The 102,721-nt window shown below is 39.5% G+C and overlaps 6 protein-coding genes across 7 annotated transcripts; 3 read left to right on the forward strand and 3 right to left on the reverse strand.

Moving 5' to 3' along the window:
* The first annotated feature begins 2,747 nt into the window (after positions 1-2,747).
* BOLL (boule RNA binding protein) lies at positions 2,748-18,725 on the forward strand. The gene is made up of 10 exons (XM_031505318.2): positions 2,748-2,882; positions 5,749-5,840; positions 7,973-8,027; positions 9,422-9,500; positions 11,345-11,511; positions 12,035-12,106; positions 12,759-12,806; positions 13,862-13,987; positions 15,411-15,485; positions 18,503-18,725. Exons 1-10 carry the CDS (start codon positions 2,754-2,756, stop codon positions 18,518-18,520), a joined length of 861 nt encoding a protein of 286 aa, XP_031361178.2. The 5' UTR covers positions 2,748-2,753; the 3' UTR covers positions 18,521-18,725.
* A 9,979-nt stretch (positions 18,726-28,704) lies between these two features.
* On the forward strand, positions 28,705-71,913 carry RFTN2 (raftlin family member 2). 2 transcript variants are annotated; one of them, XM_021555413.2, is made up of 10 exons: positions 28,705-28,855; positions 29,305-29,451; positions 34,055-34,238; positions 36,456-36,567; positions 38,457-38,769; positions 41,649-41,849; positions 44,152-44,273; positions 45,405-45,508; positions 50,982-51,060; positions 54,363-58,352. In XM_021555413.2, exons 2-10 carry the CDS (start codon positions 29,313-29,315, stop codon positions 54,630-54,632), a joined length of 1,524 nt encoding a protein of 507 aa, XP_021411088.2. In that variant the 5' UTR covers positions 28,705-28,855; positions 29,305-29,312; the 3' UTR covers positions 54,633-58,352. The 2 variants fall into 2 exon arrangements, with proteins under 2 accessions (XP_021411088.2, XP_021411089.2); XM_021555414.3 differs by lacking the exon at positions 28,705-28,855 and adding an exon at positions 71,380-71,913 and having other exon boundaries at positions 28,960-29,451; positions 54,363-54,635.
* MOB4 (MOB family member 4, phocein) lies at positions 59,034-68,381 on the reverse strand. Its single transcript, XM_021555416.2, has 8 exons — positions 68,253-68,381; positions 66,300-66,362; positions 65,755-65,855; positions 65,134-65,176; positions 64,804-64,890; positions 63,120-63,199; positions 62,243-62,354; positions 59,034-61,386 (listed from the first exon to the last, which is right to left on the reverse strand). Exons 1-8 carry the CDS (start codon positions 68,310-68,312, stop codon positions 61,255-61,257), a joined length of 678 nt encoding a protein of 225 aa, XP_021411091.1. The 5' UTR covers positions 68,313-68,381; the 3' UTR covers positions 59,034-61,254.
* A 1,886-nt stretch (positions 71,914-73,799) lies between the features above and the next one.
* HSPE1 (heat shock protein family E (Hsp10) member 1) lies at positions 73,800-78,028 on the reverse strand. The gene is made up of 4 exons (XM_021555417.3): positions 77,781-78,028; positions 75,765-75,929; positions 74,587-74,676; positions 73,800-74,014 (listed from the first exon to the last, which is right to left on the reverse strand). The coding sequence occupies exons 1-4, from the start codon at positions 77,781-77,783 to the stop codon at positions 73,964-73,966; spliced, it is 309 nt and encodes a 102-aa protein (XP_021411092.1). The 5' UTR covers positions 77,784-78,028; the 3' UTR covers positions 73,800-73,963.
* A 233-nt stretch (positions 78,029-78,261) lies between these two features.
* On the forward strand, positions 78,262-87,408 carry HSPD1 (heat shock protein family D (Hsp60) member 1). Its single transcript, XM_021555458.2, has 12 exons — positions 78,262-78,364; positions 79,094-79,269; positions 81,921-82,173; positions 82,666-82,748; positions 83,318-83,413; positions 83,693-83,786; positions 84,179-84,347; positions 84,597-84,696; positions 85,522-85,767; positions 85,969-86,143; positions 86,739-86,917; positions 87,007-87,408. Exons 2-12 carry the CDS (start codon positions 79,096-79,098, stop codon positions 87,157-87,159), a joined length of 1,722 nt encoding a protein of 573 aa, XP_021411133.1. The 5' UTR covers positions 78,262-78,364; positions 79,094-79,095; the 3' UTR covers positions 87,160-87,408.
* A 2,104-nt stretch (positions 87,409-89,512) lies between these two features.
* Positions 89,513-99,327, reverse strand: COQ10B (coenzyme Q10B). Its single transcript, XM_021555459.3, has 5 exons — positions 99,249-99,327; positions 95,807-95,953; positions 94,455-94,647; positions 92,219-92,320; positions 89,513-89,726 (listed from the first exon to the last, which is right to left on the reverse strand). Exons 1-5 carry the CDS (start codon positions 99,302-99,304, stop codon positions 89,559-89,561), a joined length of 666 nt encoding a protein of 221 aa, XP_021411134.1. The 5' UTR covers positions 99,305-99,327; the 3' UTR covers positions 89,513-89,558.
* Positions 99,328-102,721: the final 3,394 nt, after the last annotated feature.

Raw genomic sequence — 102,721 nt, forward strand, 5'->3', positions numbered from 1 at the left:
TACAGCCTGGTAAGCCAGGTAACAGGTAACTGCGTCCCTGGGCATTTTTGTATTTCTCCCACAGAGGCCAGATAAAATGTTTTACCCTGTTTTCCACCCCGTTGCACGCCCTAGTCGGGAAGATAAACCCAGCTGGGTTTTGTCTCCTGCCTCCGCAGGTGATGGGGAAATCGCTGGAGGGAGGTTCCTGGGCTGACTCAGAGCTTCCAAGCACGGCTCCGAAGGGTGGTACTGGCACCCTCCTCAGCGCTACCCCCGGGGAGCGAGGTCCACCAGGCCTTCCTGTCCCGCTGCTGCTGCGCGGAGGCTGCCGGCGCCTCGGTACCCGCGGGGAGGGCAGCGCAGAGCGGCTGGGCCGCCCGACGCCCGCCGGGGCCGCGGCTCAAGCGGCCGCGAGCCGCGGCTGTAACGGCAGCGCCGGGGCCTTGAGGCGGGGCGCTGCCGCGGCAGGAGCACGCCCGGCCGCCCCGTCGCAGCGACCCCGTGAGAGCACTCGGGGACTGCGGGGAGAGGGATTTGAGAAAGGGGAAGGCAGCGGAGGGGCGCTGGGGCGTGGAAGGGCCGCTCCGTCGCGCTCAGCGCCGCCGGCGGTCTGTGCCGGCCCCGCCCGTTCTAGGCCCGTCCCCGGCTGGTGCGCGTCAGCTGGGCGCGAGGCGGAGCTGAGGAGCACAGCGCGTGCCGCGAACGTGCTGGGGGCCGCGGCGGCTGCGAGGACCGATGGATCCCGAGGGCGCGGTGAGGAGCCCGGCGGGGCCGCGGGGCCGGGCAGCCGCCCCGGAGGGCGGGAGGGCGGGAGGGCGGCGGGGCCGTCCCGCCGGGGCGCCCCGGCTCGCGCCCGCCCGCGCGGCACCGCCATTTTGTGTGCAGCGGCCTCAGGCTGTGGAGAAGCCGCTGGCGGCCCCGGGTGTGCGGGACACGGTGCCGGGGCAGCGGGGTCTGGCTCGGACCTTGCAGCACGCGGGCTGTGGAAGATAGAGGTGTTTAGGGAGAGAAGTGCGCTTAATCACCAGCCCTTCCTGGAGTTAGGTTGTCTGACCGTGGGTGTGTTCAGTGTAAAAATGAATATGGCGGCTCTGCCAACGAACCAGATGCACTAAGTAATCGATTAAAATATTGATAAATGTATATGTCCGTATTATTTGGGGAAATTAATAAAAAATAAGCTTACAGAGCAGTAGAAATAAATATTTAGAAGTAAGTGATGTGCTGATGGCACGTATTTGGTTTTTTTAATACTGTTTTCTTATTGCCACACTGTTGATAAAGAGGTGGTTATCACAATACAAATTTTAACACATAACACTTAAAACCCACTGTGGTTTACAGTATTGTGAGTTCCTGAGTGGTGTGATTAATTCCTCATTTCTTCCATTGAGGTATTTGCATTTCTGCCTTATTTTAATATATCAACTCTTAAAATATGTACAGAGACAATGCAGTTTAGGGTCTTTGAAGTAAGGAGTACGTTTCAGTTGTGCTGCTAATTGTTATAGTTGAATCTGGAAGTTTTTGTGCTAAAGACAGTTGCCAGATCATCGTGCAGTTGGGGTGTTGTATTTGGTGTGAGAGGTAGAGAATGTAACCTGCTTTGTCCCTCAGGAGTTCTTTGCTGCAAAAGCGAGTCCTCCTGGGGAGTGACTGTGTTGGCTCCTTGCCTACTAGAGGTAGGGTTTGTTCAGGTTAGTACTCTAGAGTAGTATTCCCAGGAGGAGAGGTGCATACTAGATTCTCTTGAGCAGACCAGGTTAACAACCTCAGGTTTTCCTCTGTCTGTGTTTCCGTACATTCAGAAAGGACTTGTGTCTTCTCTAAAACTTAAATTGTGTGAACTAAGCTGGATTTATTGTCTTTAAGATATCCACAGTAATGGCATTAACCCATTACTTAGAATTAGTAGGAGTAACTGAAATAATCCTGTTTGAGAAGTTAGTGACAATACTACATGGCTGCGTTCTGGCTATCGTCTACACAGTTAGGATTGACTTTGTAAGGCAGTATTATTTTGTTTTGAAAAGAGTTTACAATTAAACTGTTTCATGATTCGCAAGTGTAAGCATGCTGGAAGTTAAAACATTAGCCAGGCTTCACCAAATAATGGTTTCTATGACATCCCATTGTGTTATATCCTTTTACTGGGGCAAGAGCAATCTGGTTGCTCTTCTGCAGAGGGAATTTCTGTTCAGACCACTGTGTGATGTGTTTGTAGGCCAACAGGGTGTTGAATTAAAATACCAGTCTTCAGGACCTGTTCTCATTGGGTGTGTGGAGCTTGTTGATTTCATGTGGCGGAATTATGGGTGCTCTGCACTTGGAAAATGAACTGGAGGTTGTTGCAGAGAATAGTCGTACAGCTGTGTGTGAGAGTACAGATTGAGTTTAAAATGTCCATTCTATATAGGTTTAAAATAAGGACTTTTAGTAGAGAGATCTATTGTATAATAGAATTTATAACTGAAATTTATGCAGCAGGGTGCTTTGCAAATTGAACCAAGATTGATGTCCAGTTTAGAAGAGGTTTTAACACTGGACTTCAGACCATAGCGTATTCACTAAGTTACTGAATTCATTAAGATTGAGCTTGTGTTTAAACACTGAACTACATTCTGAATAAAAATACATGGTAAATGTTCAGCATCTGCTGTGTCTTCTGAAAAAATCTGTATGTATTGTCTGTTGAGAGTTGTTTCATTTACTGATAAATAACGTGTAAGATTTTGAAAATGTTTTCTTTGAATCATCAGGCCACTGATCAGATGCAAACAGAATCTTTACCTTCATGTCCCAACACTGCGTCACCGGTGAGGTTAAATAATCTGATCAGTTCTCCAAGGTCTGGAACAGTTATTCCAAATCGTGTCTTTGTTGGAGGAATCGATTTTAAGGTATTCTTCCCTCTTTTTGCTGCTAAATTGTAATTTATAACTGTATAAAAATCACCAGGGAAAAAAGAGAGACACAGTCATGTGTATTTGTTTAGTTGGCAAGTCCTCTTCACTTTAATGGCCAAACCTACAGTAGAGAATAAAGCTTTAAGCCTTAATTTGCATAACTGTCCTACAAAGATCACTCTGTACACCTAGCTGCTAGAAGCTTTTGACACTTCTTCAGAGTTTTCTTTTTTCATAGAAGATAGCTTTTGGCATCAGCAGAGCTGATGGCAGAAAAGCATGTAGAACATTTTGTTTATGTCTTCCACTTAGTGTAATTTAATAAACTGTCACAATGTTTCATAGATCCGTGGCTTTTGTTCCTCTAACACTTCTGGTTCACACAATGAATTACAGTGTGTATATTCCTCACCATAGTAATTTTCTTAAACGCAAGAGTTTGTTTTTAAAATAAGTACATAAGCTTCTCTGGGTATTTTGCAGTATTGATCTTAATTCCTAGAATGCTCCTGCCTTTGTATATTCCCTAAAATCTTTAAATAGCAGTGAACATTGCACCAGTCTTACCTTGTTCAGTTGCTTTTGTGATAAGCTTAAGGTTTTTCTCTCTTCCCACCTTAGATAATTAATTAAGGCATTGACTTGCAAAACGTGCTCCGTGCTTCATCTGTGTAGCTGTTGCTTTGTTCCTATCAAGAGCATCTTCCCTGCATTAATCCTCTTAGGCTGAGACCTTTTGAGTACTGACTCACTGGAAGAGGAACAAGAATTGATAATTCACTCAGGCTATTTTGCATAACAAATGCAAGAAATTCCAGAATCTTCTCGTTTATTTGGCTGAGATAATTCAAATAGAGAAGTTCATATTTTAAGATGTACAAGACCTTCAGTATATTTGGACTTTATTAAAGTGGCTTTTTGCACCAATAGTAAACAAATTTCTGGAGCTATGAAATGACCTCTCTTGCTCTCTTCTGTTTTCACTGCAATTTCAAAGGTTAAACTACTTTTCTGTCTAACATCAATATTTTTATTAATTATCATACTTATTGTTTGTTTTGAAGGGTCTCTTGGTTCAGTTGCTGATACTTCAGAATTTATTATGGAATTGTATTTTCAACAGCAGTTTAAGTATGTTTATAATCATAAAGAAGATGGATTTTTTTGCAGAGGGGAGAGGAAATAGAAGGGATGAAACCCTCTATGGCCATTTTAGTTGCGCTTCCATTTGATATGATTCTTTATATCAAATACAGCCTTAAATTTCTGATCTAGTCCTCATAGGGTTTATATGTCAGTCTTGAATTGCTTTCTATTGGCAATCTCATGGGGAAAAGTATTGGGGGTATTTTTTTTTTAAGTCAAAGGTCTTATTCAAGTCACCTGGGGTGATGCAAAAGCTATTGACTTTATTTTTGTGAGAAAGGGAAACAGTTAATCAACAAAAACTTAACTTGCTTTCTAACAAGCTCCTTTATGATTTTGTCTGTCACCATGGCAGTGATTCCTATTTTTAAGAGGAAACACCTGGTCTCTCAAACTTAGAGAAACAATTCAGCAAGGGAAGGTAGAGTTGGGAGCATTTTCATCTTGGTCTGAAGAGCTCTTTCTTTAGTGGTGCAGCCGTGTGTCACTGACAAAGGCTAATGCTAAGCCTTTACTCTCCTTAAAGGATCTGACAAGTGTCTGTGTCTTATCATAAGCAGGAAAAAGCACCTGCATGTATTTCTTATAAGTTTCTAAATATTATGTTTTTACAGATGCTTGCAGATGTCACTGTGCATCTTAGAACAGCATTTCCTTTTATTCTTCAGCAATGCACTGCTCTGCACATAAACCTTTGTCTTTCCAAATTCATAGTTCTGTGTAGCAAGCCCTTATGTCCTTGGGTAACAGCTTGAGCACCGAATGGTTTCAACTTGGATGAGGCACATAAACCTTTGATGTGCTGGAGAGGATTCCCTCCATTTTATACAAACACTCAAAGTCATTAACTTAGAAGTAAAACAGTACTTAGTATACGTGAAGTTAAGGAGAAGTATAGATGAATGGTGTGAGCATATAACTGTGCTTTTCCCGGTGTTAGGTGTAGCATTAACTAAGGGCTATGTAGAACAAAATTTAAAACTCAAATGTGATGCTTACTGCATCATATGTGATATATGCTTACATTGTAAAAAAATACTCATACAAGGAGAGGAGTGTTCCCAACGCTTAGGCGAGTCTTTACATTAGAAAGCTGTTTTATTCTCTGCATACTTGGAGGGGGGCAGTTCCTTCTAAGTTGACTTAGACCACTCTCCACTGAAATAACATTTTCTTACTTAGAGTGGGGAGTTCGTGTAGTGGGCCTGTACATATTTGCAGACTCTCATGTTAAAACCACTTCAGAAAGAGGGATCATGGTATATTCAATGGGTTTGATCACTAAATCACTGTGGTTTGAGGGGATTTATGTGACCTGTGTATATCTACATGCTCTGCTGTGTTGCAGTTGAAAGTATGGCAGTGATTTTTCATACTGTAAACTGCTCTAGCATGTAATTAACATAAACTAAAATTTGGATCTAGTACACCTGCTTCATTGATCTGAACTGTAATAGGACAGTTGTTACATAAATCTACTAATGAGAAGTTTCTAGAATTATTGTTGAATAATTAATGCAGTAATTAAGTGAGCCCTGAGGCTCATACTTGCTTATTCTTCTGTGTTGATATGCAGGGTTATAATTAGTTTGTAGCAAACTTCATCCAAAATACATCCATTAATAGTCTTAAAGTAAATATTGAACTAATTAATTGAATAACTATGCAAACCAACTTTACCATTTTTTTTTCCCCTCTTGATTTACTGTACTAGACTAATGAAAATGACCTGAAGAGATTTTTTGCTCAGTATGGCAGTGTGACAGAAGTGAAGATAATAAATGACAGAGCTGGAGTATCAAAGGGGTCGGTACAGTAGAATAAGTGTATTGTGGAAATTGAAAATAACAGAAAGCTGACTATAGTATATTTGATTGATTTCCATAGCTCATAGTATTTTATCATTGATGTTTCAGTCATCTCATGTGTGCAAAAATCTGTTCTTGCCCTTTAATACCTCTATATAAATGTCTAAAACTCTTGTTAGTCATGTTGTTATAAGATGAAGTTATATGCAATTAGGACAGAATCCATAGTTTCCGTTTTTTCAGGTTTTCTTTGTGACTAATACTGGAGTGCAAGGTTATCCTAGCAAGGTTATTTTATTATTAAATATATTTGTATTACTGAAAGCCAGTATGGAAAGGAGCCTAAAGTGCAAGAAAAGCTTAGATACATCTGATTGTGCTGGAGTGCATAGCAGTAACAGATTTTTGTGTGAAGATTTTTGAAACAGTAGCATAGGGGACAAATCTGATCACTTACAACATGAGTTAAATCATGATTACTTACAATGGAGACAGAGACTGGAAGTCACCAGTAGGAGAAATGACAAAGAGCAAATACAGAGAAAGATTAAGATTGAATAGTAAAATTATTGCTGTAACCCAAAGGATGGTGATGTAAATGAGATGGGGAAGTGCACTGCCAGAGAAGGTGGGAAAGAGGGCTGAAGCAAACAGGAGTGTGCATGCAAGTCCACCTCTAAAGTTATCTCCTGAGCAGTAAGGACAGTTTGATGCTGTTAGAGCTTAATGTGTATCAGCAAGTTATGTGCACTTGCATGACTTCAGAGACTTGGTCCCAGATCTGTCACCAAGCCTCCTGCCCCTTTAGTAAATTCCAGTAAGTATCTGAGAATTGCAGTGTGTGTGTCCATGTAACACATAATTATTATGCATTATGATTACCAACATGTCTCACAGCAGATATGTTGGAAAATAATTACTTTCCATGCTGTTAGGATTTCTATTGAGCTCCAGGCACAGGCTTTGTTGCTTCTGCTAGACAAGTGATTTTAAAAACTTACAAGTTTGTGATTACATTTATTACTTTATTGTCCAGACAGTCTACAGAATGAAAAGTCTGTGTAGGTAGGATCCCAAGCAGGAGAATATTTTGTCTTCTTTTAATTTGGAAATGTTTCCAGTTTAGAGAAGCCAATACAAGAAAAACCCACAAATTTCAAAGTACAGCTGGTCAGATGTATTGAACGTCTGTATTAAAATTAGCACACAAATGCTCACAAAGAATGATAACCTTGTATTGCAAAATATAATCTGGTGGTGGGAGAGGAAGAATCTCATACCTTCTGTAATGTGACCCTGAGAAATTAACCATAACCCTAACAAATCATGTGTACAGAAATACACATTTCACATTTCAAAGATTTCAAAAACATTTGAAATTTAGGAAGTTAGATTTATTGGAGGGGGGAGAAAGGTGTTTTTGGTTTTCTGTATATGTGTTGTGTACATTCAGATAATTGCTTTGCACTGGCAGTGCCACCAACATTACTCTGGGAATAAATTGAGGGGGTTGGAAAAGCAGTTCTGAGTTGAAAGCCTGTTTGATTTATTGCAGCTGTTAGAAGAGGTATGATAAAAGACACTATGTCACGAAGTATGAGAATTGCTCCATCCTTGACCTCCACAGAACTCTTTTTAATGCTAATTCTGTTAAGAATTACAGGAGAATTCACAGATAATGGCTGCATCACTGCTTTTTCTGAGAACTCCGTTTAAAATAATGAATTGTGCTTGTGGCAGTGGGGAGCATTCACAATTGTTGGTGAACTAGGTGGGAGCTATACTATGAATTACAGTGTAATATTAACTTTGAAAAAATCTCAAGTGTCTCATCTTTGGTCACCTCAACAAATGAAGGGTTTAGATCAAAATTTTTGTTTAATAGCAATGAAGGAATTTTAGACATAGGCTGAGTAACAAGAACAGCTGGTCATTCAGTGGTGTATTGCCACATACTTGAATGTAATTTAAAAGGTGCTAAGAATGCAATTGTTAATTCAGTCTTTACTTCCAGAGGTTTTATACCCATTAATTTACCTTGTAATGTCACTTGTACTGTACATCAAGTAACTATGTGCTGTGTTTGTAAATAGAAACTTCAGAGGCTTAGCTTCTGTCATTTTTGTTTAGGTATGGCTTTGTTACATTTGAAACCCAAGAAGAGGCTCAGAAGATTTTACAAGATGTAAGTGGCAGTCCCCATTGTTGTCGTCTCTTAATTGAATTAATTACTTTTGTACCAGACCTGAGTACTCTGGTCCTCTGTTTGCCAAGTTGCATTTGAAGATAAGTTTGGTCTGATAGTTAAAATTGTTTAAAGAGATCTAAGGTAAGATTTAGAGCTCTAAGATAAGATTTATACTGAGATATTCTGGAACTAAGGAAGGAAATTCTAGTTCATAGTACTATTTTTGACTTCAACATATATCTTTATTTTCTTAGGCTGTAGTATATGTAGAGTTATGAAAACTTTTATCCTTCACATTCCACTGCTGTCAAGATTTTTTTTTGTGGAAATTAGAAAGATAACTGCTGTCTTTTATTCTGTCATGTTGGTTTGTCAACCTTAATTTAATTCTTTTTCGTAACAATTGGGCTCCCTTGAAGGCTTCAGTGATGTAGCTCAAGTAGTTTAATTTTTGCTTCTCTTAGCTATGTTTCTGTCTTGATGCTCCTTGTAGAGCCTCCCTTGAGACATGGTCAGCTCTTGAGTTCATTTGGTTTTGTGAAATGTGTGCTCTTGTATTTTGGGTGGAACGTATTGGAGACATCTGTCAGTCAGAAGTTACTCATTCACAAGAGGGTATCAATGTGCAAGTTAAAAAAAACCCAAGAAAATAGGATCTGACACATATGCAAATTGCCTTCTCACAATTAGAAGGCTGGTTAAAATGTTGAAAATTCCAAACTTTTGGTTTAATTTAATGGAGCTAAAAAAGTATGCAAGCAGCCAGCTTCTTGAGTCAGCTGGCTGTCTTGCTCTGGCTTTTTTAAAATTGCTTTATTTCTCAATACCAATGGTACTGAGTACCATTTTGTAAATGGTACCATTTTGCCCTTTTTGCAACTGAAAGGCTACTCCATGTAAAGTCTTACTGATGTTTTACTTTGCCTACTCTAAATTCCTTAATTTAGATGTCCTACAATTTTATCATCTTTTTCATCTTTGCACATTTCTATTTCATATTCATCTTTAACCTCATGTAGCATCTAGGTATTTTTCCATCTTCAGCTGAGTTTCTAGGCTTCAAATTTTATATTAAATTAATGGGGTTTTGTTTTTTACTCTTGAGTTTTTAATATGAAATTCTGATTATATGCTGATTTTTTTTTTTCTTTTGTCCTACTCTTCTATTTAGAGTAATGTCTCCAGAACTTCCTTTTATGTTGCAGTCTACTATGTGTAGTATTAAAAACAGACCTTTAGGAGTTTCACCAGGTTCCAGACACATATCCTAGGATCTGGTTTCAACATAACTGCTCTCTTGCTCAGTGTTTCTAACCTACTAAGTTATTTTTAAGTTCTCAGATGCCTAGATCTATGTAAAAAATAATAATGTTTTATTTCTTTAATTCTAGGCTAAAAAACTCAACTATAAGGATAAGAAATTGAATATTGGACCAGCAATAAGAAAACAAGTGCGGAGTCCTAATGCTCGTATGTATTTTTACTTGCATTTGTGTATTGTCAATATGAATATAAGTTTTTAACCAAGAGGTACCTGGTCTTCATTTGCTCATCTTCATTCTGAAACTAGAACACAGAAGAACGTTGATTTAATCCTGAAGTTTTCTTTTGTTTGTTGTGCTCTGTTAGAAGTGGTTCACATGTTGTAATGCTGTTGGTGCAGACACGCTTGCTGAAGACAGGAAGCTTGCCTCATCTTCTGCTTGTGCCTAAGTATGCCCTTTTCCCTTGGGTAAGTGTCTGGGTTATTATTTGCCCAGGGGAAATGGAATACTTGTTCCAACTCTATAGTTTCTTTGCTCTAGAAATTATTCAGTATAATCTTTGCTCAGTCATCATTGTGAGAGTGTATGCCATTTTCTTGCTGTACTTTATTTCACTTTCCATCCTTCACTTGTATTTTCTCAGTTGTGTTGCCTGACTTATGGAAGCTCTTGTGGGAAGAGTCAACTTGTGGGAGTTGACTTTCATAATGAATGTGTAAATTGATAGAAAAGGTGTGTATCTCTGTGTTTTGAGACATGAGGCAATAGAGGTGTAAACCAAAAATCTTTTAAAAAAGGTTTTTAGAGAAAGCTGCTGTGTTCTTTTGAGGTCTTTATTTGTGGACCTGTTCAGCTACTTGTTGTCTCTTATGCCTAGGATAGATCTGTGATACAAGATCATATTGGCATCCAGACACATTGTAGGGCCTGGTTTCATTATGTCTGCTCTCATGCTCAGTGTATCTCAGTCACCAGGATGCTTTGTCCTACTGCAGCTCTTGGGCTTGTAAGGCCAGAACACCTGGACTTAAAATGTCACTGTAGAGCTGTGGATTCCATCACATTCCACAGAATCGGAGAGCTGGACAGTAAACTGTAAGCTCTTCTGTCATAGGATCATTTGGGGTGAGAGCTTTGAACATACTTGGGAGAGCCACTTGGTTTGCTTTTCCCCAGCATCAAAATGTATTTTTTTCGTCAGTGAGTTTTCTGTGTTTGATGAGGAAGATTTCTTTTTTCTTTGCCAGAAACTTATTCAACACTGGCAGAAAGTTTGTGAAGTTTGTGCAAATTACTTGGTAGCTAGTGGACAGGATTGTTGGCCATGGAATTGTGTTGATCTCATCTGAGATACCAGTAAGTGCTATTCTAGATTGCTTACTGGAGCTAAAGCAGCCTTTAGTTTTCCTAAGGCATGCTTAACATTATCCTAACAGACATCTTAGCCTGTCTATGGGTAATATTTCAGCTGTGTTGTATCCAGGTGTCTTAAGGCTTTTCTAGGAAAAAAGTCAAACTCTTACTATCAATAAAAGCTCTTGAATCTCTGTGGGACCCTTGGTCTTCCACTGAGCATTCTGGTGATCTCTGCAGTGTTCTGGCTGCTCATAAAATGGCACTTCATGGTGGTTTTTACCTTTGCAAGGCAAAATGAAAAACTAAACTTACTCGATGTTGTTTATACTGTGTTCTTCCTGATTTTTTTTGTGTACTATACTACTATTCTGTGATTTCAGTTTCAGTTACAGAATTAATTTTCCCTTTTTTTTTCTCTCCAGAAATCTCCCTATATTATGTGTTGTGTTTAATTATTTGTTTGGATGTCATCTTCTGCAGCCTTTCCCATCTAGCTCTGAGGACATCCTGTGGCCATCTGCTTTCATTATTGTGTTTGAGAGGGAATTGAGATGGCATTAGACAAGCTGCTCCATGTTCTTTCCTTTGAATGTTTTCTTTCTGTGATGATAAAAAGTGATCTTCTCTTTTTTCTCATGGTGTACACATCTGAAAAAAGTTATATGTAAATAAGTTTTAAAATATTTATTCCAGGTTCTGCTGTGACACCACAAGCTGGTACAATGTATGCAACTACTCCTGTATCACCAGAAGCTGGTACAATGTACTTGACCACTTCGAGTGGATATCCATATGTTTACCATAATGGAGTAGCTTATTTTCATACATCTGAAGTCTCTCCTGTTCAGCAGCCATGGCCAGTAAGGAATTTATTTTGTTATTTATGTTTTTCTATGAACCAGGATAGCTGAAGTGTTTTCAGGTTCCCTTCTGCTTCATTTTCTTCAGCTATGCCTCATGCTAGATGTTTAAATGGCTTCCTTATTTTAGACTTTATTTTGTGTTTCTTGGTTTGTTTTTTTTTTTTTTAATAACACTTCAGTTTATTTTGTTTCTACAAAGCACTTTGCCTTTGGTGTGACCAGGATAGTTCATAATGAGTCTTGGCCTTGCCCCAGGAATAAGTTCTACTATCTCTAGGTAGTGATGGCCTAGTGCTTTCTAGAAAGGTGTGAGTATGCCAGAGATTTTTGTTTGATCTAACATAAGCTGTTAGAGGCACTGGATTTGAAGCAGCTTAAGTGTAAGTTAAAATTTTGTGAATCATTTTCAAAAGGATGGGGGGGTGCTTCACTATCATAGTACTCCTTAGTAGTGTGTGTAAAAGGAGTGACAGTTTATCAAATTGCTGCATTAAGATTTGTAACTTCTTTTCTTTTGAAGTCTCGCTCTGTTTCCAGTTCACCTGTGATGGTTGCTCCACCTGTTTATCAGTCTCCTACGTACCATTATCAGGTATCTGTTTGAAAATGGTTTTCAGATCATCACTAATCCTCCAGTACTATTTGCAGCACTGTCCCAAGTCTGTTTATTCTGAAGAAATAGTTGGTAATAGTAGTGTGAAACATATTTTAACTTCATTTATGACTTTTCAGTAGAATACAGTGTATTCTGCTTATGTAACTACATGAAAGTTTAGTAAATTACATTTTCTTTTGTGTTGCAGGGCAGCTGGCTTATCATCTAAGCCAAACTCCTGCTCAGAGTAGGGTTGGTTAGAACAGGTTTCTTGCGTACTTGTCCACTTGGGTTATAAGTAGCTCCAATGATGAAGATTGCACACAACGTTTCTAGAGAACCTCTTCCTCTACTTGACCCTTCTCATCATAAAAGACCTTTCCCTGAAAGCCACATTTTTTAGTGGTCCAGTTTGGGTCTATTGTTTCATGTGCTCTGAGCATCTCTGTTGAGAACCTGAGTGTTTTTGAAGTTTAAATGGTCAAGTTGGAGGCTGAATTTAAATAAGTAAAATGATGAATAATTTGGGGCTTAATGAAAATTGCATTTCCTCTTTTTCGTTGATAATTAATTACAGATTCAAGAATAATAGTATTCTATGTGTATTTGTTCTTCACCCCATTAGTGATATGTTCTTGTTCAATTTTAGGCACCAACACTGTGTCTTTCAAGTCAGTGGCAGTGGTCTGTTCCACAGGTAAATACAGTTCATAGTTGCAGCATTTTATCATTACTTTTCACCTAGTTTAAAGGTATGCTGTGCTTATCTAAGAGTGAGATTTCCCACTATTCACAACCTGGTTGAAGTTAGTATTAATTGCTGTATTTTAGCAATGTATTTTTAACATTTACTGCTACAACAGAAGGCATAAAATAGCATCTGTTGAAACATTACATATAAATCTGATGTAAAGAAAACACCTTCCCCTCCCCTCCCATTTAGCAAAATATTTATATCAAATTACCTAACAAATCCTTTAGAAGCAGGTAAAAACTGCCAAATTTCACCTGATTAAAGAAATGGATATTAACTTACCAATTAACTGATAAGTGTGACATTTCATGGGGTAGAGTTAGCAGAAGCACATGGACACACACTGGGTGAAATTAAACCCAGGCTCATGAAGTAGGAAGAAGATATTGTTAACTTGGCCATTTTGTGGGGAGAGTTTATCTGTTTTGTGAAAGAGCAGCTTAATATGGAAATCTTGATGCTTGAGGAACTCGGGGTTTGAACCTGAAAGGAGGACCAAGTCCCTTAAGCTTGAGTGTTACAATGCAGCCTCATTGCTTTAATAGCAACCAGCCTCCTCCAGTTATGGTCTGTTCCGCTCTAATAGATCAATCCACTGCTTTGAAATCAGGGTGCTGAATTAAGGAGTTATTCTAATTAGTTTAAAACAAAAAACTTGTTTTGCTAGTGTAACAGTGTTACAAGGGAAAATTGAACTGTAGTATGTTTCTGTGATTTTGAGATTAAATGTGATTTTACAAGTTTTAGGATTTTGCAATGCTCTCCAAAATGTGAATAAAATCTGAAAACCACATAAACGTAAGGACTTTTTTTTTCTCCTACTACCTCACCTTTCTATCCACTTCCCTCTCAGTTTCTTTAGATTATCAAAGATTAATTTGACACTTTAAGTTTGATCTTTTGTTTGTATGTAGCAAAGAAGACTGTAAACTAAACTTTTCTCTTTATCCTGCTTAAATTATAAAATTTATGATTTAGAATAATGTGTTTTATTTCAGTCTCCTACCTCTTCACCTCCACTCCTGTATCTGCAACCATCTGAAGTCTTGTATCAGCCAATAGGAATTAACCAGGAAGGTGGATGTATATCTCCACCTCTCCTAATGGAAGCTGCAGTTCCTGAGGTATTTTTTAAAATGTAAAAAAGTGTACTGAAAATTGAAGTGCTTATTGTGATTGAAAGTTACATTCTTTTCTCTTAAGCACTGGCTCTTAGAGCGGTGAGGTCAACTGTTCCATACTTACGTTAATGTTAAATAATTTCAGGTGTCCTCAGGTTAGAACTTCTCTTCCTGTCTAGCAGAATGCTGATTGGATTCTGAAATATTTTAGAGTCACAAATGTATTACAGACAGCCACAGGACTTGTCAATTGGTTTTATTTGCAAGTAATGTTTAAATAAAATGGGAGTTCATTCTTTGGAATGTTGGGTTGAATATCCCTGAACCACAATAGTTTTCTAAAGTAATTCTGTGAGAAGCTTGTTTCTAAATATTCTGATGATCTGAAGTAATTAAGAGTGCTTTATTTAAAAATTTCTTAAATATTACAAATGTTACTGATATAGAACCAAGAAACTGTAAGCAAAAAAATACTTAATCATTCAATCTCTTCATGATTGGATATTAAAAACAATAGTAAATGGCTGCAGAAAAACTGAATTACACACATTTTCAATTTGATACTGATTGGTACTTATCAAATATTCATTCCTCATTAATAGGGAGGCTAAAATGGATGTTAAATTAAGACATCTAATTACTAATACTAGTAATCATATATGGTTCCAAAAATAAATAGATATTTTATTCCTACAAAAGAAATTCCACAGATGGTATTTCAGACATCTGAAGTGGAAAATTTTGACATACTGAAGTAATTTAATTTCCCTGCAAAGATACTGAATAATACAAGGCTTGGGTTAAGGGGTTTTCCTTCCTTTTTGAAGGTGCATAGATCTTGGTATTTATTTTATAATCATAATCTTATTAACAGTACTGTATTATCTTTAGTATTTATCATTTTGATATAAAAGTGTACAGAGGTCTGAAAACCATGAGCACTAAGAAAATAGGTGAAATTATTTAAGGAATATTTGGATATAATGTGCTCTTGATTTACAGGTAGGCAATTTGTTCATATTAAAGGAAGCAGTGTGTTAAATTTCAGAATGGTGTAAAATTCCAAGAATAATCTGTATTACTTGTATGTATAAGTATGATACTGCTGGGAATTACATTTTCAGTATGCTAATCTACACTGTTCCCATTACAGCCAAGTAAAATTTGTAATAAAGAAGCTGCTATTTCTGTCAAGGAAAGTGATTTGTGACACTGATTTAAGATAAACTAAGTTTACTAAACTTGACTAATCATTGGGGAAAATATAGATTTAAATATTGAAATTGTGATTTTAAAAAAGTAGTTCAGATAAGCATAGCCCACATTTTGAAGTTTTAAGCATTCTAAATTCATATGAAAGGCTTAAAAACTTAACTTTGTGAAACAAGTTTTTGTGCTAATTTTTTTGTAATTTTTTTAATACCAGCTGTATTCTGATCATGGAGCTCAAACACTACATCACCAGCCCTATGTCCAGAGTCACATAGCCATGTCTGCAGCTGTGAGTATCACACTAAGATAGCATAGCATAGCAGTATTGCTGTCTTCTTTCTTGAAGCAGGGACAGTAAGACAAGAGGGGAATGGATGAAAAAGTCTTTTAGTAATGAATTAGTACATAAGGAAATAGGAAATATTGGAGAGAAACTGAAGTTTTTCTTCAGTTGAAGTTTTATTGCAGAAGGACAAACGTATTACTTATTTTTGAACTATTTGGGGAAGCTAAGAAGTCAAAACATGACTAGTTATTTTAAGACTGAGCTAAAAAGTAAACTGCAAATCAGAAACATTTTGAGAGAAAAATAATGAACCTTATTCAGTTCTTAAGGATGATGGTTACAAATACTTGTTTCTTTCTCTGGGTCTTGACCTTATATTCGTTAGTGCCTTAGAAAAGCACCTCATGTTGTGAAGAGTTGAGATTTTGAAATGCAGAAAATGAAAAACTGTCCCAGTCAGTCACCTCTGGGTGGTTTTTTGTGCAGTTCTTATTTAGAAAGGCCATTTGAATATTATTCCATGTCACCTGATGCAAGTTGTTGAATTTTTTTGGTTTCCAGTTTAAGGTGCTCTTGCCTAAATTAATAAGGCTGTTGACACCATACATGAAATAATATCAAAACTGATTTGCCTGATGAGAGATCTAAAGTTGTCAGTAATTGATATTACAGTACTTACTCTTCTGTGAAAGACTCTTACTCAGCTGCAAGTGGAAGACTAAACATGAACGAATGAAGCCATGTTATAAGCAATCTGTTCCACGTATTTTAAACTTCCAGCATTTTTCCGGACTATTGTGTAACAATATGTACTAGGTATTTCCAGCAGAGGGGGCTGTAACCCAAGTCTTGTCTTGGAATAAAGTATTTCTTGCTCATTCTTTCCTGTTTTCTCAGAAGTCTTGTTACCTAGAATTAAAACTCTGCTCTGTTCAGGTCTCAAGTAGATTCAGATAGTTAAGCCTTTCCAAAGGCTTACTGAATTCTCATCATTTTATTCGTTACAGGTTGATGCTAAATATTCTTTGGGTTTTAAGTTTTATTTCTTAGCTTCACTTACTAATAATTAGTAGTTCTAGAATATAACTTTCCCTTTTAAATTTTCATACTACTTTTTGACGTACCGACTTGGAGTTTGAATATGTTTCCCAGGTAATGAATATGATCAGCTTGTATTGTGTGTCAGTGTGACTGAGCTCTCATCAATGATTGAAAAAGGCAAATGTTGTCAGTACACTGCTATGTGTTAGGCAAGTGGCTGTGGTATTACCACCTGCTCCCCAGCTGCAGAAGACAACTGCCTGGTGGCTGTAGTCTACTTAAAATACCCTAGCAAATATCCGCTGCTTGAAAACTGCCAGTAGTGGCAGTAGAAAGCAGGTGCCTGAAGTAATGACTGTACCTTGGAGGTAATCTGCTAATTGCCTCTGTTGCACTGTGTATTCCCAGTGCAATTCCTGGGTTTTGTCCTAGGCAGCTGTAAGTCAGGTGGTGAGAGTAGGATGCTACAGCTGGTATCCAGATATTTTTGACAGTTGTGGACTTCTTACAGCTTTCAAATGCAGCTCATGGCACATCATTCTCTGTTCTACCATCAGTACAACCAGTAGTAACTAAAAATGATCAGTTTTAGTACAAAGTTTTTAATAGTGCCAAATGAGAATTAGAAGCTAATATATTCCAACTTAGAACTGTAAATTATTTTGAGATCCAAATTTGGTATTTATGATCAAGTTTGAATCAAAAAATGCTAATCTACTCCCTTTGTTTGTGTGTTTGCTAATGACATTGAATATATTTACTTTAAGCTTAATTCTTTTGGCAATTAGTAACAATATAGTAACAGTGGAAACTTTAGCAAGGATTGATGTTTGTGATCTTTGATTTCAGGCCCAGGACAAATATCTATGAATTAAGTTTTGGTTTTGTTAAGTGTTTATCTGAAGTTCTGAGGCACTGGCCTGGTAAATGTTAGTTATATATTGTGTGTGTATATGAGGGAGACCCCTGAGGCCTCAGGAGCTGAGTACACAATTGCAGTCTACAGAGAGAGCAAAGTGCAAAAGGTTCTGGCACATGGATTGAGTGGGTGGGTAGGGTTTGTTTTATTTCATGTGATTTTTTTTTATTATATACCCTTTTCAGCTGCAGTGTCCTCTTTGGGGGGTAGGCCTGGTTGTAGTCTGTTGCAGTTACTGCTTTTCACATAGTTTGTGTCAAGCAGTGGTTTTGGGTGGCATCAACACTACCAGACAATGAAGGGTCATTTGTGCTATAGTTCATGGATGCTTGCATTCAAACCGTAATGGTGCATGATGGCCTTTGTGTTGTGAGTGTTCTGTAAATTTAACTGAACATAGCACACTGTTATTCTCTGCAGTTAAGAATAATAGGGGAAGATTTGTGTTCAGTGTGTATAATACATATAAATGTACGTGTGTTTGTAAAGGTTTATGTAGATAGACATGCAAGTAGATTATGTAAATTGTGTCTTTCATAAGAATTCTGCTGTAATCATTTGGGAAAAAGTTAAGTTATTTTATACTTGTACTGATGTTATTGTCTGATATTCTGTCTGAAACAACAAAAAATATTGCTGCATATTTTCTGTATAGGTAAGTGAAATTGAAAGAGGCTAAGACTTTTGTTTATTGATATGTTAGTCTAAGAAACATGAATCTAAACTTCTAGTTATATGATTGCCAAGAGACTTGTCACTAGCTGCAGCTAGGTCTGTTGCCTCTAAAATGGCTATTTTAAACTCTACTTGCAAATTTGGTATTAATGTGGAAAGATACAGGGGGTGCGTGCTTTTTCTCATGTTGTTTCATTCTGTGTTCTCTTTACAAACTAGTCTTTTTCTTTCCTGTTTGTTTGCTCTTACTTCAGTTCAGTGGGTTTTTGTCTTTTGCTTTCTCTTTGCTTGATGACCCTATGGAGAATTCACTATAAAAGCATTTGGGCCACTCTAGTCTACCTTTACTGATTAATTTTTTTCTTTTTTTTTTTTTTGTGTCTAGTCCTTCCTGTGTGGCTGAGATCCATCATCTCTGTAACAGCTAGCAGCTGCCAGTTGTGGCATTTGGGGTCAGTTATTTTATTTCAATGCTTTCTTTTTGTGAGTAATAAAATGTGCTCAGGTCTAGCACAGTCTGCAGTATCATTTACCTGCTTTCTTCAGTTTGACACTTGCTAGTAATTCTCTTCATAAACCAAACTCCGTATAATCGGTGTCATTCATTCCTGGAATGGTAATGTATATGTAAACTCCATCATCATTTTAGTTAAACTGCCTGAATTTTATATGGGTTTGGATTGTTTTCCTTCAGCAAGAATGAAATTTTCAGTACTTCCAATGTAAGATTCTTTAGTTTCTGAAAACTCTTTTAATTCCCTTTTGACAACTTCTTCCCTTTTTCTCTCTGTTTGTGCAATTTACAGTAGCTTGTGTTTATAGGGCTATACTCTGGCAGTTGCTCAAGCATGTTTTACTATGAAAATGCTGCTTCTTTGTTGCCTTCACTTTTCTAAAAATTAGGATTTTGATGAAAGGAGGCCTAGGGAAGAATACATGTTTTGCACATCTTAATATTAGAGTCAATTTCTGACTTGATAGCTTTTAAACAGCTCACTGATTTGTAGCAGGGCCTTGCTGCATGTGACTTCTCATCTGTATATGTGCCTGTATGATTTATCCCCAGCTGTGGCTTTTAAACAAATATTAGAAGCCTGCTAGTGTAAAACTAAGTATAATTTTCTCAGTAGACAAAGAATGTGTACCTATACTAATAGGATTTAAACTACGGAAAAAGAGAAACACATTGGGGTTGAAATCCTGCAAAGTGGATATGAAAACTGAAGAGCATGGAACCTTGGGAGTTTTGAAAAGCAATGCACACCATGATGGGGAGTTGTGCAGATGATGGAAAGAGACTGATATCTTGAGATTAGAGTGGTTTGAATATCCTTATAGAGGTGTATAAACTGCAGCTGGTTGTATTAGGAAACAGAGCCAGAAGGGAGCATAAAAAGTTAAATTTAACAAAACAAAAAAAGAAGTTAGTGCTGAAAAGGCCTGGGATAAGAAACAGCGCGAGAAAAAAAGCAGTTTGAGTCTGTCATATGACATAGTTAAGTGAAGAGTAAAAGAGATGGACAGTGTACCTTTGGGATCTAGAGCAGCTTAGACAGGGGGACTGTAAGAGAATTTGATCTTTGGAAGAAAAACCTGATTAGTTAAAAGTATTCTAAAATGTTTTTGCCAATACCTAAATTGGTAGCTGTGTTTTCTGCATCTTGCCGTCCTTTTGTCAGCAACTAGTGGCATCCACTGACAAATTATATAAGCACAGTCCATTGCCTCTCAGTTTACAAATAAAACAGCTTTCAGTTCACTAGCTCAGGTTTTATGTGTCAGCTACTAAAAACTTAATGAAAACATTATTATAAGCACCCATAGTAAAGCATTGCTCTAATCTACATTACCAGAAATGCTAAAGAAAAGAAAATTTAATTGGTTACATAGGTTTTCACTAAATACTTTGTAAAAATAAATTTTCTCCATCAAATTATAAAGAGGATACAATTGCTTTAATAACTTGACATCCTTTAGTAAGACTGTATGATCAATGAACAAAACTGGTTTGCTTTCTTTTAGTAAAAGAATTCTGAACTCCTAAGATTCCATGCTTGTAAATAAAGGAGGGTATTTCCTGCCACTGTGGGCTTCATGACCTAGGTGCATAAGAAAAATCTGCTTTTCCTTTTTGAGCCAAATCTGTCCAGCTGATGCAATAGTGGACTGTAACCGTTCATTGAAGCATTATTAATGCAGTAAATGGGACACACTTTGGAACGGAAGAAACAACACAGCATTTTTCCCTCTCTTTAGGAATTGAGGTCGCATTCTGTGAGAAGACATGTTCTGCATCATTCATCTGTGAGTCTGAAATTTCAGTCTGCATGAAGTCATCAGTTTCATCAAAAAAAAATTACAGAATGGAAGATAAAACTTTACACCTTCTACAGTTGCTGTAAAATGCTGGGGTTTTTAGCCATGTATTTTGCTAAGACACCTATCACAGAGAGAGTGTGTTCTTCCTAACTTCTGATGTTTCCTTGCAGGTTCCCCAGTTAAAATACCACTACTTTTTTCAAGCAATTACATGAAATTTTGTAGTTTGGTCAGGTAAAACCACATGAAATAATAATTTTATTCCTGCAGTTCCTTCCTTAATAGAAACCCTGTTATAGGACCGAGAGGGTGATTTCTGAAATACAGTCTGCTGTATGTATTCCAGTTACTAACTCAGACTGAAAGCCAGTGTACTTCTACTAAAAAGATAATGTCACTTTTAATTTCTGGGTTACATAAACTTCAAAGATACATTAGTTAGAAAGTTGAAGCCATTTTGCCACATACAGCATTTTTGTACTGTGGATAACATCTCATTATTTAAATCTATGTGAATTTCATTTCCATTCCAAAACAATTTGTCTATTTTAATTTTTTTTGCTATCAGTTTTCTCTACTTTTATATGGTATTTTACTTGTGTGTCATTTTAGTGTTGGCAGTAATAACTTTTTAAAATAAAATTTGGACCCCTAGTTTAATAATTATTTGTTCTAATTCTAGTATTTTTCTTCCATATCTATTTGGTTTTATAGTATGTTTTTAGCTGTAGAAAAAGGAATTAATTGACTACTTGAATTAGAAATAGCAATGAAAAGTTCTTTGCTTCTTTGAGGTCTTCTGTTGTCTGTATGGAAATAAGGAACTCCCTGGCAGTATCACAAATTGAGATGAAAGACTATTTTTAACTTGATTTCAAGAAAATAATTTTATTGTTTGGTTATGTTGTGTTGTTTGGTTGGTTTTTGCTTCTCCCCTCACCTCCTGGAGTTCCTTCTATTCATTACAAAATCACAGTCCCCAAAGGTTGAAAATATACCTTCTGTATTTACAGGAGTGCACGGTATGGCTTACTGCTCTGTAGCACTGAAGCTTTTCTTTTTTATCTAATATATCCTTGAGTTAGTCAATTTTATCTGTTTTGTAGTAATTTGGGGATTTTATTTTTGTGTGGATTTGTTTTGTTGGTACTTTTTTCCTTTTAATCATTCAGAGATCTTGCCAAACGGACATTGTAGTCAGTGAATAATCCATGTATGATATATAAATATCTTTAAAGATTCTTCTAGTGTTCAGTAGTGCTTTGCAGTGTTGTCCAGGAAGACAGTTGGAGCCCAGTTCTAGTTTTATGTTGTTTGAAATTGTTAGGAAAGGAGGTGCCATGTATTAGGTCTTGGTTGCAAGTTTCTTCATGTGAGTGACTTTGCACCTTCTCCTAGGTAGAAAAATCTACACAAATATAATTTTCATAGTTTCTCTTTTTAACAATCTATTGCTGTAGCAGCTGTAATGGATTGTTTTGCCACTAACTATCAAAAGAAGTATACAATTTTTTGAGAGATGAGAGTTCAGCCTGTTTTTGAAGGGGGAAGTATTCATTTGCTTTAATTTCTCATGTTTCTGAGCAAGTCTGTACCACTAAACATGTTTGTCCAGTTCTGTTTAATTTTCACATTTTAGAACTCATCAATACAAATTTATCATAAAAATATTGGCTCCTCAAAGCCATAATTCATTTCCATGGAAGAATTTTTACATAGTAGGTATTTTTTAAGGAAGTTTTGTCTTTGAAGGTGCCAAAGAAAGATTGTGTTTGGGTAGAGCCTTATTTCTTGTATCAGAAAACATAAGTTTGACCCAGAATTCTGGAGATTTAGTCCCAAGCCCCTATTTTTGGAATCTGCACTCTGTTTACCAAATGTGACTTGCCTGTTTTTAATAATGCTTCAGATTGAAGAAGTTAATTTTACAGTCAGTACTAACTTAAAAGAAGAGTGCTTAGAACGAAGTCTCTTGAACTCATTGTTTGCAAGCGTACTAATACTGTGGCTCTATTCCAGACACCCACAAAATGTAGTTTATTTTCTCTTAATTGGTGCAGATGTTAGATTGTTGATAATGAGTTGATCCCATGGCCTTTGATTCAGAGATCACTCACTTTATTTTTACTTTTGTGAGAACTTGATTGTTTGTAAGGATACTCAGTGTCAGGCACTTAACTATCCCTGCAGTGTTCCCCTACGGGGTGTGTAACCTCACTCTGGAGACACTGTTAGTTAGGATTGTATCTTCCAAGTCTTAACAAAGCCTTGTTTTGATTTGAGAGACTGAGAAGAAACCAAGTAGCTCTGAGTAATGGTTTTCCTCTAGGAACTGGCAGTCACTGTCCAAATACTGAGGCCTTTTCATTTATATTGTGGCTCATCTTTGTTCAGAGTGCTTGTCAAGAGTGATGGCATGACATCAGACAGCAGTGACTGAACCAACCTTTCAGGAGTTCAATCTCTCTGTAGGCATGGTTGAGATGTAACTGACTTGCCTGTGTGAATCCCTGTAGTTGAATTGAATGTGGGCTAGGGACAAACTACATTTCCTCAGTGCCTACGGTTGTGCTGTTTTGATGCACTGTCATTTATGACCTCTTGTTCCTTTACACTGCACAGTCCTATTCTGCTAGTTAAGCTTTCTGGAATGTGGAGATTCCCATACTGTTAAATAGAAGTCATTTAGTTAACCATAGATCCTCAGATAAGGATTTTGGGGGTCGCGTTCTCTTTGGTCTTGTGCAGTTTCCTGCTGATAATATTGAGGCTCCACACTCATGCTGGGAGGGAATGTATCCCCATGTACTCTGTGGGCATGCAGTAACTGATAGAAAATCACCTTTATGCATTGGCTCTCACATTCCTATATTAGCAAACTAAGTTTATATTCTGGCTTCCACCCCTTAGAATGTAGGAGAGTTGGTTGGTATCTTCTGCTGGAAACTGGTTGGTTTTCTACTGAGCTAGCTGTTACACTGTTTCTAGTAACTGCTGTCTGCTTAATGTTCCATTTCCATTGCAGAAGGCTAGTTCTAGCATTCTCTATTTATTAACACTGGATAAAAACTTGGACAGGTAAAAAGTTACTGAAGTTGTCTATCAGGTATTTTTGTATATCTGGTAGGCTATTCTTTTGGTAAAACGTAGAATTCTCTGGTTCATTGGCATTTTTGGTTTCTGCTTCAGATCTTATGCAACAGAATTTATTGTCTCTGAAAAGCTGTTTTCATTTCAAATTGGCATTTCTTTATATTCAGGTACTCATTTTCCAAAATAGTTAAGAAGTCATTGAGTAAACTGCATTCCAGTAGCAACTAGCAGAACACATGGCTCTCTTGAAATGTTTTTCTCTGTTTAACATATTCATAAAATATGTTGTATGTCTGCAAAATACTGTTGTTTTTTTTTTTTTCTAAAATAGGTTTGTGCCTTTGTAATGCTGATGTACTATAGTAGGTTCACTTAACCTGCTATAAAAACTTCCTAAGTTTCCTATTGAAATAAAAATATTCAGCTTAAGTCCTTATTTTAAGGATCCAGAATACAGTGCTATGTGTGCAGTCCTGCACACTAATCCTTATATAGCTGTTATAGCTGAAAATCCAGATTGAGCCCATCCAGTTTCTTTCCAGAATTCATGGGTTTAGTTTGTGGCTAACATATGGCTCTAGTTTTTGATACTGTATTGGAGATACAGTTGATACACTTGTTACTGCCTTGATGAGTGAGACACTGCGAATTCACAGAGAGAAAAGTTTAATATATATGCAGATCTCATTTTAGAGAACTGTTAACAATTTTAGAAATTAAAAGCTCTTTCTATTGAAACTGCTTGTAATACAGCAATAACAAGCTTCTGTAGTTTTGGATTTCTAGTAAAATTCTGAGTTGCTAGCTACAAGTTTAATTTCAGCTGGTCTGTGTTTACTGTTTGGATTGTAACTTTTGTTTATTGTAGTATCAGAGTTTTAATATGGGTTTAAAAAAAATGAAAAAATGAAATTTAACTTTGATCATTAAACTATGTTTTAATGACCACAAAGGCAAACTATTGTTGTCATCTCTGTTCATTATTTTTAGAACATGTAAGTTAAAACTTCCAGCAGAAAAGCTGGCATCCCTGCTCAAGTTAACATGTTTAACAAGGCTGTTCCTGTCACATTCACAAAACTCTTCCTTCAAAGGAAAATAATTTAGGCTGAAGGAAAAAAGCAAATTTCCAAACCTCAGAGCCTTCAGAATGGAACCCTGCTACTTTGTTAGTATCTTTAAATTGAGTCATTTTAGAGAAAAAAGAAATGCCAGTGTCTTAGTTCAAATAATTGCTCTTGGGAATGGGGGTGTGAAATATATTGTGACAACTGAGTTGCAGAATTCTTCTGATGGAAGCTTTCTGGTTTTTCTGTCATTATCCTCTCTCAAGCAAAAACTGTACATTTGTAGTCATAAAACAAAGGAAGTGAGCCTGAAAAAAAGTTAGAAGGGGAACAGAAGTTCAAAAATGTTGCAATTTGAGGTTTTTAATATTTAGGGGCTTTTAAATATGTTATTTTTGAGTCCTCAATCTAGCTGTTCAACTACCCTCAGGTTCTGAAGAAATATGACTAATTTTTCTTGTGGTTGTAATTTGTTGTCTTGTATCTTATTAATGTCTGTGTCCTCAGTTTACATTTTGTCAGTGATGATTGATCTATAGCCAATAATAATGCAAATTTCTTTTTTTTCCCCCATGTATTCTTTATAAGCATGCAAACATTTCAGCCCAAACAGGAAATGTGTTTGGTCCAAGTATTTTGCATTTTGACATTGTCAGAGGGAGTTATCCTTTCTATTTTTCATTGAGTCAATTTTGGTCCTAGTGAAATCTTTATTAATAATAATACTTCAGATATTTAGTAGAGATGTAAGGTATTTGCATTTCTGCTGCTCACTACATCACCCTTGAGAACAGGAATGGATCTTTACTGGTGATACATCTGTGGGAGGGTTATTTACTCAAAAGTTTTCACTGATGAGCTTATCTGTAACAAATTCACTGATACAAGCTGCCCAGACTAATGGTTTTTGTCCCAGTGGTGACCTAACAGGCTGGAAGATGGAAGATGTTCTCCTCTTAGAATCCTTATCCAAAGACTTATCCTAAGTCACAGGATTGAGCAGGAGTTGTCATGATTGTGATACACATTAAATTCTTCTTCTTATGAAGTCTGTGATTTATATTTTGAAATATAAAATTACAATACTGCTGCTTTGGCTTATTTTTGAAGTTAATGTAGCATTAAAGCAATATGATTCATGTTGTTTTTAACTCACTAGCTACTGTCCTAACTGGAAAGAGACAGGGATATCTCTAAGATAACATTTGGCATGAACACTGGTATAGCTGACTGAATTGCAGATTTAGTAATTTAGGATCTTCCTTGAGTTTTGGTTTAGATATTACTCATATAGACAAGAAGCATCTTTTGTGTACCTGCATTGTTTTCATAATTTTCCATACATTTCATTATTTTAGTCAAGAGGAAACTCTGATGATCAGGTATCATCTCCCATTCTTGTTCTCCTACGGTAATGGGGGAGGAAACATTTAAACTGCATTATTAAATGGCTTATGCAGGTCATATTGGGTTTTGAAGAAGTAAATAGTTTTATTCCTGTAAATAGGTTTTGTGTTCACATGAGTTTGTCACACATGTTCCAAACTTCAAGAAGGGTTATCTTTATAATTCTAGCAAGAGAGATTTCATCAAAAAGGGATGCCAGTACCACTAAGCACCAAGGCCATAGACAGAGCCTGCCCTGGCTCTCATATTGATTGCAACTTAGAACAGAGTCAGGAGCAGGGGACATCTATTTCCAAACTGCAGTTTCGAGCATGGAGCGGTGTCCTTTTGTTCAATAAGCCTAGTGAAGTAACAAGAAAAACAAAAATGCCTCCCACACAAAAGCTTTTAAACCTTCTCCAGAGAAGAGGGAAAGAAGCAGATCGTGAGGAAGGGCAGGAACAGCCCTGAGGTGTGGGTAGACAGCAAAGCTTGTTTGTCTCACATTCTGGTCAAAGCTCCTGTGCAGAACTGCTGCTGCTGCTCTTTCCTGTGTTGCCAGCAGGCACTCAGTAATCCAGCATGAGACACACATCCCTATTGATGTGCTTTGCTTGCTGTCTTGGTATAATTTTTCTGTTTAATCAGAATAAAAACTTGGGAGATCCTGGAAGCCTTCCATGGAGGCAGAGTTTGTTTGGACTCATTGGTCCTTTGACTGGCTGTCTTTGCCTTCTTTAAAAATGATATCAAGCTTCAGTGAAGGAGTCACATGCCCTTTCAGAGAGGATGCTGTAACTACAACATGCTGGTGAATCACATGGTAGTTTTAGGGATTTGCTGTCCTCTGATACCCGTTCCCAGAGCCTTTGCATTTTGGGTCACTGGAAATAGATTGTTTTGTAGTTTGTATCCACTTGGCAACAGGAAATTGCAGCTCTTCAAGCAGCTCTTGAATCTTAAGAATCTTGCGATCCTGTGTCTCTCCTGAGTCATTCAAGTGTTTTGATGCAGTTTTAATCTCCAGTGGGGAATGCTGCTTATTCTTGCTGATTTTGTTTTGTTTTCTTTATTTTGGTCTGTGCAACCTTTGGTTTTATTAGTGACTTGAGTCAAGTCTGCAATGACAACTGTTGACTGACTTCCAACTTGGAAGCTTGTAACTACTTATACTTATCTAGGATTGCACAAAATATGGACCGTTGTTTTTATCTGTAACTATGATTTTTCTCCTGGTGTTATAAGAGTTTGTTTATACTATGGAAAATCCTATCTTGGTGAGGGGTTGTAATATTGTCTAAGCCTTGTCATGAAGAGTTCAAAATACGTGTTGAAAATGGCCTCATTGAAAATATAGTTATTTTAAGTGAAATAAAAATGAAAAAGCAGCCTGCTGACAATTGGACTAGTGGTGCAAAAAAGCTGTTTTACTTGCAGCTATCTTACTCATGCTATGGTTTCATAGAAGCAGTTACAATGAATCTCTTAAGGGGTGTGTAGAATGAAGCAGCTAGATTCTCAAGGTTGAGTGGATAGTTTGACTGATATGGCAACAGTTCAGGAATAACCTTTACTGAAAAAAAAAGTAATGTTTGGGAGCATTTTCTATGTGAGAAGACCCTCAGAAAGATGAAGAATTCTGCATATTTGGTATGTTTTCCTAGGTTTTAATTGAGAAGACAACACTTGAGGATTTCCTTTCTGTTTCAGCAGCTGGGAGCCTGTTTTAAAGACTGCAGTAATTACAGCTTCGGTTCCAGGCTCTGCACTAAGTGATTTTAATTTTTTTTCTAGAATTAAGTGACTTTATAATGTGTGTTTCAAAAGGTTGTAGTCTCTAGACTTACTATTCCTGCTAAGTTACTTAAATAAAAAGTTCAATCACTTTGCTTGCAGTAGAACAGAAACCCACAAATAGTTAATGTATAACTTGGAGTTATTTTTCATAGAAAATATTAGCATTTTTAATAAGGTATATGTATTTTAATGAAAAAAGCAGAAAAGCCTTTTGAATTTAAATTTGCCATTCATTTAATCTACAATGGTGTTGTGAATCTTCAGTTTTCTCTAGATGACTGAATTTCATTAGATGCAATCTAAAAATAAAAAGGGAAATTTCTACCAGTTCATCCTGGCAACAGTGGGGCCACAGAAAATAACTCTGTGTTCTGTTTTTCTCCCTATGCATTATTGTGGTCTGTGTCAGGTGCTGTTATAATGCAGTTACAAGTGACTTGCAATAGTTAGTGGAAGAGTAATGAGAGCCCTTAAAATTATACTGAATTTTTAGGACCTAAATAAAGGTATACATAGAAAACTTTTTACAGTGTTGAAAGTCTGTGGCTGTACCAACTAAGGTGAGTTTAATAGAGGAGGAAAGGATTCAGCTTTTTCAAGACCCAGGAATAATGGAAAACAAAGTTTTGTAATTTTTTTCATATGTAGTGTTCACAAAGTCTTTCCCATATGAAATGAGGAATATTGCAGTATAATTATTTTTGGTGTTTTTCAAAACTAGTTACATAAGTTAATTTTCATGCTAAAGATTCTTACTGATTTTTCTGGACAAGAAATTACTACATATTTTTACACCATTACGCTGTGTTCACACTGGTTTGGTTTTTTTTCTCCATAAAAAAATCCCTGTAGAAAGGAAATAGGAGCCAACTCTAAATCTAAAATAAGGACTAAACAGCTTTTCATTTGCCTTTCTACCCTTTGAGATGCCAGAAGCAATTTCCTCTTGAAGCTGACTTCCTTTCTGGAAGTGATTTTCATCTCCAACCATGTTGAGGCTCTTTTCTCATTCTTTCATTCTGACTAACTTGCTTTTTTCCTGTCTGACTTTCTACTGCAGTTGGGAACTTCTGGAGGTAAGTAATGACAGACAAGTTTCTTTCTAACTTTCTTTTTCAGTTCTTCTTCCCCCCTCGCCCCCCCCTCACCCAGTCAGTCTAGAAGGACAAACAAAGCACTATTGGTGTCCTCTGCAAGAGAGCACTGATAGGGGCTGGCTGTAAATTGACGTGGCATGGAAAATCTCTGCTAGTTGGGAGCAGCTCTAGTGTTGCTGCGAAATCAAGCCTACTCGTAACCAAGTTTGTAGCTTGAAATCATCACGAGCTTACTGCTTCTATATTAAAAATGAATGGAAAGTACCTTTGCTTTTTGGTCTGGGAACTGGACTTTTTCTCTGTTTGGATTTACAGCTAATAGGAAAAAAAATCAAGGGGAATTATTTGGTTCCTTTTTTTTCCCCTGTAGTAAGAGCGACAGATCTTGCTGCTCCCCCCACCTTTTCCTGTGACTTAATCATTTGCAGATCTTGCCATGGGGTGCGGACTGAGAAAGCTGGAAGACCCAGATGATAGCAGCCCTGGAAAAATCTTTTCTACACTGAAGAGACCACAAGTTGAAACAAAGACGGATTCTGCTTATGAATATGTATTGCTGGATTTTACCTTAGAAGGTATTTTTTTAATGCTGTATCTTTACTATTTTGAAGTAAGAAGGAACAGGATTTAACTTAGTTTTGTCTTGTTTGATTTACAGTAAGTCTTAGGCACTTTTATCAAAGCTAGCCAAAACGTAAGACTTTTATTTTGAAACACAAATCATGACGAAGGTTCTTACTTGTATAAAATTACAATGGAAACTGCTGAAGTATTTTTAACAACCAAAACCTCCAAATTATACAACTGTCCTTGTTATTGAATAATGGTTGTCTGAATTCAGTGTGATGGTTCAGAAAATACACTGTGCCTGAGCCTTAATTGAATAACAATTTTTTAAATGCCCTCAACTTCCGAAAACAGGCTGTCATTGTCCTTGTTACTTTATGCAGAAGTAAGTCTGTTCCTTAGTTGTATATCAGGAGTAACTTCCCCTCTTATGCCTACCGCAGTCTCTTGGTAGAAGTTTCTGTTATAAGAGTCTTGAGTTCTGTCTTACGTTTTTTCCCAAATGCTTTACTTGTTGTTGTTGAATAGTCTTTTGAAATTGTGAGTGAAATGAAACAAAATCTGTATGCATAGCTAGAGGCAGACAGTGCTCTGTGGGATACTTCCTTCCCGAGGGTGTCCCATCTCTAACAGAGCAGCTCCCTGTTCCACAAAGTTGAAAACATAAACAAGCCCAGATGGCTGCCCTCAGAGCAGACAGCTCAGTTTTACAGTCACTTCATAGTAACTTGCATTTTGTACCAACCAAATCTGCTGGAAATGCTTAATAACAAGGATTTGAAGTAAATGCTGTTAATAAAAGGGTTGGATAAAGGGAAACAGTGTAAGTGCAGGTCTTACTGCAATTACAGGAACATTTTCATAAACAAAACGTGGTTTTTGATTAATTTTAACTGTTATTATATTTTTATTTAAAATACAGGAGTCTTTCCATTGAAAAAAATGTAACATACTAATAGAAGATATATTCTGGTAGGTTATATAGTACTGGAAATCTAACTTTGTTCTGTTTATTTACACAAAAAGTTTCTCACTGGCTTTTTCCTTTTGAAGAAACAAAACTGTTGAATAAGTAGTGGTAAGATACTGGAAATAAAGTTAGGCTGCCTAATGCATACATGGATTATTTACTACTATAGGAAGGATACATTTTTTGGAAACTGAAGAGCATTCAGTAAAGATTCATTTTTCTGTTGTTTTGTCTGATAAGTAGAATTGCTTTGCTTCAGTGGAATTATGAATGTTAAATAACAGATCAGTTTCAGATAGTTACCTCACTCTTTTTTAGGTTTCTCACTGGAAGTAAGGGGATTTGTAATCAAAGGTATCTTTCTGTTAGATGGTTCTAGATATATGTATATAACCTCAAAATACTTTTTTTTTGAAGTCTATTTTTAGAGCTAAGATGAATGCAGAAAAAGAGCATGGTGCATATATATGCTGTCTTGGAGGCATTTTTCAATTCTGAGTGTTTTGCAAATTAGGGGATTGGCTCAAGTACTGTGGAGAATATACTGAGCTTTTTTCTTTCTCCTTCAGTCAGCTCCTGTACTTGTTGCTATTTGAATGTCCTTTGGCTAAATTAAACTGAGAGCCCTTTATAACTTCAGACCAAAGTTTTTGCTCTGCTGTCAAGTTGTGTATTTATGGCACTCATTCTGCTTTGCCTACTTCCAGAACAAAGTCTTCCCCTGCATAGGAGATCTGTGTGTGCCTGAGTAATTTCTTGCCACTGGATCTTGCACCAAGTAAAACAGAAAATCTTAAAATATTAAGCTCTTACAGTAAACCATGTCCTGCACCAAGATAAAAGTATAGCAAGCATGAATGTGTTGTTTCAATTCAATATGCCTTATTCTGTGCTTTATCAGGTATATGCAATGTGAAGTCGAAATGAGCCTGCTGGGGAAACTTTCAGCGGTCCCTGATCTTCTTCCAGGCCATGATGCAGATTAGATCAACCATGCTGTAGTGTGAATTTGCTGGCTAGAATCACTGTGCATCTTAACTAGTTATTAGCTGTGCATTGAACCTTGGCTTCTCCCTTCCTGGTCCCCAAAATGCTCCCATCCCTGGTGTAAAAATTAGCTTTGAAAACAAGAAAAAGAAAATTACAGCCAATCTTTTATTTTGGTGGAATGGTATAGTACAAAGAAGAGGGAGCACTAGACTCTGAAGTGTAATTTTGAATGCTGGTCAGTGACTGTAAATTCCAAGGTCTCAGTTATTAGGCTTATCCCAATGACACAAACAGCTGCTGTATTGTGAAGTCAGTTTAACCAGAAAGTAGAAATAGTTTATATATTTTTACTAAGCAGAGTGCTTATGCTTTTTCCACTATCCTCCTGTTAGGGAAAACAAGAAATACTGATGCAGCCTACTAAGATAACATGCTGTCAAGTTCTTGTCATTCTGAATACCAGTATGAATATGCATGAAATAGCTCTTTTGTCATCTTCAGTATCCTGCATCTTAGGCTTACTATGCAGCTGGAAAGTTAGCTGGAATTGTTATTGCTACAGTATTTTGGCTACCTGTTGAGAGCACATCAGGAAGGAAACTTTTTTTATGAAAAAGGGTTTAAGACATTTATAAAATCAGGGATGTGATGATCATATTGCATCATTCCTGCTTTTTTGGTGTGTGGGCTGTGAAGCAGTTATTTCTCAATACATGTGGCTCCTGCATTTACAGTGAGTGGAATCATGGGATGGAGGTATTGCCAATGACAAAATATCATCTGTTTACAAAATGGTAGCTGTAATACACTGTCTGCTTAAAGAAAAAGTGCAACAGCCCTGTCCTTATGACTGAGAGTGACTGACAGTTTAGTTTAATATCTTGAATTTGCTGATTATCAACAATAAACCATCAATATCTATGTTGCTGATAATTTTTGGTAGTGTGTGTTTCCCTGGTATAAATTATTCGGGTTCTTCTTGATGGCTTTTTTGTTAAGGCTCTTACAGTGATAAGCCAAGCAGGCCACCATTCCTTTTCCCATTAATAGAAATTGATATTAAAAAGCATTCGAGTGTTGTAAAATACTAGTTTCTAATAGCTTGTGGGGGGTTTTGTGGTCTTTTTTGAAGCCCTCAGTAACTGTATGTATGTCAATATCATCCACATTTTATACTGGGAAAGCAGTATAGAGGCTCTACAGAACAATACTTGTGAATCAGCAGAGTTCTAATTCAGTTTATTAGAAAAAAAAAATATTCGTGTAAATTAAGGAGTCATCTCTGATTTATGGTAGTTTAAAACAGTAGGACACACAAACTTAGTGACTTCTGTGTCTTAGGTCCTTAAATTCCTTGCTATTGCCAACCTGCACTATAATGCAGATAGACAAGAGAAGGTAGGGACAAGAAGTTAACAAAGTGATGAGAAATTTATGTCATTGCATTTATTTTATTTTTTATTTTATACATTTTTAAAATTACAGAATGAGAGTTAGTGTATTTAATTATTTTCAGTTGTATGGTTTGAAAGGGAAGGCTGAGGGCAGCATGTTACAATTGATATCTTGGAAAAAGTGTTGTGAGATCACTTAGTTTTGATTGAGGTATCTTTTGATGGAGATGGGCACTGATCTTAATGCATAGAAAGTCCTGCAAAGAGGGATCCATCTGGATCCAACAAGATGCAGGCAAATAGGCTGCTTGGAGCAGGGGTCACCAATAGACCAGCAGATTTCCAGCCAGGCTGTTTTGTTATCAGAATTCCTAAGTGCAAAGGATGAAAGCTTTGGCAAATCTGTGCTGGCATAATGGGTTTTCTGCTGCTATTTGTATGAGTATTGATTTCCTGCTTTCTGAAAGCATCTAGAGTTCCAGCTGTACTTAAGAGAAACAGGAATTACTGACCCATCTGACTGTAGCAGAACATATCTCTGTTACCAGCATGGAATCTTCCTTTTCTCTCTGTAAAAGCTGTGGACCATTCAAAAAAGGTTCTCCAGGAAGTTTTCCCTTTATCTTTGTAGTTTTCTCTAACAATAATGTATTACCTAGGTGCTGCCTATTGATTCAAAATGCCTGCACACACTGAGAGGGACCCTCCTTAGAAATCAGTGACAGCACAAGCTTACTTAGGTGATGTATAAGTCTCTTGAAAAAAGGAACTGGAACTGTCAAAATGTCAACTGCTACTCCACAGATCACTTCTAAGGGGAAAAAAAATTGAAACAAATCAATTGTTACAGGCTTAAATATGTTATGTGGGAATGTACCTGGAAACTAGAGTTGAGAGATACTGCATCAGTATGTTTAAGGCTTTGGTTAGACAGCATAGCTGCTTTGTTAAGTTCAGCCCTATTATGTGTTTAGATGTTAACAGAGCTTTTAAATCAGCTTGGCAGACCTTGATCAAACAGAAAATGTTGCCAAGTATATTAAAAATAGATCGTATTAAGTTGTAAAATTAGGTACTTGAAGTATTTGAATGGTGGTGAATCATCCATGAATCTGCTTTTTCTTGTATAAATACAACTGTTGGTTTTAATGAATGCCTGGGGACAGGTTTTGTGGGGTTTACGTAAAAGAAACTCACCCAAAATGTTTAGACGTATACAGTATCACATGCTTCTCTTCTGCTTTCAATACTTTTTAGCTTCTTCAAACCCAGAAGTTATCAAGATCAGTTCTGTGTTGGATATAGCATCTCGTGTGGAAGACTATTACAGCAGAGGCTATGTTGTGGGAGCTGTTCATCCCATTATGCTGCCAATTGCACAGAGAAGGAATTTCCCTGCAAGTCACATGTATCGAGTGGTACTCTCACGATTAAAGCTAAGGTAACAGTGAAATAACTTGAATACACTGATCCTGTACTGAAGCCATTTGTAAGTGGGCTGCTCAGCATTCATAACTTACTGATTTGAAATGAGCACCTCAGATTAGCCAGTTAGTTATGTCTTTAATTAATGCTAAGCACACACAAAGCTAATGTTTCCTTTGCCTTAGTAATATCCTAATAAAAATCCAAAGTGTAATATCATCTGTCTTAGAACTTGCAGCAAATAAAAGATTAACCAAAATACTAGGAGAGTAGCAAGCTGCTTTAAACTGTCTCATGCCTGCTTTTTCTTGGTTTTCAAAACTTTTGTCTTTCCCAGGAAAAAATTACATAGTGCATGAATTAATTTGTCTGTGATAGTTTGGAGTTTTTCCTTATTAAGAAGAAAATCATCATTTTGGGTCAGAGGTCATACAAAAGCTTAGTTTTGACAGTGGGGGAGAGGCAAGAGCTTGTTTCTGTTCCAGATCCATGGTCTTGTTTATTACTCCTGCTTTTGCTGCATTAAAATCGCCACGGAATCCTAAAGAATACAAACAGAGCAATGTTACCATTCATTTGTTCCTTTTGAATGCAAAGATTATTACCTCTCATTCTTATTTTGAATAACTAGAAAGTGGACTTCTTACAGCATTAAAAGTTGTGAAGCTTCCTGTTCTCTCCTGAGTCCTTATATGATGCACAAAGGTTTTTGTCTTTATTTGAGGACTGGGAGGGTGTGAATTGGAAGCTGCCTCACTGCCACTGCAGTAATACTTTTGTAAAGCATTCGAGAGAAATTCTCAAACCCTTTGATTAAACAGGCATTGCTGGGAGTATGTGCTGCTCATACAACTTAACCTTTATAAATTCATCTGCAAACAAGGTGAATGCTATTCCTTTGAGCAAAAGGTTAAATAAGAAAGCAAAATGCTCTCCCTGGAGTTGAGGTTTCCAAGAGCTGACACGGTCAGCACACAGCTCCTACAATTTGCCTTATCCCTCTAGATGTAACATCCTTTGGAAGTTTTTGTTTGAACCTTTAGGCCCTTGAATGGATGAAGGATGAGACTCTGTAGCCTACCTGTGAAACTGGGATAGGTTCCAATTTCCTTCCCAGGTGCCATAAGTAGGCTGGATTTGCTGTGGGAAATATACCTTCTCCTGTCGCTGTCAAGGCAGGACGGGAATGAGAGGGCTCTGACTCAGAAGGCTGCTGAGAGTAAAACTCGGTTTATTCAAAATACACTGCTCTTCTATACAGAGCTTTGCAAGGACCAAATCCATTGGTTCTGAAGTGAAAATGACCCACACCATTGGTGCAGAGTGCTTGACACACAGTGATAGAACTTAACTATAAACAGTGTGAAAAACAAGAGAGATAAAGAATTATTTACATTCTTTCCCAGCTCTTTCCCAGGCTTTTGCCTGGCTAGAAACTCTCAGTTTCTTTCTTTGACTAAATCTGAGATCCACATTCTCCAACTATTGTTTGGAAAGTAAACTTTTATATTTGAATGTGTCTAATTGATGTTCTTTTCTAAATGAAATCATTATACAAAGTGTCAAATAAAATCCCATTATATTATTGGCATACCCTAAATATTGTGTAAGAACAACTGGCTTTAGATGAAACATGAGTACTATTCTGTAACTTTTAACTGGAAGTTAGGTTTGTCAGCTTCAATATGAGAGATTCAAACATTATTTAACCCTCAGTGTTTTTGCATTGTATCCCTAGTATTTGCCTATACTTTCATTTAACAACTGTAGCTCTGCTTTAGTTACAAAAACTAAGCAGCAGGATGTTAAAAGTGTAAAAGGACCATTTCTGTTTGTGGTATGTTTTGTACAAAACTGAATCTGATTTGTGCTTACTAAATGTATGGTTTAAATTTGTGTGTTTTGCATTGTCAGAGATGTTTGCATTTTTTTATTACAAAGGCAGAGCTGTTTGTCAGTAAAGCTTAATTTCCAAAATATCTCTCTACATGGTCTTCAGATGAAATTCCTGTTAAATATTAATATTCTTATCCTGGCATTGAAACACATAGTACCTGTCACTTTGTGTAAGAAACAGAACAAAACACCAAAACCCAGTGAGCTCTAAAAAGTATGAAGAAGCATTGTCAGGATTTCATTCATAACTATTCCAAAAGAAAATAATTCTATATGCAAGCATTTGCTCAACTTGGCAGCAAACTCCTGACAAAGACTGCTTTATTCTGTGTTCTAGCCAGAAGCACACAGCACCCAGAGGACAAAGGCACCCCAGGCTGGTGATTGAGGAATGTCCTTTAACATATGAAACACTGACAAATGAAGTAGTGAAAGAACTGCTAGAAAAGGTAATGGAGGTTTTTTTTAACTTCACTTCAGATTTTTATTTCTATCGTGTAAGTTATGTTTAGTGGTTGTGGTTTTAGTTTTGTGTTTATTTTATAGAAGCTACAAAACGTTTCTCAAAGTGAGAACAGAGTTACTTTTTGTATTATAGGGCTAAGTATCTCTGTAAAGCTTTGGAAGTCTTCACTGAAAGCAATGTCAAGCTCAGGCTCAGACTCTCTTTATAAAATACTTGTATAATATGTGAATTTTATGGGTTTTTTGAGTTAAATACCTAAGAAGAAATGTTCTTTTCATTCTTTACCAAGAAATACAGCATGTATAGGAACTATAATAAATATTTACTTGGCACAGCTTTTGAAAACATTGTATAGTTACAGTAAACTTCTACTGGAATGCAAGTTATACTTCTAGTTCTTTTTGTGTTTAACTTCCTCTGCAAAATGGAAGACTTGTTAAAGCAGGAAGCTATTGTTATTAAAAGAGTTAGTGATAACTTTTACATTAAAGCATCTTGGAGATCTTTAATGAGCGTTGAAATTTCAAAAGTTGTTTGTATTTTATAAATGGCTTGTTTTGACTTTGTCAGGTGTTTCAAATTTAAAATGTGATTACATTATGCATTTATAATATATATACACCTATTCCAGGTTGGTGGTGTAGTGTAGCAGACAAAGATTAGAAGGAAAAACACACTTGAAATGAGAAGTGATCTTGGAGTCTTGGAAGCATATCTGTCACAGAAGTAGTATGTGAGAGAACAATTTGATTTTAAAATGCTTTCAGTTTTAAAAATTAATCCAGTCAAATCTTAGTACTTCTTTTTTAAGATCTGAAACAATAATAGTGGTGTTTCAGCAAAAATATTATTGTATGGTCTGTTTTTCTCTGTTGTTTGTTACATTTAAAACTATTTTGGCTGTCCTTGAAGCAGCAGCTCTGTTTATAGCATAGTGATTAGCATATTGTATCATTGCTGTACATAAATAATGGCAGTAGATAGATTGAAGTGTCACTATAGTGGTACTAAAAAGGGATTTCAGTATGATCAGTTGTTTGATTTTTACTCACTCTGTGGTTTAATAGTTTATGTGAGTAAACTGAATAAAGATCCTTCTCACTCTGCCCTCACTTAATCCAGTACTTCCCATGTGACATCTTCTTTCTGAGCTGAAGCTCCTGTATTTACCTGTGAGGACTTTACTTCACAGGGGAGCTTGTAGTGCAAGGTGTCAGTGGGGTCACCTTCCTAAATGGCAGCACTCCCTAACCCAGGAAAAAAACCAGCTCCAAGAACAGACACATCCCACAGGTGGCACAGATGTTACAGTTGAGTATTGAGACTTCAGTGCAGAGAAGACAACACTGGCTGAAATAAGAGGATCTTCATTTGCTTCTAGCTCCCTCCTTTCTCTGCTCCTCCACTGTCCTCTAATAACAAAGCTGAGTAGCCTCCAAAGGGTATCAGGAGGTAATGACTCATGGCTCTTGGCAGAGATACTTTATAGTATTGGAGGTCAGTTTTTGAGTCTGACTGGCATCACATATTTAGAGAAATACTATTTATTGCTCTGCTATACTGCTTTTATCAATACAACACAGTAAATAAAAAACTTTGGGTTTGTTCTAAATGAAGGATTTTGTATATTCTGAAGTCAGAACTGGTGTTGGCCACCTTTCTTGGCCTGATTCCAAAGATATACTGGAAAACATCCCTTTCCTTTGAAGCAGGGGCGGCATCAAAGACAAGTCACCCTTCTGTAATACAGTGTTAGGCCTTTATGTCCTCAGCAGTTTAGTAAAGTGGTTCATGTATGTACAAGTTTTAAAGAAGAAAAAGGCCTATGCAATTCTAAAATGACTTTGCAGCTAAGTTTATGTTCTATTGCAGGTTAATGAAGCTGCTAAAAGAGGAAAGAAGTTTGTGGGATTTATAACACAACATTTTCCTCAGCCTAAAGCCTGTAATGGAGCAAGCACAGATGGAGGAGCAGAGCTGGAATCAACGCTGGGCAGAAGAATTAGGGAACACAGAAGAGAAAACTTTGAGGAAAACTATAAAAACTGGAATGAAGGGACATTGAGCGGTCGCTCATCTGAGAGTGGGATAGAGGAGGAAATGCATGGAGAAAGCAGACTGTTAGAGGATTCAGATTTCCAGTTTGGAAAAGAAGTCAGCCCTTCTAAACCACGAAAAGGAGATGGTAATAATTGCTGCTTGTTTGTTGCAGAAATAAGGTATTTTATTGAGTTGTTGAAGCATTGGAAAAAAGAGAAAAACAATTTTCTGTTGTATCAAATGCTGGTTTTGGAAAAGGCCTCTACACATGCACATGTAAATGCATACATATTTCTAAAAGAGTTGCCAGTTAAAGAAGCAGAAGGAATAGGTACGTTCTGTTTTATGTATGTGAACTGTAGTAATATATTAAAATGATACTTCAGTTTTAATGTAGACTATTGCAGATGCACTGTCAGAATTCTAGTTTCAATTAAAAAAAAAAAAAGGAAAACCACAAAACCGCCCCCCCCCCAAATGCCCACAATGAAATGTGGTGCATGCAGAAAGAGTTTTTGCTCAATATATGTATAACAAACATGTGGCAGTAAAAATCCTTCCTTTTAGAAGGATGCAATTGTTATAAAATATTTTCTGCAATGCACTTGTAGATTACTCAATATAAAATTATAAACGCATAGCAATTTCGAAGTCTACGTTGTGATTCCAGTTGTGCCTGTTTCGAAGATGACAACAAAGACAGTTCCTTCCAGCTAGAGCCATAATTTTACATGCTTCCAGGCAACTCACATAATGTACACTAAATAAATCCGTTCATAATGGATTCTTTCTGGTTAACGTGCCTTCGAGAAGTGTCCTGAAAGAGATCACTGAAATTAATGCACTGGCCATGAAATCGAAGACAATAATTGTTACAAAATGAATTTCTGAGAGAAAAGTAAGCATTAGAAGTATAGGAAGGAAAAGTACAATTGAAAAAATGCTGGTGCTGTGATAGACAACTTAGTTGTAGAAGGATGAGGTGCTTGGTGTAGTATGTGGGAAAAATAGCTTGAAACATTGACTTCTGGTATTGAAACTCTTAAGGGCTCCTGGCTGCTAAGAGGAAAAGGCAAAAAGAAAGAAGTAATCTAAATAAGAGAACTAATGTAAGACAGTATTGTGTGCAAAGCAGGCAGCATGAAACTTTCATGTCAGGCTGCATTCCCTGATGAGCCAGAGATGTTTAATTGCTCTGAAAAGTAACCTCTTCAGTTTGTAGACTGTGAGAATAATGACTCTAAGCACAGATATATCCATGTCCCTCTTATTTTTAACACTTGAGTAAAAGCAGTTTTTCTACAATGAGCTTTTATCGCATAATCTTTTCTTACAGCTTGAAATTGTAGGTTTGTTATGTATTAACAGTCCTGTAAGGAAGAAGTGGAAAACTCTAGGTTCTGTTTAGGAGCACTGTTTGAGCAGGCTGGTATGACCAGGCAGATCAGCAGCCAGTGCATCCTCTACATGCAGTGTTCTCAGGAAACTTCAAAAAGCTTTGGCAAGGATATGCCAGGCTTCTCTACACTAGTGAAATAGGAAACCACTGGAGTTCATGAGATATAACTTCTAGAAATGTAACCGCCTTTCTTGGTCTATGTTTTATGTAACCATCATTTTGAAAAATAACTGATGCGAATCTTCCAAGGCAGTCTTACATGTGTGTAAGTATATACTGCTATACCAGTGTGCCACTTCCTTTTACCTCTGCTCAAAAGAGGCAAAAAACTGTCCAAGTTTTAGATTTGGGGATAGTAATAATTATTTTTTACTGTTATGTTGCTTTTTGAACTATTTTATTGAATTTTGACTATAATACATTGCTTGTAGAGGTAAATTTCTGGTAGATGTGAGGAATTGGATAGTATATTGGGAAACAGTTTTCTTTTTCTGAAGAATAAGGGATGTCACTTCAATATATGGTAAAAGAAATTAAGATTTGTCAGGATAAACACATCTATTCTGATGTAAGCACCTCTGAATGTGATAAAACTGTATAAAGACTTATCTCTTACTGAAAGGTCAACATTTTGTTCTGAATTTCCCTTATTCTAGGTAGCTGATGTCACCTGCAGTGGGTGTAGTAACACTTCTCAAAGCAGAGAGGGATTCTTCCAGATACTGGTTCAGATTACTTAGAGTATAAATTCTATTTTGGAAATTTTTCTGTTACTGGAGGGAGCCTAGAGAGACTGACTTCTTAACTGGGGTCATCTAAGCAAATTCATTTGTTTTGACAGTTTGAAAACTTCAATGTTTAGAGGTTGGTTTGCATTGATTTAGGCTGCCCAGCAGTATTAGGCAATCTGTAAATACTTCTGGGCAACTGCTTTGTGTTACTTCTCTACACCAGTGACACACAAGTGTATTTGTAGAACACACTCACATAGTTAGGATTTCATAACTTGCAACAGTGATTTCCTAAAATGCAATGGATATGTTAGATTTTAATGAGTGCTTGCTTGTAACTGGTTTTATTAAAGCACTGTATTAAATTGGTTTTCTGTCTAGGTATTGAGGATATGTTGGTTTAGTATCCTTAACTTCCACTGATCATCAGTTACTATAGGAAAATCCCAGTAAGCAACTAATTAAACTGGTACTTCAGAGAATAATGGGTTAAAGTCAGTACAGGGCATTCTTTACATTTGCAAGCTTAGAAAATTGTCTTGTGTTTTTTATAATTGCCAATATTTGTAGCCAGAAGTTCCACAAGTGGCAGAAATGAAGGCTGTTTCCACTGGTTTTTCTTAGTCCTTGTATGTTTTCTTTATGCAAACCCCAACTACCTGAAGAATTCAGTGACAGCCCAGCTGTCATAAGTTCACATTTTCCTCATATCTGAAAGCGTACCTCCCCTCACCTTGTTCTGAGTGTGTTTAGGTCTTAGGCAGAGCAACATTAAGAAACAGTTATTAAAGCTGTTGCTTAGAAATAGAAAATGATGTTAAAATAGGAGATTAGTAATATTACAAATTTTGGAGCACTGGCTTTGAGGTTCATTCTTCGTTTCTCTCTCCTTAGAAAAGCTCTATACAGTCTTCAATGTTTTTGATGATGATTCTACCTGCTGGACCTACCATGAGGGTCTTTTGTCTATGAAAGTAACAAGAAAGGGGCCAGTTGTTAGTACACTGGAAGCAGACTGGCTAGAATTAACTACGTTTTATTATAAACAAGGATTGGCCTTAGTTGATTCTTTTGTACACTGGGAAACTTCTAAAGGTGAGTACTGTCCCAGGATATCGTGAAGCTTTTGCTTGTTTACATAGAATTACATAACTTGAAAAAAGTTATGATTATAGTTTGCTTCTTGGTGGGAGGGTATATATGCAAGTATGTCCAGATGGATCTGTAACTGCCCAGAAAATAAATTGCTCCCTTTTAGGTATCAGATTTGACAATTTATAATAATCTAAAACTAAGTAATTGAAATTTTTGCTTTTGCTTTGTTTTATGAAATTGGCAATTTCCAAAGCAGCAAACTAGAGTAGATTTATAACAAAATGAACCTCTTGTGCTAGTTCTTCTGGCTTGTTTGTGCATTTTCAATGAAAAGACAATGGGATGAAAAGTGTTTAGGACTCTCAAACTCTGTTGCTGTAAAATATATAATTGAAAGAGTAATTTCCATTTGAATTGGATTTGTCTGAAAGCCAGAAGTTAAAACTGTGCAAAAAAACACTAGGTAACTACTGTTGTACAATTACTTGAAAAAAAAAAGTGAAACAAATGGTAGTACCCTAGTGTTAAGGTACAGACCAAAACAAACTAAGATGATTAATCAATTCCAAAACAATTAAATATTTTAACAAATGTTGTTTGATAGCAAAGCTACACTGTGTACTTCACTAAGGAGATGCTTTGGTTGCATTTGTACCTCTCTTGCTTGTACTAAGTTGCAAGTTGTTGATGTTCCTTTAGAGTTAATGATTGCAGTGTAAGCAAGCAAAATACAGGGTTGCAGTAGAGAAAAAAAGTCTTGTCAAATGTTAGTTGAAAAGGTTCCAGAGGCCTTAAACTGTTGTTTGTAATGGTCAGGATAATTAGGAAGTGCAATAGAAAATTAGTAACATATTACATTTGCTTTCATAACTAATTTTATCTGCTTTTTACATTAATTACATGAGGAGGGTAAAATTACTGTCAGTTTGAGCAGTTGCTATATTTACTATGCCTTTTGCTTTTTTCTGATAATTTTGATTTAAAACAACATGCGCTCTTGGGTTATTGAAGGCCTTAAATTTAAAAAAACATACAAAACGTAAGATCTTTGCAATTTAAATTATGATTCTTCAAAAACAAAAGCCTGACACTAATGACAACTCTTCAGTTTTCATTGCTCTCCATGATTTGCGTGTGAATCACTGTTTGTGTAGCTCTGCAGTAAATTCAGTGACTTAGGCACATAAGGTCATCAATGTAGATTTACTTCTGATGGAATTTGACAGCTAGTCCCTCTCAAACTGCATATTTTGTGCACATGAACAGAATGCTGGTTTGTAGCATTCATCTTTTTTTCTCTGAAACTGTTACTCCTATTTAGTGAGGTCAGTGGAATAACCAAATTTCCTTTGATGGAGTAGAGGTGAGAATTCTGACTTGTAGTTTTCATTATAGAGTTTTTTTAGAGCTGGAAAAGAACTCTCTGGAGATCTGTTACAGTTCACTGAAGGGTGGTTTTGCAGCTGTTGAAATTAATCTTTGCAGCTGTTGTCCAACAGCAGTTTTACAGTCTTCCCATTCTTCACAGAGAGAGCTGTCTGCTCTTCTCTGCATGAATAGCTCCCTGTCTTTAGGAGGTTATTATTACCCAGGTAATAACATACCTCATCCAGTACTGGAGGGGATTTTAATACTGATATTCTGGGGATTACATAATTTTGCTGTACCAATTAAGTTTGTTAGTCAGCTGTTAAGGTAAATCTCCACAAAAGCTTCCCAAAGGCTGTTAGGAGAAGCAAAACCAGAAACTGAACTAAATATTTGATGCACAGCTTTAATTTGGGCCAAACGGATGCTACCGAGCTTCGACTTGTGAGTCAGGGAGCTGTGCTCTGAAACTTCCTTCCCACCAGGAATCCTCCTACAATTACTTGCTTCAGGCTCTTCCTGTGGCATTTTTGTGTATTTAAGTGGCTGTAGTTGAGCTTTACACTTCATGGTTCACTCATTTTTGTGCTCTCTTCCACCACACCAAAAGCCACGTGTCTTGTCAGGAGGACAATATTGAAGCTGAGGAAAAAAGGGTTGTGCCCATCTTCTGCAATGGATATGTTGAATACAGGAAACTGGAATCTATACTGGAGTATGGATTGAGACAGTTGTTCACAGTTCACAGTTCAATTTGTAGAGAAAAAAGGGATTTTATTATTAAGTTGACCTGCACACTCCATAAATAACCACAAAATTGAGTTTTCTGAGTAATTTAATTTTGTTTTAGGACTGTTCAGTGAGAAAGAAACATCTTTTGTACATCTTGGTAATCTGTCAACCTAAAACTTAATGCTGATGTTTATGTTCACAGGGGATTATTTGCCTAAATCTTTAGAAGGATTATTTATCTATGAAGAAGAAGGTGCTGGGGTTCCAGGTTCTAGCAGGAAAGGAAATGATGCAATAGTTGTTGAACAATGGACAGTCATTGAGGTAAATAGGTGATGATTTAGCAGTGCTATTTCCTACTGGTATTTTTCTTTGTTTTTTCCTTTAGGATCCTGATACCAGTGTTCCATAAACATTCAGGATGGTTTCCTGAAGTCACCTGCATAGGCTTTACTAAAGCCCCAAATTATAAAAATTAAGTCCGATTTATGGACATTGGTAAATATGCATAAAAGAAATATGCCAGAGAAATTGTGGCCTAACATTTATAAATACTTATATCAACAAATACAACTACCAAAGAAAAGATGGGGGGGTTTTTCATGTGTTTCAGATCAATTTAGGTGTAATTTCAGCAAGTGCAGGTCATATTGATAGTGTGAAATGTTTTATAAAAAAGGAGGAGAAAATAGCTAGAACTAGAAGAGCAACAAGAGAAAACTGATAGTGAATTAATTCAGTATGATATTCAGTTACGTATTTTTATGAAAATTTTACTGCTAAATATGAAATACATGGGTTTCCTAATAAATTTGCATCTACTACTGTAGTAGGTTACAGCAATAAAATTTCCTAAAATTACTATTTAGAAATATTCTAATCTTTTAGGATTATTGGTATGAATGACATCTGAAAGCAGTTGTTGCTGGATTATGTTGTTGGATTTTCTTACTTTTGAAATATCCAATGATAAATACATTTATAAATGTGAAAAAAACTAACATCAAACTAAAGACTTGTATCTGTAAAAAAAGACCACCACCAAAAAAACCACCAAAACCTTAAGTATGTAGCTAAGTGAGATGCTTATTTTTCACATGTGGAGTAAAAACTGTAAAGATGTCAATTGAGACACCTAATTATGGTGCTTAAAAAGTTTTAGGCACTAATTTAGCAAAGTGACAAGTTTATTGAGTGAGATGTGCTTTGAATTATGTCTTGATGAGTCAGGGCTCATACCTAATCTTAATAAATTCTGTTTTCTGTGGATTTTGTAGTCTTGAACTTTTCAAGTTGTTTTCAATTTGAAATAATGCATCTCCATCAAACAACAGCTTGATGTCATCTCAAAGGATTATCTCATTAAAAATGAGAGGGGAGGTGTTTTAGTTGTGTAGAAATGCAAATAAAACCTGTACAGAGTTTCTTTACTACTTTTTATAATTATTAATGTAGGGGTGTGAAATTAAAACAGATTATGGACCTTTACTGCACACGCTGGCTGAGTTTGGATGGCTCCTGACCTGTGTCCTGCCTACACCAATTGTACGACATGACAGGTACCCAAACTGTTGGTTACAGCATTTTTGGTGTGTGTGTCTGAGAATTATCAAATAATTACTTGCATACTTAAATGTAAAAGGAAGGAAAATGCTGATAATCTTAAACGTATGCAAAGCTTGAGATGTAAGTAGCATTTTCATGGAGTGCTTTGCCACATCTGTTTAGGACTACTGATTTCAGTGAGTCTAATTCTAAATTTAAAATACATTGTGTAAATCTAAACATGAAAGATTTTATTTAGGAAACTTTTTATCACATACCCAGTCCACTGGAATGTTATTACTCATGCTTCAACTAGAAACAAGTGTTGAAATGTTTACTAGTTTAGGACCTTGATAAATGACTGATTTAGACTGTGGAAAAAGTCATATTGTCACAAGACAGTCATGGAGTGTTTGTTGCAAATTACAGCAGAGAGTGTCCTAATCCGGCAAGTTACTGGATATAGACATTATGGTTCAACTCAAGTATAGTACCAGACTACTGGATTTTAGGTCTCTAGCTGTAATGCTTATTTAGAGCATTGATGGGACTCTATTGTACATAAGAAGAGCTGGATTCCCAATAATGTTCTGGGCTTTCTTTTTTTGATTCTTAAATAACCCCCCCCCAAAAAAGATATGACAGTAGACTAAGAATTCTTAATGCCTCTCTTCTTGCATCTTTTTTTTTTTAAGTTCTCCACCCTTTAGATGAAGATTGCCAAGTTTCAGAAACAAGCAAAGGTACTGAGGCAGGCTTAGGGCTCATTAACAACGGTAGGAAGAGTGGGTGATTAGAGTCATCTTTGGATCCCAGAGCTAACTGTGTTAAATCAAAACAGTATGAAAAAGATGTGCATGAAAGAGTGTAAGAAAACTGTTGCAAGATAGTAGAGTTCTGCTTAAGTAATTTGACATAATTAATTCAATTAATCCAATATAAGAAGGAGGCTTTTGTGATCAGGAAATAGGTTTTGGGGTTTTTTGGCAGTTTTTTTTTTTTTTTCTAATAGTTGATTTTAACCAACTGGTTAAATGCAAAGACAAAAGAAGTTGTGGTAAAATATGGTATGTTCTGTAGCTTTTTTTTTTTAGGAGTCTCTGTTTTGCTTTCCTCTGTAAGAAGAAGCAGTTTCCAGAACACAAAAAAAAATGTTTATGCTTTAATTTCTTCAATAATTTTGTAGGCTTGAGAGGAAGTCTTCAGAATCTGGGTATAATCTTTGAAGAATGGGAGGGAGATGTTAGTAGTCATGGTGTGTTCTGAGTGATAGGATGAGAGAATATTTAACTTCCAACCTTTTGTGTCCCACAAGCAATGTAACTGAACCCATCCCCACAGGGTTTGGACAGCAGGGTCAGGAATGTCCTGAGCAGCTGCTGAGTGATACCCTGGGAGTGTCAGCCTGTGCTTGCAGTGCATCAGATGGTGCTGGTTTGTACCTCAGAGACCACAGAGCAAAGGCAGGGCCAACTGAAAGAGGCCAAGTACTGTAAGGGGAAAAAAAATAGGATGCAGTGCTGTAGGAAGCATTAACTGATTAGGCTAGAGCTGTTCCTTGAATTAGTGAGACTATACCAGGAAGATATTTGGGTGTCAAACAGTGCTGTATCCCAGATGTGAGACAACCAGAGCATTAATAGCAGTGCTCATGCTAAAGGGGTTGTATCCTGGCCAAATCTGAAACTGGATTCATTTTGTATCCACACTAGAGTAACTCAGCCTAATAAAAACCGTTTGTTTTCTGGCCTAAATGGCTGAGTAGGAGTCTGTATGAATTGTCTAATGCTGGTTACCCCATTGTAGCTTATGAGTTACTCATGGAAGAAGTAGAATGAAGCATGTTTTGTGTGCCTGTATTGTATCTTATATACAGCAATACACTTTCCTTTAAAAAAAGGAAAAAAGCTTATGAACAGGAATTCTGAGTTAGGGATTGAGAATTCATGAGAATCAGACAGTTAGTGTCTTCCTGTTCTGATGGGCTGAGTAGTAATTGATAACTACTATTTTTAGGCATTGATGTTGGTATTTAAGGAGAAGAAAAAATTCCTGGATGGTTACTGTGTGTCTGCTGTGAAAGATGCCATTACTGTGATGGTGGTGGGTTATCCTAGGAATGCAAAAGTCTTAATAAAGAAGGACACTTTATGTTGCTCAACAGCTGTTTTATTCCCCAGACTCAAAAGTCTGACCTGAAACCCCAGCCTGAATATTAAGAGGTTTCAGAAACACTGAAAAAACAGAAATAAGCAGCAATTTGGGATGAACTGACAAAATTATGCTTTCATGTTTATTTTTAAAAAAGAATTTGTGCATAGTATTTAAAGAAAATTTTATCTATTACCCCCATTTTTACTCACTGTAGTATTTTCCTCTATTCTGTCTCCCTATTCTCTTAATTTATTGTAAAACTTTCCCTCATGTCTGATCTTTGGTGAGTATCTAAAAAATACTTCGCTCGTAAATTAGTGCTACTGCACTTTTTAGTATAGTATTACCATGAGTTTGTAGAAATCCATACATGTTTCTCGTTGAAAACTAGAATTACTTTGAAGGCATTTTACTTTTTTCATTTAATAGATCCTTTAAGCCAGGACACTTAGTATCCCAGGCCGGTGTCTGTCTCAAAACTGAAAGTCTAGATGCTATCCAGTTCCAAAGGAGTGCAAAGTTATATTTTTTAGAGAAGTGAAAATGAAAAAGAAAATAAAGAATACATGAAAATAGTTCTTCTTATTCCCTTTGGAAATTTTAAGAAAATTTTGTCTAACTTCTGTTTTAAGTACTTCATATGTCAAATATTCATGCATTTAAAAAATGGATCTGTAAAAACCAGAGCTATTGGCAGTACTACTGAGCTTGTAGCTTCATGGTTGTTTTGGAGGACTTTAATATAGACATGTAAGAGGACGCAGTTTTTGCCATACAGCATAAGCAGACAAATTGCTGGTGTTTCAACAAAAGAGTCTCTGTTGCTCTTCATCACTCTTAAAGAAGAGACAGGAAAAAGGCTTCAGCAGCCTTACTCTGCAGTGACCTTTATTTCCCTTCACTGCTTACTGTTGTCCCTGCAAATGGGCAGGGCAGACTATGAGCAATGCACTGCAAAAACACTGACTTTATGGTTCTTCATTTATCCTGGCTCACCACTTAATCTATATTTTCAAAATGCTGTGACTTACAAGGAAAAGAGGGAATGTAGAAATGTGAGGGAAACTGTGGAGCTTCCCTTGCTCTAAGCACTTTTTCTCATTTAAATTCTGTGGAAATCCCACTGTCATTGAGTTCTTTGTGAATTAAGCTCATAGCTGCTTTGTCGTGTGTGGCATTTTAATAAGGTCAGACTTAGAAATTTGTTAATTTACTTCTTGTCTACTCACCATCATGTCCTTTTTCTGTTCTAGTAGAATTTGTACAAGCTGTAGCTCAGTGTTTGGGTTTTTTTCTTTTCTCTGAAGGAATGCAGACACTGTTACAAAATAAGCCTTAGGCTCTTCCCCATGCCAGGGACTGTGCTCAGCCTTGTTGCTTGGAAGAGACATTTTTCAACTGATCAAAAGAGACATAACTGAGGTGCAGAGAAATACCTAGCCAAGTGGAATAAGGTTGCAGGTTTGCAGATTTCCTTATAATGACATAAAATCTAAACACTTTTTCTTGTAATGAATGCAAATAGTGAGGTAGGAACTCTTGGAACAGGAAACCTTGTTAGGCTAAAGGAAACAAATGAATTTGTTCTCCTGCATTTTTGTTTTTCCCATAAGCTGGAGTTTCAGTTCTCTGTTCTCATCTAAGGAAGACATGCAAAGATATGCTGTGACCTGGGTTGAGCTGACTGCAAAAAAGATTGTGAGGGGCCAAACACCATCACAAATCCATCATCAGTAGCTATTGATCTTGGTGGCTGTTTATGCTGAAAATAGTATTGGTTTGTGTATTTTCACAGAGCTTACTTCCAGAAGCTGTACTGGGGCAGGCTGTTAACAAGCTCTTCTGAGCTCATAGGAACAGTTTTAATCCCAGTTTTTTTGTTGGAGCAAGTCCCCAGTGTTAAATACAAAATAATTTTCAGTTGTCAAACATGCATCAGTTACCTTGACTTCATGTCTGCAGTGGTTAACCTTGTGAAATATCCACACTGAATTAAAAGCTTACATTGTTTTATTAGTTCTTAGTAATGTTATGCATAATAACACAGTTTTATAGTTGATAGAATAGGTAGAATCATAAACAATTCAAATGAACTGCCATATCTTTGCTGTTTCTATTTTGCTATTTTTATTTAGTGCACTCTTAAATCTGTAGCAACTTTTTGCCAAACAATTTCAGTATTTTGCCTTTATATGCTTAAGTATCTTACTGAATACTGCCCAGAAACAGATGTGGGGAGAAGAGCTTATAAAAATGTAGTATCTGATACTTAGAAGAAAACTGGAAATTTTAAAATCTTCTTATTCTGGAGTTCTTGTCTTGAAATTGTTTCACTTTCAGTGACATGGAGTTGGGTTTGTATTATATCTCCTATCAAAGTGGTGACATGTATTTCTGGTGGAAAGATGATGGAAATATATTAAAACTTAGAGGATGTATTTATCACCACTACTAAGGGGATGTAATGCTTATGAAACATCATATCAGTAATACCTGGTCTGGGGAGCAACTTCACTTGTCTAAAAGTATTTCCTTTTGGAAAAAAACTCAACACCTTTGCCTTGTCTACCACAACAGTATTAGCATCTGTAAAAGTTCCAGGACTGAAGTTGCTTGCTTTTTTTTTTTTTTTTTTTTTTTCCTTTTTCTTTATTTTTCTTACTAAAATATTCTCTTCTCCCTATGCCGGTACCTACCTCGTACAGAACACCTGGTGTCATTCATCTCATTCTTGATGCAAAGCTTATTAAAACTGAGGTGAAGCCCTTTATCCATAGGTGAAGAGGCACCAAGCTTATCCTGCTGTGTCCATTAGATTACATTTTACAACTTCTTTTTAGCAGTAAAGAATGTCAATTCCCAAGTTTCATACCACAAAGCATTGAGAGATTTGCTGAAGCTATGGATCTGTGAAGATTGGGCCTGGTTGTTGTGGTATTAATAGGTAGTAATATGTTGCTGTATATTTAACAGTGAAGATTAAGTTAAAAAAGACTTGTGAAGGTTTGCTTCAGACATAAATGTGCAGACTTGGATTAGAAGTAGCTCTGATATTTAAACTTTCAAGAGCAACATATTGAATAATTCCAATTATGGCAATACAAGTTACGGCTCTGTCCATATTTTCATGTGCGTCACCTTAACCTAGTTCTATGCTTCTGTTTTTTAAAAAAAAATCATTATAGAACCATTGACGAATTAATAAACTGGATAATACTCTGTAGTCTGTCCTCTTCTCACTTGTGAACTAACATCCACCCTAAAGCTGACTTCAAATATCTTAGTGACAATTATTGCCTTTAAAACATGGAAACTATTTTCTTTACATTTTAGTGAAGGAAATTTGGCCACAAAGCAAGTAATTTTTCTTCAGAGACCTGTTATGTGGAGTTCTGCTGTCCAGACACCAGAGGTGAGTAACATATTTGTGGTATTAATATTAAAAAACTAGTACTTCACATTATGGCAAGATACAGAAACAAACTAAATTTCAGAATTAACAGGGGAAAAAACTGGTAGAACACAGTTTCCCTGCAAACAAGTTCAAGTTCAGGGATGGTTTTTGCAGCTGGATTACCGGTTTTTTTTTTTTCCTCAGCTGTTATTTCTTAAGCCATAGAGAAAAGCATAAGCAGGCTAAAAATCTGTTTTGTGCTAAGGAATTACTGTGTCTCAGGTGAACATGGCTGGCTATGCTGTATTTCCTTGGAAGTCTTCAGGAGTCTTAAAAGTTCTGATCAAAATCCTGCATCTCTTGCTCATGAAACAGAAAATTTTTTTGTCCTTCAAAACATCTACTTTCACATTTTTAGAAGAAAGGAGTTTTAAGCTGTGTTCCAAGGGATGCTGTAACCTGCAGGTTATCGGGGTGAAGGACTGTTGTTGAATGAAAATGTGTGACAGAGGCTTTAAAATTCCTGCAGCTGATCCTCAACAATTCCTTGTCCCTTCTGAGTGGAGGTTGTATCAAGTGTTTTGAGAATTAAGTGACTGACAGTCTCCACATTCTGCTCAAAGTCACTGTCACAATTACTGCACCAGCACAGTACTGCAGTAAATGCTGCTGTGGCCAGAGAAGGGTGAACTCCTGGTGGGCTTTTCTTTGCCAGGTCTTTTGATGTACTGTGATGGGTTTCCATTTTCTGTTCTTTCTCACTGGTTTTCAGTGGCTGATCAGCCTTTCTCTATTTAACATGTCTTTCCTGTGATAATCTTAAGCAGTTAGGAAAGCTAGGAATGTTTTCACTCATGTCCAGCAGTGGAGTGGTAACTTCACAAACTCATTCGTGGCATATGATTATATGGCAGTGATACCTAGCTGTTTCTCTGTTTGTATGAATATTTCCATAATTGTTAAAATTTCTTATATTTCTATTTGATCTTTCTCTATGGTTTTTTTACTGTCTGTTCAGTGTGTTGCCATAATCTGTGTTTTCCTTTGTTTAGTGTTTCTAAAATACACTCTTCCTTTTTTTGTTCTTCTCCAGGCTTCTGCTTATCTCCAGCCTAACTTCCTTCTCACTGTGTCCCCTGATAATTAGTACTTCCATGCCTGGAAGAACTAACCATGCCTTCAACATGTACAGTTCAAGTCCTGTTTGTTTTTGTCTCTGCCACTGTCTGAATTCCCAGATAGTTCTTGTACACTATAATTTATGTCTTCATTTTCAGAATTGGAGCTTTTGCTTTTTTGCTCTTCAGTGTTCTGTTTAGTCTCTTTTGTCAGTGTCTTAATCTTTCTCCATTCATACCTTCTTCTAAATTCTACCAGTAGACTTTTTTTCCTAACTACCATCTGTGTTGAAAGCACCTCCTAATGCTTTTCCTGATGCTTTCTTCTTTAATACTCTGTATATAATAAGGGCATGAACTCCTGATACTTTTTTCCCTTGGTAAGGCTTAATGTCACTTCTAACTATGTGTCTTTTAAAAGGCAGTGTAACTATGTCACAGGTTGGATTCTGCCAAAAGATGTAATACAAACCAGTTCTGTTAAACCATTCAGTCTGAGGAACTGATGAATCTTTGAGACATGGCTAAATTAAAAATAGGAAGCATTGTACTCACTGTTTAGATTCTTTCACCCTGTTGTGGGGTGATGAGCCTCCTTGGGTTATACAAATAAAATGTGGTTTGTAGTTGTTGTTTTATTTTGTTGGAATGGAAAAAGTTTGACTTGAGCGGTAAACGTACTCAAAGTAAACAAGAAATAGCTGATTTGTAGCCATTTACATCAGGATGTCGGTGTTTGAAATCTGAGCAAAAATGTGTTTTTTCAGTACCAGTGAATGTTCTGCTTCTCTACCAGATTTCATTATGCTGAGGTCATTTAGCTTGGGATAAATAGGTAACTGGGGCTGAAGCTAAAACATTTAGCAGTCGCATTTTCCTTCTGTTTTGCCAATTATGTTGGTTTTCACCATAATTTTAATCCCCCATTACTTGGTCTCTTAATCTCACAGGGTCTCTTTTCTGAGGATGGAATATGTTATGTCCTCACAGCTCATCTCTCTGCCTTCTTGTATATCTGTGGGGTAGTGAGTTATGGCCTGGTTTATGATTTATGTGGTAGTACAAAAGCTTCTTGGGTTATGAGAGCTGTACTGTCTCTCTGGACTTCTTGTTTGTCACATACCATTTGTTTTTCTAAGAAAGGGTTCAGAGGATGAAATGCAAGATTGAACCATGCAGTGCTTGAGGGGGTTGTTGTTTTTTTTTTTCTCTTTTTCTTTATTTCCCTTATGCAGACTCTTCCATCCTCTTTCTTTGGCATCCAGGCAAAACTTATTTCCTTCTATTTCTCCTGAGGCAGTGCTGTTTCCCCTTGTTTAATTTCCCGATGTTCCCTGTAACAGCTTCCCTAAATATGTTTCCTTTAGCCACATAGGCCATTGTTTTTACTGTTTCAAAAGGATTTGAGAAAAAGCTTAGCAATGTACAGAAGGGGGCCACACACTTTCCAAAGCATAGTAAAAGTCTGTGGAGTGTTCTGGTTTTTTTTTAAGTGTCTGCATTGTGTCCTTCATGCACTAAAATGCAGCCCTGTTCTGAGGCTGGATTCCTTCTTGGCTATATGTGCACTTTCTGTGGGCAGGGCAGTGTCCCCTGGCAAACATCTCCTGGTGTAGCTGAGCTTGTGCTGAGAGCAGGGCTCCAGGCAGATGGCTCAGGGCACTCCTGCCTTGCTGACCCTGCTCCTCTGTGTAGCTCAAGGCACTGACATTGTCTCTAGAGATGCTGCATCATCACAGATCTCAGGAACTCAAGTAGCTCCTGATGCTGAACTGAGATAAATTTTTGTTTGATTTATTGTTGTGCCTCAGAGAACCCTTAGCATAGCCTGGTAGGTCTACTGTTTGCAGAAATCATGATCTGCTTGCTTTTCTTTTTGACACTGACAACCATCACTTCAACAGGAAAGATGTCAGGCAGTCCCAATACTAATGTCAGACTGTATTAATCCTGAGTTCCTCCTGTGCAAGGACTCTCTAGATCCCATTTCAAATGGCTGTATAGAGCAGCCACTGACTTCTATCTGCATAGATTTACTGTGGGATTTGTAACTTCCTCCTGAGATAATGGCATGTTTCTTGAGAATTGCACTCAGGATTAATATGCAGCTACACTAAATCTATCCATGATCATTGCAAAGTGTTTGGCTCAATTCCTTTTCCCCTAAATAAACAAACATTTCCACATCCTCTTGTTTTTCAGAAGAAACCCTTAAGACAAATGACTGGGGAAGAAAAAGGCAAGGTGTCCAGCAGAAGTGTTGGATCAGACACAGCTACTTTTTGCCCTGTAGAAACTGGACAACCACCTGACGAGTTTCACCTATCTCCTTCTAAACAATGTTGGATCAAGGAAGGATCCTCCCATTATGGAGGCTTTCCAGGATTCAGTAGCAGTGATGGAGTATTAAGGGAACTGGATGATGGACAATTTGACCAGGAGGATGGAGTCACTCAGGTCACATGTATGTGATGAGTAAGTAACTGCATAAAGTAGACATGTACATAAATCACACAAATGTTTTTGTTTGTTTTTTTTTTTTTAATTACACTACTTTAAATACATTGGTATAATCCTATGACTCTTCCCAAACACTTTTTGTATTTTTGTCTGTGTTGTGTTAATCCTACTGTAGTAATAATACTACTGCAAAATAATTCGGTTTTCTGTCTGTCTTTAATAGTGTAACTACATGATTTGGGTGCTCTGCTAACTTGTTAATGCTTTTGACAAGCAAGGAAGCAAAAGCTGCAAAACAGTGACAGTTTGAATTGTGTGAGAGAGAAAGGAATGAGGATGTTTAGAATTTTCCACAAGCTGGAGGAATGCTTTTGAGTTTGTTTGGTTGTTTTGTTCTTGGGGTTTTTTAAGGGCGTTGTAAATATTGGTGGAGAAAAATGAACTGTCTGGCTATTCTTAAGTTTTAATATAATTTTCACTTTATTTGCCTTGCATAAGTTCAAAAGCCTAGAGAAATGTCAAGTATTACACTAGAGTGTTAATAATTTAAGCTACATTCAGACAGTATGGGCAGAAAAACTCAAGTGGCTGTAGGTAGGGAACTTGTTCCTGGAATATAACTTCACCTATGCAGTTTTCACAGGGCTCCTTGTACATGTAAGCCAGGAGCTTATAACTTGTATTATAATGATGTGTTCATAATGTACTTGTGAGTGGAAATTAAGAACTGCTCATCCCCTGAAAGATAACTTGCAGTCTGTAAACAACTAGTTGGAGAAGCTCCCTAGTAAGCATTGAGAGCAGTGTGATGCTGCTAATGCAGAGGAGGATGTAGGCTAAACTTCATAGGCAGTATTAGATGAATGTATATATAAAATGTCTCAGCTAAATGTATCTCACACTGTATAAAGCGTATTGAGGTGCATCCAATACCAGACTTGATGTTCAGAGGAAAGGATCAAGTTGCTGTGCTTCTATCCTTACTATGGGGAGGAGCTGCTTGCATTAAGGGAAGTTAATGGTGGTAAGGTGCTGTGGGGAAAGGAACAAATGGCAATTGCTTTTATGCTGCTGTCTGGAAACTGTATTTTACAGAGGAGAAGCTGAATAAAAATTCATCTCCAGGAAGTAAATGTGATTATAACTACAATGTGCGTTTTTAATTTAGTTCTAGAAGCAAAAAAAAAAAAAAAATTCTAAGTGCTCATCATCTCTACACTAGTGTAAAATAATTCAGTCAAAATAAGTCAGAACTGAGCAAATGTATTCCTAACTCCACTCTCTAATGTTTGCAGTACAGCACACACATCACCCAGGGATTTTGGTACCTGTCTATGTGTGTTGCACTGCAAACATAGATGTCATGAATTATTTACCTCCAACACCCTGTTCTCCGTGGATGGTATCCCACCAGCTGCTCTGGGACTCTGCCTAATCCACAGTGGTAGATGCTGGCACTAAATACACTGGGCAGATTAATGCAGTGACTGGAACACCAACAATTAACTCCAAATAAGCACTCCAGAAGATGGCCAGGTTAGTGGAGGTTCAGCTGAAGTCTCAAAGCTGTGTAGAAAGAACTTAGCTTTATTTCAGTAAGCAAAACTAATTCATGCAGTAAAAAAGTATAATTTTTTAGGGGGTAGGGAGAAAACCCATTCTACTGACATAATTAGCATAGGGGAAACTTGAAATAATATTGCTTTGGAGCTGCTTCCCGATTTACTTATAATATTCTTACTGGCAGGATTGCTTATTTTTTCTTTGGAAGAGCAACTCTTAATTGTTTGTAGCATGTTGGGGGCTTTTCTTCCAAAAAAATCTACAGCTCTGGAGATTTAGCTTCAACTTCTTTTAACCATTGCATGCTGTGGGGAGTGATGGGAGTTCCTCAGAGAGGAGGTACAGTAAGGAACCTCTTCTGGCAAAGCCTGTTCTCCCAGCTTTCCCACCAGCATCTCGAGGTCAGGGATGTGGGGCATGAGCCTTGTCTTCATTCCCTGTCTGGGGGCACTGTAAGGGAGGAAGATCCCTCTGCTGACAGGGAGAGTGCTGGGCTAGGTGTCCCTGCAGAGCCTGCCCAAGTGCTGCTTTGTCTTGTGGCACTTCTCAGGGAGCACTGGTCATCTCCAGTGGGCAGCAGGGATCTCCTCCACAGGACACAGATGGAGAATATGAAATAGAAGTTACAGCTATCTCTGGCACATTATAAATGGAGTAACAGCTGGTCTCATGCAACCTGGAATATGTTGCTTTACTTCTAGAAGTATTTTTTATGAGTTCTCCAAAACTTTTGTGTGTAATTTTAACCATTGGTCATTCTCCATACAAGCCCAATCTGTAAAATGGGCAAAAATTGGTCCAGAGCTCCAGTTCTGAGTATTTCAAGTTAGTTTTTAAAGTGCCTTTTATAAAGCAAGATCTTTGCTTAAGATGGTTAATATTAGTGAATCCTAAACCGAAACTGAGCTTGTAAGTATTTAAGTAAGTTACAAAGTATAAAGTAGTATGTTTAATGCAGTTACTCTTTCTAGAATGCATTAATTGGATAAAAATCACTTTTAACTGAGATCTTCCCGTATCACCTGTTGAAAGTGCACAAAATTCAATTAAAATAGTGTCTTTCTAAGATAAATGTTTTCCTTACAATTAATGGGATGTACACAAGACAGACTGTTTTGGAACTGGGGTGGAAATTGAGTATACCCTTGATGTCCACAGGTGCACTAGAACATCACTTTCAGCAAGAAAAACTTCTTTTAAAATGAAATAAAGCTAAATTCTTTTTCAATAGCCCTCAGTTTTAACTATGCTTTAGTCCTTGCTCATGAATCTCACAGGTGTTGACAATGCTGCAAACCTCTGGATTTCTTTCTGTCTTTTTTAATGCAGTATAGCCATGCTAAATTGTTTCCTCTGAACCCACTCAGCAATTCCTGGATTGTTAAGGACAGCTGGGGTTTTTAATGTCATTTGTCTCATAGTATCAAAGTTGCCTGTGATGTAGAAATACTCAATCTGAATTGTTTGCTTTTGGCAGTCAGGACAAGTTGCTTGCTCAGCCTGTGTGAAAACAGCGCGAGAATTATCTGACTTCATGCACTTGACCACTCATCTTCTAAGGCTTGGATGCTGAAACTGAAAAAATTCAAAATGCTTCTAAAACAAATTATGGAAAATCTTCTGGTTTATTTTGTTCCTTGTAAAAAAATTTTGAAAGACAACTCTGTCTTACTTGGATGAGTGAAAAAGGGAGGGTGCATTTTGGGTATAGGAGATTTGATTTCAGATCCTCGTCACCTGTCTGGCACAAACCAGAGCATGAAGGTTTGCCTTTACTGGTATGGTGACCAGCACTGTCCATTAAGTAAAGCAGCTTTGTAAATCAGAAGAATTCTCTGAAAATAATAGAAGTACACTTTCTGTAGTCAATAACAAGACCTCAGCCAGGAGCCTGTGTGTTTGAAATAGTAGGGAAACCCCTTTCCTGATGGTGACAACAGAAATGCTCTGCAACTTTTAGAAAGAACAGAAGGCAGCCATGTTGATGAACCTCTGCAAAAGATTGTTTATACTTTCTGATGCTTAAATTGTTTGGAGAGGAAATAGTTTTCTAATGTTTACAAACAGGAAGAAACTGTCCACAGTTAAATATTTTGTACTTCACTTGTGACTGTCAGAACAGTTTATTTACATACCTGGTCAACTGCAATAAATGGCTGCTTCACTTGTTTTGGGTCTGTAAAATATTCTTTTTGTGTAGGTTCAGATCTTTTCTCTAGTTCATATAGGAAGATGCTCACCATTAGAAGTACTTAGCAAATCAGTTCCCAGTTCATGGTTTTGTCTCACACTGACATTAACTGGGTTAGATCAATGTATACCTTGTCTCAAGCTAAAATTACCTTTTTGCAGTCTTGTCTGAACAGCAAAGCCTTATAGAGTTAATGCCATCTAGTAAAAGCTCATTAGGTTTTCCCTGTTATTAGTATATTCATCTTTTGAAGGCAAAATATGGAGATTGCTGTCTTGACAGCTTAACACCATGGCTGATGTGCTGGAAGATGTGCTAAGACAAAGGTGAGGAGGAACCCCAGTGACGAAGGAAGAAGTAATTTGACAGTGAGTCTTTGCTTACAGCCTCTGTGTCTGTGCCATGCAGTCATAAATGTGCTTATTCTGTAGCTAGAGGGCCTCTTCTAGACCTCCCATATTTTAACTGTGGAACCAGCATATTCTGATTTGAAGAGTGTTTGAGGGTTGACTTGCAAGTTCCTAATGAGTATTTTAGTTCCCTACTTTGGAAAGAAGAAAGACAACCTGACTTGAGCACACCTTGGAGCAGAGATGGGGGAGCACCCAAGGGTCTGTTTTCTCAGACAAGATCAAAAAAGAGAATAATTTGTCAAAATATAGTGGTATGGATAAAGAAACAGTTTAATTTTATCATTTTTTTTTACAATATAATTCAAAGACAGTCTCAGTTTCCCTATGATGTAAAGTCTAAATTAAACCTGTTAATATTTATTAGACAAATCAATGGTTTGCTTAGGTTAACTGAAGTTTTATGGTACCATCCAGGCACATGTGTGTACACAGTACTCATGTAAACAATAGCAAGGGAAAATACAAGCAGTGTCTCACTTAGGCCTTATATAAAATCAGTTTAGTATAGCAAGTCACAATTTTACAGTGCAAATCTGAATGAGAATAAACAGGATTCAAATACCAGAGTTTTGTTTTGAAGTTAAACTCTTAAAGCATGAAAGGAAGAGGTTTAAAATCTTAATGCAGTCCTGAGCACCACATCATCTTCTTCAATTTTGTAGAGGAAATGTAATTAGCAACACCAGTCCCATGTTTTTGCCTGTCCCAGTCACCATGACCAATATACACATGCAGAGTGACTGTACAAAGGAGCCACACCATGGATGGTCCTAGAGGAGACAGCAACGAGCTAAATACATTTTACTACCTCCAGAAAACATCCTCCTACCTGCAGTACAAACTCCAAGGTATCTGTCAAAATCAGGTAACCTGGTCTATACAAGGCAAGTTACAGCTAAGTGTATAGACAGTAACTAAAGCTACTTCACTCTGACAACATCTCATGCAATTACCCTGCTGACAGTTAAATACAATGATAAACATGAGACAAGAAGCTGCTGAAGAACACAGCTGTTGAAGTACTTAAGCTTAGTCTCTCAATTTTCTCATTGTTTATATTCCCTTTACATCCAGTTGATAACAGTTGCTTGAGGTGTGCTTGATTCATATAAAGAAAAATAGAATTTAAGGCATGTTTAGTATATTATGAAAAAACACTTAGTAAAAATATGTGGACTCCCTTCTTTCCATGTAAATGTAATGTAGAAAACAAAGTGTAAATTACTAAAACTAGCTGAGCTAGCCCATTCTGACCTGCTGGAAGAAATAGAGAGGGCTCCTGTCAACCTCAGAGAAACAAGCTAACTTCTTAAACAGCAAAGCAAAATTCATTCAAGAACACTGCTACTACTTTTATACCCTGCATTCATGTACACTTAGCAGTATTTCTCTTATATGCATCTCTAAAATATTTAATTCTATCTCTCTAGACAAAACACAATTAAGCAGCACTCATGGAAATTGTCAGTTATTGCAAATCTGCAAACTTGAAATAGACACCTGAAGGGAACCAGAAACATTAATCCAAATCTTTCTTTCATTATGGTTAAGGTAAATAAAGATAAACAAATGGATGCTGAAAACACAATTAACTTGCAAAGAATCAGATTGGATATTTCAGGTATGTAGCATGTTTTGACTAGGAATACAAGCAGAGACTGTGCCAGTGTGTTATGTAGTGTAACATGAACAGCTGAGGTATAATCTGTAAGCAGTTGCCATAAATATGCACAGGTTTTCTTTAGAGATGTTGTGGACTGGAGAACAGCAGAAGTGTGCCTTAACAGGACAGCACCTGTCCCCTGCTATGCACAAACCTCCACTGCTGACAAAAAAAAAGTCCAGAAAATGTGTTAGATATATATCAAGAATATATATGTTCAATACCATACTGAAATTGTCCTTTTGGCTAATACTATAGATCCTTTTAGTATCTGGATATACACATACAGCAATATGCATATCCAGAAGTAAATCTTCAAAGCCATTAAAAAAAAAAAAAAAGGTAAGTTAGGAATAAGCTACATTGCAAGAAGCTTCCTGCAGAAATATATATTTAAGGTGATAATCTTTGAACCAAGACTTAATATAGCTACTCCATTACAAAATGGCTTGCTGTGAAATTGTTATCTCACTTTCTCCCCCACCCAATCGGACACATCTTCAGGATTGTAATTCAATGATTGTTTAGCAGCATTTTTAGAGAACTGTAAATTATTTATTAACAGGCATTATAAACAGATACTACTACTTTTATTTAAAAACCATGAGTGCCACATTGATGAATATACAGCTCATGAATAACTTAGAAGTATTTCCCATATTAAAAGGCAATGCACACAGCATACAAAAAGTATACTAAACAAAGCTATGAGGATACGTGATTGGAGTTGTCTAAAGTGATATATACAGTAGATAATTAATGTTTTGTTTATATTCAGTACAGGATTCTGTACTGTTCTTCCCATTATGCCTCACTCTCCCCTGACACTGAATTTTGCACTTCTTCTTCCAAAATTGGTACAATCAGGTTATCCTTGGACATCAGATTATACTTCATCACAAACTTAGTGAACCGGTGACACAAGAAAGTTTCATTCTGGAGGTGAAAAAAGGGAAAAAAACAGTATGTACAGAAGGATTATTTTAAACCATTATGAGGAACATGCTAAACAAAAAGCCTGATTCTATATAATTGTCTCAGTATATTTACAGGTCTTAGTCAAGCTTAAATACTAAATGCATTGCTTCTTTTATATCTTTACTGGTTGCTTATAGTTACTACAAATACTAAGAAACCTACTGAAATTGAGGCTTCAGTCACAGCCCAATTTAACAGCACTTAGTGTGTGTAGGAGGAATTTCAGAATCATACTTTTAAATACTTAAATATATTCTTGTCTGTCTCTAGCACAACAGGGCACAATCATTTGTTCCAGAAACCTTCAGTGGGATTTGGCAAAGATTCCCTTTTATATTTAGCTGTACCCCTTATCTCCTTTCTATTAATTTTTACTTTCCCATTAAAAAAATAGGTTACTGGTCATGCACAAGTTGCCCTCAATTACTCTGATCCTTTACAGTTACACAATTACAGTTAATATAGAAACAGGATTACATATATATACATATATATGTATATATATGTATATAAGCAGTACTAACTGCACTCAGTGCTTGAATACATTCAGAATACTTAAATACAATATGAATTTGCTGGCCTTTTATCTAAATGAAGGGAAACCATAACTGAGTACACTGATCACATAAATGAATGTTTATGTCTTTATGTAAGTATAACAGCTTTTCAGTTCTTGTAAAACTGGAATCAACCGTAATCAATCCTTCATTTGAATATAGATCTTCTAGTAGGACTAAAGTATTTTATACAACTCCATCACAGCTGTAACTTCAGTAAATACTCTGCTTTCAAGATGTAATTTCAAACTACTTACTTCATATTCATCAAATATCTGCCGGTGATGAAAATAAGCGTGTGAAAATATTCTGTAAATCCTTCGGCACACTGATCCTAATTTGGCTACGGAGGATTCCTTTATGCTAACCCTGTAAGCAGCAGGAGAAAGGTTACACAACTGCTCTAATGAAATGACTACTGAGGAACACGCTGACACAAATTTTAATTGTTAAAACTATTCTGTACAATTGCATATGAAATTCAGATTTGTTGGTGCAAGCTCCACATTATAAATTGTACTCTGACTACAAAAAAAGTTCTGTAATTAATCATCATCAATTCTGGTAAAGGCTGGATTTCTGGTTTCTAGGGTTTATGGGCAAAGAAAAAAACACGTCCAGTTGCACCTCCTTGTCCATACTGAATTCCTTGAGAAGTACAATTCTGACTTGGGCAGGGAGTTCTCTTTGATGTGACCTGCCTATTCAGTTGTTTGTCTCTGTCTTCTGGGATTGCCATGTCTCACAGTAGATTGGTGTTGGTTTCTGGAGGGTTTTGGTGCTGTCCTGTTGAAGGAGTTTGAGGTGCAGCATCTGTCCCAAGGCCATCCTCTTGTCTGGGTGGGTGCTACTCCAATGGAAGCCCCATGCCACTAACAGATATTACTAAAACAGTTTTTACCTAAAAAGCATCCCTTAGCTCCAGTAAATGGCAAACTATTTGAATAAGCCAGAATTCTTCCTTGGCTTAGAAGTGGCAATAGGCCTCCCAACTCCTAAGAGCTGCAGGATTTTTGATAGTTCCAATAGTAGCCCATGAAACATGCATTATAATTCTCCCTGGGCTTTGTCAATGTCTTAATTTCCAACCTCCTCCCTCCTTCTCTCCCTCCTCCCAAGAGAAAATGTTTTTACCTGCTGGGGAAATATTTATTGCTATTCAGAAGACATGCAGCTCCATCAAGTGTGTGCCTGGTGTAGTCTATAGCAGGACACTACAGAAACAGAGAGTGAGTGAGCACATGCATGACATTGCCAGGACTTGTTTAAAAATAAACATTTTATTGTATTTCCTGATGCTTTGAACTTCATTGGTCATTTTTATCCCCATAAGTTTCACACAGCTTTTCTAAAGGTATAACTATATATATATATATATATATATATATATATATATATATATAGGTGTATATATATTGGTATAACTACATTTCCTCTTTAAGTGAGTAATTTCTTTTCTCTGCTTCACAACCCATGTAAATGATCTCAGGAAAAAAAGTTACTATGGCAATGCCATTATGCACATGAGTAGTGAATTTTATGCCTCTCCTTGAACAAAGCTGTATAATAAAAATACATGCTAGGAGTACACTGAAAGGAAAGATGATTGTTACCTCACAGCTCATTTGTTTCCCACACAATCAAGTTGCCAGACTTGTTCTTTTACAGGCTCTGAAACCAAACCTGCACCTAAATCTATCAGTGCTTTTTGCTTTGGCAAAGAAAACTAAAATCATATATGTAATTAAGTGTGTAACAAGCCATCCCTGGCTCTGCAATCAAGTACATCTAAAGGAAGAAAAGAGTAACTGAGCCAGACTCAGAGAAGGAATGTCTGTCCATTGTCCATTCACCAGTTTAAGGGAAAAGACTTGTCAGTTGTACATTTCTGTCAGCAGTTCAAGGTTCCATCACCCCCTATGTGAGCATGAGTTGGTGGCTGCTGCCATGGAAAACAGGAGCTGAATGCTGCATGCTCCGAGATAAAAAGAAGCCTGAAGTTCTCTGTCGTAGCTGAGGACCACACTGCCAGACATGCCTAGATGCTGACCAGGGATAGGGGTTAAAGGAGAGAGTGGGAAGTTGGCTAAATCAAAACGTCTCAGAAAAGTAAAAGCAGAACAAAACAAGAAAAAAGATCTTACAGGACAGAAACTATAAGGTTAAAAAGAACCAATCCCTTATTCTGGAAGGTGAAATACAAAGAAGATAAATATGACAAACTGCACTACCATCATAACCAAAAGCAACAAAGACTTTCTGAAGGTTAAAAAAAAAAATTTATCAAGTGCTTTAACAGAAGATCTGAACAAAATTTAAACTAACTGGACATGGAGGAAGACAAGCTAATGCCATGCTGATAAACCCACTTGACTAGAAACATCTTTATGACTCCACCATCTTTTTGGAGTAAGTGCCCTAAGAATGAGCACATGCAGTCACGTCTGGAGTGTCAGGTGTACACTGTGGATCAAGGCCAACATTTGAAGATGAGCCCATTCTCAGCATGGACTCTTCTATCAGTTAAACAAAGAGCTTTCTTCCTTTGAGTTTCAGGCAGGGTCAACACCAACCCAGAGACAAAAGGGGAATGTGCAAAACTGCTAATACTGAGGTAAAAAAAAGCAGTTCCCTTTTACCTCATCCTGTTCCTCTGTAAAACACTACAGAATGGTAGAGTAGCTCAAGTGATACTCTCAACCCACATAAGCTCTCAGTTTGACTAAGAAGCCACCTCTAACAGGCTCTCCATGAACCTCCGAACTGTGAAAGAAAATTCCTGCATCACTGGAATCAGTTTTGCAAAATATATCCATACCTCTTTGGGAGTTTTATGAGCTGCACAAAGAAAAATCCACTGTTCAGTTGCTGTCATCTGAGTACATGTGTCAGGGTGACATTCACTCTGTTAAAACAATAGTTCAATTAAGAAAAAAACCCAGCAGCAAAAATCTGATGATCTTTTCCAATAACTTCCTTGCCCTGTCCACCCCCCAGAATGGTTATTTCCCATATGCCCTTAAAATCTTACAAAACCTCCAACCACTGCTTAGCCCTGTGTGTATATATTTAGAAGAAGTCTCTGCAATCTACACAAAACAAAAAAGTCTCCTCCCTGACAAACTTCAAGTCTCAAGAAAACAATTACCTGAAGCTTGACAGCTAGTCCATTGAGCTCAAGGCAGAATTGTCTAAAAGAAATTGAACACAGCACCATCAAAATAAGCTATTTGTTTCCTCTCTACAAATATCTCATAGAAAACAGCTTAGACATTCCGATCTGTATATCAGCAGATGTTTTTTTTTTTTTACTCAGCTAAAAAAAACAGAAGTGGACAAAAAGGTTTGTCTCCTTACAAGCAGAAAAAGAACTCTAAGGTACAGGGACTTGCTATCCCTGCCTATTTGCCTCATTTGCCTGGTAGTTTCAGAAAAAGCATTGGGAGCATCTGGAAATTTCATTACCTCTTAGTGGAGATGAAGAACTGACAATATCTGTGAGAAAGTGCTATGGAAATTCATTACTATATCTTCCTATTCAAGAAGTGACGTAAAAATAGTTTCTTTAAAAAAAACACTAAGATCAGAGCACATTATAAATCTTTAGAAATAACAGGGAAATCAGAAAAGAATACCAACATTTAACAGTAGAAAAATCAAGTTTAAATTAAGTTAGCTTTGATATGTCACATTCAAATAGACTTACTACCAGCATCAATGAACAAAACTTAGAACCAAGACAGAATGTTAACAAAAGATGGATTTTTACCTTAAATGTTCATACTTCCATACACCTTCATCCTGGCCTTCAGGAGGTTCAAGGATCTTATCAATGTTGGAACAGTCTGCCCTTATGTTTTGTTGAATATACTGGGTGGGGGAGTAGAAATAAAACTAGATATTGTAATTACAGTAAGAAAGTGTATTTAGGACATTACATCTTGGACAGGTTTAGTTTTTACTCAAATGATTGACAGACTAGAAAGTTCAAAAGTAGATTGGCAGATTAAGGAAACTGGTAATAAAAATGTCAGATCTGAAAAATACTTTGATTAAATTAAAAAAGGTAAACAAATGGAGAAACCCCCACCATTTTCCTAAATCTGGTTTGTTTAAATCTGACATGGGAATTTGAATTATTTCTGCAAACAAAACTAACCATTAATTTGTTAATATACATAGTACTTAGGAAATTCACTGCTGTGCAGCAACACCCTAAGCAGATAAATATCAAACCCTGTTTAATTTTATATACCAGAACACAAAACCTGTGAAACTGCACTCATTAACAACATTTCATGTAAGTAGGAATACCTGCTGAACAGCTAATGTACTATCCATTTCTTCAAAGGATTCATCAGGCCAGTTGTAGAAATCCTGTTTTGAAAAAAGAAAATTTAAAGCAATGCAACAAAACCACAGGGAGAGGAAGAAAGGCATACAGCCTACAATAAGCCTGAGCATGCAGGAAAATAGATGGAGTTTATACAATTCCAGGAAGCTGCATCTGAACAGAAGCAGCACACAGTCCTGGCAGGAAGAGGGAGAGATGGGATTTATGCTGCCAGCACTGCAACAGCAGCATACCTTGGAAGGATAAGCTCTGCATGACTCGGCAGGTGAGCACCCAGAGCCTGCATTTGTTACATTAAATACAGCTCACAGCACCCACTGCAGGTGTTAGACCAGGTAGCAATGGGGAACAAGAGGTCTGCAGAGAGCAGCAGCATACTCTGGTTATGCAACTAAAACTCCCAGTGGTGACACAGCAAGAAAAACATCTCTGAACTGAGATCACGGAACGCTGTGCTGGCCTAACCTGGTACCACATTCCCACCTTAGCCCTGGTAAGGTCAGTATGCCTTAATTAATTTACCTGGGTGCTTATCAGCCCTGTTAATGATAAAGCTTTGCAGAAGTTTCACCTCAGATCCAGCTGCACCTGTGTTCTGCAGCAGTCCACACATGCTGCACCCACGATCATCCCAACCATAGGCATTTTCTTATTGTGCATTTTTCACATGTAAAATTTGGTGCTACTCCCTCATATCATGCAGAGATGCTGCATGTCAGCTTGCTGTAGTCATCCCAGTAACTGCAATGACTCACTGAAAATGTCCCAAGAGCAAAGCTTAGCAATCTGTTCCTGAGAGAGTAAGTCAACCCTGGAAAAAATACCTCAAGCATATCCAGTGTTGAAATATCATTACCTAATTGTATTTGCAAACTGAATAGTTATACCAGTGTCATCCAAAATAAAACATTAAATACAAACATATACAAAGAAAAGTCATGTCTATGTAGAGAGAAATTATCATCACTGTACACAAAACTCTTCAATCTACATAAACTTCATAATACTTGACCAAACCTAGGTCTGTCCAGCTCTTTTACAGAATACCCCAAATTTATCAAAGGCACACAACATTATGTCTTCACAGATGAAACATGCATAGAATGACCTGATTTACAGGGTTGTGTAATAATTCTGCCTCTGTGCTATGACAAAGAACAGGAGAAGACACGTGTCTTACACTGCTCCTTTCCCACAATGAGTTCTCCTCCCAAAAGCAGAGGAGAAAGTCTCACATAAAGGTCTGACAGATCACCTCTCTGAAATAATCTAAAAAATGCAGTTTCCGTGTTTGAGGTGTACCTTTTTCCAGCTGACCGTGAAACCTCAGAAACTAATTCAATTCTGATTAAGAGAAGCGATGTGACAGCAGAATTTGCTTGAGCGCAGCTACGTAAGGGAAGGAATGACTTCGCTGTGGGATGGGCAGGCAGGTACGGTCTCTGCCGGTGCCGAGCTGCCGCTCGGAGCCCAGTGCAGGGTCAGGGGCTGGGAGCGTGCTCTCGGTGTTTTCCGAGCAGTAACAACCGCGGTGCCTGACAGCGCCGGGACCGCCCTGCCTGCCGCGGCCCGCGCTCCCGCCCGGCTGTCACGGGCGCTCCCCGGCCCGGCCGAGCCCCCGCCGCTTCCTTCGGCCGGCCGGGCCGCGACCTCCGCTCCGACCGCAGCCTGGCAGCCCCGGCAGCGCTCGGGCTCCCCGCGCCGCGGGGCCGCTGCCGCAGCGCGCGTTCCGCCGAGCCCGCGGGGAGGAGCCGCCGCCGTCCCCGGCCCGCTCCCCCGCACCCACCGAACAAAGCCGGCCCCGCTAGGCCCGGCGCGGCCCTCGGCGCCAGCCCGCCGGCCGCTGGGCCCCGGCGGCGGCGCTGCCCCTGCCCACCCGCCCGGCGGCCGCGGGGGCAGCGGCGGCGGCTCACCTGGGCCTTGGTGCCCGGGCGGTTCCGCCGGAGCACGGCCGTGCCCTCCGCCATGACCATAGCGACCGCGGGGCCCGGATGTGCCGCGGGGCCGCGCGGGGCGGGGCGGGAGCGGGCCCGCGGAGGGAGGGGCGGCGCGGCCAGAACAGCTTCTCGCGAGAGATGGCGGGAGGCGGCGCGGCCAGAACAGCTTCTCGCGAGAGATGCCGGGAGGCGGCGCGGCCAGAACAGCTTCTCGCGAGAGATGGCGGGAGGCGGCGCGCGGGGGCGGCCGTGAGGGGAGGCGGCGCCGCGGCCTCGCTGCCCTGTGCCTTCCCTTCCCTTCCCTTCCCTTCCCTTCCCTTCCCTTCCCTTCCCTTCCCTTCCCTTCCCTTCCCTTCCCTTCTTTTCTCCGCTCTCCTCCGCGCGGCGCTGGAAGCCACGGCCGCTTCCCTGTGAGCGCGGTGCCGTGCGGGCACCTGCGGGTCCGTCTGTCAGAGCAGAGCTCGGTATTGCTGAGGGGCAGCACTGACATCCCCACACGCACACACAGGCGGGAGCGGGGAGCTCGGGGCGGCTGCTCGGTGCTGAGCAGCGAGTCACCCGCCTTGTGACGGCATGAGTGGCTGCTGAGGAAATCCATCGTGTTTCATCCTGTTTCATCAGCATCCCCCGCCAGCCCCTGGTCTGTGTGCACTCACACAAGGTTAGTCCTCGCTCGTGTCTGTACAACCGAGTCCCTGACGCTCTGTGCAATACAAACTATAAGGGTGTGGATTTTAAAAATACTCAGTTTTATATTCGATATTTATTCTAAAAATAATGAGTAAAATCCCATCCTAGTAAGGGTTGTTTGGAGCAAAATAATTTTAAAGTAGATAGTAAGCCTTTCTAGGTCTCCCAAGTCAGGATTGAGACACCTGTGATCTTGGTGTGCGGAGGGCAGGAACTGCTGTGCTAAAGGCAAACAGAGTTAGCTCAGGTTTCAAGGTTTACCGAGTGGAGTGTTAACTCTATTTGCGAAGAAAACAAAAAAGACACGGTTACCTCATAGCTGCCTGATAAATACATCTCCCTTACAAGCAAGTAAATGTTTTGGAAGACCAGAGTGACTCATACTATTTCTGTAGGGTAATTGAGAAGAAAATTGTTTGCAAGCTGTTCTATTTCTCTAAAATACATGCTAGAAATGAGTACAGAATTAGGAGGGGTGAATTGCTTCTGTCTGTGTGCAAGGACGATGAGGTACTATGAGACACCTCCCTCACACATCAAGGAATAAATGGTTGCAGTTGTGGGGTGTTTCCTGCAAAGTGGAGAAGGCTGCTCACTACCTGGTGCTGTCCCTAGTCCCACCGCATTTCAGGGTGAGTGCTGGTTGTAGATTACCCCTTCATTCAGTTATTTTGCTGTAAATCACACATTAAAACCCCTTCCTTCTACCCAGTGAGAGTTACAGTTTGTGAAACATTTCTAGATCGAAACCACTGAAAAATCTCTAATTAGGCTTTCCCACCAGAAAGAGAAGCGCCCTTGGAATCCTGAGTGCGGCTGGCGCCGAGAGCCGCACAATGTGCGGGGGAGCAGAAGTGGGTGACGGGGTCAGCGCCGCCCCGGCTCCCCCAGCTCCTCTCACGTTACTCTGTAACGCGGAGCTCGGCATTCCTGCCTTCGGGCACCTGAGTTCGCTTTGCTGTAGTTACTTTTTTACTCCTGGCCTGCATTCCTGCCCCAGGATGTCAGCTCTTCGGGTCGTGTGGCGAAACCCAGCTTGTGTAAGAAACCATCAGAAGGTTTAAAATGCTGTGAGAAATTGCTGTCTTGGAATGAGGAGTAGAAATGTCCTATTACCTCTTTGGACCAGCTGTATTCCAACATTATTTTTTTTTTATTACATTGATATTATTATTGGCCAGTTTTGAAGCACAAGCAGTTCTAGCTGCTTGAGTCCTTCAAAATTCAGCAGCTTGTTTGTGGTATTTTTTCTTTGTGGGTTTGTTTTTTTTGTTTTTTTTTTTTCTCCCTATCACCATATTCAAGGTTTAACCTTAAAGCACAGAAAAGTTGGGGACTTGACATTTCCATTTGTCCCTGACTTTCATTTCATGGCCATCTTGCTTTTAACATGGAAACAAAACTGACTGTGAAGAAATACCTCTCAGAGAAAAATATGTCTCTGTTAGTTCAGCCTGAAGATGGTTTCATGTGTCTGCAGAAAAAAGTAAAGAAATTTGTTAATATTAAGATCTGGAATGCTGTTATCTCTTGATAATTAACCCTGTATTCCTGAAAGATGCTTATTCTTTTTATTTCATTGAATTTCGAGCTGGTTTTGAAGAAAATCTGTACAAGAGCATTTTCAGTTTTTGGGTTTCAGCTGTGTCCTTGTTCAGGGCAAATTTGGAAGAGAATCTCTAAAGGGATTCTCTAGGAAGCAGATTCAATCGCCCCCCAGCCAGTTCAGGAAAAAATACTTCCTTGGAGGAAAAAGTAGAAAAAACCTGTTTATTAAACAAGCAAATCTAAACAATATTAAACAATAAAACTTCTTGCTACTCCAGAGAGAGAGACAAACTCAGAAAGATCCCCTGGGCTGCAGCTGGGCTCACTCAGTCTCTGCTCAGTCCCTCAGTGCTGGAAATGCCACAGCCCAGGCCCGGCCCGCTGGGCCACTGGTGCTGCTGCTGCTGCTCTGCTGGTGTTCAGTCCAGAGCAGGTCCAGAGAAAGGGAAAAAAACACAGTCCAGGGAACTTCTTTGCCTCAGCTAGCTACAACTAACTAGAAAAGCAAAGGAGAGCTCTGTCTCGCTGTCTGTCCGTCTGCAGACAACACAGTCTAGGAGCAGGAATGTGGAGGAGGGAGTGCAGTTCTTGAGAACAAACTCCACGCTTCTTCCCCCCCTTTCACTCCTGGAACAAGCCTTAAAGGTGCAAAACTTATTATTCAACATAAAGAGGGCAGACAGTTGGGGATAAAGGCATCATACAGTCAACCTAGGACAAGCTGGTCCTCACCTTATGGCCTTCAATAATGAGAATCTGAATATTTGGCCAAAATCTTGTCAAGCATTCATGTGCTGTTAGGGACCTGTCTGCCCTTTCTTCCCTATTGGCATATAAGTGTTCCATCCTTTTCTTACTGTGGCAGGATAACATAACCAGGGTGAGAAAACCTTTCTGAAAACACTACAGCTGCTGAGAATGGAAGCTGTTCTGGAGTGTTAGAAAAGAAAGCCGCAAAAGATGGAGTCCACGTGGTCCCCTTGTGGTTCAGACAGACTGAAGAAAGACTGAAGACTTAATCCCCTCAGAAAAGCAGGTGGGGCAACATGCAGCATTTACACCAAAAGTGAAGTTTTTAAACCATGTAGAAAACAGTGGAAAGAAGCCAAATTTCCTATCAGAAGAACACAGTAAAGAAAGAGGGTTTGTGATTGTCTGTCCTTGCCTGAAGAACCTGGGGGATATAGGATTTGGCACACAGTCATGGCCCGAGAGGCAGTAACAGCAGATGGATCACCTTGGCTGGGCGGCAGTTGCCTTGTCCTTGCTTGCAGTGAGACCTTGTGGTGCAAGGATAGAATGTTCCTGTCAATCCAGCAGATGTTCCAGCATGTCCTCCATATAATTAGGCCTAGGAATGCTATTTCCCCCACATCCATAAATTATTTATTCCCATGAAGTGTGACTTCTGTTTTTAATCACTTACTTAAACTAGATACAGCCATTACTGTACTAGATACAGCCATGCTAAGTTTAATAAATAGGCATTTTATATTTTAATAAATAGGCATTGTATCGAGCTGCTGAAAACCTGGGCTGGAAGCATGGGCTGAAGGTGGAGCTGGGGGCAGGCAGGTTGGGTGGTGAGGGCTCAGAGTGATCCTATGCAGTTCATGTCTTTTAGAGGCTTTATGGAAAGAAATGGAGAAATTTTAGGCCTAAACATTTCTCTGTTGGCAGTTAATTCCTACTGCATCTTGAGATGGAGTAGTGTCTCTAAGCCGTTTGTAAATATTTAAAATACCTTATCCTCTTTGCTATGTGACTGCAGCAGACTGTCCCTTATCCTGGGAGATAAAGGCATGCTGGCTGCAGTGGAAGATAATGCTTCCCAGGGAATTTGTGTGTCATTGCACAATCAATGGTCTTGCAAGGTCCTTGGGGTGTGATTATCTTAAGTTTCAGCTTGAAGGTGCAGTGGTGCAACTACTAAGGCAAAACTGCAATAGGGCACATTTTAAGATGTAGGTATTTTATACTAAAAAGTGTATTTTTATTAATTTAGCATCTTCCCTATCTGTCCCATAGTCCAATGCAAATTTAACCCCTGGAGCAGTCCCTGGTTTGTCTTCAGCTCCAGAGTAAGCAGAGGTAACCAGCCAAGAGCAAGCACCCCACAGCAAAGGGGAACAAAAGACATTGCAGCCAAGCCTGGCAAATGCAGCTTGTGCTGGTGGTCAATGGGATCTATGGAAAAACATGGCTCCAGCTGACCTCTGTGCTGTGCAGCTGATGGGAGGGACTTTGTGCTGGTAGAAAATACATTGTGTTTCAAACTGACAGAGCTTGAGTCCCCTGCAGCACATGAATGGAGTTCTGACAAATATTTTGTTAAGAGTCACTTACTGTTACCTCTGGAATAAGCATTATAAGATATCTAGCACTGCCGAGTTCTTATCAGCAGGACTAGAATAGGAAAGAAGTGCAGTTTAATTCCAGCCAATGAAGTTTCAGCAGCAGTAAGTCAGGGACTGACTGACTTCGCTAAGACTACCCAAAAAGCAATTTAAGGCACTGTCTGTTCTTAGGCTGCACTAGATCCCTCTGTGCACCTCAGTTTTGAAAGCCTCCACAGGAACAGTGCAGATTTGGGTGCTCCTCATGCACAACCCTGAATCCTTGTCAAGGCAAGAGAAGGTGGCTAGGAATATGCAAATTTAATTCAGCATTAATTCAGCTTCAGCATTACCTAAGTCAGTGTCTTGCTATTTAAGAATGGTGTGTTAAGGGTAAATGAAATATAATTCGTCAAAGGGAAAACTCAAGATCTGGGTGTGATAGTGTGGTAATCAGTAAAGAAATTTCATTTAAGATCAGCATGATCCTGTTACAGCACAGACATGACTAATAGCAAGCTCCTTCCACCTGCTGGGGGACAGGCTGTTTGTGTGCCTTAACATTTCAGTATTTCAGGGTCTTCATACAGGACTTAGAAGAACCCATGCTATCGCACACTGGAGTCCAATGTGCAAGGGAGCTGGATACAAGTCCTCAGCAAGATTGCATCTGTCTGGTAACCCTTTTAAGCTCATTTCATACAAACTTGGTGAAAATAACATATTACTACCATTGAATGTTACAGAGAGCTCATTACAATTGAGACTCAGTTTCACTGAGCAGCAGCAGAAACTGAGACAGAAGCAGAATAGTTTTATAAGTTTATTGTAAAGACCTTTACAATCTCAGTACAGAGATAAGGATATAAAATGATGCTGTTTGGAATTAAGGCTGGTTGGCGGTCATCCAAATTTCACTGTTCAATGGAACTCAAGCAAGAGCAACTGGTTTCTGACTGTACATATTTTTATTTGTGTTCCATCATTACAGTGAGATCACAAGTTATTTCAAAGACTCAATGCCTGTTTATTATAAAATAAAGGACATTATTTACATGATGAAAGAAAAATTTCAGCATTTTAGTGGAATGGATGACTGATACTGCAACAGGTTTAGTCCACATATTTCCCAAGAATGTCACCATCTCTAAACAAGTAGTAGTCCTGTAAAGAAAAGAACCGTTAGCTTCTCTCATGTAAATATTTTTCTTGTTTTGTAAATACTGTCTTGTTCTGAGTCAGCATTAATTGCAGTCATTAAGAATAAAATCAAAAGTGAGCTAACCAAGAAGTCAACATGTAGAGCTAGTCTTGAAAAAGTTCTTTTTGTTCCTAAGATAATCTTTGGAGAGCTATCAAGTTACTTCTAGCAGTGGGAAAGCACAAGAACGGTTAGAAAACAATTCTGCAAGCTTTCTGTACCAAAAACAAGGATGCCCCCAGGAATTCCTAAGCCTTTTTGGATTCTCTCTAATATGTACTTGACATATGGAACATTTTGCCCACCCAGCAAAGGTCAGGTCAGAGGATCCCATGGTTGCTTCCTTTTATGCAAGGGCTGAAGTAGCAGTAGCACAGCTACCAGAGGGTGGCTGGATCCAGCTGCTCCCTCCCTTGTGTTGTGTGAATGCTGTCTTCTTGTGTGAATGGTGCAAACACCACCAAGTAACCACAGTATTTATCACTGGCATTTCAGGAACCATTCCGATTTGCACTCACAAAGTTGGGAAACCTACCTTATCTTCCAGTACGATCTTAGTTCCACCATATTCTGGGAGCAAAACCTTTTCACCAACTTTTACACTCACTGGCTGAATCTCGCCATTCTGGAAAAAGAAAAAAAAAAAATCCTTACTTTTCTGTGATAGAATACCTCCAAACTACCACAATCCATCTGTGTACAGAAACATTCAGGAAATCACAACTCTGCATTTAGTTTTGACTGTTAATACAAGCGTGAGGTCTTTGCTTGACACACTGAATAGGACTTCACTTAATGAACCATGAAACCCCCTTGTAAAATCAAGGGACAAAGTCCATTTCCATATTCTATAACCAAGGATAATTTCTCCAAGTAATTTCTGTAACTTTGATCAACTTGTCACTGTTGCCATCAATTCACTTGTTTAGGAACACCTGATGAAATTTAATTAAATTTTTGTATTATAAATAAAACATTAACACATTAGTCAAACATTATCACCCTTTCACAATATAAACCATTAAAAATCAGATCCTGACACAAACCAGCCTGGGACGTATAGAGGGACTCACGGTAAAGGAAGGCCAAGGCAATGTGCCCAAGCTGAAATTTAACCTGTTTTCCAGTGTTGCTACTGACTGAACACTGCTCTGGTGGGGAACCAGCCCTTCTGATGTGGGAGCACCCAGGCACTGGCATTTCTGTGAACTCTTATTGGCATATGCATATCCAATGTGCAAAATTAACAAACAGTTATTCAACAATTATTTCTTTTGATTGCTGACTTTCTTTAGTCCAAGAAGCCTAATCCTTATCGATAATGATATTTTGCACAGCACAAGGCAGCCAATACCACATTTTGGGGTTCCACCCTGCTCACAAGTCACAGACATTTGGGCACGTAGTAATTTTAACAAAGAAGTCTACTGGTCCCTCAAGGTTTTGGCTGAGATGTGATGAAATATGGTATCACATAAAACACTGTCTACAAAAGAAACTCCACTCCATTTTACAAATGATGAAAGGAATGCTGGAATTCATTTCAGGACAACTTGAGATTTCTACCTGCTTTTAAATCCCCACTTGCAATTTTAGCCATCACAGTCATCCATTACCACTTTTGCACAACAACCATCCCACTCTCACGGCAACATTCCAGTGACCACCACACCATTACTGGTTCTACCAAATGGAATGCTTCAGGGTGATTACCTTTCCTCTGCCTCCAGATCCAACTGCTACTACTGTTGCTTGTAGTACCTTCCCTTGGGATTTTTCTGGTATCATGATTCCTCCTTTGGTTACTGTCTCAGCCGCACATCGCTCAACCAGCACACGATCAAAGAGGGGAAGAAATTTCCTAAATGCTTTTCCTGCCTGTGGAAGTAATTGTACATTAGTAAGAGCACCATTACAACAAAAACTGCAATTAAAAGGAGTTTTAAAAATCCAACACATAGTGATTCCTCCTTTGAGAGAGATGAATAGTGTAAGACAACTGCTAAGCACTTCTTTAATAGCAGCAAACAAGTACCAGCTCTGACTGCATCAGAAACTCCTGAAGGCACAGGCAGATGCTGGGAAATCCTGACAATTCGGCCGTAGGAAGATGTACTCCAGCTGGGGAATAAACCGCCCTCGGACAGAGCAGACTCCTCTGTCTGGAAAGGCCTCTAGGCTTTTAACACCAAACCCTTAGTTGCTATAGCTTGGCGAACATAATTATTGATTATATGAACCGCATTTCTCCAGTTCACAACCAGATCTAATGGAGATTAAGGACTCCTTGGGAGAGCTACATCTACACTTGTGAAAGGGTTTACATTAAAGAAGCACAAGTCTAACCAGGTGCCCCATTGTCAGCTTTTCTCAGGTGCTTTCAAAAAAATAGGTGAGAATCTGCAGCCTGAACACAGTGCTGTTACTTATCCCAACTTCTACAAAGAGATTCAGAAAAAATTAAAAGAAAGTTTAGGTCAAGAACCTGAAAATGAGAAGCTAGGCACCCTTCTAGCTCAATTGCTTTGGTATCTGCTTCTGTTTAAGCAGAGTCAAGTTGAGGGGTTTTTATTAAGCTGTTGGGTTTTCCTCTCATATCTGGCTTAGTTTTGGGGTTTTTTTACAACTACCTACTGCTACCTGTCTGCATTCCAGAATCGGCAGTCAAATTCCCATAGGCCAGATAAATGCCAGCAAATGCATTTATCCAAAAGCACGGGGGTCAGGAAGAAGGAACTTGCTTTGATTTAGAAGGAAAGATATGGCCACTTGCCAAGTCACATGGAGCTAGTGCTCCACTAGGCAGGTACACAGAGGCCACACTCAGAAAGAGCCAGAAGGGCCTGGCACCCGTGTCCCTTTGCTGGCACTCACCGGTATCCACACACACTTGAGAAGTGGCAGAAAGCAGAGCCACAGGCAGAGCGCGAACAAAAGGCAGCTCATAGAAGATGTATTTGACTGCTGTCAGCAGCACAGGGATGAAAGCTAACCAAGGGAAAAGGCTGCCAGTTCTGTACGTTTCATTCTGTGAAAATAATATCGCTGACCCTCCTTTTTAAGAGCTGTTTTACGTTTACCAAAAATAAAGCTGCCAGACTAATGATCATGAACATTTTACACCAAGTTTTAATTCTTTACGTTATTATCATCACAAGAACCAAGTATCACTGCAAGAACAAGGGCAACTCAGTCAAACTCTCCTTCTTCCCTATAAAAAATTTCACTAAACGTACAGAAGGAGAGCTCTGGAGCGTGGCACAGGTTTCCATCTCCGCAGAGACCCGCCGTGGCCTGTGCGGCCCTGCCCTGCGGCGCTGCTGTCACGGGGCTGCTCCCGTTACTGCGGCGGGGAGGAACCCTGAGCTCGAGTGTCTGCGCAGCCAAAGGCAGCCAGCCCCGGCAAACCTCCCGCCACGTCCCGGCCGCAGCCCCCGCGCCTGCCGGGGAGTCGCCTCTGCCCCCCGGACTGCGTGACCTTGCGGCGCCGCCACCCCGGCTCCACCTTCCCCGCGCCTCCCCGCGACCCAGCGCTGCCCGCGGGGACCGAGCGCAGCCGTGCGCGGCCGCGGCTGCTCGGGGGCCCCGGCAGCGACCCAACCGCGGGGAGAGCGGGGCCGCCGCGGGGCCCCGCGGGCCGTCTGTCCCCGCGGCGCCAGACACGCGGGGCGGGGCGGCCCGGGCCACAGCAGCGATGGGCAGGCGGCGCGGCGGGGCCCCGGCACTCACCATGCTGCTCCCGCGCCGCCCGCACCGAGTGACCGCGCCGCCGCCAGCACACACGTGAGGAAGGTCACGGCGGGCGCATGCGCGACCGGCGCCCCGCCCCGGGGCGGAGCAGACCCGACCCCCGGCCCCGGGGACGTTCAGAGCCGCCGTTTTTTTCCGACCTCTGCGGCCCCCTCTCAGCCCCGGGAACGGCTGCGCCCCGGCGGCACGGCGGGCCCGCCGCGCAGCTCCCGCGGCGCCCCGGGCCGGGCCCCGCACGGAAGTGAGGTCAGCTCACCTCTGACCCGCGGCGGGCATGAGCGTTCCAGAAGGTTCTGGAATCGGCGGGCCCGGGAACATGAATAGTTCATGCTACGAGCCCTTGGCGCATGCGCTGTTGTAGCCCGCGGCCCAGCGCGGCATGCGGGCTGTGGGCGGGCGCGGAGGCCATGCTGGTTCCGGGGCCGGGCGGCCGGAGCCGCACATGGGCCGGCGGCGGCGCGGGGGCGGGGCCGAGGCGGTGAGTGCCGAGCGCCGCCCGCCGCCGCCGCGCCAGACGTGCCCCGAGTCCGCAGAGCCGCGGTGCTGCTCCCGCGCTGCCGCAGGTGAGCGGGAACGCGCCCGGCGCGCCGGGCCCGCGCCGCCCTGCCCGGCTTGGGAGGGGCACGGGGCCCCCGCTCCTTCGGCCGCGCTTCCCGCGGGGGCCGCGCGCCGGGAGCGGCCGGGCCCGGGCGGCGGGAGCGGGGGGCGGCCGCGATGCGGGCTGTGCGCCCGGGCGGCGGGAGCGGGCCCCGCGCCTCCTGCGGGCCGGGGGTGGCGCGGCGGGCCGGGCGGCGGCGGCGGGGGGCGGGCGGCGCTGACCTTGCTGCGCGTGTCCTGGTGCGGCGGCCATGTGCCCGCGGGGCCCTGCCCGGCGCGGGGGCTCCTGCGGGCCCGGGTGGCGGCCGCGGCCTTGTCGCTCTCCTGTCCGCCCTTGGTGGCGTAGCGGGCTGCGGGAGCCGTACCCGAGCTGCCGCTGCGGCCGCGGGCGGGCGCGGCCCCGCGCCGAGCACATGGAGCCGCGGGCGCTCCGCGCTGCCCTCGCCGCGCCCTGCCCCGCTCCGGGCGGGAGGGATCGGACGTGCTGCAGGCCGCGCGGGGCTCGGCGGGAGCATCGGGGACACCCGGCCCGGTACCCGCAGTTACTTGTGTGTCGCGATTTCAGCCACTCGAGAAACTAAAGATTCATCGTGCCTGCTTTACTTCCTGAATCTCTTACCCCTCTTTTCCTGCAGAAGTAGCTGTGCAAAGCCATAATGCTTTTGTTTTTCTCTACCTTTCTTTTAATATTTTAGACATGCTCCGCTTATCTACAGTACTCCGTCAGATAAGACCAGTGTCCAGATCCCTCGCCCCACATCTGACACGAGCCTATGCAAAAGATGTGAAATTCGGAGCAGACGCGAGAGCTCTGATGCTGCAAGGAGTAGATCTTTTAGCAGATGCTGTAGCTGTCACCATGGGGCCAAAGGTAATGGAAGATTTGGCCTTTATGTTAGACCTGGCTGAAAATAACTGTAACAGAGAACAGTTGTTGAGTTTCTCTCGGTGAAGCTGCACGATTGTATTTGCAGACCTGCAACGCGAAAGGGTAGGGGAATGGGGCTCCTGCAAGCAGCTGTAGTCTCATGTCCACCAAAAGTGGGACAATAGTGCACGTGCTTTTTGAAGTAACAAAGTAAAATTGCTTGGAATCTTGTGAAAGGTACATTATATTCGTCTAAACAGTTTGAAGGTTAAGGAGTTGTGCATAATGTGTTACCAGCTCAGTTGATAACCTGTAACAGTGCAGTAGATAATGTAACTGTCTGTGTCGTGGGGTAGGTTAATCAGCGTGTGGGTGGCTTGGTTGGACTTTTTTATGATGCTTGTTTTGTTTGTTTAACAAATTAAAATTTTATATTGGTTTACCTTTTAAATATTAATAAGCTTTTAAAAATAGCCAAAGTGTGATGTTGAGTTTTCAATTGTCTGGTGAGTATTACCAGCCTAAGTACAATTTTGTGGTATTGCATTTATTACCCTATATTCTGTCCTGTAAAGGAGATCTGGGTCTCTTGGAAAACCAGCTGTGGTATTCTGCATAGTCATGCAATGTGCAGTAGGGCTTGAAATGAGATTCCTCTTTTTGAGGAAGAGACATGGATTTTCTTGGGGGTTATGTGAATATTTGTTCCCTATAATAGCATGTGCATGGTAGTTCTTCTGAGGATTGCTTGTCCTCTGTAACATTATTTCATGTATTTTCTGCCCATTTTTAGTGCTCTACCACTTTCATTCAAAGGCAAAAGTGCCATAAAGCTGAGCAGATGAAGGATCAATTATGTCAGGAAGCCGTGACTGCTTCCATGAAGGAACAAAGTTTAAGTGTAGTTGGTTAATTTAACTCTTGTTTTTTTGGATCAGGCTGCTTTCTGAATGCCGAAGCACAGTTCTAATCCACTGGCTAAAGGGCAGTTGCTGATGTAACGTAGTGTAACCTTAGGGGATTTTTGTTCATTATGCTGTTCTTCATGTATTGTAAAAATTGAGGGGTTGTGCTGCAGTGCCTGAGTCTGCTTCTGGCATTTTTAAGAAACATCACTGGTGAGGAAACCTCCTTTGGCACTGCTCTACATTTTAAGGAGCCCAGTTTGCAGTCTCACACAATCTTTTGGTAGTGCTCCAGTATGTTGAACAGAACTGGTTTGTGTGGGAGCCAGACCATTCCTAAATGCCTGTGCAGTTACTGGTGGTGTTTGTTCTCTTCTTCAGGAACACAGACAGGTGTTTTTGCTTCTAAAAGAGCAAGCCCTTTCATGTGATTTGTTATCTAGGTTTTGTTGTGCTCCTCTTCTCAGAGCTATAAACCAACCATTAAGAATAAGACTATATCAAATACAAAACAGAATTAAGCAAACTAGGAGACGTTATATGAAAAATGTACCTACTGGTAGCATGCTCCTCCACAGAGGAGTTTTCTTATACTTGAATCACATTTATATTTAGATGGGCAGGTCAAATAAGATAATTTATTATTTTATCATAACTATTCCGTGGCACAGAGGTAAATTTCAATGAGTTCTTCCCCTGGTTCAGCCTGAGTAACTGAAGCAGAACCTTTCCTTGTAGCTGCTGGGGTGCTGTGCTTCAGGAGCAGCGAGGCCTCGTGCCTGGCAGGCAGCCAGAGCTGGTTCGGTTTTGAGGCAGATGTGTGTGGGCTCCGAGCAGGGGAGGGGCACAGGGCACGCAGCGCTGGGTGCTGCACTGAATCCTTGCCTGGCTCCTGATCCCCACCCTGGGCTCTGGCAGGAGCCGGCGGGGTCAGCTCGGAGCAGGACCTGACAGACCCAGTGAGGGCACTTGTGCAGGGCTGGCTGGGAGGGACACTGCTGAGCTGGGGCTCCCTTCCCTCTTCCAGCAGCTCCAGCTGCCAGGATAGCAGAGGAGTTTCAGGGCAGCACTAAACCAGAGGTGGCTCGAGTTTCTGCTGCCTCCAGCTCCGACTGGAACATGACTGGGACAGCTGTTGGTTCCTGTGTTAGCTCTGCCTGTTAGATACAATGCTCCGGCTTGTTAGTTGGATTCAGGCGAGAGCTAAGATGAGAAAAGCTTGGTAACTTGAAGTGCTTGAGAAATTACTGTAACACATGAACACAAATTTGAAGTATTCTCAGTTGTCTTTGCTAATCACTATTAAGGTTTGCAAGTCTGCTTTTTTTTTTTCCTTACAGCATATGCAACAAATTGAGCTTTGTATTACTTGTTTTTTAATCACAAAGAATGTTTATTGTGATGTGATTAAAATTTTGAAAATTTGGTTATTTGAATTGCTGTACTTTTAATTTTGGGGTAAAATATTAGCATTAGAGAGAATCTCTTCAGTTTTTTCTCTACAGTCAGTGTTACTTAATAGCAGGTATTAAGCATTATGGCTGAAGAATGGAGTGTCATTCTGTGGAAACATAAAGCTTTTGAACCATTTTTCTGGTTTAGGAGAACTTTAGTATTAAAGTAAGTGTTTGAGAAGTCCCAGCTGAATGCCCCGTGTAAGCTGTGACTGTTCAAAATTTTCAGTTGAGCTCTTGAGAGTAACTTGCTTTGGATTAGCTTGGATTTAGAATTTGGTTTTTGTCCCCCTAGGGAAGAACAGTTATTATTGAACAAAGCTGGGGAAGTCCCAAAGTGACAAAAGATGGTGTGACAGTAGCAAAGGCAATTGACTTGAAAGACAAATACAAAAACATAGGAGCCAAGCTAGTTCAAGATGTTGCCAACAATACCAACGAAGAAGCAGGAGACGGTACCACTACTGCAACAGTCCTTGCACGAGCTATTGCCAAGGAAGGCTTTGAGAAGATCAGCAAAGGAGCCAATCCAGTAGAAATCAGGAGGGGTAACTTTTTTCTGTTGTTTTTAATATTTGATCGCTGTCTTTTGTTTTTCATATCCTAAATTTGACTTGTTTTCTGTTTGAAGAGTCACCATAAAGGGTTATATGATGTTTAGAGAATACAATTGGTTTTTTTATACTGTGGACTCTGAACAATCATTAATTTGTTTAATCATTGTACTATTTTACATGCAGTCAACTTATTTAAGTGAACTCCAGTTAAAGCCATTTCTGCATTAATAGCCATATAAACAAATCTGTTACAAATTTCAATCATGACAGTATCTCACACCAATTTCCAAAACCCATCACTGCATACACAAATGACAGTATGGAACAAGAACTGTTTGGCTGTGAATATGCAAACAATGCATTTTTGCAGAATGGACTTCAGTTTGAAAGGAAACCTGTTTTTTGGTGGGTGGGCGCTTGGTTTGTGTTTTCTGTGCTCTGTGCTTTGCTTTGTTCGCTCACAAGTGCCCTGTTTGTCCTCAGGGGTGATGCTGGCAGTGGATGCCATCACAGCTGAACTGAAGAAACTGTCGAAACCTGTTACAACTCCCGAAGAAATTGCACAGGTAAGAAAAAAAACCACACAATAAAATGTAAGACAAATTTAGGCAGCTGTTTCTCAGAAGAAGTTTTGTGGAGTTAGGTTGTGCATGTTGACACTGGGTACTTTATTTGTTAGAAATAATCTTCAGTTGCATTGCTAGAAGCTAGTTCAGATGTACGCAGATTTTTTTCATCTTCAAGTTTAATTCCAAAGTATGGTTGTAAAACATAAATGTGTGTACTTGGGAAGAATTGCTGGGAGCAAAGCTCTCTTGTGCATGGAAGTGATGGGAGAGTACTGAGGGTGTGGCAGATCTGCTGTGAGAAATCAGGTTCAGGTGTGTTGGTGGTCCTGGGTGGTTTGTCCCTGTGCCTGAGATGGCCTGGGTGTGAGCCCAGTGCAGGGAATCTGGCTCTGCCCCAAGGGCCTGAGCCCTTCTGACAGAGTTCCTGGCTCCTGCTGTGAGTGTGCTGCACTCTGCTGCCCTGCCTTGTCAGAAATGTCAGCGTTGCACAGCGTTATTCTGATTTCTTTTTATCATGAGGAAACACCTTGCATTGGAAAATAAGACTAAATGTCTTATTCTTTCAGGTCGCCACAATATCAGCAAATGGAGATCAGGAAATTGGCAATATAATCTCTGATGCAATGAAAAAAGTTGGACGAAAGGGTGTGATCACTGTCAAGGTAAGAACTAGCCAAGTGACTGTCTCTTCTGTTAGGGCTGGCTTTTGTCGCATGTGATGCTGCTGCTGCAGCTCACATTCCATAATTCCTCCCCAGCTCCTTTAGATCGGAGTTTGATCACTGTTCCCTTTTACATTCTTCTGTTTTGGAGAGAAGCATATGGAAACTGATGTGGGATCCAGAGCCTTTCAATCTGTTGTGCATGATGTGCTAAAACTGTACCTGTGCTTTTGGTAGCAAATGGGAGATTTTAATACAGACTTTCTTGCATCTAAACAGGATGGAAAAACTCTAAATGATGAACTGGAAATCATTGAGGGTATGAAATTTGACAGAGGCTACATCTCTCCATATTTTATTAACACAACTAAAGGTGAGTTAACAATAAGTCATGTCAAACACCTTCCAGTGGCTTGTGTCAGTCAGAAATAATGGCACCTGTTCAAGGCTTTACAGTCCCTTCTGCTGTGCACCACAGCAAATAGATCAAGGGGTCCTTCCCCATCAGAAAACTTGGAACTTGGTAAAAGCTTGGCATGTTGGGGATTCCTTTTTCTTCTCTGCAAAGTGTTCCTGGGAACACTGGCCTTGCAACACAGCAGAACAATGGAGAATTGAGAGTGGAGTCTTGGAGAAAACAAATTGTCTTTTTTTTTATGCAGTTGGAAAGTGTAATCATTGTTCCAAAGCACCTGCTTAAGTTAAAAGAATGCTTGATATGTTTTTGTAATGAAATTATTCAGATAATGCATGTTGTTTCTGCAGGGCAGAAATGTGAATTCCAGGACGCTTATGTTTTAATCAGCGAAAAGAAAATCTCTAGTGTACAGTCCATAGTTCCAGCTCTTGAAATTGCCAATGCCAACCGCAAACCTTTGGTCATCATTGCTGAAGATGTTGATGGAGAAGCCCTCAGTACTCTAGTCTTAAACAGGTGAGACTTAAAATCCATTTTTTTTCTGTGGTGTAAGGCTGCTTGTTCTCTTATCTGTGCCAAAGAAACAGCAGTTTCTAACACCACCATGCTTTATATCAACTCAGGCAGAACTTCAGTTGTGTCCTAACTATCTTTTTGAGGAAAAACCACCTCAGTTTGTGATGGTCTCATTTGCTTGAATGCTAGAGCTGCAGTGAAATAATTTGATTCACTAATTAGACTCATTCTCTGAATTTTTGCCTTTAGACTGAAGGTTGGCCTTCAGGTTGTTGCTGTAAAAGCACCAGGTTTTGGTGACAACAGGAAAAACCAACTTAAGGACATGGCAATTGCTACTGGTGGTGCTGTAAGTAATGATGTTTTAAGTGGCTTTTTGCTCCAAGGAATGTTAATGCTTTTTAAGAAGGGAAATACTGTGCATTTTTAGGTCCTCAGCTTGTATTTGGTGGGTTGCAGGCTGTAGTCTTTCTTTCAAAAATATAACAGTAACTGATGTTTGAAACTTCCCGTTTTTTAAAATGCAGACACTGATAATTGCTGTGTAATGCAATCCTGGCCAACCATATGTCCTTGTAACTGACTGAAGTCACATGAGTATTTCCTTGCAGGATTTAGGTTTCAGAGGGGAGGGAGGAACTTCCAAGATCATTGTTGCCTCTACAAACAATTGCCTGGACTCAGATGTGGCAAATATTATTATTTAAAGTGTTTGGAATTGACTGAATTAATTTTCTTGCTACTAAATTTTGCATATAGTTGATGCCCTGATTAATGTCCCTTTGTGCTGCCCTTTTTTAATATGCACTTCAAAATCATAGCATGATATTGGGACCCAGAGAAGGCTGTTGAAATAAAACCTCACGTTTAAGGAAATGAACAGCACAAAGTAACCAACCAGCAAACTGTTCCTACGTCAGTGACATGTCAATATCTGTAACTTCTCAAAATATAAGGAGGTGACCCGTGACAGGATTGAAGGAAACACCATGAAACTGTGTCAGGGGAGGTTTAGTTGGATATCAGTAAGAGGTTCTTCATCCAGAGGGTGGAACTGCAGTGATGTGGTTATTTTGCACCATTAGCCTGCTGTATGTGTTCACATACTTGTAGATAAAAAAACCTGATATGTGGGGAGCTTGTGAATTCCAGATTTTCACACAATTTCTTTCAGGTGTTTGGAGAAGAAGGTTTGAACCTTAATGTGGAAGATATTCAGCCTCATGACTTTGGTAAAGTTGGAGAGGTCATTGTGACAAAAGATGACACCATGCTCCTTAAGGGGAAGGGTGAAAAGACTCAGATTGAAAAACGCATTCAAGAAATAATCGAACAGCTAGAGGTTACCACCAGTGAATACGAAAAAGAGAAACTGAATGAGCGATTGGCCAAACTCTCTGATGGAGTAGCAGTATTGAAGGTATTAAGAACTTGGTAAAATCATGATGAACTAAAGCTTAGGCTTCTTGAGTGCTGAGGTACAGAAGAAGACTTGCCAGTATGGGAGAGGGTGGGTTGGCTTTCTGGCACTTCTTAGGCATTGGCTGCTTAATTTGGTGGCAGCAGTGCTGTCCCACCTGGGCTCCTTGTGCAGACCTTGACGTGTGGCTTGCTGCTGCAGGTGGGTGGAACGAGCGATGTTGAGGTGAACGAGAAGAAGGACAGGGTCACCGACGCCCTGAACGCCACCCGTGCGGCCGTGGAGGAAGGCATCGTCCCAGGTGGTGGCTGTGCCCTGCTGCGCTGCATCCCAGCCTTAGATGCCTTAACTCCAGCCAATGAGGATCAGAAAATTGGTAAGCAAATGACTTGAAGATGTGTGTGGAAGTGATAGAAGCACGTTTTCTCCTGTCCTGAGGCTTTATCAGGTGGCTTTGAGTGAGGTTTGAGTTACTTGATCTTAGGAACATCACATTTCTTTGGTGGGGTGGTCTCCACTTTTGAGTGGGAAGAAGCTTTTTCACTGCATTGCTGACTGGCTGGTGTAAAACCCAGTAGCAGTATCCCAGCACAGAGTGGCAAATGTTTAGAGTTGGGAGCTGGCTGTTAAAGTCTTTGCAGCTAGACAAAATCTACTAATGCTCAAGAGACTATGTGGCATATCAAATGGAAAAAGGCTTTGTGTCATGTTACACATAAATATAAAGAATAATAATACTTCTTATTTTTTTCTGTGGGAGTAAAAACTAAAATGTGCATGAATATCCTTCAGAGGCCTAATTTGTTGGCAAGTGTCAAGTAGCAGAGAATCTTTCCTCCTGGAACTGACAAAAATAGTTTATGTGCTTGCTTGGAGGGTTTTCTCTTCATATTGAGCTCCAGCAGTAGGGCATTCCTTGGCAGTGGGAGTGGTGTTTGTACATGGAGCTCCAACTATCCTGTTTCTTGCAGGCATCGAAATAATCAAGAGAACACTGAGAATCCCGGCAATGACTATTGCAAAGAATGCTGGTGTTGAAGGATCATTGATAGTTGAAAAAATCCTGCAGAGCCCATCAGAAGTTGGCTATGATGCAATGCTTGGGGACTTTGTAAATATGGTAGAAAAAGGAATTATAGACCCAACTAAGGTAACCTAAAGGTCTTAATTCTCAGCTTTGCTTCCTCCCACCTCCTGTGATGGTCAGCAGATCTTAAGTAGTTTCTTGCTTATTTTTAGGTTGTGAGAACTGCTTTGATGGATGCTGCAGGTGTTGCATCTCTCCTATCAACAGCAGAAGCAGTGGTGACTGAAGTTCCTAAAGAAGAAAAGGAGCCGGCAATGGGAGGAATGGGTGGGATGGGTGGAGGAATGGGAGGTGGCATGTTCTAATTCCTGGGGTAGAGGGATACATCATGAGCTGTGCTGTTGAAGACTGACAGTTCTGACTTTAAAAACTTGAGCTATCAGTGTGAGAGGATGGATAGTGACTGAAGTGAGGCTGGTGTTGAAAAGAATCACTGTAACCATCAGTTACCGGATTTCATTTAACACACGTGTAATTGTTTACAGTCATTGTCCATGCCTACAGATAATTTATTTTGTATTTTTTGAATAAAGACATTTGTACATTCCTGATAACTGGGTGCAAGATCCATCTACCAAGGTCCTGATTTGAACTTAATTAAGGCACTTGATATTCTATTTCAGAATTTCTTGGTGCTTGCCAGTACTACTAGGAAGAACTTGGAAGCCACTGTGCGTGAGACTAGACAATTGTGTACAAAGTAGGCAAATAGAGTTATGTGACCTTTATGTAATAAACTGCTCAAAAGTGACAAAATGTATCACCTCCTTCATCTGCACACAAAGCCATAGTTATGGGAGAGCCTGGACAGCCTGCTGCTTCTAAGACTTAGTAGAAATTTGACACTTATGCTTGAAAAAATGAGAGAGCATTTCACTCCGAGAAGCATTCCTTTGTTTAGAATGTTTCTCAGAAATGCAAGTGCTTTAATTTTGGTAGGAAATACTTAAGCTGAACTGTACTACAGTTCTTTGAAATATTAAACAATTCTCTGAAAACAAGGCATGTGCACTGACTTTATTTTGCCCTATCTGGTTGTTTCACATGCTGGAACAGGTCCAGTGTACCTTTCACAGTCCCAGGGGAAGTGAAGTGCCCCGAGGGTACCAAACAGGTGAGTCTTTGCTAAGAAAGGGTTCTGGGGATTTTAGACAGTTCCTTTGCTCAGGAGTAGTATGTGATTACCTCCTCACCTTGAGCCTTCCATTCTTACCTTCCTCCTCTCTGGTAAGGGGTGCAGGATTTAGTTATTTTGCACTAGAAATGTTGCTTTGCCTCTCTGTGTTCTTTGACCTGACACCACCACTAACATTGTGCAGTCTTTTCTGCTTTCTGACTTGCAGAACAATGGTGTTCCCAATCTGGTGTATGTTTATCTGATTACCTCAACAATTCAAATTGCTTTATAACTTCAGTTCTGTACAAATGACCTTAATCCACCTGTTGCTTTCCCCAGTTTCCTGCCCTTAATAAGAACTATCCTTCCACATATGGGATGTGTGACATTCTAATTTAAAGTAAAATTATCTGAAACTGTTTCAGGGTTGTCTTTATTTTGAAACATACCTTTCTATGTTATTTAATATGCTGTTCTTTAGTAACCATATGGACTACATATACTGCAGAGAAAGGATCAGCACCTGGCCTGAAGCTTCACCTAATTTCAGTAAGGAAATCTGGTAATGCAAGACAGCATAAAGTAAAGATTTAGAATCTGTTTAAACCTATTCACTTGGTTTCTTCAGAGACTGGGAAGAGAGTATTTCAGGAATAGAAGTCCTGAACACGTATTTAATCGGGATGATACTAGCACAGTAGGAGTATGGTACTGGAAAACCTCAAAGATTGAAGGTTTAGTGTTTTCTTACATGATTTATGATGACAGCTGGCCTCGGCAGTGCTTGTTTGCAGGAAGTGCAGGGTCTCTTGTAACCTGCTTCCAGGGAGGACAGTACAGGTACCTGGTTCTCAGAGGTAACACTTGCTTTGAAGTGTTCTGTTTGCATTAGGTGAGATGGAGGTAACCAAAGTGCAGCATGTACCACGGAAGGAGTGGCAAGAAGCAAGTTCAGCCTGCCAAATGTGCTACATATTCCAGGCTGGGGACCACTGGCTGTAGCTGAAACTGCTGCACTCAGCTTATGGTACTCCTTATGCATTTCACCCCTGAAAACGAGGGAAGTTCTAGAGCAGTTGCTGGTCACTCTAGGAGCAACTGGAGATCCCTGACTTACCTTTGCCATTCAATTGAATTCAAAGCACAACTCCTCAATGGTTGCCAAACTGTGCCATTTGCAATGAAGCCAGTGTGTCAGTTGGCCTTTGCTTGGGCAGAGCTGGCTGAGTTGATGCTCTGAAGTTAACATTCCCACAAAGCTGAGTTAATAAGTAACAGTGCTAAAAACCCCAGGAGTTTGGCTAAGGCAGAGCTTGGGCTGTGATTCCAGGAGCCGTTAGGCGTTAAACGGCAGCTGAGATAGCCTGGGTTACAGGAGCTGCCAGGTGTCTGTTACTGATAAGGCTTTAAGCTGCACTTGATTGCAGCTTTTGAACATTCTGTGTCTGTCTGAGCAGGTATGTTTGGCACAGTGTAAGATCACACCCAAGCTCAGATAAGAAATAGATGCCCCAAAGGAGGAGCACGGCACTTAGTACAAATGAAGTGTACAAACGAGTTTATAGCTGAGGTTGTTACAGGTTTCCTTTACGTCTGATGAACTTCATGCAGCATCAGCTCCCGAGGGATGCTGGTTTCTGGGCCATGCAGTTTGGATGCTCTTCTTTCAAAGGCAGCAACCATCTGCTTTACAACTTCATCAAAAAATAGCGTAGCGAGTTTTGAGTGTAGAAGTGAACGAAATTCGAAAGAAATCTGTTTAAGAAAATGAAAGATAATTATTTTTCCTATATATGCTGTTACAAATAAACAGCTCTATTAAAGAATCTCCAGTGAATGCTGCAGGTTAAGTTGTAGGACAGTTAAAACTGAGGAATAAGTGAATGTGGCTGAGAAGGAAACCCATTTTCCTTGGTCTAAGGACTGTACTTCTGGGCTTTTCCATTAAGAGAATCCCCTCATGCAGTTCTATGAAGTGAACCTAAACTGTATTTTCTTTAATAAATGGTTCATTACAAAAACTACTGACAAACAATAACTCCTATTTTGTGCACAGAATTCACTTGAGGGACAAAAGTCGTCTGAAGAAAATCCTGCATGGCAAGAGAGCAGACTAACAGGTAAACTGGAGCATGCCCAAGAAACTTAAAAGCAATTTGAAATAGTTACCTATTAAATACCAGTATTTTAAAACAGTCTTTCCTTGTTGATGGCAGTAGTTACGGTAGGTTCAAACAATCAGTTTAATGACAAAAATTACAGATATGGTTTGTGTGTCACATCTCCCACCTGAACAGCTCTCACTCCTGACCTGACACGAGCAGTCAATGAAAAGGATTGAGAGTTATGTCATTTTTGTTATTCCTGAAAAATCAGCATATTTAATGCCACAAGGAGCAAATACACAAGCAATGCATGTTAACTGCAAAGCAGTAGCACAGAAGTAATTAAACAGCTTGGCCCATGAGCCAAGTGTAGCCTCATTTACATTTCCTTGACCTCAAGCAACAATAAAATTAACGTGCCTTTGCAAGTCTGAGAGCTGTCATTTAGGGCATGCAGAGTTCTGTACAGTGGGGATGTTGAGTCTGGCAATATGTTCAGCATTTATATCAATCTTAAGGTATGGTATACATTAATGAAGTCTGCAGGTGGTAAAAATGGTGGCTTCAGTCTATGAAACAAATCATTTCGGAGGTGAAGCCAAAGCAGGAAAGTTCCCTGCTGTGTATGTGGATGTCTCCTGGAATCAGGCTGGCACAAGAGGATACAGCAGTTTGTGGGAACCAGCCTAGCACAAAACTCAAATAACATTTTCTAAAGCAAACAGGCATTCTTGAAATCAAAGTTTTCTCTGGGATATCTGTAATTGCAGGGCCTGTTTTGAGGAGTTTGTTGTGAAATGCTTATCATCCCTGCCTGCACGTGCCCAGAGGCAAGGAGCAGCAGGGCAGTAACTGGCAGAGGTTAAGCACAACCAACTGCACTGGCTTCCTTTCCTGCCTCAAAACAGGGTAAGATGTGTTGATAGTGTTCCCCCAAGAAAATATCCATGTTCAGTTAATTTTTGATTAAACTTCAGATTTAACTGAAGTTCTTGACCTGAAATGTCAAAATGTGGCTTTGGTTTGTGGAGACGTGGTGCTGTTTTCTTACAGAGCCTGTACTTAGATTTTAGGCTTTAAATAGCTGTTTAATTCAAGTTTTTAAACTGATTTATGGCTTGGGTAAAAAGACAGCTTATATATGTTAGTAGAAAGAACTGACACTTATTTGCCGAAAGAAATACAAATAACATGAATACACAACATGCAAACCATTAAAAAATGCAGTTCTTTGAGCACCTGTGGATTAATTTTTACTGTTGAACTGTATGAAGTGCAATATAATAATAGGCTGAAAGTTCATAACCCAAGGAGGTTAATGTGCTAGTTTAAAAATACTCCAAAAGCTATTCACTGAAGATAATTTTCAAAGCAGGGTATTCCAGCAGATGGCAGCAGGATTAGCCCAGCTCTGTGTACTTTTGCAGCCTGTTACAACCTCCAGCTTAATGCTTTGTTATACATTTTGTTATAAAATGCAAGAAAAAAAAATGTGATGGCAGACAAACCAGACAATGTGGAAAAGCAGTAACTTGAATGGAAACAGCTTTTCTGGAAGTGAAATGGGGTTAAATCAGGTATTGGATTAAAGAGTGATAGTTTTGGGCTGCAGTGATATCCCATCATAGATTAGAGACAGCAAAAATCTATTACACTTGTATTAGAGAAGGAAGGAGTAAGGCTTAAAATACATGAAAGAGGAAAACTGGAAGACAGGAAATTAAACTGACCAAACTGTTGCCCAAACAGGACAAATGGCAGAACACTGACTTTCTGGTACCAAGAGCATTTAGGTTGTAGAGTGATTAAAGAAAATAGCAAAGTATATTTAGCATTTGTCCTGCATTGGACTGTCTAAAAACTTCAATGTGTTTAGAACTGTAAGGTGAAAGGTGCCTGTCCTAGCCTGTTTCATGATACATGGACACCTTACAGAAGGCTGTTTTTTCTGAAGGTTACTGAAGTGGTTTCCAGCAGTAAAGTTTGCAAAATCTTTTGGACAGAATTGACTAAAGCTAACTTGTTTTCTGTGTATAAGTGTTTAAAGAAGTAGTACAGGCATTTAAAAAAGCCCCCTCCATTGAAGATAAGTGTCTCTGTGTGCTGCTCCAAGTATGTAGTAGTTTTAATTACCATACTTACTGAAAAATCCAATGTACATGTCCTTGGATAACCAGGGATACCAGGGCTCAAACGCCACACTGTTTCCAAGTGATTAAAGAGTTTTCCATCTGTGCATGATGCCTAAAATAAAGTTTTGAAAATCAAGCTACAATTAGGCTCTTACAAATGTGACAAATAGGTATTACTGTAGGTTATGTTTGCGTTTTGTTAAACAGTGCTTGTCGTGGCATAGTTAAACCTGTTCTTACAGCACAGCCAGCATGAAATTCTATATGCAAAGATGTCAATTATGGCAAAATAATTGAAGTCCTTCCAAGGCGGAGGAAAAGATGGTGTATTGAGTGTCATAAAACAGATCTATGGCATGATGCATAGAACATTCAAATACATAACATCATTGGCTTGTAATTTGTAGAGAAAATTTCCGTAACTTTTTTTTGGGTCATTTTTTTACAAGTTCTTATTGTTACCCCAAGGAGTTCTGCTCCAACAGACTGTCCCCAGGGAATAGGTGTTGTTTGGCTTGGAAAGCTGTGGTGAGGTGACTCATCTCAAACACTAATCATCAGCACAAAAACACCTACATTTCTCTTTCCAGGAATGAGATAATGCATGGCCTTGCTACTTCTACATCAGAAAGGGGAAGGAGTAGAGGGAAGATTAGATACAAAGAGCTGGGCCTGCTTTTCCCTACTGCTATCAAAACAGCAGAAAAAATGGGAAAACTGCCACTGTATTCCCCTTTCTCCCAGTCTTAAAGTAGCAAACTCACTCCATGCTTTCCCCCTCAGCAAAACCTGCTGTTACCAATGTGATTTTTCTATTGTTTAAGCGCTAAAATAGGGAAAACCTTAAGCAACAAACCCATTCCCTTTTTGTGCCTGAGCACCACACAAGGTTCCTTTGCCTGGAGTTACTTGAGAGGACAGTGAAATGGTGCAAGCACACCATCACTTCCCTAGAAATGTTCCTGCAGTTCTGTGGACATAATGTAAACCTCTAGGAAAAGTAACTGAAGCAGAGAAAAGGCTAACATGTCTCCAGGGATGAAATCTGAAGAAATGGCTTTCCTCACCACTTTTGTGGGGTTTTTCTGAGACAAGGATGCTTCTTTTGAGTGAATTAAGAAGGAAAAAGAGTTGGTAAGCCAATCTGATAGCTGATAGAAGCCTTTCTTCTCAGGAAACTGAAGAAAAGGAAAGCTCTCAGCATGTAAGTTACAGATTTTCCATTATAGCTGCTCAACTTTTTTTAATAAAGATTTTTTTTCCTTTCCAGTATCAGTAAGGATATTGAGTAAAGGCATTTTGCATATTCCTTTTCCAAATTACATCTTCCCTGTGCTTCAGAAACGAGTTTTCTGTTAAGTGTCTCTTATTAGGAAGCCTAGAAAAGAATAGTGAAATAGGATTTTCAAACAGTTATCTTGAACAGCAATCACATGCTATAATTTTCACTAATTATTCTAAACCAATCAGGATCTACCAGGGAGAGGCACTTTTGCTATAAGGAATCTGTTCTGAGCCTTTCTTTACCAAAACAGATTTGAACATATAAGGCAAACAAATGGAAGATGGAGGCATCATTTAAAATGTTTTCCTGGACACTTTTCTACTTTTCTCCTAATTATTGTTCTTGAAATGCTGAAAGAAAAAATATAACTGCTTCTCTTCTGAAAAAATTAATTGTAAAAAAATTAAATCCACACTTCTTTCTTCTCATCAATGTATTGAATAACCATCTTTTCAGCACATTGTACTGAAGCTTAGCCTTTTTATTTAGGCCTTTCATATCAACTAGTTAAAGTTGTGAGAAGAAAAGTAATGACAGATAGCAAGTTCATTAAGACATCAGAAGCTAGAGTTGTCAGCTAACTTTTACCTGAGTACTTATTTTGTATTAAGAGGGGCTTGGACAAAATTAACAAACAACAACAACAAACAAAGAAAAAACAGAAACAAAAAGTCCATGCAAAAATATTAATATCTTCATTTAGTGGCTGCCAGCTTTGTCAATAAAGACAATTTAAAAAGTGATTTCCTCTCCTCCTTCAAGTGGCAGGTTGTTTTAAAACACATTCAAATTCTCCCCAGTTTATCTAAAGTCTTTAAAGAAAAGCAACACAAGTTTTGAGCCACACAAAGAACTTCCAGCATCGATTCTGTTTTGAAGCAAAATGTTCCTGGAATATTCAAATTTCAACAAACAAAAGTTAAGGAAAATTATAGTTAGGGGAAAAGAAAAATGCAGTTACCTTAACTAAATGTGGTCTCACTAGGGTTACAATTGATGTGTATCTCTCTACTACAGGAGGGAATCCTATTTCTAGCTGTGCTTTGCAGTACCCAGAGCGCCTCGAGAGTATGTCTGACTTTTTACACCAAGGAACAAAGAGTTTGTAATTCTCCACAACAGCAACGACTTCATACATTTCCTGCATGGAATACCTGGAAATGGAGACATGAACATTACAGTTACAAGGTATTTGACTTCAAATTAGTATGAAAACGATTCAAAGATGGCATACATGGCATAGACAGTTGAAAGGTGGACAAAGTCACTACCACTGATTTGGAAATTGCAAATGCAGCTTAGCTAATTAAGAGGAAAGAAAAGTAATACACTGGTAATTGCTTTTGCTTAAAGAATCACATCATCCAGCAGTAACTTTAATGAATAATGAACCTAGTGCCTGCTACTTCCTGCAATATCAAGTCAACATGCATACTCTTCAAATGGAAACATTTTTTCTAGCACAGCTGTGTCTTCATTTAGGCAGATGTTGGACATTCCACAAAAAATAGCTCCCAAGACAAGGTGTACCGAAACTCAAGTACTATATTTCATAAAGTTTAAACAGAGGAGCACCACCTTCCTTATTTTAGTCCAAATAAAAAAACTTAATTAAAAACCAGATGCAATAGAAAAACCTTCCAGCATCACAGAATGGCTGATGTTGGAAGGGATCTCTGCACGTCATTCTGTCCAACACTCCTGCTCAGGCAGAATATTGAAATCAGATGAAACACTATTAAGGCAACATTTTGGCTGATTCTGCTGTAACATGGCAAAGTATTACATAGCTATGGTTTTTAATTTTTCATTCTGACTCTGAAACAGGTGGGATTAAGCATGTGCTTAATTTCCTTTAAAATGAAGCATATGTTCAACAGTACTTAGAGTGAGGACTATTGTACAAAGGCCCTTTTAAGAAAATCTTGAGAAGTATATTATAATGTAAGTGCAGACATTAGCATGTGTTTGGGAGAGAACAGGGTTTTCACACCTGTTGATTTATCCACATCTTACTAGATGAAATTCTTAGTGTATTACTCCATTTCAAGGTTGGTTTTGTTTTGTCATGGAATGAACAGTTATTTCTGCTGTTTCTTGCTATGGGCCAAGGGCTTTGGGTTCCTACTTTTTTTTATATTAACTTTCAGACTGGTAAACCTAATCTCTACAAATTTTGAAAGTCAAAACTCCTTTCTAGGTTCCCAGAGTCTTAGGGACATGTGTCTTTTGAACTACTACTGTTTTGGATTAATTACAGCAAATACAAAATCAACAAGCATTTAAAGTATCTTTCCACAGTTTGATACCAACCCTATAATTCTTCTTTCAGAATATTCTTTTCTTTTATTTATTAGTGGTGCAGCAACATTGAAGAAATTTCTTGAAAAAGTATGGCTCATTACAGGTGCTTGCAAAGGAGAAGTTCTGGTCATCAGAATACCACAAGAAGCCAAGTGCCTGAAACAGAGAAATTGCTTTTAGATGTGTTTCATATCAGCAAAATAAATAATAATGCATTCAGGTAAGACAAACAGTCTCTTGTATAACATTACAGAAAATGTCAACCAGATGGAAAAAGGAAGGCTTGTAACAATATATAAACAGTCAGAAACACAAGGGGCACCTTTTTTTTTTTCCCCTAAGAGAAACTAAAAATAGCCCCCAGTCATGACAGGAGTAACTGGCAGAGTGAAATACAAAGGGCCTCATTAACCGCTGGCTGCTTGAGTTGTCGTTCAAGTCACTTAGTCTGCAGAACAGACTCTCTTAATAGCAAAAATGAGGCAGAGTTTGAATGCTTTACCCTTCTGGAATACACAAAGGAGAGAAGGTTTCACTTGGAGACAGAAAGCTATAAAACTCTGCTATAATCCCTATGCTGCCACCCTTCTCTTAAAAATAAAATTTCATTTTGTAAGTCCTTTCAGAAGGTGCTTTATTTACCCAGATTTCAACATTTCCTTCAAAACGTATCACCAGAACCTTGGGTGCAGTGTTTTCATAAGTAAAACTGAACAAATTACCTTTAAAAGTACTAGTAACTCTAAGACTGCACTTCAGTTTTCTCTGTGAACATCTACACTAAAATCTAACAAATATTCACTGTGTTTAACAGTTCTGCTAAATAACTGATTTTTTTCAGATCAGGTCAGTCAAGATGCAAAATGCTGTTTCAGAAGCTCTGAATTTTGGCACCAGGAAAGTAAAAATGCCACTATTTGCCCACAGTGACTCTACAAACATAAGCTAATGAGTAACCCAGGTCTTTTACTGATCTTCCTCTAGCTATATAATCAGGACTATACTTCTGGATTCACATGGTTAAAAATGGAGGCAACCTCTTCTACTTAGAGCTAGGCTTCTTTGGGGTTAGGTTGGTTGTTTTGTTGTTTTGTTGGTTTTTTAGACAAAATAAACAGGTAGACGGCTGTTTTTTTTTTTTTTTTAACCAAACACCAAATTAGTCACCCATTTTAAATTAAATTTAATTAAAATTAGCAATATGTTCTTTAAAAATCAGCATAATTTAGAATTCTAATTAAATACAGTAGTTACCCATGACTGACCACATCAGCTTATATGGTCACTGCAGTAGGAGTTGGGTAAATAACAAACTGGTAGAGTTTAGAGGAAAATAATCATCATTAGCAGCTGGTTAGAAACAATCTGTACAGACTTTTTAAAAACCAACTATGCAACTGGGATATGAGGCGTGATGCCTGAAAACACATTGTAATCACTGCAGTTGAAAAGAAACTAAACTGAGACAGAAGTATTGTGTCAAAATTAAGAAAGGGTAGGTCTACTTTATAAGCCTTTAGACAACTCTGAGAATGTTTGTAACAGTATCTCAAGGGATGTGGACAAAGTCTGTTTTTTCCAGACAGACCATACAAGACTGTTAAGGAAAAGGTTTGACAGGAATGCTGGAAGAGTGCCAGTCACATTGTAGCTGCCTCAACCAGATTCACAGAAGGTGTTCAAATGTTTGAGCAGATCTCATTCTGCACAGCTGATTTAAATTCCATTATCTGGGGCTATGTACAGGACACAGTCCAAACCAGTCACCAGGGTTTGTCTCTTGGTTTGTTTTTTACTGTAATGCTGTGCCAGTCTATTGTTTCATGCAGTTTTATCTAAACGTGTTTCAGCCACAGGGCTGAAAAACAATCCTTACAAATAATCTCTCAGCTGCTGAAAGAATATGTCCTTGCCATTCAAGGAAGGCAAGGCTAAGAGGTTATAATGCTAACAGCTACGGTGAGTCTCCATCTCTCTCCCAGTTTCATCTGAAGAACAGATGCTGTGAGAATGTGCTGGGCTGGGTCCCAGGTCACAAAAGCAGATCTTCTTAAGAAATCCCTTGGTTTCCATGGCTGTCATGCAGTTTTGTGAACCTGACCTGGGCTATTGAAGAAAAACCAAGTCCATTCTAGAATTCAGACACACCTGCCACCTCTGTATTTATCTCCTGCAGTGACACAACTATCTCCACTCACTGCTTTCTCCCTGAGCACTTGAGGACTGATCACGGCACCACCCAATTCCCACAGCCTGAAAAGGAAGCATTTCTGGAGAATGACATGCATGTGTAAGTGATCCATATTCTGTGATTTTTACTTTTTTTTTTTAATAACTACTCAATTTTCTAGGCCTGAAGGTTAACTTTTTTGAAAAAAACGGCTCTTAACTCCTCGGTGTAAACATTGAAATTAGTGCCAGGAGCCTGGCAAGGCAAATGTGTTTACTGTACCCCAGCTGATACTTTCATCAGCTTAGTGATATCTGACTTTATGGTCTGTGAGACACGAGTTGATCCCATTCAAATTCAAATTCCTTGCCAACAGCTGTTTGTATAAAAAAAAAATGAGTGTACCAGCAAGTGTCTTCATTAGCATCTCAGTCTGAGTAAGCACATGAAACTAATTTACCACCTGAGCCCTTGAAGTCTGCTTCTGAGCACAGTGAGGTTCTGCCCAGGTGGCAGCAGGTACCGCGTGCATTCCGGGGCCAACTGCAGGAGTGAAGCATCCCCGGCTCCAAGGCTCCAGGTAGCATAGCACAGCACTGGGTTTGATCCAGCGTGTGCTTGCTTAAAACCAGCTGCCAAGATCCTTGCAGCTTCCACTAGAAACATTTTTAAACTGAGTTTGCAAGCAGTTACTTAATGGGTTTCCCTATACCAAACATCCTTCCAGCAATTGATTTTGCCCTGGAGGCTCAAATTACTGTTTAAAATAACAATTTTGTTGATCAGGACTGAACAAATTTAATATTGCAAACACAACACTAAGATTATACAACAAAGAATATACAGTAAAAATGTGGTCCAGTGTTACATTTTACCACTGCAATTTACAGTTTTGTCAAATGTCTGCATGAAATTTGACATCATGACAGTTTGATAAAGAAACACAGCAGCACTGCCAAAACAGTACAGGTGAACCTTTTATACTAAGATTTTCAAATCGCACTCTGTGATCTGCTTGCTCTTTTTTCTTTCAGTTGAAAGGTTAACTCTTCACCAAAGCATACTGTTTTTCTCAAGCTGTTGCAGCCAGCCTTACATATGCTCAGGTGAGGAGGAACTTGTTGCGTTATCTGAAGGGGAAAACATCCGGGCGCTTCCTCCGTTCTTTGACGGATCGCTCACAACTCTGCCACTGTCTCGGGCAAAGAGGAGGCGAGTTTCTAACCGGGAACCCGGCACCTCTCCGTCACGCCCGCGGTATCCGCGCCTCGCCCCGCGTACCTGGCGGCGGCCGCTCCGGCCAGCGCCCTGCCGAGAGCCGCGCCGCTCCGCGCCATCCCGGCCGCGCTGCCGCCGCCGCTGCCGCCCCCGTCGCGGCGCGGGGCGCGCGGTCACGGGACAGCGCGCGCGGCCGCGCCGCTCCGCCTGATTGGCCCGGCGGCGCGCGAGCCCCGCGCGGGGCCATAATTGGGCTGGAGCGCGGCGGGCGCCCCCACCGAGCGGCGGGAGCGGCCTCGGCCCCGTGTCCGTCCGCGTGTCCGTCCCCGTGTCCGTCCGCGTGTCCGTCCCCGTGTCCGTCCGCGTGTCCGTCCGCGTGTCCGTCCGCGTGTCCGTCCCCGTGTCCGTCCCCCGCAGAGCGCCCGACCCGGCGGGTCCGCGGGAGGAGTCGCCGGTGCTCGTCCCGCCTCTGCTCGGTGCCTGCTCAGGGTTACAGTCAGCAGCAGCTTAGCAGTACGGCCACAGACCTGTTTGTGATCACAGAGCACCCTTTGGTCACAACTTGAGACAAAGAAATCGTTAATTAACGCTTTCTCGTAATGTACCTTTCAAATACAGGCTCTCTCAAGGAAAGCGTGTTTTACAATTACTCTGCGATTGGAGACCTACTGTTTAAATGTAATTCATCACACCTTTCATATTTTGTGTAACGCAGAAACTGTTAAAAGGTAAGACTGCAAAATCTATTTCCATAAAATAGTTTGGGTTGGCTTTTTTTAACTTTAGTACCAGATATAGTCTTGACTGGGAATCTTGAACTAAGATTGGTATTTTCACGTCCTGAACTTGAGTTGTGTCTGGGCTGTATGCACTAGAAAACCAGCCTGGATACACTGCCAGCAGTGTCCCTTCAACTACGGGAGGAACCCATTCCCACCTATTTACAATGTAAATGAAGCAATTTTAGTTGAAGCTGTTGAATGCTGAATGCATTAAGAAGTGAGATTTCTGGACAAAAATAACAGTTCAATTATATAAACCTACAACACATCCTCTTCAGAAAACGTCCTTTTAATTATCCCAGCGTCCTTGCCATTAGCAAAACCACTCATTAAATAAGCACACCACCAATTTGGATGACAGAGACTCAATGGAGCAACTTTTGCTTTACCACCTCAGGGTATGGTGTTTTTCAGATAAGCTGTCCTGCAGCATATCTCTATTACTTTGATGAAAAACAGAAATCAGTAAAAACCCAGGTTCTCCAGTGCAGGTGAAAAACAAACTGCAAAGACAGAAATGCAAACAAAGCCCCAGTCCTATGCTGTCCTCCCTTCCTCTAACCCTTATTACTAACCTCATCTGTGTTTTGCAACTTCCACGAGTGCTGCTATTATTTGCTGGATTCTGTGTCTGTCATTCTAGCTTGCTCAGTGAATCCTAGTGGATCAGGAAATGCCTCTCACAAAGACTGATGTTTTTAGGTGTTTAGAATAATTGAAGAGTCAGGCATCGAGTAGTTCAAGGTGATGGATGTTTAAGGCACTTTGAGGAGTTTTTGCCTTTTTTGTTTTCTCTTGGTAGGCTCAAGATTAAAGTTCTTAAACCTTGCTTGATACCTGTTGCTGGAAGAGAGTGCTGTGTTTACTAACTCTGACTGGAAGAGTGGTCCAAATTAATCCTTAACACCAGAGGGATGCAAGATTTCTGATACACTAGAAAGGGATGTACTGTAGGACCACAGAGGTTGTTTTTTTCTAAATGTTATTTTTTATAATACTACTATCATTAGAAGGTTAGGTTTACATTCTAACTATGAGGTTTATACTATTAAAAACAATAATTTTAAGGACACCTTTCAGAGGGGAAAGAGTCAATCTTTGACAAGGAGGAGAGCATATCCCCATGTAAAAAAAAGCTCTATTCCTACAGATAAGTGAAAAGAGCAGCTGGTTTAGTGTGTTCCTTAGGTAGCCAGAGATATGCTGAGGAAAGCAAAAATATAGTAACTGTGTTCCTGTTTACAAATGAGTTTTGAATAATATTTGCCTTTGAAAGATCTCAAAATATATACATGTAGGCTGGGAAAAATTATCTACAAACATAGATGATTCATCAGGATATAAAATCACATAAATTTTCTTATATTTTATATAGTGCCAGTGAACTTGGTGTTAGTAATAATTGAAGTATTTGGCTGTGAACATGTTGTGTAAAGGATTAAACTTGTTTGATCTTCATAAGGTTTCAGTGGACCAAAAAAATCCAAAAAAGGTTTAAATCTCAATGCATATTTGCTCACAGACGGTTTTGAAATCCAGCTACTCTGTTCTTACTCTGTCCCAGTTCCAAAATAGTACTGTCTGTATTTATTAAACTGCTCAGGAAGAACATGATCTGCACCAAAGCATGCAGCCCCGGGCGCAGCTCGGGCAGGCTGGGGGAGGATTGCTGCGTGGGGAGGGCTGTGTCTGCAGCAGCCCTTACCCAACCCCCCTGGCCCTGCCAGCCCTGGGACAGCGTTAGCTGGGACACAGGGCCTGGAGCCTGCTTCCTCTTGGCAGAAAATCTACAAAAACACCCTCAGACTCCCTCAGGAGAGCCCACAGGACTGTGGCAGCACAGATGACAGTCCCATCCCATCTTTGATTTATGTTCCTCAGGCCCCCCTTACCAGCAGTGACACAAATGGTTTGTGTTCAGGTTATGCACATCCTGCAGAACACAAAGCAGCCCCCATTTAAAATTGTCCAAAAAGCTTATCTTCCAATGTGTATTTTTTAACTCATTGCTTTCCAGTGACAAAAAAATTGTCACTTTGTACATTATTTCTTCTTGACATCAGAAACAAAAATGCGACTGGAAGAGATTTTATTTTGTGCTATTTTTTTCTTGCTCATGTTGTTTGAGAAGTTTGTGCAGAGTTGAAACACAGCTGCTACAGTTAAATATTTCCTCTCTTTGTTTTAAGAATTTCTGCCCTTTAACAGACACGTGATTGTCAGTGAACTGTCCCTGGCACGTGAAGCTAAGCACAGACCTGGGCAGAATGAAGGATTAGGAGTTTAGCCCAGGTTTGTAGCATTTTGCTAATGTCAGCTCATTCTACAGCTCTTTACAGCATGGGTGGGTGGTGGGGGGGAATTAATACAAATAAAAAATTACTTTTGGAAGAAGTAGCACAAGGATGTAGTCAAGAGCCTGCCTTCTTTGAGTGAAACAGTGCCAGAAAGTTCTGCTGGCACAATAGATGGGGTCAATCAAGGCCAGGCAAAGAGTCTGGATATTTCTTCCAGCAGCAGTGCCAGCTGGTGACAGCTTAAGCTGCCCGTGAAATTGGACCTGAATCTTACATAAAGTGGGACCTTGGAGGTCTGTTCCTTAGGTGTGATTCCTGATCTGCAAAGCTTGAGTGCTCTTAAATCCGTTTCAAATGCATACAGGAATCTCTGTGAACTCGCTGTTCACTTGCATGTGTGGGAAAGGGGTGGGAACTCAGTAGGGCTGGTAAACCACTAAGTAACAGCCCTGTCCGT

Source organism: Lonchura striata, chromosome 8 (assembly GCF_046129695.1).
Source record: "Lonchura striata isolate bLonStr1 chromosome 8, bLonStr1.mat, whole genome shotgun sequence".
NCBI lineage: Eukaryota > Metazoa > Chordata > Aves > Passeriformes > Estrildidae > Lonchura > Lonchura striata.

Coding starts and splice junctions, on each gene's coding strand:
- MOB4 (XM_021555416.2), bottom strand. CDS start 68,312: ATGGTCATGGCGGAGGGCACGGCCGTGCTCCGGCGGAACCGCCCGGGC. Junction 63,200..64,803: donor CTCATAAAACTCCCAAAGAG/GTATGGATATAT, acceptor CTGTTTCTGTAG/TGTCCTGCTATAGACTACAC. Junction 62,355..63,119: donor AATAAATATTTCCCCAGCAG/GTAAAAACATTT, acceptor TGCTGCTTACAG/GGTTAGCATAAAGGAATCCT.
- HSPD1 (XM_021555458.2), top strand. CDS start 79,096: ATGCTCCGCTTATCTACAGTACTCCGTCAGATAAGACCAGTGTCCAGA. Junction 82,174..82,665: donor TCCAGTAGAAATCAGGAGGG/GTAACTTTTTTC, acceptor GTTTGTCCTCAG/GGGTGATGCTGGCAGTGGAT. Junction 84,348..84,596: donor AGTACTCTAGTCTTAAACAG/GTGAGACTTAAA, acceptor TTTTGCCTTTAG/ACTGAAGGTTGGCCTTCAGG.
- BOLL (XM_031505318.2), top strand. CDS start 2,754: ATGCAAACAGAATCTTTACCTTCATGTCCCAACACTGCGTCACCGGTG. Junction 5,841..7,972: donor AGAGCTGGAGTATCAAAGGG/GTCGGTACAGTA, acceptor ATTTTTGTTTAG/GTATGGCTTTGTTACATTTG. Junction 11,512..12,034: donor CTGTTCAGCAGCCATGGCCA/GTAAGGAATTTA, acceptor TTTCTTTTGAAG/TCTCGCTCTGTTTCCAGTTC.
- RFTN2 (XM_021555413.2), top strand. CDS start 29,313: ATGGGGTGCGGACTGAGAAAGCTGGAAGACCCAGATGATAGCAGCCCT. Junction 44,274..45,404: donor AACAATGGACAGTCATTGAG/GTAAATAGGTGA, acceptor TTATTAATGTAG/GGGTGTGAAATTAAAACAGA. Junction 45,509..50,981: donor CCAATTGTACGACATGACAG/GTACCCAAACTG, acceptor TTTACATTTTAG/TGAAGGAAATTTGGCCACAA.
- COQ10B (XM_021555459.3), bottom strand. CDS start 99,304: ATGGCGCGGAGCGGCGCGGCTCTCGGCAGGGCGCTGGCCGGAGCGGCC. Junction 95,954..99,248: donor GCCGGAGCGGCCGCCGCCAG/GTACGCGGGGCG, acceptor TCTCTGTTTCAG/GCACTTGGCTTCTTGTGGTA. Junction 89,727..92,218: donor CATGTACATTGGATTTTTCA/GTAAGTATGGTA, acceptor TTTCTTAAACAG/ATTTCTTTCGAATTTCGTTC.
- HSPE1 (XM_021555417.3), bottom strand. Junction 74,677..75,764: donor GATCTGGAGGCAGAGGAAAG/GTAATCACCCTG, acceptor TTCTTTTTCCAG/AATGGCGAGATTCAGCCAGT. Junction 74,015..74,586: donor AGATCGTACTGGAAGATAAG/GTAGGTTTCCCA, acceptor TTTTCTTTACAG/GACTACTACTTGTTTAGAGA.